General features: G+C 38.6%; 1 protein-coding gene across 7 annotated transcripts; it reads right to left on the reverse strand.

Moving 5' to 3' along the window:
• Positions 1-8,669: 8,669 nt before the first annotated feature.
• On the reverse strand, positions 8,670-86,170 carry WAC (WW domain containing adaptor with coiled-coil). 7 transcript variants are annotated; one of them, XM_037837973.1, is made up of 14 exons: positions 86,152-86,170; positions 85,150-85,186; positions 83,539-83,734; positions 44,635-44,741; positions 40,251-40,366; positions 39,496-39,608; positions 33,655-33,963; positions 20,859-21,104; positions 19,361-19,483; positions 18,226-18,374; positions 15,949-16,067; positions 14,249-14,435; positions 13,067-13,194; positions 8,670-11,875 (listed from the first exon to the last, which is right to left on the reverse strand). In XM_037837973.1, exons 3-14 carry the CDS (start codon positions 83,675-83,677, stop codon positions 11,806-11,808), a joined length of 1,806 nt encoding a protein of 601 aa, XP_037693901.1. In that variant the 5' UTR covers positions 83,678-83,734; positions 85,150-85,186; positions 86,152-86,170; the 3' UTR covers positions 8,670-11,805. The 7 variants fall into 7 exon arrangements, with proteins under 7 accessions (XP_037693901.1, XP_037693898.1, XP_037693900.1 ...); XM_037837970.1 differs by lacking the exon at positions 86,152-86,170 and adding an exon at positions 85,555-85,939 and having other exon boundaries at positions 14,249-14,432; positions 83,539-83,752; XM_037837972.1 differs by lacking the exon at positions 86,152-86,170 and adding an exon at positions 85,593-85,938.
• Positions 86,171-144,179: the final 58,009 nt, after the last annotated feature.

Consider the following 144,179-nt stretch of genomic DNA (forward strand, 5'->3'; position numbering starts at 1 on the left):
TTTTTGCCACATATATGCCCAGTGTTTCCTTTACAGCCTCTGTCTCTTTTGCAATATCTTCTCTAAGCTTTTTGATTTGATTTAGCATTAGTTGTTTAAATTCCTGTATCTCAGTTGAAGTGTACCTTTGTTCCTTTGACTGGGCTGTAACTTTGTTTTTCTTAGTGTAGGTTGTAATTTTCTGTTGTCTAGGCATGGTTTCCTTGGTTATCCAAATCAGGTTTTCCCAGACCAGAACAAGCTCAGGTCCCAGAGGGAAGAAATATTCAGTATCTGGTTTCCCTGTGGGTGTGTCTTAGAAAATTGCTCCACTCTTTGATGCCTCAGGTCACTGGGCTTTTCTGCCCAGCAGGTGATGCCTGTTAGCCTGTAATTCTTGACTGGTGTGAGGCGGTATGGCCATGTTCCCCCAGGCTCTAGGGTCTGGTTCTGAATGGAAAGGGCCCCACCCCTTTCCTCCTAGAGAAGACAGAGCCCCCAGGTGGAGGTCGTTAGCATTTCAATGGTCTTGCTCTCTGCTTGTGCTGTCTCCACCCTTCCCCAAGTCATAGCCCTGCAAACTGAATATGACTGGGGCTTTCTCCACTGAGCCGAAAAAGAAACAGATAGTCCCCTTCAGACCCAGTCCAAGGCGACCCTCCGGGTCTCCAAGGTCAGTCATCACCCAAAGCCTCTGTCTGTTTTTTGGGGATGCGTACCTGAAGTGAGCAGTTCACACTTGCTACTTAAAACCCCAGTTGGAGCTCAGCTGAGCTATATTCGCTTGCTGGGAGAGAGCTTCTCTCTGGCACCACGAGGCTTTGCAGCTCAGGCTATGGGGGAGGGGGTCTCACGACTTGGATCCGCAGGTTTTACTTACAGATTTTATGCTGTGTTCTCAGGCATTCCTCCCAATTCAGGTTGGTGTATGATGAGTGGACGGTCTCGTTTGTCCCCCCGCAGTTATTCTGGATTATTTACTAGTTGTTTCTGGTTTTTTGTAGTTGTTCCAGGTGGACTACTTAGCTTCCACTCCTCTCTATGCCACCATCTTGCCTGCCCTTCCTCCAGAGTCTTTTTAATTTGGCCAACAGTTTATTTTATTTCCATAAGATCTTCTATTTTTTTATTTAATCTTGCAATTTCTTCTTTATGCTCTTCTAGGGTCTTCTTTATGTCCCTTTTATCTGGCTCCATGGTCTTCTTCATGTTTTTTATATCCTGTGCCATGTTTTCATTCCTAGATTGTAATTGTTTGATTAGTTATGCCAAGTACTGTGTCTCTTCTGATATTTTGGTTTGGGTGTTTGGGATCGGGTTCTCCATATCGTCTGGTTTTATCATATGCATTAAGATTTTCTGTTGTTTTTGGCCTCTTGGCATTTGCTTTGCTTGATAGGGTTCTTTCAAGTTGTAAAAAAAAAAATACCAATCTAATTTTTCAGAAATACAATTTGGTGGTGTACACCTTCTCTAACTAACCAGCAGATGGCGTCTGCAAATCACCTATACCCCTCAAGTCAGTTCTCCCCAACTCTGTCTCTGTGGTGTGTGGGGAAATGATTTTTGTGGGGTTCAGTTGGTGAACTCAGTTTGGGCTTGTTGTTGGAGCTGTCCGCCCTGAACATGGTGTGTGTGTCTGGGTGGTCAGGGAGGCCAGGCTGCTTTAATATTCAAACCTCCCAGGTGTTCCCGGAAATTGAAGGCTGTTGTAAGAATCTAAGTCTTCATTTCAGTTTTGCCCCAGGTTTTCTCTATCGCTGACCCACAAACCACCGGCATTGATGTAGCGTCCCTGGGTTTTCTTAGGGGGAGGTCATTAGCATTTCAATGGTCTCTCTCTGCCTGTGCCACACCCCTGTCTGGGTCACAGAACTGGGAACTGAAAATGGCTGAGACTTTCTCCACTGAGTCGAAAAAGGAACAGAGCTAGTCCGAGGCGACCCTCCAGCTCTCCAAGGTCAGTCATCACCCAAAGCCTCTGTCTACTTGTTGGGGATTCGTACCTCGTAGTGAAAGTTCACACTCGCTAATTAAAACCCCAGTTGGAGCTCAGCTGAGCTATATTCGCTTGCTGGGAGAAAGGTTCTCTCTGGCACCAGGAGGCTTTGTAGCTCGGGCTGTGGGGGAGGGGTCTCCCGATTTGGATCTGCAGTTCTTACTTACAGATTTTATGCTGTGATCTCGAGCTATGCCTCCAATTCAGGTTAGTGTATGATGAGTGGACGGTCACGTTTGTCCCCCTCCAGTTATTCCGGATTATTTACTAGTTGTTTCTGTTTTTTTTTTTTTTTTAGTTGTTCCAGGGTGACTACTTAGCTTCCACTCCTCTCTATGTCACCATCTTGGATCCTCTCAAGATCCAGTTTTATAACTTTCAAAATAGCTGGTCATATTCTCCAGTTTTGAATATGTACTCATTCCGCATCAGTTGGAAATGTTACATTTATCACATCCTAAATTCATATTTATATTTTGGGTCTTTTCTAGACTGGCCATTATGTTCTGCTACAGTGTCTGTGAATTATATAAGTGGTACATTTTATATAGTATTAATGTATATAGTTCAGAAAACATTACGGTAAAATTTAAAAATATGTTTAAGATATTTTATCTTATCTTCCTAGCTTTTTAAAGAAGTAGTTTCCTAATAATCTGTATATATACTGTTCCAGTGAACATTAGCATCATTCTATCAAATTCCCCCCAAAATGTCTTACTGGTATTATATTGGAATTACATCAAATATATTAACTTGAGAATTTTGGCACTTTAAAAAATATTGAGTCTTCCTGTCAAAAACAGGAATGTTTTCTATCTAAGCCATATTCTACATTCCATGGAAGAGTCAAAGGTTTTTTCACATAGACACTATACATTTCTATAGTAACTTCATTGCTATAGCAAATTAAATCTTTGTATCCATTGTACTTTTTTTTTTAACAAAGATACTGAGTGTTGCATATCAAATTTGTAACTAGTCCTACCAAAAACTTAAATAGTTTTCTATTTTCCAGATACACAGCACTGAACACCATAATCTTCCCCTCTCCCTTTCCCATATTTCTAGCTCTTATTTCTTTTTCCCAATTGCATTAGTTTGTATTCCCCGAACAGTATGGAAAATAATAATGGTGACAGTAGTCATACTTTCTTGGTCGTGAGCTTTACAGGATGGCTCCCTGCATCCTGTCATTAGGCACGATATGATGTTAAGCTTCATATAGTTATGTTGGGCCCATTCCCCAGGTGTCATTTCAAAGGTCCTGACTTCAGAGTTTTCCATGACTATATGTTCTCGAATTCCTCACCCTCACTCCCTTGTCAGGCTCTTACTATGCTATAGTTTTCTTCACAGCAATTATTTGGGTATTTATTGTACATTATGTATTGAATTCTGAATTTCTTCTGTACATGTACTTCACAAAATGTATTATCTTCTTGTCTTTACTTCAAAGTAAGCTCCATTCGAACAAGAACCTGGTCATCTTAGTACAAAGTACATTTCTACCCTTGATTTATGAGCCTTGCACCTCCCCACTAAGAAAAATGAACACACTCATCCTTCTTCCCATCCTCTCACCATCTCCCATTTTATTATTTCAACACTGCTACATTTTATTGCACTCCTATATATTTCCCACAGTTCTTTAGTTGTATGTGTAAATTGCTTCCATAATACCGACAGTGCTTTACCATCATTCGCCATTCATATCTTGGTTAGAGTTGTCAGTAGTGGTTTTCTTAAGGGTTTCATGAGTGCAATAGTCTCTGGTTCTTTCAGGTTTGAGAGTCTGTTGTCTTTATATTTGAACAACTTACTGAGTATAATTACAGTGACCCAATAAATTTTCTTAGACATTTCTTAGAACTTTGTAGGCATTGCTCCATTATCTTTTGTCAGGAAATGTTGCTCAGATTAGTAGGCTCTTCTCCCACCCCCTTTTCTACTAGTGGGAGTCAGGGGTGTGCTGGTTGCTTGCTTGCACTCAGATTCATTTTTCTCCCTTTTCTTCCCTTCTCAGTACTGCAGGGAAGTCCCAGGATCCCTTGCCATTTACTCTCAGAATGCCAGAGGAATGGAGGAGGGGTGAAACCTGGCTTTGTCCCTCTCGGCTTCAGCTGGCATCTTGGCCAGTGGCCTTTTCCTTGGACCCAGCTCCCTTCACACTGCCCCTCTCCAGAGTCCCAGTTCTCTTCTTTGGTATTTCCATCTTTTTCAATGTATGCTGAATAATTAGGAGGTGTGCTAAGCTGCACTAAAATTTTCTATCTTCCTTTCTTCCTGGCCATCACGTTGCAAAGATTATAGAACAGGTTCATAATCCTTTCATTGTTTTGATGTCTGTAGAGCAATATTTTGGCTCTTTTTAGAAAATGTTTGTTTTGCTAGGCAGTGGGGGAATATTTCACCTGCTCTTACCCTGTAATCCCATCGCCAGTATTTTAGATAGTGTTTTTGGAATACATGTGCATGTGAAATAGGTATAGATGGATTTAATCTGAAACTGCATTGGTATTTTTTAAATTAGAGTTCTCCCAACAATGGTAATATTTCCTGTCTGCCAGTTTTACAGCTTTAGCTCACAATGCTAATAAAATGCCAAAGCATCATGTAAAAAAGTTAAATTTAAGATAAAGCCTGTTGACTTGAAATTTCAGATAGTGATGCTGCTCAAGTTATCCTCTTTAACCATGAATTTGTTTTAAAATATATATATTTTTAAAATATTGAGACTGAAGGCTTCTCCTCTAGAATCAGGAACAAGACAAGGATGCCCACTGTCACCACTGTTATTCAGCATTGTACTGTAAGTTCTAGCTAGAGCCAAGAAAAGGAAATAAAAGACATCCAAATTGTAAAGGAAGAAGTTACAGATGACATGATCCTACCTATAGAGAATCCTAAAAAAAATCCATAACAAAGCTACTTGAGCTAATCAACAATTTCAGCAAAGGGGCAGGGTACAAGGTCAATATGTAAAAATTTAATTTACATATTTAACATTGCTAAATTAAATCAAAGCTCTAAATAAATGGAAGGACATTCCGTGTTTTTGGATTGGAAGACTAAATACTGTTAAGATGTCAATTCTACCCCAAATTATTTACAGATTCAATGCAATCCCAATCAAAATGCCAATAGCCTTCTTAACAGGAATGGAAAAGTGAGTCGACAAATTTATATGAAAGGATAAGGGGCCCTCAATAGCCAAGACCATCTTAAAAAGATTGACACTGAAGGTCTCACACTTCCCAATTTTAAAACTTATTACAAAGCAACAGCATGGTACTGGCACAAGGACAGACATACAGACCAACAGAATCAAACTGAGAGTTCAGAAATAGACCCTGACATCTACAACCAATTGATTTTTGACAGGGATGCCAAGTCCACTCAATTGGGAAAGAATAATCATTTCAATAAATGGTGCTAGGAAAACCTGATACCCATATGCAAAAGAATGAAGGGGCACTTCCTATCTCAAACCATATACAAAAATCAACTCAAAATGGATCAAAGACCTAAATATAAGAATCAAAACTATAAGACTTCTAGAAGAAAACACAGGGATGCATCTCAGAAGCTTGTGTTAGGAAATAGTTTCTTAAGACATTATACCAAAAGCACCAGCAACAAAAGAACAGATAAATGGGACTTCATCAAAATTAAAAATCTTTGTGCATAAAAGAACTTCATCATTCAAGTAAAAAAACAACCCATAGAAAGGAAGAAAACATTAGAAACCACGTATCTGATACTGGTTTAATATCCAGGATATATAAAGAAATCTTATAACCCAACAACAAAAGGACAAACAATCCAATTAGAAAATGGGCAAAAGACTTGAGGAGACATTTCTCCAAAGATGATACATAAATGGCTAATAAACACATGAAAAGATGCTCAACATGATTAGCCATTAGGGAAATGCAAACCAAAACCCCAATGAGATACCATCACATAGCATGCACCACTGGAATGGCTAGTATCAGAAAAACAGAAGTAACAAGTGGTAGCAAGGATGTGGACAAATAGCAATACTTGTTCATTGTTGGTGGGAACATAAAATGGTAGAGCCACCATGGAAGACAGTTTGGCAGTTCCTCAGGAAGTTAAGTGTAGAATTACCATATGACCTGGCAATCCCACTAATAGGTACATACCCAAAATAACGGAAAGCAGGGACTCAAACAGATGTTTTCACACCAATGTTCACAGTGGCATTATTCACAATTGCCAAAAGTTGGAAACAACCCAAGTGTCCATCAACAGACAAATGAATAAACAAAATATGGCATATTCATACAATGGAATATTATTCATTTGTAGAAAGGAATGAAGTCCTGATGTGTGCAACAACATAGACAAAACTTGAAGACATCATGTTGAATGAAATAAGCCAGACAGAAAAGGGCAAATATTGCATGATCTCACTGATATGAAATAATAAGAATAAGCAAACTCACAGAGCCAGAATCTAGAGTATAGTTTACCAGCGGCTGGGGTGGGGGTAGGGAATAGGCAGTCAATGCTTAATTGGTATACAGTTCCTGTTTGGGGTGATGGAAAAGTTTTGGTAAGGGATAGTGGTGATGGTACCACATTTATGTAACCAACACCACAAATTACATATTTGAAAGTGGTTAAAAGGAAAAATTTTCAATTGTGCATGTTACTAAAGATTTCAGAATAGGACTGTACAACACTGAACCCTGATGTAAACTCAACTACAGTTAATGGTACATTAATTTCAACAATGGAAACAAAAGTACCACACCAATAAAGTGTTAATAGGGAAATCTGAGCATGAGGAATTGGTATATGGGACCTCTGTATTTCCTGCTTTTTTTTTCTGTAATTTTCAACTTCTTTAATAACAAATAAATAAAATTTTTGAAAACACTTAATTAGCAAGGGGTGTACAATCCATGAGGCAAAAATCATTGCCCTTACATTCAAGGTAAAAGCTGCAGACCTACCTGAAGGGTAAGTACCAGCTTATTCTGATCCTCTTTAACCCACCCACATAGGCCAATCCAATTGCAGTCAACAGCAAGCACTTAAAGATGTGTTTACAGGATATGTACAATGGCATCAAGTGACAGTCCATCTTAATCTTCCTGTCCTGAAGGCAGGCGATTCTCACATTCCAGCAGTTTTCCTATAGGATGGTTATGTGTTGTACAGCTGTGCTACTAGTGACACATCTTAGAATATGACCCAAGAGTGCTTGATTCCTGCCTACATCTGTCCTTTAAGTCAGAAAGACCTGGCCAGGTGTCAAGACAGCAGCTGAACCAGATGGATGGACCTATCAAAGCAGCTCTACATTGTAAAATCAGAACTCGGTCTGCATCTCCCATGTCTCACCCAAGCCTGCCCTTCAGAAGAGAGGCCAGCTCCTACTGGTCCATTTCCCCAAGTTGGTCACACAAGAAGCTGAATCTCACACCATCCAACTTATTTACTCTCAGAATGTCCTCATAGGAGGCTCCAATTATTGATTCAGTTGATTCGTTTTGCTCAAAAACATTTATAATACTAACAGTTAAAAGTTTTTTAGTTAGGTTTTGATAACCAATAGCAAACTGTCATGGTTTCTTTAACAAAAGCCCATATTTGCCCTTCCTTTACTCTCTCCCAAGGTGAGATAACCAAAGACAAAACTTGAAGAAACGCTTTGTTAACCATGTTAAAACTTCTTAAATCCTTTTTCTGTCCATTGTGGTTTATTCAGCATTCGCATAGGGTACTCACAACATATCAGGCCCTGTTCATTTGCAGACTGAAGGATGCAGAGGGTGCTCTGAGATGGGTAATCAGGACACCTCTTTGAGGAGGCTGTGTGCAATCAGGCAGATCTCTAGGAAAGGCCCTTTTCAGGCAGAAAGAAATGGGTGGGAATGCAGTGTGGATGACATGCAGGGAGGAAGGTGGGGAATTAGCAGAGGAGACTGTTCTGGGCCTTGAATGCATAAATCATGGTAGGAACTCTGGATTTTATTCTCAGTGTTACCATCAGAAGATTTTGAACACAGTGACATGATCTGGCTTACATTTCATGTAGGTACCTGTCTGGAAAGTAGACTGTGTGGGGGGAGGTGCAGGGGGAATAGGAAGTAGAAAAAGGGAGAAAGGTCCAGTTCAACAATTATGTTAAGAGAAAAAAACAATAAAGGATGACCCCCTAGGTTTGTGTCTCAAGTAACTGGGAGAATGATGATGTTGAGTACAGAAAATGGGAACACTGGAGAGTGAGGCCAGAGGTGTACATCCAGGACTCTCTGGGCCATGTGAAGTCCGAGATGCCCATCAGACATCCAAGGATTGAAGCTGAGGGGTTCAAAGAAAATGTCAGGACTGGAGGAAGTCTGGATGGAAGTGGCATTGAAACAGAACTCTGCAAGCCATGGACTGAAATCACCTAAGCAGGATGCACCTCAGGGAGCTACCAAGGCTCAAGGGGGCAGAGTTCAGCAAATGAACAGGACTTAAAGAATTGCAATTTTAAGTCGAGTTTTCATTACAACAGTGCAACTATGAAATTATATTTGGAGACTACTGTAACACACCAACTGCTAGTAAAATTTTAGCACTAATCTGGTATTTTAAGTTCCCTTACTCAAATACGAATTATGCATTGCAAGATTGTTTCAAAACAGACTGTTCTGAAAACACTACACAATGTAGTCAAAACGTATTTATTACTTTTTAGTGTCATTTTGTACACTCCAGTACAGATTACAAGAATATAGCTGTATTTACAGGTATTGAAAAGAAATCCAGATTCAAACCCCACATACAGTAGCTTTAAGTGTTAAACTACAGTAGTTCTGGTGGGCAGAGAGTGAAGTATTTTGCACCACCCTTTCCCACCTTTGAAATAGTCCCTTATTAAAGACAGGGTTGTGTTTAAACAGAACAAAAACTGTTTTTGAAATGGTTAACAATTCATTCCTTTTAAAGTTTTAAACACTTTCTTCCTAAGATTTTGTGTGAGACAGACAAAATTTAGAAAAGTAAAACCACTCATTTGAGATATTAAAAGAGTGTCTTGAAAAAGAGATGGTGCATAGAGTTGAGTTTTCAGCGAGCTCAACACATGGGAGTTGTCCAAGTTTTAAAATTAACAGTTACTAGAATCACACAGAAAAACAAAGGTAGGGGAAGCTGGTTCTTCAGAGGAAAGACTTTCTAACAGACCCATCTTCACAAAATTTATTTTGCTACAGTATCACAGTTTTCAATGTTTGAATACAGACTACTGCCTCTTTAAAAACAAACTTTAAAAACAAACAAAAAAACCCCTGAGGTTTCCTAGGAGCTGTTCAGTAGTAGTATTTTCAAATTATATGAACCAAGGATTCAACCAAAATGAGACGTGTTCAAAGCCATGGCAACAGGGCAACTAGATAAAGAACAGTCTAGGAAATTACGTCCATTTTAGTAGTAGATATAGCCTGGTTATTTCAACGAGGTTAACAGGAGGACACCATGTTTGTATTAAAGTGCAATATTTAAAATAATTTACTGCAGAATCATAAGTAAATCAAGTATTGTAAAAGTATTTCCACAAAAGATTTTGACTTTCTGCATGTTTAAAAACTCACCAATAAGAAATTTCATATTAAGCATCTTCTCTGGTATATGAGTAATTCAGTTAGGGATATAAACATCTTTTTAATAAGGAATAAAGTTACATAGATCAACATGTTCTATTAGCAAACCAAATTCAGATTTACCTCAAATCACAAGTCAAGTTGCCATCTAATCAGGAAACATTTGCTCGCTACATCACAAACAAAAAGAAAGGTTCTAAACATAGCTCTTCGGGGTTCCACTCACATGCAATAATCAAGTTCTGCAAACACTCATTCTCACATCATTTCATGATGATATAATTCATGACATTAAGCTTTTCTTACATTTGAAGAGTATTCTTAAGTGTCAAGGAAAAAATCAGTTTCCAGTGGAAGATTTTAATTCTTAATTACACTGGAACATTTTTGTATTTTGTATTTTCCAAAATACCATCCATACTGTTGCTTAAATCTACTTTTATTTATTAAAAAGTCTAAGCACTAACTTCCATAATTTAGATATGCTTAAAGCATAAGAACAATTTTGAAATTTAAGTTAGTAGCCCATAAAGAAATACATTAATGTCTAACATCACAAAGTAAGCCCTTGGTGCTGGCAGTTCTGAAAGCACATGAAAATATCTGCCCCAAAAGGGAAAACAAAAAACAAAACAAAAAAAAACACCTCTCTAAATCAGAAGAGTAAAAATTTTTAAATTCAAAGATTTTTCTGGATACAGAACCCTTGTATTTTAATTCAATGCTGGCAGTGTCATGCTAAGGCCAGGTGACTAATATTTTACTAAGAAAATAAAAAGCCAAGGTAATTAATAGTAGCAATAGTTTCTTTTTTTATTTAATTATACTTTAGGAAACAATATACAAAGCTGAGCTTTTCCCACCATTTCCAGATAACAGCAGGAAGCTCCAATTACACAAATTTCGCGTTTTGTGATGGCTAAGAACAGCAGTCAGCACCAGACTTGAACAGTTAGCTACAACACAAACATCCTTCAAAATGAAATGTCATAATACCAAGACAGGTAAACCAGGGCTTAACAAATGATGACCACTTGGGAAGTGACTTAATCATTCTTGTTGAATTTCATATTTCATTAAATATCTTATACACAATTTCCTGTTAATAACCTTTAAACAAAACCTTCCTTAAGGAATTATTTCAATTAAGTATAAATATTCAACAAGAATAGTTCTGATAAAAAATCCCCAGGTAGTTCAAATTCTAATATGCACTGACCGAAGGAAAAGAAAAGTAACAATTTTTGTTTGTTTTAACATGTTTATTACAACAGATACAATTCACATCTGACTAGTTTTGTTTCCTCTTTCCCCTCCCACAACCATGTTCATTGGGCTTTTTCCTTATATTGGAGCAATCAGTGTACTTTCAGCACACATGCCCAGCAGTACTTTTAAGTCCATTCTTACAGGGTGCAAATGGATTTCAATAATTTATACAAACAAGTGGGTTATGCTCAATCACTGCAATTTTAAGCTACTGTACACAGGAATGAAAAGGTTATAGAAAAGTGCCATAGCAACAGTGCCTTAAGAAAGGAGAAAAAGAGGAACCTTAAAAAATTGATAAAATCAGATTGAGGATTTCAGAGGGAAATGGAACACACGGGAAATGAAAAACATTTCTTTGCAAAATAAATGGAGAAGCACTGCTCTTGATCAGGTGCAAGTGTGGAAACAGCTGTTTCATGATATTTTGTACACCGCCCATGTGGTTCAAAATTGTATCCCTAAGACACGGATCGCCTGGCGCTTGCACTGAATTTTTGAAAATGCAAGATTTCTGAATGATAAATTAACCCCCCCAATTTAAAAAAAAAAAAAAAAAAAAAAAAAAAAAAAAAAAAAAAAAAAGCTAATTTTGCAGACAGGTTTACATGTAAAAGGCTAGGTATTTAGCCACCTCAGCACTGATTAGTTTTGGATGTCTAAGCTCTGTTACACATGGCTTCCCATGGCTTCACTCTACAAAACATATTTACAACGTGAAGAATACATCTACAAGAAATCTACACTTCAAGGGTTTTACAAATCAATCTTGCAGCTTTCCCCTGAATTGACTCTTACAGACCCCATCCCCTTGTCATTTCCTTTGCCCAGCTTAACGGTCCAAAGTCTACTTAAATGCAGCTCAAAAATGTTAAGATTGGGCAATAGATTTACAGTTCCTGTACTCAAAACCATGTGCAATTATTCACATCTTCACACCATGAAGGAATTCTGATTTTTTAGTTTTTCGAGTTCCTTAATCTGTTGTCTCAAAAATAGTATCCTGAAAAAGAAAATAAGGCATTAGAACCTGTGCTCATATAAATGCTACCTAAAGACTGAACTTCCAGCTACAAACATATTTTTTCAAATAAAATGAGTAATCACTAATTAAGACTATAATTAAAAACTGTCTTAGTCTGCAGGTAAGACAAAATATCCATTCAATAGATTATATAAATATATATTATATATATAATACATATATAATATATATATGAAGTACTATGGTAACAAAACTTAGGATATTTTCAATAATTAAACTGAATATAAACTGATTTAAAATTTAATTATTCCATACTCTGTATCATTTTTTTTCGAATGGCAAAATAAGATCAGCCTGTACTGCATGTTTTCTGAGCCACAATACAGGGAGACTAACCAGGTCTTCCCAATCATTGTGAAGAGCAATTCTTCATGTCCATGAAAACGGAGCTGAATGAAAGCCCAATTGACAGGTATATTTAAAACAAAAAAGAAAACACAAACCCCACAACTAATTAGACTCCTCTGGGCTTCATGAAATCTTTCCTACTACAACCCCTCTCTTCTGAGAACGATTTATGCCCTACCTCAGTAATTTTAGCATAATCACAGGGTTTCTTATCTGTGTAGTTTCCCTAAGGTGCAATAAAGAGTATAATTTCCTAAAAGCCAAATGATCTACATCGAAAGACAAAATGGTGTATGTTAGAACTATTTTCAGAATAATCCTAAAGTTAAAAAAACTTGATGCAAATATACTACATCATTAAACCTGCTGAATAAATTCGTGCTGTAATTTCAAAGGGACCTATCAGTGGTACAAGGACAGTATAGTGACATGAAAGTTCATCTGAAACAAGCACCATCAAATAGAGTACTACATCTAATTCAAGAGATGAAACCTTTATAATTAGTTGCCACCAACAGTTCACTTTTTAAACAATTTAATATATTACCATAGTTTTTAGAATTGTAATGTAGGGGAAAAAGAATTTTAATGAAGACTTTGAGTTAAGAGAAATAAAATCTAGAAATAAAATCATTTGCTAGGAATATTACTGAATATTTACTGAATTATGAAAAAAAGCAGTTAGAGAATTATGGAATGTGATAAAGTAAAAGTCTGTAAATGAAACTTGATGCATTTGTCAATCTAATTTAAGATATAATTCTAAAACACATAAAAAACCTATTTCAGTGAAAAACTTACCTTTGCTCTCGCAAAGTTGCTTGAATTTCACATACCCGAACTAAAGATCTTAAATTTTTTAATTCAGTACAAATTTCTGACATGTGAACGCTTCCCATGTTATGAGCTTCTTCACGCAATCGTGATGCCTATGACAATGAAATAAAAATTAGATAAAATATAAATCACATTTAACAAATACAAATTAAATATTAAATTCCTATAAAGCAGAACTTAAACCAAAATTACAGAACAGTATTATCCTTTTCCTTTAAATCCACAAATAAGCTGGTGAACCCACAGAAAAATTATTTCCTTCTAAGAAAATGCCTCTAATCATACAAAGTACTTATTTTAAGATTTCTCCTTTGGTTTTCTTGAAAAAATAGCATTTCTAATCTCAGGATAGATGATATAGAACTAGAATACAGGGATTCACGATATGTGGCTAATAAAAGATGCTGGGTTAGCCAAAGGTATTGTCATTCCTGCAAGTTCAAGTATACTGTTGATAAAGGGCCTCACTATATGCCTATGTCCTAAGATGTGCTACATACTGGTGTGAACTTTCACAACATTCTAGCTATCCAGTTATCTGATAAAAGGGAGAGGAAAACAAACGGCAGTAACTGGAATGTCTTACAGTCTCTCATCCCAAAGCAAAAAATGTGTCCTAACTTCTAGTTGCTAGTCCAGTAGGAGAGTTCTTAGGTTAATAGTTTTAACAGGCTCTGAAACTACCCAAGTGGCAAAAGAAAAGCACACTGGCTTTGAACCACTTCTCCATATTTACCTGGGTGACCATGGGAAACCCTACCTGGTCTTAAGGACTTCATCATTAAAATGGGAAAGGATTATCTGCACTGCTTAGCAGTTTTAAGGAGTGGAGAAGAAAAAGCATTTAGCATAAGGCTAAATGCTGAGTATTTGACAGTGAAAGCTATAATGATAATTATATTAAAATACTTTATGTGAAAACATAAAAAGTTATTTCATGAACAACTATGTAAGTACACAGCAAATATCTTATAAAATGATTAGGGACACTAATTAAAAAATAGTTATTTTTAAATGTAGCTTTAATTCAGTGGTCTAAATAAGATTTTCTAAAAGTAGAATTAAATTTCATTTTTGTAAAAAAAAAAAAAAAAAAAAAATTCACCCAAAAGACTGTGTTTTCCACATTTTAAGCATGTAACACACCTGCTTCTCTGCATGATCTGCGGGCCATCCTTGAACATGTTTTATGAGATTTTCACTGAAGTGCGCTGCTAGCGTAGGTGTTAATGAACACGTAGGTCGGGCAGATGAATTCTGTGGCACGACTGTTGCATTTGATGCGTTACTACTAGAAGTATGATTTGGACCCGGTGACGGACTTCTCTGGCTACTGGAGGAAAAAACAGAATGTGTACGATGTTTAAAATAGTTTCTAGGTATCCTAAATTGTCTGTTAATACCTTCTACAATTTAAAGATTTCTGAATTCCTAGGAAAAATCTGTTATTTTAACTTTAAACAAAATAAAAAATCTGAAGTATATTTATATCATGTATTTCTCAGTACACTTTTGGGGGAAAGAGAGCCTTTTATCACTGACAGAGTCAAATTTACAGTAACTGTACTCTCCAAATTTGTCAGCAGAACCTGCTAAACTTGTATTCACAAACACCAATAAGAATATACCTAAGAGATGGTCAAATTTTAACAGTTGTAGATATAAGGCATATCCGAGGAGTGTATCTTATATACATCTTGATAAGGAGAGCAGAAACTACATATTCCCTTTGGCTGTTCAGCATCAGAACAAAGTGTTGAATCAGAGGGTGCAAGTATTGTGGAGTAAAATACAGGCATTTTACTGGGTACCAAAGAATAAGTATAGTGGCAAAACAAGATGAAAAAAGTAATGCCCTCAGATTGACTGGTTATCTTCATTTGAAATTGTATGGTTTGGGCCAGGGGTTGAGAATACGGTGGTGAGAACCAGAGATTTAATCACCCAAGGTGATTTTCTACCTGCGTTACCAGACTTGACTCTGAATGAATTTCAATTATTTCCAAAAACTAAATCTCCCAAAGGATGAAGTTTTCACCACTGAGGATATTTAAAATAATATGTCAGCCTCTAAAGACAATCTAAAAGAAGAATTTCCCAAAAATGTTCTGAGCAATGGCAACATTGCTGGAGTAAGTAGACAGCTTCCCAAGGTAATTATTTCAAAGGGAATAACTTTCATTTGAATGTATAAATTCTGAAATGGTTGTTTAGAAAACAACAATAAAAACAACAGTTGAATTATTTTGCCACCTTGTAGCATGAAATAAAAATAGGACAATCAATCAAATGAAAACCATTTGTTCAACAAATTTCATTTAAACCTGTACTGTTAATTACCAAAGAAAAGTGACACCACAATACAGTGCTATGTAAGTATCTTAAAAGTAATCTGTACAGTGTCAAGAGTTGAAGCTATCAGGAAACATACATCAGTTGGGAAATATTGGCCCAAGTTTTAGACGGGAAATTTTTGGTTTCACCAATATACTCACAAATCTAAAACTGCTATGAGTAAGTTAAAAATGATGTAATACCAACAAATAAATTATTGTAAAACCATGTGTCCTCTTTCACAAGCATCGCATATTTTTAGTCCCATCATATACCAGTAAGTAAAATTCTAGAGAAAAAGCATCATTTTCCTCAAAATAACCCAGGCTTCACTATTAATGAGAATAATCTACTTGTCTTTCTAAATTTTTTATACTACATAAAATGTAGTTGTAGGCTACCCATGGACCCTTCCAAGATTCAGTTCTATAACAGATATATAATATTCAAAAATACAGTATACCATATTGAAGAAGAAAATAAGCTATAGTCTCAAAACACACATCAACTACCTTGAGCGCTGAAGACTTCGAGGAGAGACAGGTTCATGGCCTTGCTGCTTGTCAGCAGTTACAGGCTGCTGAGGGGCCGATTGTGAAACTGGTCCTTGCTTAACTACTGGAGTACTAACCTGCAATTTCAAAAACTCTCTTACAGAAGGAAACAGCAGGGAAACTAGGTAAAAGCAAAAGTTCTACTATCTACGAAACTTTCTTCTTATTTCTATTCTTCAGTAAATTTCTAAGATGAGTTGTCTTAATTTTGTATTATAATATTAATATCAGTGATGGATATTTAATCATGCAAATTACTGACATTTAGGTCCCATAACCATTCCCAATTCTCCCCTCCCAAATCTAGTTAATCATCTTAAACAGTGTAAAATTCTGGAGTTTTAAAAGTGGAATCACGTGACTGCCAAAGGTCACAACAGATAGAAGACAGTCAAAATCTGAAACCTAAATTTAATTTCTTAATAAAACAGCCCAAGTTGTTTCAGTACCAGCGTAACCAGTCTTCCTGATTTTCAGACAGGTATTTTTTCCCAATATGCTACAATACCCTCTTCTGATTTACCGTTACTTCTATACTGACAAAAACAGGTATCTATGTCACCACATCGTACAAATACAGCCATTCAGATTTTAACCAAATTTGGAGGGAGTGTATACACTGGTCTGTCAAAGAATGAGCTATGGCACATACAAAATTCAACTTGAGAGCTCTTCAAAGAAATGTTACCCTCTAGAGATACTCTAAGAGGTCCATGGTTGTGCCAATGGGGAGACATATGCATTCATATTCAGATGCCACAGGGAGAAAAAACAAGAGAAAAAATAAGTCCCAAAATAAAGGCCCAAAGACAGATGGAACTATTTGTGATTAAATCATACTAACAAACCTAAGTCACATCCTCTACCAGGAAGTCTGGTTTTCTTTTCTTTTTTGATTAATTCTCCCAAATAAATTAGTCCTGAATATTATTTAACAGCTCTAATCAAAAGTTCTTTTATAAAGAACATTTTTATAACTGCACATTAGATAGCATGCCCGATTATTTTTAAAAACTGGAAAAATGTTTCTGAATACAAAAAGCTGATAGCCATTAGCTAACATAAGTTGAAATGTTAATTTTATAACTGACTGTAAAACCACTAACATGAACATTCACTTCACTTTTAGCCATCATTTATTGTACAAATGTAATACAACCCTGAAGTTTTTAAATTCTTAAGAATAGTACTTCTTTTTGCCAAAACTGACATTTTGTCTTCCATCAAAATACAGGCAAATAATAAGCGATCACATAATACACAAAAAGATTACAATTCAGGATTCTGCAAATCAATCTAGATCAACAAGACATCCTAAATCACAAACAGACCAGTGGCGGAGGGAGGAAAGGGAAGAGCCAATAGGGAGGTCTAAGCTGTTCCATCGCCAATTTCAGCTACATTTCAACACATTTGTATTTTCAGATTTCTGCTTAAAACTTTATTTGAATAAAGAATTCTTGGCATTAAACAGTTTCAAACAGTCTACTGTTTCACAACCAATGTAAAAAGAATTTTCTTCTACACTAAGAGTCAAAAATCACAACTTCAATATAGTGGATTCCAAATTTTTTTTGGAATCCTGATGTTTTACTGGTGGCATGTTAAAAGGCCAAGGAAGATTTACTTAGAAACTGTGGAAAAGACTTGAAAATAAAGTCATCAAAAGATGACTGTCCCACTGTAAGGTACTGGTCAGTGTAGCTTAGTACAAGGGGTTCAGGATTCACAAAGACCCAGGTTTCAAATTCTGACTCCACTACTAAATCCAGGCTTAACCTATCTAAGGTTCAATTTTCTTTTCTATTAAATGAAGCAAACAGTTGCTTTTCATGATATGAAAGTTAAACATAATGCCCACAAAGCTCTTAGCACAAGAAACTATTTTTTCAAACAAAAGTATTAAAGAAACATCACTGGAAAAGATGTTCTCTCGTATCTTTTTGAAAACTCCATAAATATAAGACCTACCTATAATATAACCTCTTTCCCCTTTCTCCATGTCAAATACCACAGCAAATGAAGGGAATGGAACCAGATAGTATATAAGAGTGGCAAAGATGCAAGTCTTACTCCCCTACCCCTCAATGAGCTGAGAGATTTCTACCATCCAACTCTTACTCTTCACCTCATACTGAAAGGGTTTTTCTCTACAGTAGATTCTAAAATGTTATTAAACTTAATTTTCCAAAAGTAAGTGCCTTCTTTCCCAAAGTACCCTTAAAAGCAACATACCTTTGGCTGTGATGAAACGGGGGGAGTACTAATCAAAGGTTTGATAGGGACTGTGTTGGTCTGAGGTGTGCTTATTCTTGGAGACACATAAGATCTTGGGGATGATGCATCAGATGTTAAAGACATTGGAGACTGACTGGATGGCTGGGCTGTAAAAGAGTTAAACAACTGATTTCAAATACACCAAAAACCTGGGTCATTAAGTGAGGGGTGGGGTTGGGGGGTGTTCTCTCTCCACATACCCACTCCTGCAAGAGAACATTTATGGAAAGGTCAGAATCTGAGATATTTTCTGGACCCCCGGACCACATTAGCTGAACTCCCCATGTGTGTTGAAGATACGCACATCCAGCATGGCCTTTCTCACTCTCTCGCTCCCTATCCCCTCCTTCCTCTTCTCTTTACAAGGCTGAAGCAGGAAGCTAAGCCTTAACGTATTCTCACATGAAAGGTCTCCTTACCATCTCTTACTTCTTTCTCATACTACATTTAGGCTCAGTTTTCCTCTCAGTCTTCTGCCTCATGAGGCCAGCCAGAAGGTGTTAAGTCTTTTCACTATTATACTTCTATTTTAGACCAGAGATTCCTGCTCAGTTAATCAGCATTCTGAACTGGGGCTGGAGAACAAGTCTACTTAATAAAGTGACAGTGACACTTCCCATCTGCTCCTATGTGTATCTCTCTCCACTGGATACTATCACAGAGAGGATGGATAGCTCACCCAAGGCAAGACTTGACCATTTTGGCATCCTCTGGCCAAAAACCATCTAACACCAACCTGAACCAAAACTCAAATCCTAAAATATATGCAATATTTCACAGAGATTGAAGCATATTATAGTTTAATTTGTTTTGTAGTAAAATATCCCATTAAGAACCTAAACTCTAAAATTAAATATATCCTATCTTACAATTTTGATGGATATGGATGGCAATACCTTAAGATAAATGCCAATACTTGTCCATTAAAATAATGTAAATAAAAAATGTTACTGCTTATGTTAGTGTTACAAAAATCAAACAAAATAAGTAAAATCACTATTGTAGTTAATCTCTTCAAAGACTAAAACAAATTTACTATTGTTTCAAAACAAAATCAAGATACAATTCTAGACATATCTAGGAATATGAATACCTTGTGTAGAAAGTTGAGCAGCTTGCGAAATCAGAGAAGTTATGTTGAAAGCAGAGGGTCCAGCAGTCAGAAACTTATGAATTATAGACTGCAGTGAGGCTTGTGTCACAGCTGCTGTAAGAACTGAAAACATATTATTTCCTAAATTCAAATAAACACAGAGGCATATGTGGCATTAATAACAACTTGGGAATCCAAAAGGAACACAGGAAAACTAGAGTGTTCCAAACTAGAACTCTCAAAACAAAAATCTAGAAAACATTAACAGAACAACATAAGGGGTCCAAGGATTTGAAACAATTTAGCTCTGAAGCAGAGAAAAAGAAACTTAATGGGTTTATAATAAAGGAAAACAACAGTTTCCTTTACACCAACAAAAGGAGATGTTAAGAGTGTTCACCCCAACTTCTAATTAGCTCAACTATAAAGCTATGTATAAATAAAGCACTTAGGGCATTATTTGGAATTTGCTGGTTAAATGTTAGCTATTTCATTACACTGTTTTATCAGACAAGCTGACCATCAAACCGTAACAACACCCACCCCAACAATCTTTTAAAAATGAATTAAAAAAAAAAGCCATATCCTTAGGAAGATCATGGGTTTTCTAAGCATGAAAAGATCTTTTATTTTTGACATTTTCTTGTGTTATGGTGTCCTCAAACTGTTCAAAAGTCCCGCTTTGAAAAGTTTACCTGCCAAACAAGGGGATGGCATGTGATCTTAGAGAACAAAATCAAAATAGAATAGAAGACTAATAACCAATTAGCTGGAGATAGCTCTATTTTTAGGGTAAAGAACTAAACCCACTTAACACTATTACATATATTATGTGAAAATGTACACAAAGAGAAAATGTGTTCTAAACAGAAAATTTTGCAATAGAATGTGCTCTTAGTATTTAATGTTTGAGTTTGAATGGTTTACAAATCAAATCCACACTTTTCAGACCTCATCTCAGAGGTTGGCTGCCTAAATACTTTAGTAGTATATTAAAATCAAGGTTAGAATTAACCAATGCAACTAACCAGGAAAAACAGCAAAATTTCATCCAGTACCTCCTTGTCCAGAAGTTTTTACAAGTCTTGTGAAAGGGAACTAGCTGAATTCCTATTCTTGTAGGAATCAGAATCTTTTTTATATTTCAAATAATTCTCTTGTTCAAAAGGTTTTTGGAAATATGCTTTTTTATACCAGTTCTAACAAATACTCTTTACTTTGTTTTTAGTAATTAATAAAAATTCATTTCACACATTAAGCATACAGAATGGCTTACTGCCAGCAACTCTTAAAAAATGTACAGAAAATCCAAGTATCACTAATGCAATTACACTACCAAGGCCTCTATGGGATATATGAATTCCATATTCTAAAGAATGAAGTTCAAACATGAATTTCAAGATGAGAAAAAGACCACTCCTAAAATAGGGATTTTACTAATTATATAATTTTGCACAATGCAAATGAATTTTTAAAGCTTATTACCGTAAGAAATTACCTTCATTTATTTTGGATATATCCACATTAGAATTATTCAGCTGCAGCGTGGCTTGCAAAGCAGGGAGCAACTGTCTAAGAAGATTTGGGTCCTGAAGTAAGGGAGGTATTGGTGACTGTGGGACAGGTGAAACAGGGACTGTAGGAGCAGATGTTAGAGGTGCAGACGTGGGATTCAGTCCAGGGGCAGAAGACGTGGAAGGAGTTGTGCAAGAATGTGATACAGATTTGTCTCCTGATGTAGATTCTAAATAAAAAGGAGATGATAAAGCTGAAAAAGATTACTTGAATACAGGAAACTGGAACCAACGTCAAATGAGCATCTCTCATGCACCAGGCACCAAACACAAGGAATCTCACTTAATCTTCACAAGGTAGTACATACAGGAAGTATCTGAATGAACAGAATAATGAGATAGGTATTGTTATTCCTATCTTATGGGGAAAACAAGAAAGATTATATAACTTATTTGAAGTCTCAAAACCTCACAAAGCAGTGAATCAACCATATCCATGTCTGATTCTCAAAATACCACACTGTCCACTAGTAATGCACCTTGAGCAGTAAATATGTTAACCACACATTCAAATAAGCTTCAATCAGGAAAAAGGGACAATATAATTTAACTTGTATGTCTGATAAAGAACTACCTAAATGGCCATGGCCTTATATACAAATCAGGATAAGAACCATGGCGGTTACCCCCAAGAAGGGAGAGGGTGTGATAAGGGGAGATGCCTACTTTGAACTTTTATACTTATCCTTAATATTTGAGTTTTACAACTACATACACCCACCCTTTTGTAATTAAGTATATAAAACAATTAGCTACTCTCTAAATCATTAAAAAATTATTAGCACTAAAAAAGGACCCTTATTAAAGGCAAAAATCCCTCATAGTATTTAGAAATAATGAAAGACATGTAACATTTGTGAAAAATCATTATTTTGAAAACTGTTATTTCATATTATCTAAATAGATTCAATGCAATTGCAAGCAAAACTCCAACAGCATTTAACAAGCTGATTCTGTAACTTATATGTAAGAGTTATGGATTAGTTAAAGTCAAGAAATTCCAGAAGAAAAAAAAAAAAACAGCTAGCAGGAGTTGCCCTACCAAATAACAAAGCTTAATTTAAAAAAAAAAGAACAATTCAAGGTGGAGTTAAGTCTTTGAAACTAGTGGCCATCAGGAAGCAGATATCTAAAACCACAAAATAGCAAAACAAATCCAAAGTATCAGTAATCAGACTATTCAAAAGAACTCCAATAAATCAAGAAAGCAACCTATAGAATAATGAAGAAAAGACATGAAATGAAAAGATATTTCAGAGAAGAAACTTGGAATGCCTAAAAACTGCAAGAAAATATGTTCAAGTTCATTAAAAATTGGAAAATATAAATTAAAACCAACAAGATATCCTTTATACTTATCAGAATACAAAAATTTAAAAAACTAGTAATATCAAATGTTGGCAAGAGTAATGGAACATTTAACATTTCCGATAGAGGTTAAGTTGATGCAACCACAGTGGAAACATTCAACCATTTGCCTAACAGCACTGTGGTTGTTTTATTTCAGCACAAAACTAGAACCAACAACAAGAGAATGAATAAGCTGTGATCTTTTTATATTGTGGCATTTTACTGACACAGTGACTTTACCGGAGGAAGAAAAATACTCAGACTAGACTATCAAAGATTGCCACACATGGTATTTTACTATATTAGCCCAAAGAAAGTAAATGTGCAGATTTGCTGAAGTCTCTTTAATTGCCAATACATACCCATTTCTTGAAAAATTTCAACTTCTTAACATCCATCATACGACTAAGACTACTGTGACAGAGTCAGTTCAGTATGTCAGGAGAAATGATTTGAATGTCACAGGGATTTCATACTCATATTTCTGTTTTTCTTGATTAATCATGACCAACTTGGAAGGCCTAGGACATTGTAAGTTTTTGTAAGGCACACTTTTAAAGGAGGGCCCTTGAATTTAGGAGAGTACCTATCATCTTCACCTTCGTTGTTCTGGATTCATAGATAAATAAAATAAGGAACCTGAATGAAATGATAAAATTTTTTCCTTGTGAACATCTGTTTTCAGTTATTACATTTTATGGGGTAAGTTCTAGACTGTAGTTTTTGAAATGGGAAGGTCTCCAAAACATATCCCTTAAAATTCTTTTATACACAGCTTACGGGTATCTTGATTAATGTTTTAATGAAATACATTCTATATTTTTATTTCCTGCATACAAAATTAAATTAGTACTTATATTCCTATTTGGAATAATCCTAATTTTTTTTGTTACTTCTACTTTTTGATTTTCTTGTGCTTTTAATGACACATTTGAAGGCGGAGTTACGAGGTGTTTACAACTTTGTTTTCGGGCTGCCCAATCTAGCCGAAGAGTTGAAAAGTTAACAGAAGAGCTTGAAAAATTCTCAGTATTGTCCTTCAATCCAAGCAAAGAACACTTCAAAATGGAAAGCTAATATACATCACCACAAAGAAATCAATAAGCAAAAATTAAACACCCATAGCCTCTACTTTTAACAAGCTTATTTACAGTGACACTGAGGATAGATTTATCTTGTAGTTTTGTGAGAAAAGATTCTAGATGGGCAGTGTGGAAACCAGTTGAATACTACTCAATACTTACAGAATCCTTGGGCAAGTGACATCTCTGAAAACCAGATTTTCTCTATTAAAAGATTTAATTTTGACTATCAGTTCTGAAAAGAACAGTTATCAGAACCACCAGTTGTGGGGGTTTTTGTCTGTTTTGTTTTTTTTTTTAAATACAGTTACCTGGACTCCACCATAGACCGAATGAACCTGCCCTTCTAAAGCATTTACATGTTGAACATTTTTGTTATTATTTGCCTCAATCAATATGTATAATTGAGAACTAATAACTGAATTTAATGATACAAACATAAAATCCTATTCTTAGAAGGAGTCTCAGCTTTATCATTGAAACATTATAAAAGAGAGAAGTTTTATTTAAGGGTTTGGTTGGGTGATATGCCTCTGTTCAGAGTAACCTAACAGAGACCTATCACATTACCTTGCATCTTCTATTACATGGTTTACTCTCTCCCCTCACTTAACTAGCACAGAAGTTCTTCTAGAGGAATGTTATTGTATTCCTCACTATAGCCATGGTGCCCAAAATGGGACTTGGCACCCAAATGACATCAACATATGCTTGTAGAATGATGTCTGACTCTGCAATACAGGAACACATGCTGAATATGAGCCCTTCTCTTAGCTTCTAGGCCAATCTTTTGGACTGGCCTCAAATCTCATGATGTTGGGAAAAAGCCTTAGGTTTCTATGAGGGTTAATTTTACATGTCAACCTGGCTAGGCTATGGTGACCAGTTGTATGGTTAACTACTAGTCTAGATGTTGCAGAGAAGGAGTTTTGTAGATGTGATTAATATCTACAATCAGCTTTCAGTACAGGTGAATGCTCTTGATAATGTAGGTGGGCCTTATTCCACAGCTGAAGCTGAGGACAAAAAACCTGACTTTTCCCAAAGAAGATAAACTTCTACCCAAGCCTACAACTTCTTCAACTCCTGTCTTACTTTCCAGCTTGCAGGCCTTCTCTATGGATTTCAGAACTCAGTGCTGTAACATCAACTCTTGCATGAATTTCCAGCCCACAGGCCTGCCCTACAGATTTCAGACTTGCTAGTCCCAATCACATGAGCTAACTTCTTAAAAGATATGTATGTATGTATGCATGTACACACACACACACACACACACACACACACACACACACACACACACACACACCCCCCCCCGCTGGTTCTGTTTCTCTAGAGAATCCTGACAGTTTCCGTAAATAATTCACAAAGCAATGAACAGCTCATTTTATGCTATATTTACAAGAAACCGACCCTTTATAGTCTTCCAAACAAATTTAACTTACATTTATTTTAAGTAATCTCAGGAAATAATCCCCCCTTTTGAAAACACAAAGGCAACAAAACTCTTATAAAGAACAAGGAAATGTCAGTGTGTCAGTTCTTACGTGAGGTTAATATACCTGATCTTATGTTTCCATAGATTTGTATCAAATTGAACATAAATTAAAAAATCTGGATCCCTGAAAATAGCTAAAAACTAAGAATAAATTTACATAATAAACACAATGCTTTGCATTACAAAGCTATTTCGATGGACTCTTCTACTCTAAGAACACCAGCCTCCAGTCTCATTGTTTCCAGTGCAAACTTTTCTAAGCATTCAAGAAACCTACCTTACTTTAAGCATCGTTTCACAGTCAGTCTCTGGCAATGGAATGCTATTTCTTTTTGGCACTAGTACTTTCTTTTTTGTGTGCCTATAATCTTTTGAGGATATCTAGTGGTCTCTTCCTAAGCCATTTTAAGTCTAACTGAACTAAGCTGCATTCCCTTCTGGTGTTTCCATGACTTGCAGATCTCTAACAAATTTTTTACTTTAATATAAGCCATAAACTAAGTATGTTAAGGCTGTGACTTTCTTTAATTTAAATAGTGTGTGTTTCTTCAGATTAAATTCCCCCAGCACCACTTTATGCTTATAATTATTATTAATTTATTTATACTACCAAATTCTGCCAGTAGGGGGAGTAACCCATCAAAGATTACAACCTAACCTTTTCAGGTTTAATATATTACTCAACTCTTCTAATTTCAGGCACCCTTTCAAACCATCCTAGAAAGCATAAAACAACAACCAAATTTATTTCTGACCTACTTTTTGGTATGTCAATAATCTACAGTAAGATCTAAAAATAATACTGCACTTTAAAAGTAAATGGTACCAATTGCATCTCTAATCAAACAGGCAACATAGCATTTATTTTAATGGAAACAGATTTTAAGACAAACAGTACCAAGTCCTAGAGACCAGAACAGTTTAGTACCAAACATTTAGAAGATGGATTATCAGGCTAGTCAAATTTCTCTACATTTATTTCCTATGTTTTGATAGCTGCTATAATGCTGTATAGGCATGTGAACTATAAAACTCAAACTACTGCTACATAAAGGGCAGGTTGCTTGCTTTTAGTTTTGTTAACAGTGGTGTTACATGGAGTGTACAACACAGAGGGTTATAAAGGAAAACACAGTATGTAAGGGTAGCAGGAAAAACACATAAGGTTTTCACAACACCTGTATATAAACTTACTGTGACTTCCTTTGTAATTTAGTTTTAATTATATAATTCATAAATATTTTAATTGCTGCACAGTGCCCCATCTTACAGATGAACATAGTGTTCAACCATTTCCCTTGCAATTAACATTTGGGTTGTTTCAAATTTTTCACTAAAAAACAAATGCTACAGTAAGAATCCTTGTGCATAATACTGCAGTGAAACTCTAGGATAAATTTAGCCAAATTACTGGTCTAAATGATAAGCATATTTTAAAACCTTAACAGATTTTGCTAAACTGACCTCCATACTAGGAGCACCAACTTGCACAAATTATGCTTCCCTGCATTCAATCTTAAGGATGAAAAAATGATCTCATTTTACTCTGAATTTTTCAATATGTACCAAAATTGAATTTTTGCACTAAAATATGAAATTTTAATTCCTCTTCTGTAATTGCCTATTCATATTCTTTGCTCATTTTTCTATCGGACTGTCTCACTTTGATCTGTATTGATTCCTACGAATCCTTAATATCAACCTACTATTCTCATATATGTTGCAAATATTTCCTCCCAATTTGAATTTGTCTTTCCCTCTTTACAGTATCTCTGTCACAGAAGTTTTAAATGTTTTTATGTGTTCAAATTTAACAAATTTCTTTTTTTAGGGCAAAATGCGTTTTGGGTATTGTTTAAGAAGGCCTTTCTTGCTCCAATTATACAACAATATTTCCTAATATTCTTTTTATTACAGGTGTTCCTCCTGTCCACTGTTCAAAATGCCATCTCTATTACAGACCTAATTCCCCCACTAACGTATTCAGTTATTTGCAAATATCTGAGTAACTCTGTGGTCTATCCTTCTAATTTTTTCATGACTATTTAGAAATCCTGAATATTATTTTAAAGCAAAGCAACTGAGGGCTGAATAAGGCCCAAATCAGCCATGAGGGACCTTCTGGGTTATAAAATGGTACTTCCCTAACATATACTGAAAAACCTTTAGGGTCATTCAAATTTCAATCAGTCTATCAAAACACAAAAGGGAAGTTTATTTCAAGCCTCATATTACACAGATTCACACCTCATATTAATGAACCACTAATTCCCTTCCTATTCCGCACTCACCACCCCCACCCCCACCCCCTTCCAATCAGAATATGACTATGGAAACAGAATGTAACTCTGACTATTTACTCAGGATAATCCCCTGACATCTAGCTTGAGGTCACTGAATAGGTCTGTGGCTACTTTGTTTTGCTTCCAATCTTATCAATGCTAATAAAACATAACTCTAAATTACTAAATAGGACACTTGCTGACTAAGGTCATTAAATTCTTATGACTCTGGGCAAAATAAAGAACAATTACCTACACCTCCTGCTTACTGGAAAGGAGTTAAGGCCAGTTTAGAAAGGTCATTACAGTGCTAACTGATAAAAATCAGTTTTAGGTTTTTAAGTGTATCAGAGTTCCTCTAGTATTTTGTTATACGGCTGTCCAATAAAAGTCATCTTACCAACAGATACTCTCAAGTGTTGCCATAACACAAGAACATATCTAAAAGGAGGTACCAGACTCTCTTGTTTTGAGCTACCTAAACCAGGACTGTTCTCTGAAAACCAACTGGCTCCAAAGCTTCTTCATACTTCAGTCTCTCAAGCAAGCACAGATTTGGAGTTTTCTTAGCACCTTTACCTTGGGGTTAACCAGCTCTAACTATATTGCTGATATCCCCTACTTAGATGCCCAACACACATGCACCATTCTTTTTCTCCAAATACATTTTTTAAAACCATGATCAATGAGGGACTTCCCCCAACCTCAACACACTCATTACCATTCTTTCAGTTATTTATCTGTCTACAACAAATATTAACTGCATATTATTTGTCATTACTAGGATATAGCAGTAGCTAAGAAAAAGACCTAGTTCTTATATAATTTAATAGAGAATCCTACCCTTGACATTGTTAAGATACAGCTCAGCTACAGAGTAAGCACATAAGACCAAAAGACTAACCTGATTTGAACCATCAACTCAATTTCAACTATTTAATTGCTTAGAGAAACCCAAACTAGGATCAGAAGAGTCAACAGGAAACATAATATAAATAACATGAAGGTCTCCTTAGAGAAAAAACCAAAACCAAAACTTCAAATTAACTCACACTTCACCAATTTAGACTAACTAAAGAACAATCTAGTAAGTCAAAATTGCCATATAATTTATTTAAGGAAATAAAATGGTTTTTAATCCACATGCAACAATTGGTAACACTGTACAATTTTCCCTATTTATACAGACAATTCCAAGGCAATCAAGTTCTTTTCTGTAAGTTTACAATTACTATACATAAAAGCCTGTACACAGAGAGCAGAACCTAAGCTGGCGGCTAGGTGAGACAGGGCAAAAAAACACCTCCATGAAAAATACTAGATAAAAACCAGAAGGTGACCCAGAATACTGGTTTCAGCGATGCACCAGCTGGACAAGGTCTGCTAGAACCACAGGGGCCGTGCACTTGGTGAAACCGGGAGTCTGCATTCTGAAACGAGTGAGTAAGCTGGCTGAAAGACCCGCGGCCGTGCTGCGGTGTGGAGAAGCTGGGGGTTGGCATTTGGAGATGGACTGGTTCTTTAAAAAAAAAAAAAAAAAAGAGGGGGGAACCCACGAGCGGCTGCAGTTGCAACGGTGGGAACCGCGCAGTGAAGCACGGCAGGAGCGGGCTGAGCCAACCTCTCGGTGTCTGGCGTGGAGGAGAGCCCACTGCAGATTCCCTCAGGGCCACGGGAGCGGAGGGGAGAGCCAAAAGGAGAAAGAACCCCTGCTGCTTGCAGCTGGCTCCCTGGTGGGCTGGAGACACTCCTGCCTGGGGCTGTGCCCACAGCCAAGAGCTGCACCAGCTGTCCCAGAGCTGGGAAGGAGGAACTGTGCGGGGGGGGGGGGGGGGGGGGGCGCGGAGGGTTGAGACGCCCCATTCAGTCATCTTTGCATCAGGCTGAGAGCGCCCCTGCATGGCCTGATGGCCTGGACTCCCCTTAAGTGACGGCGCACACTTGTGACGTAGCACAGCCTTCCCTCAGCGGAGGTCCTAGAAGATCACAGCTGAGAAGGTGGGCCCACTCGGAAAACCCAGGGACGCTACGTCAATGCCGGTGGTTTGTGGGTCAGCAACAGAGAAAACCTGGGGCAAAACTGAAATGAAGGCTTAGACTCTTGCAACAGCCCGAGTCTCTGGGAACACCTGGGAGGTTTGAATATTAAAGCTGCCCTGCCTCCCTACCCACCCAGACACACACCCCACATTCAGGGCGGACAGCTCCAACAACACACCGAAACTGAGTTCACCAACTGAACCCCACAAGAATCATTTCCCCACACACCACAAACACAAAGTGGAGGAGAAATGACTTGGGAAGTGCAGACGCCATCTGCTGGTTAGTCAGAGAAAGTGTACGTCACCAACTTGCATTTCTGAAAAATTACATTGGTATTTTTTTTTTTTTTTTACAACTTGAAAGAACCCTATCAAGCAAAGCAAATGCCAAGAGGCCAAAAACAACAGAAAATCTTAATTCATATGAGAAAACCAGATGATATGGAGAACCCAACCCCAAACACCCAAACCAAAATTTACAATCAAGGAACAAAAAACATGGCAAAGGATAAAAAGGACAGACATGAAGAAGACCATGGCACAGGATATAAGGGACATAAAGAAGACCCTAGAAGAGCATAAAGAAGAAATTGCAAGATTAAATAAAAAAACAGAAGATCTTATGGAAATAAAATAAACTGTTGGCCAAATTAAAAAGACTCTGGATACTCGTAATACAAGATTAGAGGAAGCTGAACAATGACTCAGTGTCCTAGACATCCACAGAACAGAAAATGAAAGAACGAAAGAAAGAATGGAGAAAAAAATCAAAAAAATCGAAATGGATCTCAGGGATATGACAGATAAAATAAAACGTCCAAATTTAAGACTCAATGGTGTCCCAGAAGGGAAAGAGAAGGGTAAAGGTCTAGAAAGAGTATTCAAAGAAAATTGTTGGGGAAAATTTCCCAAACCTTCTACACAATACAAATACACAAAGCATAAATGCCCAGCGAACTCCAAATAGAATAAATCCAAATAAACCCACTCTGAGACATATTCTGATCACACTCTCAAATACTGAAGAGAAGGAGCAAGTTCTGAAAGCAGCAAGAGAAAAGCAATTCACCACATACAGAAGAAACAACAGAAGACTAAGTTGTGACTACTCAGCGGCCACCATGGAGGCGGGAAGGGAGTGGCATGACATATTTAAAATTCTGAGAGAGAAAAATTTCCAACCAAGAATACTTTATCCAGCAAAACTCTCCTTCATATTTGAGGGAGAGCTTAAATTTTTCACAAACAAATGTTGAGAGAGTTTGCCAATAAAAGACCTGCCCTACTTCAGATACTAAAGAGAGCCCTACTGACAGAGAAACAAAGAAAGGAGAAAGAGATATAGAGAATTTTAACAAACATATATAAACCTTACAACCCAGATCACGAGGACACTCAGTTTTCTCTAGTGATCACGGATCTTTCTCCAGAATGGACCATAGGCTGGGACATAAAACAAGCCTCAATAAATTAAAAGAAAAAAAAAAAAAAATTGAATATATTCAAAGCACATTCTCTGACCACAATGGAATACAAATAGAAGTCAATAATTTTTGATTTGTAACTCCACTATTTACTTCCTACATGGTATAAAATACACAAACTCTAATGACAAATCAGTGGTTTTGAATTCAGCGTAAAATATGTAATTTTTGACAAGAACTATATAAAAGTGGGGGAATGGAGGAATACAGGAACACAGTTTATGTGTCCTATTGAAGTTAAGTTGGTATCAAAGAAAAACAAGATTGTTACGGATTTAAGAAGTTAATTTTAAGCCCCACGGTAAACACAAAGAAATTACCAGAGAATATGACCACAGAGATGAAAAGTAGAGTATGGGTTAAGAGAAATGGGGGAAGGGGCAATGGGGAGTTAAGAAATGAGTGTAGGGTTGCTGTTTGAGGTGAAGAGAAATTTCTAGTTACAGATGGTGGGAAGGAGATAGCATTACAACATTCTAAATGTGATTAATCCCACTAATGGAATGCTAGGGAGGGGTTGGAATGGGAAGATTTAGGCTGTATATATGTTTCCACAACTGAAAAAAAAAAAAAGAAAAAAGGACAGTCTAAATAGATGACAACTGAATGCCAAGGATGACCCTGGATGGGATCTGAGGATGGAGGACAGGAGGCTCAAAGGGACACAGTTGAGACAAAAAAAAAAAAAAAAAATAGGAAATACAGAATGTAAGCTTTGTATCAATGTTGAATCTCTTGTACTTCTTAGCTGCGTTTAATGGGATTGCATAAAAGAATGTTCTTGTTCAGGGGAACTGTATATGTGAATTATACTGTTTGTTCAAGGATGTGTGCAGCTAGCTCTCATATGTTCAGAAGACAGAGCAATAGATGACGGATGATAGGGAGGGAGGGAAAGAAATAGTGTGACAGCATGTTAAAGTTGGTGGACTGGGGTATCGGGGGAGGGGGGTTAGGGTATGCTGGAGTTCTGTGTATGGGGTTTGTATTATTTTTCCAACTGTTCCTATAATTTTGAATTTATTTCAAAACAACAACAACAACAAAAAACCCTGTACATAATGGTTGTGTCCTCTCACTTATCAGAAATTTTGAATACTAGAGTCCAAATTAATATAATTTGCTGCGTCTTTCATTTCATATAGAACCGTGGAAAGAACGTGGATTTTGGAGTAGAAGCTCACTCACCAAGTGTTTGATCTGTGACAATTTTCAGGCTCCTCATATCTAAGATACAAATTAATACCTTCCCACAGAGTTGTTTTAGGGATTAAACTAAAATGTATATAAAATACTTAGCATCAAACCTGGCACAATGTTAACTTTTAATTATGTTAAATCAGCAATGGTGCTTGAAGCATGAAGGAGGGAAAGGGTAGAAGGTGAACAGAGTACAAAATGCAGTTAAAAGAAAAGAAAAAAAAAAGTCTGATCCTAAGCTAGATACAGTCTAATTGAAGAAACTAAAATTATATGTGATGAGGGCTCTAGTAGACAAAAGCATAAAGAGCCTGGGATACAGATTGTGAGATGTTAACTGACACCAAGAACCCAACGACATCAGAGTTGGGTAGTAAAGTACTGATTGCACCATGATGGGGATGGAGGAAAGAACATGTCCTTCAATTCAGCAAAGCTCAGAACATGAAAGAGCATGATATATCCTAATAAATGGAACAAGTTTATAAAACGGAATTTAAGAGTGGGAACAGTTGGAGATCAAGCTAATAAGACACTGCAATCAAATTGTCAAGTACTTGCTATATTCTTTACTAAGAAGCATGATTTATTCTTTGGATAATGGGAAACTATTAGAAGTTTTCAAGCAAGGAAGTGACACAGTCCCATCTAAATTTTACAAAGATGCTTCCATAAGTGGATAGAATGGGTAGAATACAGCATGTTATTCAAGAAAGATGATGACCTGTGTGGGGTTTAAATTATGGCAGTGGCTAAAGGAGGTGAAATGGAGTAAAGACTTAAAAAAAGGCATAGGATTTTTTTTTCTTTAAAATGACAGGTGTTTTAAACTACATAAGTCTCTACCAGGGTAAATCTGAGGTGTACACGTGCAATCTGGGTACAAATCATCTTGAAGGTACCTGTCAACATTTGGAACAATCATTAATCTGTTTAATGCTTTGTGTACTATATGATAAAAATATTTGGTTTAGTTACATGTAACACAACTGGTACAGTACCAGAGAAATTCAAATAGCATGTATAAAAGGAGACAGGAAACCAGAATTAAAATATCCATCTCTCGGAACTCTTTGTCAACAAATTAAATCCATGTGAAATAATGGATTGGGTAATAGATTACAGGCTTCCGGTCTAGACCCATCAGATGTGTGCAGCATCTCTGGAAGGATATTTAAGTTTCTCAGCACGTAATAATGGTCTGCTTAGTTTCCTCTTGTTAATCTGTTTATTACTTGCTTTTTCCTTTGACTCTTCAAACTTAAGTTCCAATTCAGACATTAACACTCCTTACATCTTGTGGTCTAAGCCTTTACCATGACTTAGTTTCTCAATTCACAAATTGAAACCAATAACTACATGTTATGTAGAAATGACAGTTTCTAAAATGTCTCTATTCATATGAAATTTTAATAAAGAGAAAATGGAGACAATTTATAAGCTAATCCATCAAGGCAATTAACACAAAAACAGAAAACTATTTTATACAAATATGAAGGGACAGTCACTTGGCTTTCATAAATTATTTACAACATTGTTAACTGCTATAAATTAAGGACTTGACATCAGTGTCAAAATGCAAAAAACATTAGAGACTCATTATAAATTAAAAAGAAAAAGCTAAATATGACTAATTCTAGACCTACATCTATACAGTAACATTCTAAAGGAAGTTTTAAAATGTATATTAAGCAACTTATTTAAACTAAAGAAAATAATGTAATATAATAAAAAACTTAGAAACTCTAGTTCAACGTGCACCATCTAGTAATAATGTCATACCTTTTCTTTCTGTTTTCTGTGCAGGGACAGAAGATGTGGATGTAGGCAGTTTTGATAAAGTAGATGCTCCATTAGCATCAAAAGATTTCTTTGGCTGGTGATCAGACTGTAGCGTAAATGGACTAGAAGGAACAGTGCTTGGGGTAGCAGTTGGATGAACCACTGGTTTGATGGGGTGCTGAACTGGCGTAGAACTACTGTGAGTCTCTGCTCTTGGCAGTCTGTAGTCTCTGTCATTGTGTCTGCTTGTCTGAGACAAAATATTCTGTGGGAGCAAACTACTGGCATCACTGGAATGCTTGTCTTCCACTTTAGTTCACAGTTCGAAAAAAGAGATGTTGGAATGATGGAAGGGGGAAGAAAAAAGATTACGTTAGAATCCTGCCTGTAACATCAGCTAATTATATAAGCAATATACTTTACTTATGTATCTTTTTTATAAAACTGCAAGCTCAGTTACTGTCTGCAGTTTTACCAATAGCAGATGAATATCCAAGTCCTGGAAAAGGAGTTTTAGCTCAACTGTAATTGTTAATCTATACTCAGATTTCATTGTGCTTTCAAGTGGGCCGCTAGATTTTTGGGATTCTTTAGAACCATACTGTAGTTCAAACAAAACATTAAAAAAAAAAACAGTATCTGGAATTGCAACATTTTTCTCAAAAAAAAAAAAAAAAATTCAATATTAAAAGTAATTTGTCCATTCTTTTAAAATCTGGAACACAGGTTCTGACAAATGACTCAATTATCCATAAGGTTTCAATTGCAAAGGAATAATAGCTTTATTAGCTTGAATTTTCTGAATAGTGGGCTCTAAAGTAGTTTATTGCTAGGGGTTAAATGACCTCTTTTTAGGATGATTCAACTTACGGTGAACTATGCACTCAATAAGTCAACAAATTAATAACATTTTAAATAATGCTAACAATACTGAGTTAGTTATGAAATCATGATACATAATGCTATCTGAAAACTAAAGTCCTACATCCACACCATAGTCAGAAAAATCTACTTGCTATCACCAGTTATACTGCAAACAGATCCTCTTCCAACTTAAATTCACAAAAATATCTTAACCTCAGAAATAAGTACTGAAACAGTTTAAATTCTGTATCACCATAAGCACTATGCTTCCACAGAATAGCAAGAAAATTTCAACAATCATGTCAACAAAGCTTCTATTAAGAAAAAAAAAATCCTAAACAATAGTAGTCCATCAGCAAGTGAATAAAATAACCTCCAAGCAGAAAAGCACCTTAAAATTCAAGCACACGATGTGCAATGATAATATTACCAAAGGATGCCCTCTCTGTTGAATATTGTATTTTTTTTTTTCCAATTCATGGCTCCTCCGGTTCTAGAGACCAAGACAGCACAAAGAAGGAAACAAGCTCAACCTACGAGTCAGTCTAAAGTTGTCAGAACCCAACTATTACATGCCCGTTATAACAAAACAAAAGGTTCTAAGATAATGCCCCCCTCCAAAAAAAACTTCCATACACATCAAAAGTCTTTTGACTTAATAAAGGAATTTTAATATTATCAATTACAAATATACTTTAAATGAACAAAAATAAACTAAGATAAGCTGAATCCAAGAATGTAATTGAAGACCGAGAAATCACAGCAGAATACAAACATCTGTTGAATGACATCAATTAGTCAATAAGCTATCAATTTGCATAAACATTAAACTTCACAATTTTTATTCTAGGTTTTCTTCCTTCAAAAGATACTACTACAAACAGAAGCCTTTAAGGACAGATATAACCAGAATAACACCATGCCTGACTTCCAACAATCCTTCTATCACGTAAATACCTAGATCTTTTACTTCCTTCACCATGAAAATTCCCTTCCAGTTCTGTATGGCTACAGTCAGTGCATCAAGTGTATTCAAATGAAAATTAAAAAATGATGTGTCTCATCCCAAAGTAATTTGGGCAGAGAATAAAAATATATAAGCAGGGCCCCCCTGAGGAGCCGAGGGAAAACGTGGAAGTGTGGGACTTCCTCACCTGGACTGTTGCTGATGTTCTCACAAACACTGAGGACTGGCAGTTTGGTATGAAGAGCCCTCTATCTTGGGGCTCGCCCTTGTGAAGCTCATTACTGCAAAGGAGAGGCTAAACCTGCTTATAACTGTGCCTAACAGTCTCCCCCTGAGTACCTCTTTGTTGCTCAGATGTGACCCTCTCTCTCTCTCTAACTGAGCCACCTGGGCAGGTGAACTCACTGCCCTCCCTTCTACATGGGACTTGACTCCCAGGGGTGTAAATCTCCCTGGCAACGCAGGATATGACTCCTGGGGATGAATCTGGACCCGGCATTGAGGGACTGAGAACATCTTCTTGACCAAAAGGGGGATGTGAAATGAAACAAAATAACATTTCAGTGGCAGAGAGATTCCAAAGGAGCTGAGAGGTCACTCTGGTGGGCACTCTTAAGGACTATATAGAAAACCGTTTTTAGGTTTTAATGTATTGGAATAGCTAGAAGTAAATACCTGAAACTATCACACTCCTACCCAGTAGCCTTGACTCTTGACGACTGTATAACAATGTAGCTTACAAGTGGTGACAGTGTGATTGTGAAAGCCTTGTGGATCACACTCCCTTTATTCAGTGTATGGACAGATGAGTAGAAAAATGGGGACAAAAACCATATGAAAAATGGGGGGAGGGGGAGGATGATTTGGGTGTTCTTTTTTTTACCTTTATTTTTTATTCTTATTTTTACTTTTTCTAGTGTAAGGAAAATGTTCCAAAAATAGACGGGTGATTGATGCACAACTATATGATGGTACTGTGAACAGCTGATTGTTTACCACAGATGACTGTATGATATGTGAATATATCTCAATAAAACTGAATTTTTAAAAAATGATGTTTCTAACATTTATAACTTAAAAAAAAACAAAAGAAAAAAGGCAGCAGCACTAAAGAACCAAGGGAGCTACCTATGGCTGCAGCAGCTCTTCATCCTCACAATTGCAGGCTGAATACAGTTATAAAGTAGTGACTCTGACTGAGGCCAATCAGCATACATCCCAGCCCATCTCCCCCAGTGGTCATGACTAAGGAGAGATGTTGCTACTAGGTTTTTAGTGGGGAGAGGTCAGGGACGGTATTCAACATCCTACAATGCACAGGACAGTCCCCACAATAAAGAATTATCTGGCTCAGTTGTCATTAGTGCTTCTGTTGAGAAACCCCAAGTTAAGGTTTCTCTATCGATGGAGCAACCAATCTATGAGGCAAAAACCTGATAAAAACAATCCAGTAGAGGTCGAATCTAATTACAAAATTCTTATCCATACAATTTTCAGTATTACGTTTCATCAACATTTGCTAAAATATCTTAATACTACATTGCAAAAAGAAAACTTACCAAAATCTACTTGTCTATTTTTATCTCTTTACATGTAAAATCTTCCCAGTCCTGCTCCCTCCTCCCCTTTGTTAATGGGCAGTTTGGAATTACAAGCCTCACCCTAAGTGAACACCAGTGTATTGAGCAGATGGGAAACCTCTGCCAACATTTTTTAGTCAAAGTTAAAACCCTCAAATGGCTTACTGATTTTATTATCCTATCAAGCATAGCTCAGTTGATCAATGTTAAAAAAGAAAAAAGGGGGAGGCATAGCGTAGGTCCTTATGCCAACATTACTTAGACACACACACACACACACACACACACACACACACAAAAGTGACAGAGATTACACTACAATTCAAGCACAGACCCAATGTGATCATTTGCAAATGTAGGAATTTATCTTAAGGGAATACTCAAATAAGTGAACAAAGATATGAATCACAGCATTGTTTATAGTGGGAAAAGCCTGGAAACCACCCAAACATCAAATGAAAGGGGATTATTTATAAATGGAGGCACATTCAAGCAATGTAGTCAATATAACAAATGCAGAATTATAAACTGACATGGAAACATATCTATGAATCCATGAAATATTGCTCAAAAGAGTAGGTTACAAACAATAAAAGATAATCTTATTTTTGGTATAGTACAAATACATTGTAATTTTTATATGCAATTATATATGCATGGAAAAATATATTCAAAAACATTCCTGGGTCAGGGGATTAAAATTTTTTCACCATCACCATCTTTTTTGTTTTTAAACAACGAATATGGCTTACTTTTGAAATCATGAAGAAAAAAACCAAGATTTCATTTTTGAAAGAAAAAGATGCAGATAATTTAAAAAACACACACACAACTGAGATTAAAGGTGGTTTATTAAAAAAACAAAAATATTTCACTTCCCACCTATTTTTCTACCAGATCTCTAATTCCTTCCATCATTTATGCCACCCCAAGGGAGGAGGAGTGACTTACTGATTGATTACTTTGGAAAGAAGAAAGTAGACATACTCAGCTCTGCTCTTTTTCCTCTCTGGGAGTCCTCAGCCACCAAGTGGAGAGGCCTGGCCCAACGCAGGGCCGCCTGATCCTGGGATCAACTTAGATGGCATATCAAGTTTTATCAACATTCCATCTTCCAGCCTAAAATCTTCATTTACTAAAAAAGGTGATTATTTTAGCCTTCGTCTGCCACTCTCCCCATACTGCTCCCCACCCCGATTTGTTCAGAGGTCCTCAAAAGCTGGGTGTTATTTATTTACTTCAAGAGTTCTAACTGCTTTTCAAAAGTTGTGGTTACTTACGATAGTAAGTGAAATGGGACTAGAACCCAAGTCTTCTGTCTCAAAATATAATGTTCTTAATTTCACAAGTTTGCACTTCAAATAAATCATTTTCTTAAGAACTAAGCAGAATTTCACAAATTGGCTATAAAAGACTAAATGTTTTGAAGAACGTATTTTAAACATGTAGGCTAGCAGAACTATATCACTAATTTTATTTCCTTAAATAATTTTTACCATCAAATCAATCAATATCACTCGTTGTGATCAATGAATGTACCAAACATACCCTCCACTTTTTTTGTTTTGCATTACACAAGAATTCAAAACACTGAAATCTAAGAATTCTTGGAACACTTACTAAAATTCTTCTCAAAATTTCAAAATTTAATAAAGAACTCAGGGACTCTGAGGAAATTAGTTTTTATCTGGGGCAAAAGAAACCACTGTGAATAGAACACCTTTACTGAAGCTTCAAATTCAGAGACTAAATTAAAAACAAAACAAAACAAAACAAAAAAACTGTAATACTACTTAAATTGTGTTCTATGGATAAAATTTGGCCTCCGGAGAACACAGCTTGATTTATAAATGAAGACTGCCCTCTGAACAAAATGGGAGAGAAGCTTTCCAGTAGGCTTTCAATAATTTGGGGGAAACTTGGAATAGAGATGTTACATAAATCTATGATTATAGTAAAATCAAGTTTCCAAACATAAGGATAAACAGGTTTTTCACCGATAACACAAAACACCGATACTCTGATGTCACTATCTATATGTGGCCATAACTCTATTACTAGACTGAAACCTAGGGAGCCACAGAAGGAATTTCAGTGTCCAGTTTAAAAAGATACAATTCAGAGGGAAAAAAATGTTCCTGTTTAAAAAAGCAGTCAATTCAAAACATGAATTTTTTGGAACCAGCACAACCACACTATAGTCATAAGTAGTGGTGACTATTTCTACTATTCCACTGTGCATCCTTCCCTTTTCAGTAAACTCCTTAGTAGAGGTTGGGGAGCAAGCCAATGCAGAACAAATTCTGTACAATTCCATTATTTTAGCTTATATTTGTATATGGATTTGCATATAATACATATTTGTAAAGTAAACGAACTATACAAACAAATTAAACACTATACTGGCTCAAAGAAAAATTTAATACTTACTTCCACCGGCAAACCCACTGGTGGCTGTTGCTTGCATCACCTCTCTTCTGTAATCCCTATCTTTTGGGAAGCTATTAACTGCCATCTTGTTTGCTTCTTTTTGTCTCTGTTCTCTAAAAATAAAAAGTAGATAAACCATGGAATCAACTGATTATATACTTTGGATGATTTTATGGTAAGTCAATGAATCTTGATTAAAAAAAAAAAGTAGATAAACCCACAAAGTCTACAATAACTATATGAGTCTCCATATAACGCCTCTAGCAAAACACTTAACAAAATGGTACATGGAAAATAAAATGTAACATGGCCATAATGTAGTTTTACTGCTGTGGGAGATGGGACATAGCAAACAGAAGACAGATGGCAAAATTATATCAATTATTTACACCACACAACCAAAACTCTGCAATACTAATTCTACATATCTGCAGGAAATATCTTATTAATGTCCTATAAGAATTATGAAAACATCTATTATAAATTATTTGGAAGATGCATATATGCAGATTAATAATAAAAATTTTCCTATCAAATATGCTGACTGCTCACAAGGCTCATGAAGACAGCTGCCTACCTGTCTTAGATTTTTAAAGTAAAGAGAAATTGTGAGAAACACTGACCATGGACCAAACTGCAGTTAAAAAGGGGAACGAGGAATGTTGCTATAAAGAACCTAAAATGAGAATGTTTAATGCCATAAAATGTTAACCTGTAAAATCAAGAATGAGAAATAATAGATTAAGAGCAAATACCTTTCAAGCCACTCTTTTGGTTTTTCCCATTGTGAAACTTCTGTTCGACAATTGTAATAGTACTTTTTTCCAGAAGAGCTGATGTGCTCAGACCAGTCATCTGCAGAATCATAAGGCTTAAAAATACATGTTAAAAATCAGATAATGTTAATACTATTTAACCACTTGATATGAAATACCAATAATTTTCAAAGCATACATATGGAAAAAGACTTGAGATAAAAATATCCTGACCCAGAATGCAATTATCAACAACACCCTGGCTTTAGAAAGTATTACAAAAGCTCCCATAATCATAATTTTAGCTACTGCAATGTAGTTACATAGGGGCAATCCCACTCTCAACTCACTTTTCTTATTTTATGGCATGAGAGCACATGGGTTCTAAGATCTTCAGGGCACAACTTGAAATCCTAAGTAGTGCAACACAGAACCTGCCTGCATTTACTACTACATTGTGAAAAAAAAGGCACACAAAAAACCATAATTAACCATAATGTAGAAAGTAATTTCTACGTATTATTTCTCTTACATTATTCTTCTTTTACAAGAATTCTTCACTTCAAAATATAGAAGAACAATGAAATGTAAGAGTATTTTTATTTTCTCAAAATGCCAACCATAAACTATGAAGTGGGAATAAAATGTAACACTTGGATCAAAACAGTCTTTACTTAATTTTAAGGTAAAATAGAATGCTTTTTCTTATATATTTTCTCATTCTAAAGAAAATATAAACACAAAGTGAAAGAAATGCTCTGTATTTCACCCTTAAGAGTCTGTGAGACTGGTGAGTATTAACTAGAAACTGCCTCCTACATGGGATCAGCATCATCACACACCTTCCTGCAACAATTGGTCTTTCAAAAATTCTCAGATACACCGTCTTAAACATATTTTATAGGCACTATTTAATTCTGATGCAATGAGAAAAATCTGAAAGGCCCAATTTTCACAGAACTGATCTTAAAAATAAAAAGTTTAAGTGCCTGCACTGGCCCCAGGAAATCTGGCACAACTCCAAGTTTTCTTCTCACTGAATTACTTAACATTTTTTCAAAGGAGCTTTGAGAGTCAAATGAAATAATGTTACACGCTAGTAGCCTATCCTTCTTCTAGGTTCAACACAGTGTAAAGTGACACATTTTTAAAACCCGAGGAAAGGAACTCTGTTCCCTATTCCCGTTCTCCCACTTTATCAATTAGGAAACAAGCTGAGAGAATTTATGAGTTGTCCACAGACCACAAGACCAATTAGTGGTATAAGAAAGGACCAAAACTCAAGTTTCCAGATACCCATTATTTCTACCACATCAACATCAATTCTGGAAATGTCCAAATAATTTTGAGAGGAATTGGAAAAATATTCCATGCTCTGCCTTTTGCTTATGCTCTCGGGTTTACTTGTCAAAAATTATTTACTATCAGCTTGGTGCCTCCAAATTTCAAAAAGCAGTGACCAGTTAATTCTCAATCCCCCTAGCTTCCAGAAGTAGGCTACAACCAACCTGGAGAAACCTAATCACAGAAGGCCAAATTCAAAAAGTTCTTCTCTATCAACCATCTCTCCTCCCCCTATACCCTAAATCACGGTGCAAACTGAGCCCTTTTATGGATCTATCTCCAAGATTTGGTTTGCCCGGTATGTAGTTAATGGAATTACTGGTTTGGTCTGAGAAGGAGAATGCAATTTAAGCTAGTGGGCAAAGGAAACTGGAGTATGTTCATGTGAGCTACACCAGCGCTCTTCAAAGTGATGGTGTCAAATGTTACCTGTCCAGGAGAAGCACACAGCTTTCTTCACCAAGTCCTACCACTTTATGGGGCAAAAAATCCAGTTGAATCAAACAGTGCCTTGATGACAGTTAATAAACATTATGGCACAATCTCCAAGACATTTCACATACTAGATCTTGAAGAGCACTGGTCAAATACACCACAGTGATTTTGCTAACCAACATATCAAATCCTAGGCTAGTACAAATTAATGTCTTACTTAACAAAACACGTTCCAAGGTACAACATTACAATCACAAACCAGTAACTTTAGTTTGTCTTCCCTTTCCCACTTCTATCCTCAAGAAAGATAATAAAAAACCTTCAAGTAATGGGGTGATTATTTCTCAAAATATAATGTGTGCACGCAGATGATAAATTTCTTGATTTAAATAAAAACAACATATAAACTTAAGAACTAAACTAAAGCAAAAAAGTCTGCATATGCTTCAAGTTTTCTAAATTAGGCTTCCAATAGTTGGCAATGCATGCTCTAAAGCAGCAGTTCTCCAAGCGTTGTCCAGAAACCCTTTGGGAGCCCCTGAGATCCTCAGAGGGGGTCCACAAGAACAAAACACCATCTTCATATAGTTAAGACTATGAAGATTTTTGCCTTTGTCATTCTCACTGTATCACAAGCACATAGTTTTCCCAGAGGCTACAGGACATTTGATAACCCAACAATGCACGTAGAAGCAGATATGAAATCCAGGTGTCTTCTGTTAAGACAAGTATGAAAGACATGTGCTTCCTTTTGTTTTAGAAAATAGTTATTTCTCACATGCTACATGTGTTAACATTTAATGGGTTAACAATTGATTTTTAAAGTGAATTATTTGTAAAAATTTTCAGCTTTAATTTTTAATAGGGTAAATATTGATGATATAAGCCTACATAAACAAAAGTTCTCTATTTTCATGAGTGAAGGAGGTCTTGAGACCAAAAAGACAGAATGGCTAATCTAAAAGAACAGCAACAACCAGTTACTGTAGCACCCAACAGGGTCCCTCCCTGGACGCAAAGTGCCTTTTAGACTTCTTATATGAACACTGCTTTTTTCTTCTCACAAAAGCATCTCCCTTTCCACTCTCTCCTAAATATAGTCACACTGTTTATTCTTTAAGTTAAACTAAGGAAAAGAAACTGAACAGCTCATTAAGTCACACCATCAAACATGGCCCTTCAGAAGGCTGACAAAGATAATATACATCTGAATTGTTGGCATTTAAAGGAAAAACAAAGTGAAAATGATCAACAGATTCATTTAAAACAAAATAACTTACATCAGAGAATGCCTCACTTTGTGAGCATGACACGGCAATATAATTTACTCTACTCAGACTTGAGCCTGCATACTCTTCTTTGACATTACTTCCCTTCCACTATAACCATACAATGCAAGGCTGTATAAATGATTTTTGGAAAGTCCAAGAAAATTTTCAAAATATTTTCAAAAGTTTCAAAAGATTAAATGGATATGATTTTTGTAACAAAGCATTTTATGGAGTCCTAAGAGTTTTCTGATAAATTTCTATTTTTTTTTTTAATTAAAACAACACCTTCAGGCAAGATCGGTTATAGACTCAACTTACAAGCTCCAGAATATGCAGAGGATACCTAGTTGATATAAGAGGCAAAGTCACAGAAAGTCTTAATTTAAAGAGCTTCCCAGCAAATCAAAAGTACTGAAGGGAAGCTCCCTAGTATATAGTGTATATAGTGGAATAAAACATCAGTATATAGTGTTTTTAGTGGGAATAAAACACTTCTTTTCTCTAAATGAAGAAATTCAGCGTCCTTTTTATGCTCTTCCCCGTGTTACATAAAAATTCTAGGCCTCTTAAACTTATATTCAGTCTGTTGGGATGCACTAATCATAACTTCTCAGCCAAATTGGGATCTTCCCTCCCAAATGCTCCCAAAACAACTTAACATGTGCTGTTTAATTACCTCCTTTCTATCTCCCCCACAGATCCAAAAGCTCCTTTAAGATGGGCCACACTTTCTTAGTTCTGCCTATCTACACATCTGGCATTTAAGTGGTACCTTACTGTTTGCTGAATGAATATTTTAGAAATTTCATTTGAATCCGTGACTTCAAAAAATTCAAACTGAATAACAGTTACTTCATTAAATTAAACTTTTGAAATTAACTGGATTTCACGCCCTTAAGGACAAGGACTTTTATACCCCTCGTGTCTAGTAGGTGCTCAGTAAATACATGCTCTAAGGAGTTTATATATTACAGAAAGCAAGCAAGCCCAGGTTTAACCATTATAATGAAAACTACAGAAGTTTCACAGCCTGAAGTTCTTTATATCTCAAATATAGCAAAAGGCAAAATTCTGCTCTTACAGGAATGCTGACAAAATAATACCAAAACAGTTTCTTCAGGCTATCTTCAGTTCAACTAAATGAGGTTAGCGCATTAAAAATAGATTTCCTAAAGACCACAATCAACTTTGATTAAAACATTAGAAAAACAAAACAAAACAAAAAAACATTAGATTTAACAAAACTTGCTGTAATATTTATTTTTTGCAATAGATTCCAAAAAAAAAAAAACAGAGAGAGAGAGAAGAAAATTGGACATGTTTATAATACTTACTGCATCTGAAGTTTTGCTTGGATTATTGCTTGGATTAGAAGAATGTGAATTTGAACTATGAAGAGCACTGTGGTTGTGTGAATTTTCTTGTGGAGAGTAACTGGTCCCTTAGAGAAATAAAAAACAAAGCAAATTACTGGTAATTGTATTTCATGTCTTAACTTTCCCATTACACTAGATCATCATTTTATATAAACATAGGAATATATCATATTCATACTCTATGATATATAAAGGTATTTGTGAGCCTATTAAAGATATGGTTTAAAGGGCATATATTCTACCTGGCTGATATTCTATGGAATAGCAGTCTTTTTATCATATTAGATAAGTGAAACCTCACCTGTAACACTTCTAAGCAACTTTTAGTATTTACATATTTATTGAAAGTTTTATTGGAAAAAAACAGAACCACCATGTAACAAGAGAAAGAAGGTGCAAAAATCCAAAAGTTACAGAACTAAAAGTCAAATTTATCCAATGTTTTTGCAATTATTTTACGATTTCTTCAGTAGTTCCCCCAATTTGCTTTTTAAGAATCTTGCCAATTTCTCAGTTGAAACAGCATCAAGTTTTCAAAAGTTAAGTCTCAGGGAAGGGACCTGCTTTCAAGATGGTGAAGACGTCATTTGGTCTTCTCCTAATGGGACCAAGGATATGAAAAAATGGCTTCAGAGTAACTCCTGGATCTTAAGAACAATCTATACATCACAGAGACAAGAAAGTACAGTTCTTATTGTTTAAAGAAAAGCCGAAGAAGCCACCCATCTCTCTAAGCCCATTCAGCAGGTGAACTCACTACCCTCCTCCCTACGTGGAACATGATTCCCAGGGGTGTAAAACCCCCCTGGCAACACCAGAGATGCCTCTTGGAGATAAGCCTGGACCCAGTACTATGGGTTTGACCAAAAGGGGGAAGAGAGATGAAACAATGTAAGGTTTCAGTGGCTGACAGATTTCAAATGGAGTTGAGAGATCACTCTGCAGGGTATTCTTACGTGCTATACAGATAACACTTTTTAGTTTTTAGTGTGTTGGAATGGCTACAGGGAAATACGTGAAGCTGTCAAACTGCAACCCAATGACCCTGATTCTTGAAGACGGCTCTCTAACTATGTAGTTTGCAGTGTGACTGTGTGATTGTGAAAACACTGCGACTTGTGAACTCCCTTTATCCAGTGTATGGACAGATGAGTGGGAAAACAGAGATAAAAATTAGATGAAGAATAGGGTGAGATGGAGGAGATGGAAAAATTTATGTGTTCTTTTTTGCTTTCACTTTTATTTTGGAGTAAGGAAGTTTCAAAAATTGATTCTGGTGATGAACGCACAATTGTATGATGGTGCTGTGAACAACTGATTGTACACTGTGGATGTCTGTAGTGTGTGTGAATATATCCCAATAAAATTGTATTTAAAAAAAAAAGTAGATGAACAATGTGGGAGGAGGTGGGGAATGGGACGTTTTGGATGTTCTTTTTTATTTTAATTTTCATTTTATTTTCTGGAGTCACGAAATTGTTCAAAGATTGTTGTGATGAATGTACAACTATATGACAATACTGTGAACAACTGTCTGTATACTTTGAATCATTGTATGTTATGTGGTATCTCAATAAAATTGCACTTAAAAAAAAAAGAGAAAAAAAGAAAAGCCAAAGTATGTGTGCCTGTTTGTATATATTATGTCCCGCAGAAAAAACCATGTTCTTTGAAACAATCTTGTGGGCACAGACTGATTAATCTTTTTGATTATGATGTGACCTTTTGATTGGATGTTTCCATGGTGATGTGACTCAATCAACTATGGGCAAGACCTCTGGATAATTTCCATGGAGATGTTACCCCACCCATTCAGGGTGGGTAGTAATTGCATCACTGGAGTCCTATAAAAGTGTTCACAGACAGAAGGAGCAACTGAGAGTGACATTTTGAAGAGGAGCTGCAGCTGAGACAGACATTTTGAAGATGGCCATTAAAGCTGACACTGACATTTTGGAGAATGCCATTTTGAAACGCAACCTGGGAGCAAGCAGATGCCAACCACATGCCTTCCCAGCTAACAGAGGTTTTCCAGATGCCACTGGCCATCCTCCAGTGAAGGTGCCCAATTGCTGATGCCTTACCTTGGACACTTTATGGCCTTAAGACTGCAACTGTATAACCAAATAAACCCCCTTTATAAAAGGCAATCCTTTTCTGGTGTTTTGCGTAACAGCAGCATTAGCAAACAGGAACAGTATGAAAATCCAGACTTGAAAAAACACTGATTAATGATGCAAAAAGATTCACTACAAAATTCTGATGTATTTCAATTTTCTTCCACCTATTCAGGTGTTCTTCATCAATAAAGTGACATAATTCAACTGGTACTTAAAAAACACTGACTTGGCAATGATTTGTAGCTATACTATAATGAACAACAATGAGGAGTTGAGAGCAATTTAAATGGTCATGTGGTCTAAGAATTAGTTAACAGAACCAGAGTGGTTATGAGTATAAATGAAAAAGCATTAACTATTTTAATCAACAGGAAAAACTAAATAGATAAGAGGAAACTGGGTAGAACAAGCAGATCTCTAAGGTTTCAGATATCTAAGTAGCAATGTTCAGCAGATCTATGTAGAACTAGGACTTCACTTTTCCATTAGAAGTGGAAGGTAGGAGATTCTAATCTGGCCTTGTATATAATAAGCACAAAGAACCCATGAATGAAGTAAGAGTACATCAAAAGAAAAGACAATAGCTGAAAACAAGGAACAGAAGTAGTAGTTTATACACTATTCCGTATTTATACACTAGTAGTAGAAATGAGATTTACATGGAAATTTCAATTAAAATATCAACAATAGAGGAAAAGCCAATCTTATCGATTGAAATGAACCCCAGAGTAATCTATTAAGAAACCTGGATTAGATGCCCTATTTGACATTTATCTGCATACATTTTTGAGCAAGTTGGTTTATAAGATTAAATTTCCATGTCTATGAAATGTAAGTGACACCTTAAAGGCATGTTAAAGACATGACAGATAGAGAACTCGAAGAACACAATGTATAATATGGATGATGTCTGTTGATCTCTTGAGGTTAAGAACCAGGAATTCACTCTGCTTTAGTGGTATTCTTAGAATCAATGAAAATTCAAATATTCACAAGCATTCCAATTAATTTGCCACATACCTTTGGAGAAACAGTATCTCTTTCACCCTACTCACCAAAGCTATCAGATAGCATTTAGGTTTATATATGGGTTTTCAAACGGCATGACATAATAATCAAAGAACCTAAGCTTCAAGGCACACTAGCTTTAGAGACTTCAGAGTCAAATGATGAGAAAACTGAACCAGTTGTTAAGAGGGTACTCATTCACAGAGACAGGAGCTTTTTGGATAGAGACCAGATTCCAAATTCCACGGAACAGATTTATCTAGACCGCTTAGCAAACATGAGATTCAATGTTTGAAAAAAGTGAGAAGCAAGATTAAGAAAAAGATAATTTAGTAAAAGACTAAGAATCGGCCGAGATTCTTAAATAGAATCCAAATCCAAGTACAACAGGTTTTATAGAAAACTTAGTATGGTAAGATAGGCAACAATCTTTAGGGTCCCAGCCAGAAGGATACCCTATACAAAATGAAGTCAGCACAGATTTGCCCAAGAATAATATGACTATCATAAGCTAAACAAACCCAAGTCTCTCATAATAAAAACAAGAGCTCATATCATGGTTTGCAAATGTTTTGGGGGGTAAGCATCACATCTGAACCTTGCAACCTCTCCAGGTAGTCCTTTCCAAACTGAAGTAAAAGAGGCAGAAAAGCAAAGTGATGACTCATGCCCTCACCCCAACGACCAAGTGATGATGGGAGTGGTAATGAATTTCCAGAGCCATAACTAAAAGAAGTGCTTTAAAGTGCAAATTTTAGGGGGAAATCTTTTCATTTTAATAATTCACATGAATTCTGTATCCCATACCATGATGAAGTTGTCTGTTAAGTAACAACATGTTTTCTTTTTCTTTTCCTATAATGGAGAGTCTAAGGCCGAGAGAAAGAAGTGACCTGCAAAAAGTAACATATCCAAAGGAGAGTAAAACCATAAAACTTAAACTCAGGATTCCAATGCTAAATCCAGAGATTATTCAACTGCACAAAGGAAGGTAATACACCTGCCAGCAATAGAATCTCACGGATACTGTTGGACCTAATGAGGTAAAAGAAGCAAAAGCTGTTTACATGCTCTCTGTACGTTACATCAAGGAAAGACTGTCTACTTTCAAAGAAAAGAAAATTTCTCTCCAGGAAAAGCAAGATCAGTGGATAAGGGGGGCTGAAATTGGTTTTAAATTGCACACATTTAAAATCAGTCTTAAGAAATTTAAGTTAGGACTGATACAGCAAATCTTAAAGGCTTATAAGAAAGGTATGTTATGCAGGGCTGGGGAGAGGGGAATGATAAAGGGGTTTTATGTTTATACTTGCAACTTGAAGAACCTAAAGGGTGCTTAACCAAAGACGGATGTGAAACAGAGATACAACAACATGGTTGGGTGCCAGAGTCAGAATAGAGTCCAAGGGTAAGGTAATTACAGCCCGCCAGTTGTGCTTTTATAAACAAAGTTTTATTAGACCACAGCTATAGCCAATCATTTAAGCATTCTCTACGGCTCCTTTCTCTGTACTTGTTGCAACAGAGACTATGGCCCTGCAAGACTAAAGCATTTATTATCTAACACTTTAAGAAAACTCTGCTGACCACTGGACTAGAAAATGCTAGTGTCTGCCTTCAAAGTTAGGTAGTTAATGTAGTATACTGCAAGATATTGACCATTTTCCCTGACACAATCTTCAATATTTAAAAGGCAGAATAATCCCTGCTTGGCATCTTCTAAAACTTCAGAAGCTAGATCTTAAGGGTAAGAAGGATATATCTTACATTGAGAAAGAGAAGCCATAGGAGAATATTCTGGGAAACAAGCCAAAAAAAAAAAAAACAGCAAAACATTTGCCTTAGCAAGAAATAGACATTAGGCAATAAGATTGCCCGCTCATTTAGAAAACAGAACTTGGATATCAGAGGGAAAGCAGGAGGAAGCATATACAATTCTGTATGATTTAAAAATGCACCCAGCTTTCCCCAAACACAGGTTTTGCTCTACTCGGGAACCTGATTATTCACAGATTTCATAATTGTGAGTTTGCCTACTTGCAATGTGAAACCCCAAAGTCAATACTTGTGGAGCGTTCACAGTTGTTTGTGGACATACACAGAATGGCAAAAAATATGAGTGGCCCAATATGCATATTTCTAACTGAGATGGAACAAGATGATGCTCTGCCCTCTTGTTTGAACTTTCATACTACAAACAAGTATTTTTTTCATGCTACATTTAATGTCATGGCTTTTGCATTTGTGCTTGTTGGTGATTTTGCTGTTTAAAATGGCCCCTAAGCATTGTGCTGAAGTGCTGTCTCGTGTTCCTAAGCACAAGGCCATGACGGGTCTTAAAAATACATGTGTGTTAGATGAGCTTCGCTTGGGTATGAATTATAGTGCTGTAGGCCTTTAAGTTCAATGTTAACGAATCAACAATACATATTAAATAAGGTGTCTTTGAACAGAAACACATATAAAACAAGGTAACATACTGATTGGTTGCTGAAAATACTATAACCAAAGACTCGCAGAAATCTCTTTATTTCCCCTTGGATCAATAGTTTAGTATTTGCTAATTCAGTGTTCGCAGATATTTTCTAGAACGTAACCACAACGAATAACCAGAATCGAGTGTATTATGGCATTTTTGTCCCTAGGTGAGACCATGACAACCATAGGATTCACTGTAAGACCCTCAATCTTAGAAGTGAACTCCTATTGCCTTCTACAAATACCTGGAAGGAACAGATATACCCATAACACCAAAGGGAGATTTCAAGGACAAAACCACACTAAACCTTCAGAAACTAGTGAAAGCAGGTAACAGGTAGAGAAGGACTCAATAATGTTTAGCAGTGATTCTCAAACATTAGCATACTTAAAAGTACATTTCAGTGTTGTATCTCACAGAGATTTCAACTGACAGTACATTGGATGGGAAACTGAGATCTGAATTTTTAACAAGCATTCCCCAGATAGTTCTGTGCTACGAAACATTGATTTAACAAGGTCATATGGCAGAAGAAACCAAACTCTCCCCTGAAAAGATGGCAATAGTCTAAAACTCACTAGTGATCATGCCCACTTCACTGACAGATGATCAAACTCTATAGACACAGAACTACCCATATTTTCCCAAACATTCATTTATGCTTATCTTTAGGACAGTGATGGAGATTTTATAAAATGCATTTTAAAAAGGGGGGGGGGGAGCACATGCAAAAAATGAAGTTGAGAGCTGGGTTCCCCCTTCCTCAGACCATACGAAAAACTAACTCAAAATAGATCATAGACCTAAGTATAACAACTAAATTATAAAACTCTCAGAAGAAAATATATGCATGAATTATTGTGATGTTGAGTTAGGCAAAGCCTTCTTAGCACATCAAAAGTATAAGCAACAGATGGAAAGAGATAAAAATTAGACTTTGTCAAAATTAGTATTTTTTGTGCTTCCAAGGGACACTATCATCAAAAAAGAGAAAAGACAATCCACAGAATGGGAGAACACAGCTGCAAATCCCATATCTGAAAACGGGCTTGTACAGGCATAACCTCATTTTACTCTGCTTCACAGATAGTTCTTTTTTTTTTTCCCCAAACTGAAGGTTTGTGGCAACCCTGCGTCAAGTAAGTCTATCCACGCCATTTTTCCAATAGCATGTGCTTTGAGTCTGTGTCACACTTTAACTAAGGTATGTACATTTTTTTAGACATAACACCGCTGCATACTTAATAGGCTCCAGTTCAGTATAAACGTGACTTTTATATGCACTGGGAAACAAAAAATTTCACTTGACTTTATTGGTTAGTTGCTTTATTGCAGTGATCTGGAACCAAACCTACAATATCTCCAAGGTATGCCTGCATCTATTTCTACTTGTGAGAAATCTTATAATTCACAACAAAAGCCGACAATCCAATTTAAAAATGAGTAAAGGATGTCAATAGACATTTCTGCAAAGAAAACATACAAATGACCAAAAAGCACATGAAAAGAAGTTAAACAATATTAGCGGTTAGGGAAATGCAAATCAAAGTCAAAATGACATGTCAATTTACACCCACTAGGACAGCTGTAGATAAAAAGACAAGCAGGGAGAACCTACGATGGCGGCTACGAGAGACAGGGCAAAAAATACCTCTGTGAAAAATACTATATAAAAGCCAGAGTGTGACCCAGAACATCAGTTCCAGCGATGCACCAGCTGGACAAGGTCTGCTAAATCCACAGGGATCATGCACTTGGTAAAACCAGGAGTCTGCGTTCTGAAACAAGTGAGTGAACCCGCTGAATGTCCAGCAGCCAAGCTGCAGTGTGAGGAAACTGTGGGTTGGAGTTTGGAGGCGGAGTAGTCCTTTTTTAAAAAAAAACCCAAAAGCAGCTGCAGATATGGCAGTGAGAACCACACAGTGAAGGGAGGCGGGAACAGGCTGTGCAAACACCTCATTATCCGGTGTGGAAGATAGCCTTTCATGGACCCACTGCTAATTGTCTCATAGCCAGGAGGGCAGAGGAGCCAAAAGGAGAAAAAAAACCACGCCCCTTGCAGCCATCTTCCCAGTGGGCTGGGAACGCTCCTGCCTGGCGCCGGAGCCACGGACCAGAGCCTCATCAAGGAACCCAGTGTGACAGGAAGTGCTTCCTGCAACACTGTGCACATGCCACAATACTGGGCGTGGACAGTGGCCTTTCACGTGCCCACAGCTGGTTGTCCCGGAGCTGGCAAGGTGGAGCTGTGCAAAAAGGGGGGAGGTTAACACGCCCCATTCAGCCATCTTTACAGCAGGCTGAGAACGCCCCAGCACGGCATGGTGGCCCAGGGCTTCTGCTGAGGGACAGCGAGCACTTGTGACATAGGACAGCCTTCCTTCAGCAGATGCCTTGGAAGGGCATGGCTGGGAAGAGGAACCTACTCGGACATCCCAGGGACCCTACGCCAATACCAAGGACTTGTGGGTCAGCGGCAGAGACAATGCGTGGTAAGACTGAAATGAAAGTTTAGACTCTTGCAACAGCCTTAAATCTCCAGGAACACCTGGGAGGTTTGATTATTAAAGCTGCCCTGCCTCCCTAACCGCTCAAACACACACCCCACATTCAGGGTGGACAGCACCAACAACACACCCAAACTTGGTGCGCCAACTGGACCCACAAGAACCAGACCCCCACACACGACAAAGACAAAGTTGGGCAGAACTGACTTGAGGGCAATAGGTGACTCACGGACGCCATCTGCCTAGTTAGTTAGAGAAAGTATATGCTATCAAGCTGTAGATCTGACAAATTAGAGATTAGGGTTTTGAATAATCCTTCATATCCTAAAAGAACACGATCAAGTAAAGCAAATGCCAAGAGGCCAAAAACAACAGAAAATTTAAAGCATATGAAAAAAACAGACGATATGGATAACCCAAACCCAAACACCCAAATCAAAAGATCAAAGGAGATACAGTACTTGGAGCAACTAATCAAAGAACTAAAGACAAACAATGAGAGCATGGCACAGGATATAAAGGACATGAAGAAGACCCTAGAAGAGCACAAAGAAGAAATTGCAAGAATAAATAAAAAAATAGATGCTCTTATGGCAATAAAAGAAACTGCTGACCAAATTAAAAAGATTCTGGATACTCATAGTACAAGATTAGAGGAAGCTGAACGACGACTCAGCAACCTTGAGGATCACAGAATGGAAAAATGAAAGAACAAAAGAAAGAACGGGGAAAAAAATAAAAATGGATCTCAGGGATATGAGAGATAAAGTAAAATGTCCAAATATAAGACTCACTGGTGTTCCAGAAGGGGAAGAGAAGGGTAAAGGTCTAGAAAGAGTATTCAAAGAAATTGTTGGGGAAATTTTCCCAAACCTTCTACACAATATAAATACACAAAGCATAAATGCCCAGCGAACTCCAAACAGAATAAATCCAAATAAACCCACTCTGAGACATATTCTGATCAGACTCTCAAATACTGAAGAGAAGGAGCAAGTTCCGAAAGTAGCAAGAGAAAAGCAATTCACCACATACAAAGGAAACAACAGAAGACTAAGTTGTGACTACTCAGCAGCCACCATGGAGGCGAGAAGGCAGTGGAATGACATATTTAAAACTCTTGAGAGAGAAAAATTTCCAACCAAGAATACTTTATCCAGCAAAACTCTCCTTCAAATTTGAGGGAGAGCTTAAATTTTTCACAGACAAAACAAATGCTGAGAGATTTTGCTAATAAAAGACCTGCTCTACTTTAGATACTAAAGAGAGCCCTACTGACAGAGAAACAAAGAAAGGAGAGAGAGAGAAATTTAACAGACATATATAGAACATTACACTCCTAATCACCAGGACACACATTCTTCTCTAGTGATCACGGATCTTTCTCCAGAATAGATCATAGGCTGGGACATAAAACAAGCCTCAACAAATTTAAAAAAATTGAACATATTCAAAGCACAATCTCTGACCACAATGGAATACAAATAGAAGTCAATAACCATCAGAGACAGAAAATTCACAAACACCTGGAGGTTAAAAATGAGGGGGAAATGAAAACATCCCCAGATAATCAAAAGCTGAGGGACTTCATCACCAGTAGATCAGTCCTGTAAGAAATGCTAAAGGGAATTGTGCAGGCTGAAAGGAAGGAACACTAAAGAAGTAACTGAAACCACATGAAGAAATAAAGATTTCCTGTAAAGATCACATGGTAAATATAAATACCAATACTACTTTATTTTTTATTTGTAACTCCACTATTTACTTCCTACAGGATCTAAAAGACATAAAGTATAATGATAAATCAGTGGTTTTGGACTCAAATGTAAAATACAGAATTTTTGACAAGAACTACATAAAGGTGGGAAAATGGAGAAGTATACGGACATAGTTCATGTGTCCTATTGAAGTTAAGTTGGTATCAAAGAAAACAAGATTGTTATAGACTTAAGATGTTAAATTTAAGCCCCACGGTAAACACAAAGAAAGTATCAGAGAATATGATCAAAGAAAGCATCAGAGAATATGATCATAGAGATGAAAAGTAGAGTATGGGTTACGAGAAGTGGGGGAAGGGGCAATGGGGAGTTAATAAGAAATGAGTGCAGGGTTTCTGTTTGGGGTGAAGGGCAATTTCTAGTAATGGATGGTGGGAATGTGATAGCATTGAAACACTGTGAATGTGATTAATCCAACTAAATGGAATGCTTGGGAGGGGTTGGAATGGGAAGATTTATGCTGTATATATGTTTCCACAACCGAAAAAAAAAAGACAGTCTAAATAGCTAATGACAATTAAATGCCATAGATGATCCTGGACGAGATCTAAGAAAAAAGAAAAAAAGGCTCAAAAGGACACAATTGGGACGTAAGGAAAAAAAGGAAATATAGAATGTAAGCTTTATATCAACGTTAAATTTCTTGAACTTAACTACACTTAATGTGATTACATAAATGAATATCCTTGTTCATAGGAAATGTGTATGTGAATCATATTGTTTGTTCAAGGATGTGTGCAACTTGCTCTCATATGTCCAGAAGACACAGCAATAGATGATGGATGACAGATAGGAAAGGAGGGAGGGAAAGAAACAAATGGTAAAGTAACAAAATAGTAAAGTTCGTACATCAGGGTATTGGTGGAGAGGGGTTGGGGTATGCGTGTGTTCTGTGTATAGGGTTTGTATTATTTCTGCAACTGTTCCTGTAAGTTTGAATTTATTTCAAGAAAAAAAAAAAAAAGACAAGCAATAGCAAGTTTTGGTGAAGATGGACAAGAAACTGGAGTCCATGCAGACTGCTGGTAGAAATGTGAAATAGCAGCTGCTTTGGAAAGTAGTCTAGCTTGGAAAGCAGTCTAGCAGTTCCCGAAAAGACTAAACTTAAGAGTAACCATATTTATGACCTAGCAATCTCACCACAGGTATATATATACCCAAGAGAAATGGAAGCATGTCCACACAAACATTTGTACACAAATTTTCATAACAGCATTATTCCTAATGGCCAAAAAACGGAAACAAACCAAAATTACATCATTGATGAATGGATAAATAAAATGTGGTATACAACCATACAATGGAATAGAATTCAGACATAAAAAGGAATGAAATATTGAACATGGAGACATAAACAGCTAACGAAAACTTCTTTCCAGAGATTCAATGACAAAAAGGACAATTCTGAATTGTCTGAAACTCTGGTGGAGGATATGGACTGGAGAAGGACCCTGCAAATACCAAACGAAGAAACAGAACAAATATCAGGTAGGAATCTTCAGTCCCAGACTACCTGGTCCTCTCCCCTTCCCCTCACTTGGTCTCAGTGTGAGAAAGGCACAGAATCAGCAGACAGGACCCTTCCCGCCACAGACACAGACTATAAAATCTCTCACAGCAGTGAGACATACCCCTAACGTCTGAAGACCTGGGGGACAGGGAAGGACATTTCAAGACCCAGGTCAGCGAGGGACAAAGAGACTGAGAAAACATGGACAGACTGGGTTTCCAGCCCTGGGTCTGAAAGCCCTTCCCCTTAAGGGAAGCAGCAGCTGGCAGCCATTTCCTTGCCTTGGGGACAGGTGGAGCACTGGGTCAGTGAGGGAGTACTCGGCCAGAGGTGGAGCCCCACACTGAGCTAGATTTTGGCCAACCAGCAAAACGAGGGCATAGGAATCCTGCTGTTTAAGCTTACATGTGTAGATGCAGCCTATGCTCGGAGGCAAAGGAACTTCTGAGGACAATTAAGTTACTGAGCAGTGTCATCTGTTGGACAGTCCGGAAGATGCAAGGGAATTAAAACCTTAAAAAGATGCTCCAGACCCTTTCTTAGGATCACCAGAGCTGGTCTACCTGCTCTGTACAGAAACCCGGCACTGTTTTGGATGAGAAAAATGGAAGAATCAACTGTTAAAGAAGGGCTCTGAAACAAACCCAGGTCTTGCTGGCCAGTGGAAAACAGAACACCATTGGAAGCCAGCAGATTTTTATTACCACACAGAGTGAACTTTCTGGGTTGCCCAGTGCCTGCCTCCCATCCCTGTGGTAGACAACAGTGGATGCCTGATTTTGGGGGGAAGACTGCGGGGCAGAGCCAATCTGACAACTGGCCAGTGAGAGAAACAAAGAAAAGATAGAAATCAAAGACAACCAACTAGAAAACCCTAGGCAAAAGAGAAAAAACAACCTGCAGAATAAACAAGAAAATCAGATGCCTAGACCACAAAAAATCACAAGCCACACCAGGAAACATGACGATATGGCCCAAAGGAACTGACAGCTCAACTGAGATTAAGGAGATGAAACAACTAACTAAAGATGTTCACACAACTCATCTAAATCAAATCAACAAATTCAAAGAAAATGTGACAAAAGAGATGAGGGATATAAAGAAGATAGTGGGTGATCATAAGGAAGAATTCATAAGCTTGAAAAAACAAATGGCAGAACTTATAGGAATGAAAGGAACAACAGAAGAGATGAAAAACACAACAGAGATATACAGAAGCAGATTTAGAGAGTCAGAAGAAAGGATTAGCGAACTAGAAGACAGAACATCTGAAATCCTACACATACAAGGATAGGGAAAAGAATGGAAAAATATGATTAGGGTCTCAGGGAACCCAATGACAACATGAAGCACACGAATATACATGTTATAGGTGTCCCAGATGGACGAGAGAAGGGAAAAGGGGCAGAAAGAATAATGGAGGACATAATCAATGAAAATTTCCCAACTCTTATGAAAGATATAAAATTACAAGTCCAAGAAACACAATGTACCCCAAACAGAATTGATCCAAACAGACCTATTCCAAGACACTTACTAATCAGGTTTTCTAATGTCAAAAACAAAGAGAATTCTGAAAGCAGCAAAAGAAAATCAATCCATCACATACAAGAGAAGCTTAATAAGACTAAGTGCAGATCTCTCAGCAGAAACCATGGAGAAGAAAGGCAGTGGTATGATTCAAGATACTGAAAGAGATATACTGCCAACCAAGAATCCTTTATCTGGCAAAATTGTCTTTCAAAAATGATGGAGAGTTTAAAATGCTTACAAATAAACAGTCACTGACAGAGTTTGTGAAGAGCAAATCTCCTCTACAAGAAATACTAAAGGGAGTGCAACAGACCGACAGAAAAAACAGGACCAAGAGATTTAGAGAAGAGTGTAGAAATAAAGATAACAGGAGATAGAAAGAGAGTGGAGATCGGGCATTTGATACTGAAGTAGTACAGAACGTTTCAAGAGGATTGATTATATAGATCTAGAAAAGGATAGCACAATACTGTGTGATGGTAGCACAATACTGTAAGTACACTGAACAAAGATGACTGTGAGTATGGTTGAAAGAGGAAGGTTAGAGATATGTATGATACCAGAAGGAAAGACAGAAGATAAAGACTTGGACTGTATAACTCAGTGAAACCATGTGCTCAGTGATTGTGATTAAAGCAAATCTAAGAATGTTTTTACATGAGCGAGAACACATGAAATGGGATGGCAGAGGGGGAAAATACAATGAAGGCTGTGATGGTTAGGTTTATGTGTCAACTTGGCCAGATGATGGTACCCAGGGGTCTGGTCAAACAAGCAGTGGCCTAACCATTACTGCAAGGACATTTGTGGCTGGTTAATAAACCAGAAGACTAGTTTATTAAGTCAACTGACTGCATCTGTGGCTGATTATATCAACAAAGGGTATGTCTTTCCAAAATGAGAGAATTCAATCAGCTGGATTAACTAATTAATCAGACTTTTAAGGGAGGAGAGAGAGAACTTTCACTTTTTTTAGCCAGTCAGCCAGCCTCTCCTGGGGAGATCATCGAAAACCTTCATCAGAGCTGCCAGTTCGCTGTCTGCGCTATGGAATTTGGACTCATACATCCACAGTTGCATGGGACACTTATAAAATCTCTTATTTACAGGTATCTCCTGTTGGTTCTGTTCCCCTAGAGAACCCTAATAACACAAATGCAAACTAGAGCCTATAGTTAACAGTAACACTGTAATATGTTTCCATTAATTGTAACAAAGGCAATATAACAAAGCTAAATGTCTACAAGAGGGGAATATAAGGGAGGAGTATAGGATTCTTGGCCTTGATATTGTTGTCTGATCCTTTTATTATATTTAATTTTTATTTTACCTTTTTTAGCTGTCATTTTTCCCCTTTTCCTTCTTTCTCCTTTTCCTCTTTCTTTGCGGAAGAAACGGAAATGTCCTCATAAAGATTGTGATAGTGAATGCATAACTATGTGATTATACTGGGAACCTTTGATTGTTTACTTAGGAGGGACTGTATGGTGTGTGAATAAAACTGTTTAAAAAATAAACAGAGGGATACAAGTGCTGGAGAAAATGTGGAGAGAGGATGTACCTAATCACTGTTAGTGGGGAAGCAGAATGGTGCAGCCCATCTGGAGGACAGTGTGGTGGTTCCACAGGAAGCTAAGTATGGGGTTGCCATATGGACCTGCCGCCTTGTTACTGGGTATATACTTGGAAGAACTGAGAACAGGGACACAAACGGACATTCGCACAGTGGGGTTTATGGTGGCAGTATTCATGACTTGTAATGAAGGGAGATGGCCTAAAGGTACATGGACTGCTAAACGGAATGAGGAACTCTGGTGTATACATACAATGGAATAATGAGCAGCTTCAAGAAAGAATGAAGTTGTGAGGTATGCAACTAGATTAATGGAACTTGAGTACATTATGTTGAGGGAAATAAACCAGAAATGGAAAAAAGAAAAAAAAATGAAATACTGATACAAGCTGCAACAAAAAAAGATGAACCTTGAAAATATTATGCTAAGTGAAAGAAGCCAGTCACAAAATATCATATATGATCCCATTTATATGAAATGTTCAGGAAAGGCAAATCTATAGAGACAGAGTTGATTAATGACTGCCCAAGACTAAGGGGTGAGTATTGGGGATAAATGGGAAATGGCTGCTAATGGTATGGGATTTTTTGACGGGGGTGATAATAGAATGGCATGTGAACTGTATATCAATTTTAAGAAGTAGCCATCTACTTCTATTTTAAAATAGATTTTTAAAAGGGGAGGGTCTAACAAGGCTTAGTGAAAAGATCACTCAATTAGAAGTCAGGCAATACGGGCTTTGGTTCCGAGTTTGCCACTACCTCACTTGGAAAAAAAAAAAAAGAGCAGGATAACCTCTATGGTCATCTTCACTAGCCAAACAAGGCATGCAGATTGTATGCAGACTGCTCAGATCACATCTAAGTCTGAAATGCTGCATTTATGAGTGTTACTAACCTCTTTTTAACCCCCACCTGACTTCACTAAAGGATTAAAGATTTTAGAGCAAGACTTTTATCTCCCTCCCTTTTATTTGCTCTTGGCAAGGGTTCTACTAACAAAGTAACAATAAAAGCCTAGAGCCTTCTAATGGCCTATGTCCTTACAACTCAGTGCCTTATACTTCATTTGCTTAGAAAAATTATCAGCACATAACTCAAACTCTCAGCGATGTTAGGCGTGACTTAGTACCACAAAGAGAGAGCAAAGAGTCTCTCATTAGCATTACTGGGCTACAAAGAACTAATTCTGCTAAGGACACCTCGTTTTTCTTCCTGGTTCCATTACAGAACTCACTGGCTTCAGCAAAACAATCCTCTGACTGCTCTTTCCATTTTCACCCTTGCCTCCATTTCAAAACTCTCTCTACAAAAATAGTCAAAGTAATCTTCCAAACATTTATCTTGGATCAAAACAAGTCTTTTGAATTTCAATGAGTACACAGGGAAGCCATTAAAACTTCTACACATGATCTGGCCCCCACTTACCTCCCCAGCCTCATCCTGCAACATTTACAACTTTGCCTACCAAACTTTAGCTATACTGGCCTCTTTCTGTTCTTTGATTATGCCAAATTATTTTCTTGCCTAGACCTTTCATGCATTCTATTCTCTTCTTCGTGGAACGCTTTGCCCCCAGTCTTTGCCTATTTCTTCATCAACCTTCAGGTCTCAGCTTAAATGCCACATCCTCAGAGAAGCCTTGCTTGACCCCCCACTTTAAAGTGAATCCTCTGTCACAGCACACATCTCTCTTCAATAGCTATTTTTATGCAGTATAATTAAGTCACCTCCCACATGACTCCTTATGTTTTCTTGTTTTTAAATTAGCGAAGTGGGTAATCTAAGGAAGGAAAGCATTCCTCTGACACAAAGAGAATATGGGTCAGTATGAAAAATAACAAAGAAAATAAGTTTTGGGAAAATTTATCAAATTATCTTAAGATTCTATATAGGTGAGTAGAGACAATATGGTTGAAAAACTGAATTATTATCCTTTCCCAAGCTGATGCCTTTACAGTTACAGTACAGAAAACAAGCAGAAACAGGCAGGTCCTGGCATGCTGGTAGGTCTCTCCAGGTAATTTTACCTCCTGATTCCATTAAGAAATAAATAGCCAATTCAACTTTGGAAGTCACATGGCATTCACTTCTCAATCTGAGAAGGGCTGAAAATAATCTAGAATGCAAAGGGGTCTTCAAATATATGCTATGCCCTCATATGTCTCTCAAACCTTTGAACCCTCAGTAACATTAAAATAGTAAGATTACAATGAAGTAGGCACAATGAAGTAGAGAACAAGTATCAGTCAAGGGAAACAATATGAGCAATGGCATAAAAGTGACAAGGGTTCAGAGGGCTGAGAGTAAAAACTAGCCTGACAGGAACATAGGGTTCCAAAATGTGAGATAACGGGTGTAAAGCTAAGTTATGTCAAAGACTACTCAAGGATTTTAGGTGCAAACTAAGAAAAACTTAGATTTCCCCTTCTGGACAAGGAACTCTCAAAAAGTTCTGCGGGTATAAAGAAAAACTGACTAAATAAATATCTTTGAAGATTACATACAAGGCTAAAGCAGAAGATTCTTTAGAGAAATGGCTTGCCAATTTTTTCCTCAACTTTTTTCAGCCACAAAATTTTTTCCTTATATGGCTAGCTGCTCCTCTTTCAGGTGTCAATTCAGAAGTTACCCCCCACAAAAGCGCTTCCCTGACTAAAGTATATATTCTGCCCACTCCCCACCATTACTGTTTATTTCCTTTATGCACAAATCACAATATGAAATTATCCTGCTTGTCTATTTATATCCTGTCTGTCTCTTCCACTGGGGGAGACTCCCTGAGGACAGAGACCTTGACTATCATGCCACCATCAGATTTCCTGTAATTACAACAGTGTTTGGGTCTGTTAGTAGGCTCCAAAATAAAATGAAGGCATGAAGGAAGGCCCAATATGTAAAATGGGAGCCACTCAGATTGTGACAAGGTAGACAGGAAGTGGGTGAGGATCAGCTCCCAGTTACGTTCTTGGAATCTCTAGGCTCTGTATAGCATCATTTAAAAAGAAATGATACAGAGAATCTCTGAGAGCAGTTCTCAAAAAGCTGGGTAGTGGTGACAAATCACATCCCATGTGTCATAACCAGGCACATAAACTTCAACTGTTAAATGTAACTATAACGACACAACAAGGAAGTTTTAAGAAAACACTCATTGGCAATACCCTCTGGAAATGTACCATTTAAAACATTAATACAATTTTTCTAGATTGCTTTGTATTATCTGTACAATAGAATATCATTTGGAAAAGTACTTTCTCCCCAAAATACATGCTATTAAAAAAGGAAAAAGGCATTGTATGACAGCAGAGTTACCTCAAGGAAAACTAAATTTCATTGTACACACAAAACCTTTTCAATACTGCTCTCCTGTGTCTCTTGGAGGCACATGCAAACAAACAGCACTTGTTCTATACATCAGTTTCTGCTACTTAGGTGATGTGCTTTTATACTGGGACAGTCAGGGCTGTTTCTGGATACAGCTGTTGATAATCTAACATTGGAAACTTTGTGTCTAGGTGTTCTCCAACTATGAAATTACGAAATAAGTCTATTAAAGGGAAAAGTAAGCATTGCCACACTAAACCAATTTGATAAACATTGAGAGAAAGATACAAATGTTTCTTACTATGAGTAATTTAAAAATAGAAGCTCAGATGATGGCTCAGTGGCTGGGAAGATCTGACAGCTCATGGGTGCTTGAGACGTTTAAGTATATACCACTTTTAGGACAACATGCTTTGAATAAAGTATCCTACCTTATCTCTTCACTCTCCCCTCAGTTCCAACATTTCCATTCCCCACCACCCTCCTCCAATCACAGCTCTGGCCAGACTGATGGGTTTACTGCAGAACTACTTCAAACCTTCAAGGAATAAGTCATTCTTGTACTGTATAATCTGTTCCAGAAATAGACTAGAAAATAAAAGTAACCAACTGCAAAATCCTGATAGAAATGGCAAGAACCACAGAGCAGTAACTTCCGTATACACCTTAGCTCAGGGAATGCGTGATAGCTGAAAAGTAAAATGAATACAATTCTAAATGTTAATTTTTTTAAAAAATCTACTATCCACAGATATTGAGAGTATACCTGATAAAATTCAAACAGACTTTGAACAAAGCATTAACAATTAATTCATTAGATGGATGCTTCCTTATTATGAAAAGGAAAATAAATTTCAAACAGGGGTATCCTTACATAGCAATTATTTACCATCAGGCAATACTTTCTTTGACACCAAGGACATTTCCCAAAAAAGTCTATTTTACCATTATTTTTTGAAACTGTAATAATGGCTTTAATATGATTTTCTAAAATAAAAAATATGTATTATTATTATTATAACTAGAAACTACAGAAAAACAGGAAAGATAACTATCCCTATAAGTTGTTTTCTACACACACATATTATACCCAAAGAAAGAATCACACTATTTTGTACCTGGATTTTTCTACTTTACATCCAGAAATACCTTCACTCATCAATAAATGTGGCTCTATGCCATTGTATTTTAATGACACTATACTTCACATGTGCAGGAATTTTTCATCATATGTATTCAGACATTTATTTTCCCTATTTTCAAACATCTGAGTGTTGGAAATCCCAATCCAGACAAAAAGAAATTAGTGATATCAAATATTGAAAAGAATCATATAAATTGATTTTAAAAATCATTAGTTCAACAGAATGACCAGAATATATTTTAACATAAAACTAAATGAATCAAAGGACAATAATCAATATTGAAAATTACATTAAAAGCAGACTTTCAGAAAGACAACAGCATGAGAATTTGTTTCTATATGGACCCTCTATAAAACCTATCAAGAGTAACGAAAAGAACGAAAAAGGAAATCTAATCCAATGCAGCAAGGGAATAGTCACAACTCAACAAACTGGCACTGACAAATAGTTTCCAGAGACAATGAAAATGCCTAATAAAGGGCAGGAAAACATTAAAAGCCACCTTCCAGCTCCTCTAAGTCCCTAAAGGTATACATTTTGAAAACTTAAGGCAGGCAGAAGAGGAAGAAGAGAAGGCTCACTTGGCCTCATAAGTTGACATCTTGGGGCCCAGTGAGAAGAGAGTTGCCTGAACCTCAGGAGAGGGATGTTGTTCCTCACCTGGGTCTTGAGCCTCAGACGTGATCCTGGGAACAGAACTGATCAGATATATAGCAAGTTCAGAGAAAACAGAACCAACTTCCACCTGCTAACATTATCAGTCCCCTCCAGATACATTCCTCCAGCATCTCCTTCCCTGATCTGGACTCAAATTATAAACCACCAAATTGAAAGGCAGTTTAATTGAAATGAAAGTGTCCCTTTGTAATGGCAAGCTGAGACAGCCACACTTTTCTTTCTCCAAGGAGACAGTTGATTCATTTCCTTCACTGTTATCTTTTAGAGATTATCTGTAACCCCCAAAAGAGGAGTAAATGACCTAAAAGTGACCAAAATAGTGTCAAGGAGGACCAGAGAATCTACCTTAACTATAACTAAATATATATTTTAAGGGCCCAACAGAATAACCTCACCCAAGACAAGTCCACAGAAACCAGCCAACACAGAGCCTATGCAGAGACTGAAGTAGGGTCTATAATACAAGTTGAAAGAAATTTCAGGAAACCAAGAACTTTTTAGATAAATTCTGTTCTATCTCAAAGAATAAAGAAAACATGAATTCTGTGAAATAAACAAACGAGATAGAAAATGTAAAAAAAAAAGGAGCTAGAAGAAATAAGGGGAGCTTCAAGATGAAGTCACTAAAGAAATGAAAACAGCATTAGAACAGTAATTGCCTAAATATTGTCATTTTTATTAATAAATTAATAATTTTTACTCCTAAAAGTATGTTAAGTGTATTCAAATTCAGAAATTAATAACATTATTTACTCATTAAATCACCCCATTAAGCATCTACTATGTGCAAGACAACATATGCCAGACAAAAAGCATGTTGTAATGTTCACATCAATCACTCAAGTTGCATTAAACTTTCAATTAATTTGATTGCTCTTAAGGAACAGGGGGGAAAAGTCAGAAAATCTATTAGAAAACAGATCTCATCACATATCACAACCTCTCCCATGTCAGCATAATGTAATCAGCTCCAAATCCACTAAAACTGCTCTTATCAAGGTCAATGGCTATTAGGCGGCCAATTCTCAGTTCTCACATTCAACAAGTTTAGACATAAGTGATCACTCTCACATTCTTAAAACCCTTTCTTCTCTTGGCTTCAGGAGACACACTCACTTGTTTCTCCTCCCTACTCCACTGGCTACTCCTGCCTCCTTTGCCAGTCCCTCCTCATATCCCTGAATTCTAAAAGTCAGGGCTCAATCTGCAGCTTTCACTTTCTTTTTTCTCTGTGTGTAGCAGGGGTGGGCAAACTTCCAGGTGGTCAAATATGGCCATATCCATCGTTCACATAGTGTCTGTGGCTGCTTTGCGCTAAAATGAGTATCTGCAAGAGACCCTATAGCTGTAAAGGGGGCAATATTTACATATGGCACTTTACAGAAAATCTGGAGACCTCTGGTCTCTACCCGTCTTACACAAAGTCTGATTGATAGCCTCATGGTTTTTCCATCTTTATGCTGAGGGAATCCAGCCCAAATCTCTTCCTTCAACTCCAAAAAAAGCAAACTCCTGATTGTCCCCACATTCCAAACCTCTTGTTCCAGTTTACAACTGCTTAGCTAAAACTCTTGAAATCACATTTAACTTCCAAAATAGATCCAGAATCACATCACTTATACAGCTTTCACCCTAATCTAAGTCACCACGGCCTCTCACTTGTATCCTCTCCACAGTATCCTAAGCCGTCTCCGGGCTTTTACATTTACTCTTCTTCACACAGACTCACTCAATATTCTCCCAATGGTTTTTCATCTTATTCAGAGTTAGCCTAAATTCCTTCCAAAACCTACATTGCCCTGCAAGATCTGGCCCCTGCTACCTCACTTCCCCACTCTAAAATTACTCAAACTATATTGTTTGTTCAAACATGCTCTCACCAGAAGTCCTTGACACTGTCTACTGTGCCTGGAACACTCTTCTCCACCACCATACCCATATGCCTAGCTTCCTCATTTCTACAGAGTAGGAACTTCTACTTCCCAAGGCACACCCCTTATTCAGCTCTATTTTCCTACAAGGCAGCACTTATCTCTCTCTCTTCTTATATGTTAATGGTTTTTTATTGCCTGTCTCTCCCAATGGTGTCAATGTCAGACACGCAGAGATTTAACTGCCTTGTTGCCTACCACACAGCAGCTGCTGACACACAGCAGGTGCTCAAAATTTGTTGAATACATCTCTGTATACTACTTTTTAATTAGCAATACTACATCAACATCTCACAGAAAATTCCACTCACCCCCTAAGTTTTCCTTTACAACGGATTTGTTATATCAAATTCAGGTTGGATGATTTGTGCCAAATGCACTATGATACAGCCTTCATTCTAGGATTTCTGATGTCTTCCAACTTTTCAACAGTAACCTAAAGGAGTACTTGACTTCTACATGCCTTTTAACTAGTGTACAAGAATTTAGTTCCAATCCTTTCAAAGTATCTCTATTCCAGGACAGCCAAAGCTTGGGTTTCCTTGACCTTCCTTGAATGCACCACTCAGTTTTATTTTACGTCTTTTCATTAACAACAGTGATTGTGGACAATAATATCAGTGACCTTGGACACTATGAGGTGCAATGATGAAGAACAAAGTGAAAGAAAATTCTGAGCACAGAGTTCGGTTTTCATATAAAACTATATATTTTATAACATTTATTCAAGTAGAGTGCTGTACATCACAAAGAAAAAAGTGGCAACAGAAAAAAACACAGAAAAATAATTCCACAGAGACAAGAGTTTCATCTTTAAAGATCAAACTTGCAGTTCTGAAGAAATAAGGAAAACAGGTAGGTGAAAACATTAACCAGAAATTCTCAGAAAGTGATTCAAGTAAGCCTAAAAACATCTTAATATCTCTCAAAAACCTACCCAAAAAAATTTCTCCGAATTCCATAACCATTTTAAAGCTATTCCTTTACTTTTCTGGTTTTGGATATTTAAAGGGAAAACCTTATGCCTTTATATAGCTATCATGATATGGTACCACTTTAATACAGTTGTATGATACTGATCACTACACTGCCTCAGTGTGTTATAATACTGATTAGCACAATGCCTCAATGTAATTTTTAATGATATTAAAAATACTTTAAATTACATGTATCATTTACAAAGTAACTTGAGTTCATTTCTAAAGACCTGACATTAGAACCATAGTAAGGGAATACCCATCTACTATCTGTTTTGTCTTTTTTTAGTAGAAAAAGAAAGCTTCCACCTAGATAATCCTAACTTAGTCGTCTTTTCAGGAATGCAACCAAAGATGCAACTGACAATATCAAATGTTTAGAACACTCCCCATCTTAAAACTGTTTTACATTAAATGGATTAAAGTGGCAAGTTTTCATTTACTATAACTATTGCTAGCAGGAAAAACACAGCATCCCTCAGCTCAAAATAAACCTCTCATAACCAGGCCAAAAAATGAGTGCTAACATAAAACAGTTTACAATTATCACAAACACCTGAAAAATGTTGATGCAATCAAGGCACTGAAATAAAAGAAATATTTTTCTGGAAATCAGGGTTTCACAGAAATCTTTACAATATGTTCTGTATGTTCCAGTTAGGTCCTCTAGTATAATACCCAAGTGACAAAATGTAACCAAGAATGAGAAGGCACACAAGCCTGGCAACTCCAAGTGGATCCTACTCAATCCCAAAATACATTATACCTGCTTCCAGAAAAACTGAAGCAAATTTCTCCAGAATCAAAAAGCCCATGTTCCCATAGCTTCAGAGTTTTAAATTCTACTAAGTTTTAAATTTCCTGGGTCTATCCCAGATTTCCTGCTACTAATCATTCTACAGGCTTCTTAGGTCCTCTATTCTGTTACATAACTCTTAACCAAGCATACAGCACATGGCAGTGGTTGGCAAACCATAACATGCATCAATATGACTTCTGCCAGCATGTTAAACGTGTAAACATCCAGGTCCCATTATTCAGAGGTTCGGATTCAGTTGGTCTTGAGTGGCATTTTTAAACAACCCAAGTGATTCTGGGGTAAGTGGTCCATGAACCACACTTTGAGAAACATAGGACAATTTTTCTTACTAAGCAAAAGCCAGAATCTTTCTCTGAAATACGAGCTAAATTCATGTTCCCTGAAAAACCAAGTCTCTGTGAAGCTCACCAGCACTATATTTACAGTATACATTAACTTTCTGTCCAAAAAAAAAACCACAGCTCTACACCCTAAAGAACTGATTAATACCAACTGCGCTGAATGTAATCTTTAAGACTAGTTACCTAAGTCCCCTGGGTGGGAAGGGGAGGACATTCATGAGAAACCAAGCATTTGAACAATCTGTTCCTGCTCTGGGTAAAAAACCACAGTACCCTAAATATTACTGCAATCCTTTTGATGATTCCATTTCAATATCTTCAATGTAATATTGCTCTGTAGTTATTATTCTTAATCATACAATTTATACATCATTTCTAAGCTCCCTTGAAATATTCAGTAAAAGACAACAGCAAAGACAAAGACTGAGGAAGGAAAGTGCCTGAAATACCCAAAGAACTAACTCAAGGAGGTCAGGAAGCCTAAAGCTCAACAAGTTTGGAGTAGAATCTAAGCCACGTGAGGTCAGAGAGGAACAAATGGGGCGGGGGGTAACAGCACATGTAGGATCTTGTGGGACACTGCAATGACATCTGAGAGGGCCTTGAGCAGAAAGGAATCATGTGATCTGATTGCTGCATTTACAATTAGACTAAAGAGGGAAGGGTGTTGGTTGGCCCAAGCAATTGAAAGTCTATAGTTTCCATTTCATTTTGTGTTTCCACTTCACAAAATGAAGACGACTTAGGGAAAAGCAGGTTTGGAAGAAGTAAAAGAGCTCAGTTTCAAATATTACAATAATATTACCATAAATAAAGTGTTATATGTGATAAGGAATGTGTTAACTAACCTAGACTTGGGTGTAGGAGGTTAGAGGAAGTAACTTTTAAGTTGAAGCCTGAAAAAGAGGAAGGAATCCACCTGGCAAAAAAAAAGGGGGCTAGAGGAGAAATCATATTCTAAGAGAAAGAAACAGCATATTTGAAGGATCCACAGTAAGAGAAATCTTAACATTTTCAAAGAACTAAAGCATAGAGGAAGGCTGCAAAAGTAGAAAGAAATGTAGCTGCTCACTGAAATGTTGGTACTTTATCTTAAGGGCAGTAGAAAGACACTGAAAAATCATCACATAAAGAATGAGTAAATGTGATTCTGGCTTTAGTGTGGCAAATGAACTGGGGATGGAGGAGGCAGTATTCTACTGCTTTAATTCAGGCAAAAGAGGTCCGTGGTCTGAGCTAGAAAAAGTGAGGAGATTCAAAAGATACTTCAGAGGTAGGATCTAAGAAACTCAGTAAGTGGATACTGGAGAAGAGGGAAGATAATGACATTAAGAGAGTCAAGACCTAAGCTAAGGAAAGGAAATCAAGATACAAAGAGAACTAAGTTCATACAGCAGTAAACAGCATGACCTCAGTGCTCGTTCCATCCCATCCCAACAACAGAAGCCTACAAGTGAACAAAGAACTTTACTTCATCTACATATCTGCACTTTTGAAAAATACATGTTCGCCAAAATAAACCGTCAAATTTAGGTATCAATATTTACTCAACCCACCAGAAATAGAAACTGGAACTTGAACAATGGATTAATTTTAAAGCATTTAATATCCAGTATTTTAAGAGTCAAAATGAGTATTTGCTGAAATAAAGCAGAAAAATGGATACTGTATTTGGTGGCAACTTACTACTTAATAAAAGGCTCCTGTTTAAAATAGTCTTGAAATTTTTCCACCTTATTTCTCAATTTAAACTTAAGTCCAAACTACTTTCCTTTTCTCCTTTCTGTATATAGTGATGAAAATATTCAACGAACACTTGTGGGATATATTCCAAATGTCCCCCCACAAACAAAAGAGGCCATAAATACTATATCTCGGTAGGCAGAGAGCATTAGTTACCACGGGTTGGCAGAACACACAGCAAATATTTGAAAGCATGAATTATTAAAAGCACAAAATCAGATTCTCCCCATTTTACTTGGAAAGGACTTTGGGGATGATCAAACCCAACCTTGTTCTTTCACAAAGGAAGGGGGGGTGGGGAGTAGCAGCCAAGAGATTTTATGATTTGCCCATGGTCAAAACACTAACTAGCAGGACTAAAACTACAAATCCAGATTCCAAGACTAGTTTAGTGCTCTTGCCACTTTACCATACTAAAAGATAAATAACATCCAAATCCCAAAATGAACTTTCTGGCAGACATTAAAGTCCAGCCAGTATTCAAAGAGTTCTGACTTATAACATTTTCTTGTTATAAATTTTATTCCATAGTAGTTCCTTAACATGAAGTTTTGATAGGTGCAGTAAAAACCCCAAGACCAGTCAAAAAGGGTCTTTTGAAATAACACTGCACAAAATGAAACAGAAGCCTTCCTTTCCTTCCTCCACCAGCACCAATATTAATGATATGGAATGGATTACAGAGGGGCAATATCGAATATGTCACACAGTAGAGACAGGGTCAACAAACCAAAATTTAAGTACCACTCTGACCAACAAGCCTTAATTTCTCCGCCTGATTTTGATAAATTCTGAGCCCAGATACTGGAAAAACCATAATACAAAACACCATCCCAGCTCTACAAAAATGAATTAGTGCATTTTTAAGCCAGAAGATGGCTTTTTAAAAACCACACATATCCTTAAGAACACTGAAAGAAAAATTGGAAAGGGACAAACAATGTGATTTTTAACAAGCAAACATTAAAATATTCATACAAAAAAGTAGATAAGAACCTTCAATACATTCACCTTAAGGAGGCTCCAACGATGCCAACTCTCAAAGTATTTCTCTCTCCACTTCCAGATACCGTTCAAAGCCTGTATCATAACCACTCCAGTATCTTAAATTTTTACTCACTGAGAATGGGTTTAAAAATTTAGAACAATAATAATTCAAAAACAAAACTAGTAAGTAAGGAAGAAGGCAAGCAACTATTATTGTTTCAGATCAAAAATAAAATGGGACTGAAGAGAAATTAAGACTGATCTGCTTCTATGCCTCTCAGCTTTCCAATAAGATTTGAATTCAACCCCAAGGACCATTCTATGAAGACTCTACAACTGAGCCATCAATGGATTGAAATAGCTTATACTCTTTCAAAGTCTCTACATTCTAATAGGTTTACTCTTAAAAGTTAATTACACTGTCAAAATGCACAAGTCCAAGAGCTAAAATACACTCATGTAATAGCTGTATTTTTTTTTTCCTGATACAAAATTATCTTCAGCTTACATTAGAGCGGTCACTTTAAGAATAAAATCATCACAATAGATTACTAATTCAAAATAATTAGAGCAGTGATTCTCAAAGAGTGAAGAACCTAAAGCACCATGTATGAGAATTTCTAGAGAAGTAAAAGTGGCTTGAAAAAGCTTATTCAATATTCAAATAAAGGGTTATATTTGGAACACACACACACACACACACACACACACACACGCATCTATTATTCTGCCTAACAAACTATAGAAAGTAAAACCATAAAATCTCCTTAGCCAGCACGGCATGAGGGTTTAACAAATAATGACTCAGCAAGAGGTCATTCTGGAGGTTATTCTTATGCATTATATAGATACCCATTTTTAGTGTATTAGAATAGTTAGAAGGAAATACCTCAAACGGCTAAACTTCAATCCAGTAGCCTTGATTCTTGAAGACGATTGTATAACTATATAGCTTTTACATTGCGACTGCGTAATTGAGAAAACCTTGTGACTGACATTTCCTTTATCCAGTATACGGACAGATGAGTAAGAAAGTAAAGACAAAAAATAAACAAACAGTGGAGGAGGGGGGGTGGGTTTTAAGGAGTATGGGATGTTTTGGGTGTTCTTTTTTATTTTTTTGAGTAATGAAAATGTTAAAAAATTGACTGTGGTATTGAATGCACAACTATATGATGATACCATGAACTGCTGATTGCACACTTTAGATGGTTATCTGGTATGCGAATATATCTCAGTAAAATCGCATTTAAAAAAAAAAAGAGAAATGACTCAGGAAAAGAACAGTCAAAAATTAGTACACAGACTAGACTAAAAATGAGATTGTGCCATAACTGCATTATAAACTATGCAATATGAACAAAAGCAGCAAAGTTTTAAAAATTTACATGTTTAAATGTCTTCAACAAATAACAAAGACTGAATATAAACATAAGCTTTCGACTGAAGAAGCTAGGGCCAAAGAAGAGTCCAATAAAAACTGAAACAAGTGAAATAGAAACAGTTGTTGCTCTGTAGCTAAGAAATAAGTCTTTGGTAAGTATGATTTTTAAAAAGTGGGGAAAGGTACAATGTTAGTATAAGAAAAGAGTCACAACTATTGACAAACATAAATTTAAAAATTTCTACCAATAAATTTTCCAATAAAATACTGAAGGAAATGGGGGTGGGGGGGTGGGAATCAACAACCATAGAAAGAAGGGCAAAAGAGCCAGACTTCTAACCTTAAATAAGGTAACAGGTCCAGACAGTTTTATAGCAGAATTCCACCATACCATTCCTAAGGAGATAATTCTTGTGTTATTTAATCTGCTTCAGGGTATAGAAAGACAGAAATCTCTCCAACTCATTCTAATTTATTACATTAATACATTTTTATATGATCATCCGTTTGAATAGTGGCAGAAAATACCTGAAAACCACCTTCCACTTCTTATAAATACTCTTGGCAAATTGGGAAAAGAAGGAAATTCCCTTAATTTGATAAGCTATCTACCAGAAAACTAAAAAAAAAGCATTCTTTAATGTTTAAACCCTGAAAGTATGCTCAGTAAACTCAGGAGTAAGGATGCCCATGATCAACACAACAAACAACATTATCTGGATGCAGAGCTGAGGTAATAAAGTTAAAAAGAAAAAGAAAAAGGTCATCCAGCTGAGAGAATAGATTTAGCACATTCCAGATGTTTTGGAAACAAACAAACAAAACAAACAGGAGGACATGCCCTAACAAAAATGAAAACACACTATAAATTCTAGGTTGAAGCACAGGAATTCCTGATATTTAATTTTTTACCTGCAAAAACAGCAAATTCATATGGCTTCATCCAATATAAAGCTATAGTAAGAGGCTGCAGCAGAAATACACATTCTCCCTAGGGAGTAAACAGTGACTAACTGCCCTAACTGTACTATCATGATGCTGATAACTAAGAGTTCAGATAAAATGGAAGAAAGTGAAATTAAACAGTTGGGACCAAAGCACTCCTGCTCTAAACGGACTATGCTGAAACCTTGGCATGCACTAGTTTACAATGAAAATGAAAATTAGCTAATATACTAATTTAACAGCAAAATAAATTTTGCAAATCTCTAAGCCTGCACTAAAAACAAGAATTTCATACTTAAATTCTAATGAATGTTACGTCTGAAATATTTTCTTCCCAAGAATCAAAACATCCCTAAATTGTGAGTGCCGGTATTAGGGAATCATTCCTTGCAAAGGCAATACAAAATGATAAATAAAACAAATTGAAAGGGATCTTGAGGACCTAGGCACTTTGCCCTACTTTTCCAAAGTACTCAACACTGGCATTTAACAGTTACATATAAAAAACGGAACTCTCAACGACACAGAAATGTAAAATTAAGGTTATTCTGCAGTTTTAGAATGTACGACTTTGACTTGACCCTTAACATTCTTTATAATTTAAATGTTCCATGACAAATGAGACTCACATATCTGTGCATACCATATGAAATACGAATGCTTAAAAACACTAATAAAGAACCAGTGGACAGCATTTACAGAAACAGGCTGAAATCACAATTTAAAAGGCTGCGAAACGGCCGATCATACTGTTTCAATTTTCCTAGCTTTTCCCCATTACAATGACTCTTCACATTGAACAGGTACACCTCTATTAAGCTGGAAGTCTGCAAAATTATTTTTTACATATCAATTATTACACGAAATACTTTATCATGATGCTTTCCTCATCCTAGCGAAAATATTCCAAAAAAACATTATTTTAATTAGCTACCAGAAAGGACTAGATCTAGGAGTATGAAACAAGTCAGAACCTTTCAGAAGACACCAACTGAATGCCATGCTCTGCTGGCATACTGTCACACAAATCAGAAGCAATCAAAGATTAAACAGACAAACTGGCACTATCTAATCAGCCACACACATCCTACGTTTCCTTTAAAATGCAAATACTCTTAAGGGTCAATTTTTTAAAAACCTGTTTGCTAACACATGAAGTCAGTGTGAGTACAGTGATTTCGGTGAAGGCTATTTTTCAAATCCAGACAAAAAGACCTAAATGATGTTTATCACTGAACTGTCTCAGGATAGCCTGAGGCCACTGAGGAGAGGGGAAAGGGATATGGAGTGCCCCAGACAGTTTTATCTAAAGCAAGACAGTGGCTCCAGATACTACCCAATGAGATCACGGCCTGTCTAGGTGCGAATACCAGTTATGAACTGCTCTACTGCAGGGCATTAGATGTCCTCACCACACAAGTAATAAGTTAGCTGGTACTGAAATCAAATGGTACTGCATACAAACTGTACTACTATATATAAATCTAGGAAGGTATTACAGGAAAGAAATTCTTTAAAACTCAAGACATGATTTGGCAAACGACGATTCTAGATTCCAATGTTACAATTCACATTCCAAAAGGTCCAGTTCAAAAATTCCTTCTCCTCCTTTTGCATGTACTTCTTCCTAGACCTGAAGCTTATAAACCTTTAAATGAAGCCAGTGTTTCTTTCAAAAATTCAGTTTGCTAGGCTCCATCCCCTATTGTTTGATTCAGGATAATTGGGATGGAATCAAGGAAAACTGTAGCTTTAAAAGCTCCCCAGCTGACTCAAGCAGCCAAATTTAGGAACCATTACCTTAAACTTTGTGCAGCTGTTTTTTTGTTTGTTTGTTTGAAACCCCTACATGTATCACAAAAATCACTCAACTGCAAAGCCTGGGTATGAGCAGGTGCCAAGTTAGAATTTCCCTGCACCCCCCTCATGTAGTTCTCACTTGCCAGACTCCTCAGTTGGCAAGTGAAATGCCCATATTTTCTTCCTAACCCTAAAAGAAAGTAGTGCTTGAGCCTTAAGGCTGCTAATGGGACCCAACATCTTAATTATTCACAGGAATAAAAGAGTAACCTAATAATTTACTCTGTCACAGTCCTGGCATTTAACTAAATTCGTTAGAAGTGTTTTATATATACATAATCTAACTCCACAACAAGCCTAAGGAACTTGCCTAAGATCACCTAGCTAGCAAGTATCAGAGCTGGGACTTAAATACAAATCTACCTGGAAGATTTCACCCCTTAGGTGAGAATAAGGTATATGTTAATATTCTCTAGCATGACCTGAAAAATGCTCCCAGTCAGGCAGTCCTCTTGGATTGATATAGTCAACACCAAGCAGCAATAAATCCAAAAGCCAAGTGTTAAATACAAGCTAGTGAAAAAATAAATATAACACAAGATGAAACAATTTTTATAAAAATTCTGGAAAGGCTATTACAGAGCCCTCCCATTACTCCCATTACTTTATGGCATAAGAATGTATCTTACGAAAACTAGTGATTATCTATCTCTAAGTGACAGGATTTGAGGCAATTTTATTCTTCCTTTCCTTGTAGTTTCCAATTTTTCTATAAAGAACATATTAACAAAGTGAAATTCCAGTACAAGCACTATGTAGTTCAAAGACCCATTAACTCCAAGCTTACTCTGTATGAATATGGTACTTCAGAATTATCAGACAGGTAAAAAATATGCATCTTTTCAGAGAAATAGTAACAAGTGTCACGATAAACAAACAGGATGACCATATTCTCCAGAACTGCCCACACAGGAACCTCAATGTCTATTTCAGTAGCCACCTGTGCCGAATGACCACATGAAACACAGCAAGTCCAAACTGTAATGTAAGTGTAAAACACACACTAGATTTCAAAGATTCGGTATCAAAAAAAGGAATGTAAAATACCTTATTGATAGTTTATAAAATATCAATCATGTTTAAGCAATATTTTGGATATCCTTGATTAATTAAAACACACAAACTAATTTCACCTGCTTTTTCTTTTTTTTAACTTTTTAAAATACAGCTATTAGAAAACTACACAAGTGGTTTGCATTTGTGGCTCACAGGTCTATTTCCATTGGACATGGCTGCTCTAGAACCTTGTTACTCATATGCAGCCAGCAGCAGAATCATCATTTGGGACCTTGTCAAAAATGCAGTTCCCACCCCACCCCCCACCTCCCTTCCCCACTGCTGAATCTGAGTGTGCATTTGAACGAGATACAATCTCCAATTCATCAGTATACACCTTCAAGTTTGAGAAGCACTGCTCCAGAAAACTGCAATTTCATTTCCCTTAAATTATGACAATCCCCAAATTCCTTTATCCATTGATTGCACTATTCTAAGCAACGGGGATACAAGGTGAGAAAACTGTTAATAAAAGCTCACTCCCTGTTCTGGTGGGGCTCATATTCAGTCAGTTCTGCTTTAACACTTGTACCTTAAACATGAATTTGTTCTAATAATACTTATATCAGAGAACAATTCAAGTATAACACAAATTTCCCACTTTCTTATAAGCAATTTTGCCTGCAAGAAACACTAGCTGTACCCAGCTAACCTGAGCTGCGTAGGAATATACAAAACACACACAAGAGCACACACCTCGAACATCCACCACCTACCTCGGTTCATCACAGGAGTAGGAGTCATATCCATGCACAGTCAGTGCTGTAACTTTCCAACTGATTTCTGATCAAATTCTTCTGACAGATGCCCACATCCACAAGCAAACATCAGGTGTTTGCCAAGGTAAGGTGTCACATTTATTGTAGTATTTATGTATTTCTCAACCATTTAATATGTCCAAAACTATGCTACAGTTCTTAATAGGTTCCTGTCTTCTTAAAACTGACTAAGTTTTTCAGTGTGATACCCGTAACTCCATTTTCCCCACAGTTCCTGTGGTCTTTGTGTGTGATTTTGTGTAATATGGTGATTTTTAGGAACACACACCATGTTATAGCAGAGTAACTGTAAGTAAAGGATACTATCAAGTCACATTAAGTACAAGAAAGGAATAAAGCAGAGGAAAGGAATAGATGATGGGGATGGCTTTGCAGCGTGGTCAGGAAGGTCAGGGAAGGCTCATGCAGACACGCTACTGAAATTAAAGCATGTACCAGGGAAACATAGAAGGAAGAATATCCCAGAAAGAAGGAACACAAAGTGCAGGACCCTTGAGACAAGAATAAACTTCTTCCTGTGGGGCCAGTATGGACAAAGCAGCATAATCAAGAAGAGTGGTATGAAAAGACGCTAAAGAAATACCCAGAGACTAGATTACAGAGGGTCTTTTAAAGGGTTTGAGAAGTAAAAAAAGACTCACTGACAAGTTTTGAGCACAAGTGATATGAGCTGATATGCATTTTAACCAGATTACTCTGGCTACTGTGTGAGCAAATAATTCTGAGAGGCAAAAAGGAAGCAGGAAGACAATTCAGGAGGCTCTTACAGAGTTCAGGTAAGAAAAGGTGGTAGCCCAGACTAAAATGACTGTAGTTTTAAGTATTGAGGAGGGATTATATTTTGGAATGTACTCTATGTATAAGACACTTACTATCCAGTTTCAACTATTAATTTAATAGTAGACTAAATACCTTAATTGGATTATACTTTCAACAATAAAATAGAAATAATATTGATCAGGTTATTTCAAAGGGTAGTTATGGGATCAGTTAAGAAAAATGCAAAAAAGCTTTAAAAATAAGGCATCATATAAATCATAAAAAGGAAACTATTCACAGGATATATTTTCCAGTCCTAAATAATTGGTTTTGAATTGACTAAACTGGCAATTACTATCTCCAGTTCCCAGAATAGAATCCCAAAGGCCCCAGTTCATTCCTCTCTTCCCTCTTTTCAGCATCATAACAGAATGACGTACTATACACCAAAACCATTCTGCACAACAGAATAAGATAATAAGCCAATGCTTACCAGAGCAACAATCTAGAATATATACATTTTCTGTGAATTATGGAGTAAAAATCCTAGGTATGTTATACCAAAAACTTCAAATACATCTTACACAACTAGAAAATACTTCAATTCAGACTGTCTAAAAAGACCAAAGTGAACCATTGCAAAATATTTTTATCAATGTGAAACAGAAGTACAGTTAAATCATTAATAATACATAACCATTTCTTTAAAAATACCAAAAATATTGAAGTGATGTGATGACTGGAAGCCACAAGACTAATGATTTGGTAATAGCGCTCAAATGCAGATGCTTAGATCATATAAGTACATACTGTTTTCTGAAATTAAGTGGAAAAATACTGAAAAGTTTAAACATTAAGAATGCTAATTCGTAAACCATAATCTGTTTCTTTTGAAATGGAATACCTGTTTCCTGTGGTATTTTAATTGACCTAAGGAAACCTAATGCAAAAATAAATGCCCCATTTACTATCTTACTATGCAGTATGGATCAAGAGAAATAGGCAATATTTATATCTTATTTTCACTAGCCAGAAAAATATCTAACATTAGTCAGTGATATCACTGAAAGCTAAACAGTAGTAAATTTTAGATTTTCCATGTTTTTAAAAACAAGTCTCTGAGTATGAGCATTTATCTTGTGAAAAATGGCTTCTTCCAAGTGAAATTTTTGGCAAGCTTTCAATTGAAACTTATTTTAAAATATAAAACACTGATGTGACAACTTGGCACAGAATCACCCACATACACTGTACCAGTGTCAATTTCCTGACTTTGATATTGTACTGTAATTAGGCAAGATGTAATGACTGGGGGGAAAGGGGTGAAGGATACACAGGATGATTTCTTTATTATCTTGGCAACTTCCTGTAAATCTGATTTCAAAATAAAAAGTTAAAATAACAAATAAAACAAACTATAGTCTCACTAACACTTTTCTTGGGATCTTCCGGTCCTGTAACTAAAAATGATGTCTTTCTATCTAGTAATAAAAATAAGAGGACACAAGCAAAAATCAACCTATACCTAAATGTTTCATCTCTGAATACACACAATTTTCCAGAGTAGGAAGAACTAATTTGCAGACTAGGCTCTGACACTATTTGTTCAATCTTGTACAAGTAAAATTTCCATCATTTGTAAAACTGTAAATAAGGACACACTGTCTGCCCTATCTACCTCCCAGGATCAATATGAGGATCAAACAAGACAGTTAACTTTTATAGTACTTTCTAACACGATACATGTAAAGCATATTTCATTCTATTAAAATATAAAGCTATTTACATGACTGTAAGACTAGGTTTTACAATGATCACAATCTATTATCCAATGTGAAAACATGCAACCATTACTTACCAAACTATATTTTAAATACTCTGAAAAGACTAATTATTCCCAAATGGTCCAGATACAACAATTCCCTCAAAATGTTAACACGTTAATAGTAACCTGTGTTTGAAAATGACCTAATGGGGACCAAAAATACATTTCCAAACAAAACGAAAACTTCACCATGCAGCTACAAACTTTAAAAATCCTTAGAAACAATGTTTTCCAATCCACCCCAAGGGCAATTTTCCTTTATACTTTATAAGATATTAAAATGCTAACTAAAAAACTATACAAATTTACTAGAAGCTTCACAAATCATAGCACTAGGAACCAATAAAGAGAACTGGTTGTTCCTCAAACTGATTATTCTTCAATTAACTGAGTTAAGCTACCAACCCAGGGAAGACGTTTCTAACAAACATTTCAGCATATCTTTTTATAATAAAACAAGATTTTTATAGTAATTCTGAGAGGTATAATAAGAAAAAAAAGGCCAGCTCCCCAGAGGTCAATAGTTTTTAGAGCAGATCTATGGAATCCCTATAAAAAGATATTCTTCTTTCCTAAATTCAATAGGTTTAAAAAAAAAAAAATCACTTTAGAACTAATCCTCAAGAAAGAGAGAACAGGAATGAGGGAACCTCTCAAAGGTCCTTCCTGCCTTGCTTTTTAACAAAATGAAGGCAATTTAAAACTATATAAACTACAAACTCAACCTATATTCTGTATACTTCTGACATCTGGGGGTCAGCTGCATCTTTAAAACTGTCTAGACTATAAATATCAAATCTAATGATTCTATCTTAAGATTCTTGCTTTTGGTTATTTTTAAACAAGAAATTAGAAACTGTATAGACTGATCACAGAATATATAAACATATTTTATTTCATTTAAATTATTCACCTTAACTTGATAAGGTTTATAAACTCATAAGGTTTATTTTGCCTTTTAAGAAAGTTATACTCTCATAACCTTCCTTAATTTTCAACAGATAATTCATATTCCTTTTATTAAATTTTAAGGAATAACATCTCTCAACTCTTAAAACTATATATGCTATATTGCAATAAGTTTTATTTTACCTGAGGATTTTTAGGAATGACAAATGATCCTCAATCCCTGCTTTCTTATTTTTAATAGTATATCTTAAGTCCTTTTTACAATACATCTGAACTGGTACTTTTCAAGAAACCCAAGGTCTTACGAAACAAATCTAATAATTACTGAAAAAAAGATGTGTTGTGATATCACTAAGTACCAGTGAAGCCCAATCCTGAGAAAAACATAAAATAGACTTTATAAGTTCCACATTTAACTTGCTTTGTAAAATGTTAGTTACAAATGATGGTATGTACTTATAAATTACTAGAAATTAAAATTCTAAAATGAAAATAAATTTGAAATAACTAGTTCAATAAACAATATAGCAACTTGTTCTTACATTATGTTAACTATACATGCTGACAGCACAGATAATCCAACTCACATATGACTTTGGACAATGGTTTTGAATTTATATTTATGGATTACTTACATGTACCTCACTTCATACTTAAAAGACAAAAATCTAAAAGAATATAAAATGCTTCTAAAAAATCATACATGTGGACTTGAAAAAGCTTAGTTTCAAACACATACTGATGTGAAATAAAGGAAAAAAAGTAAGTACATGCACCTGAAGTCCAAGTAGGTATTATATGCTATATATAATATCCTTTTCCTCAAAGTGAAAGAGCAATTCCTGTAGGATGCAAATGAGGAAAGAATCATCATTTTACATCTTTCAAAGACTAGATTAACATCAAACAGATACTCTGAATTCCAAAGTTGAGATATCATGTTATGGTATTTGGTTTTATTCCTTCATAGTATAAGTGAATATGGCAACCAGGTATATTAGAGATGGTACACACAGGGATGGAGTTATGGTATTATATTTGGAAGTTAAAATGGGCCCAGGAAGACACTTGTATACAAAGTATCTGGAAAGTAATTTAGTGAGTGGGGCATAATCTAGCAAATACTAGATCAGACAAAATAAGTAACAAGTTTCTTACAAATGGAGCTAAGAGAACATCAGCTAAGTAAACAGAATAAACAGACGTAAATAAAAAGCCAACAGGAGGTATCTGAAGTTCATACAGGAAGGAAATTAAAATCAAAGTGGAAAAAAAAAAAAGAGGTAGAGAAAAGTTGAACAGCTAACACACCACTAGCTCTCAGAGTCAAAACCTTGAAGGAGAGTCTCAAGGCCAGGATCACATCTTATCTTGACTTCTAAGAGCATCACACGATTGCTGGCGCACAGTGGTTACCCAATGTTTGCTGAATGAATAAATGACAAAATATTCTTGGAATTATTTCACCTGTACAAGAATTTCTCAGACATCGTTCACTATAAATGTATGAAAGCATTTACAGAAATTTCCTTGTGGGTCTAACTAGTCTTCGTCCTAAATAGATAACAGATTAACTAGATATGGTCACTGAAAGAGAACCTTAGATCCTATGTACAAGGACAACAGGTGCCATATCTTATTTTGCCACAATCACCAAAAATTTAAAAATAAAAGAAAGCACAGCCTAGCACCAATAGTACCTGCTCTACAAGGGCTTACATTTGAAATGAAACCCATTATAGAACAGTTTGTTACACATAGCTATACATAGCATCATGGAAAATATACCCACAAAAATGAAAACGTTAATAGTTTAAATAACTTTGCCAAAGAACTTCTAACACTTTAAAAACCAAACCCACTTGCTACTGCTACACACACACAGCTTATCTAAGTAGCACAAAGACATAGCTATAGTCAGAGAAGAAACTGTTTTCCTCCCATCCAATAATCATTCAAATTATTCCATCCCAATGTAATCTTCTGATCATTATTAATTTCCCCTACCCAGTAATTTTAAGTAGAGGTGGCCAAAACTTCACATGGTACTCCACTGAGTTTCCTTAGAAGCTTAAAAAAGCACAAGCTATATTATATACTTATTTCTAACATGTCATCTATTGAGCAATATGAGATCTTACAGTGGGGAAGATAAAGATGTCTTAATTACCTTTGTAAAAGCTGGATTGTTTCTTGAGGCATGCTTTAGACATGAAACCTGGTATTTTGGGAAACTTTGGGCAAATTAAGCCTGAATATAGTTATCGAGAATTGCTTTCATTTACTTATTCTCAGCCTCCCACTGCAAAGTGCTTGAGATAACAACTGAAAGGTGGCAGTAACGCAAAAAGGAGGCTCACTTTTTAAAAAGTTGAGTATTTGAACGAACAAGAGTATAAAAGTTAAATTAACAGGTTCCTGGAAAATACGGTAGATTTTAAACATTCACAACAAAAATACAAAAGGGATTTTCTGAATCTCAGAAATCTCGGTAAGCCTTTGAACTGCCCTGAAAACCTACTGAATTCCTGACTTCATAATTTGTCATCCATAATTATCACACAGATTTTAACTCCTTAAAAAGTAAAAGTCACTCTTTCTTGGAAAAATGTTCTGCATTTCTCCCTTCCTTTAATAAAAACATTTTGTAGATTATATTCATATATATATATTTATCAGTACTCTATAATTTTTATATGCTCAAGTCAGCATCCTCTATCTACACAGGACCTGTTTATGAATCAAACATGACAAAAATAAAATACCTTGATGACATAACTACATGGTAATATCCACAAGCTTAAAATATTACTGCTGCCAATTATTTTACATAGCACTACCATTGAATGATAAATATATGTGAAAGTTTCAACAGGAAAGTTACTCACCACCATCCCTGTCTCTAACTCTGTGAGTATGCACGTTTTTGGCCTTACTGTGACCTGTGCTGTCACTGTATTTGTTTTCAGGACTATCAGATCTCCGCAACATTTTATTTGGTGGTGAAGGATCTGCGGTGTCTCGCATCTTTTCATGTCTGTGATCACCACTACTGGGGTGACTCTTCGATGAATACTTAAGTGCCTGTAAAACATCACCCCCCCAAAAAAAAGAGAGAAAGAATTGAAACTTTAAACTCCCTAAACTAATTTAATTATCAAATTTGGTATGTTAAGTTTCATGGATTTATATCAACAAAATTAAAATTTCCATTCTTAATTCTGCCCAAATGCTGACAAGTTGTTATAAGATCCTGATATAAACCATAATACCAAATATAATAAAAAAAACACTCCATTAATATCTTGTAAATACAAAAAATCAAAAACCTTGGCACATTAATTCCTTAATAAATTTTTCTGGGAATTAATATTTGAAATCCTTTTTTGAAAGCTTAACCCAAAGAAAACTAGACACTCAGTATCACTGTAATCAAATTCTGCTCTAAACTGACATGCATAGGCTTTAGACTTAACACACCTACTCTTGCAGATGTAGAACACAATTTTAAGAGATATAAAATATTGGTCAAAATAAACTGATCCATGAGCAGTAGTTCTAAAAAAGCATAATGAAATTCCTTCACAATAATGGTTTAAGTTTTCCACCATATATTTTAAGACAGTTATTTACCAGTGTAACTATGCTTTAGGAGGACAGATTCAATAAAGTTTAACCTCGGACATACCTGAATGTAATAGACAATGTGTTTTACATATTCGGGGCCCTAGCGTTTTTAACTTGAACTTTTAACAACTCTTGCAATCCAGTAACAAAACTACTCCTTTAAGAGATTAGACTTAGAAAGTACTTACACAACTTCTAGTGTCATCTGATAGTTGTCAACCATTTACCAGATTTCCCCCCAGAAACCTCAGGGCACTCATAACAAATTTTAAAAGCTCTACCCGTAAAAACTGCAATAAGAAAAAAGAACTTACATATCATGAACCACGTACATTGGCGTACATCATCCATTCATCCAAAGACCTTAACTTTTACAGTAACAAAAACTGTACCTTTCACATGTAACACAATTATTTGTGCCCAAAACAACTCAAATGGGGATGGATAGTTTACAACAGACTTTAGAGTTGAAAATAAATTGACTCTCTTTTCCCAGGCCCTTGATCGAATTCTAATACCCTCGCGTTAACTTCTAGTTCCCCAATCCAACAAATGAATATGCCTCGGAAGTCACCCATCACCTCACCGCATCGATCCCTTCACACCCAAATCATCGAGTCGGGTCTTCCTGGACGCTATTGTTTTCTAACAAAAGTGAACTTCCTCCATCACCCGTCAAAATAAGTCACTAGGCCTCGCTGGAGAGCGCTCCCAGCACCAAACACAACATTTTCGGGGGGTCCGCGGTGCTAGTTTCGGATCTGCAGCACCGCACGGCCTGTAGCGACTTCTGAAGCCTGCGCTCGAGTAGCAGTCCCTCCCCTCCCCCTCCGGCCCCCCTCCAACCCCTCCACCCCGGCCTCGGCTGGTACCTGGTAAGGCTGCGAGTCCCCCCTCCGGTCGTGACAGCTGAAAAACAGGAAGAGAGGCGGCGACATGAGACATCGCGGGGCGGTGGGGGAGAACGGGAAAACGCGCGCCCCGGCCGCCCCTCCCCGCGGGCGACCCACCAAGCGGGCCCCGGCGGGCGGCCCCGCACACTCCCACGCTCCCGCCCGGCCCCGAGGAGGCGACAAGAGCCGGCCGCGGCGCTCCGGGCCGCTCCAGCACGCGAGCCCGACTCCCCGCTCCCACCGCCGCGCCTCCTGCAGCCCGAGCCGGGGATCAGGGTTAACAACAAAAATGGCGGCTCGGCCAGCTCCCGATAAGGAGGAACAGCCCCCCCCCGCGCCGCCGCCGCCCCCCGCCGCCCGGCCCGAAACGAAAAGACAATTTACCCATCACTGAGTCTCTGCTGTTTCCTCGCATACATTACCATCAATGCCCGGCCTGTGAGTGTGTGGCGGGGAGGGGGGAGAGCGGCCGCGAGAGGCGGGCAGGCGGCGGGGCGCCGGCACCAGGGCCCGGCGCGCCCTCGGCGAGTCTCAGCACCTCCCCGTTACTGGCGCCGGCGCTCCCGGGCCATCTCCCTCCGCCGACACCACGCTCACTCTCGGCCCGGCCGGCGGCGCCAACTACACAGCGGCAGCGGCGAACCGGGGGGAGGGGGGGGCACCCAGACGCGTCCGGCTCAGCCCCGCGGAGAGCGACTGCCTGCTCCGCCTTCCCCTCCTCCTGTTCCGCCGCCTCCTCTCCTCCTCCCCCCGCCGCCGCCGCCGCTGCCTGGTCCCTCTCCTGCGCCGCCTCCTCCTCTTCCTCCTCCTCCTCCTCCCGCCGCCGCCGCTGGTGCCGCCGCTGCCGCTCCACCAACTACATCCGGGCAACTCGGACGAGGTCGCCTTCGGAAAACATCGGCAGTTTCCGCCGCGCCCCTCCTCTCCCGCCCTCTCCTTCCGCCCCGCCCCTCGAGGCTCCGAACACCGCCTTCGGCACACCTCGGCTCGCTTCGGCGTCTTCTTTTTCCTGCCGGACTCGTTCCCTCCTTCTTGTTGCGGCTCCTTTCCCTTGCCCGCAGGTCGGGCGCTAGGGTTGGTGTTTGAGGCTGGTCTTGCTGAGGGGCCTGCTGGAGGCCAGTCGTAGGAGCTCCAAGGTACGCAGGCAGCGAGCGGCCTTGGAGAGGAGGACGGCGCGGCGCGAGGGAAGCTTCGTGGACTAAAATGAGAGAGGCAGCTGAGACGCGCGTGCGCCCCGAGGCGGCGGTGGGGGTTGGGGGATGACCTTGGGCGAGCCCTCGGGCCGCCAGCCTCCTCTCCGGGTTCGGGGCGCGGGGCAGTCGGAGACCCCTCGGAGAGGCGAACGGAGGGCGGTTACCGACAGCTTTCTTTGTTTGTAGTTCTAGGAAGCCGCCCTCGGGGAAGCGAGGCGCTGCCCCACGCCGGACGCAGAGCGCACGACCCGGCCGCAGGCCGCGGCTTTCACGAGCACGTTCGTCGGCATTTGAGAAGTAAGTCACACTCGCAGAAGCGTAAAGGAGAAAAAGCTTTCTAGTGAGAACTGGCGAAAATGAAAGAGTTTATGGGTGTTGAAAGATTGAGAGAAGGCTGTGTGTTTGAGCGGTTGTACGGTGGGGATTCCTGGATCGAGGAGGGAGAGCGACTAGGCACAGTGAATTGAGAAATCGGATTAGATTCGGGGGATGGGCTATTTGGAAAAAGCGTTGAGTCACTTCATTCTTTGTAAATATTTTCCATCTCTGGCCTGGGGAATTGGCTATGCCCTCCCCCACTCCCCCCCCCCCATTTCTCTCTTTCCTCTTCTTCGTTAAGTCCTTTGAGGAATTAAAATGAATGCATTTGCAGATTCTGTATTAAATAAAATTGTAGTGGATTTTTGTGTGTTGCTACGGGCCCAATAGCAATCAATATTGGCAAGTGAGGGGGTTGTCAATCAAATATGCCAAAAAAGTTAGAATTTACGTAAAGGTGGTGGCATTCGGGTGATTTTTTTTTTCCTGTTCTGAACACCGTATTAGGTGATCATGCAGCATTAATTTAACATAGAGGATTGTAATAAACAAAGTTATTTTTACAAAAATACAACCGTTTACTTACATTACACAGCAAGAAAGGCAAACTGGGAAACGAAGATGATACTAGACCCTTCCCAAAAACTATATCAAAAACTAACTAAATTGACAGCCAAAATTTAACATCATTTGGGTCTGATGAGATGGATGATAGGGAAAATGGCTCTGAAATCACAACTGATTGGAAGAAATAATTATATAATTTTATTCGTTACATCCACCTACCAAATGTTAAGGTTGTTACCGTTTGAGAGCTGGTGAAAACCTACTTAATGTCCACATAAGCTGTCAGTAACTGAGAAAAAAGCTGCTGGTGACTGAAATGACTACCTCCCCCTGCCCCCATTAAAAAAAAAAAAACACTACACACACATACACACAAAAACTGTTCGATAGTAGAGTCTTCTGTGCAATTTCTAACACTTTTGTAACAAGATACCTTGAGGACGGGGGAACCAGATTAAAAGAATACAAAACAGTAATTTCTTTTTTGATAGATGTCTTTGCTGATATTGAAATACACTATATGAACAAGAACACTGGGCTGGTCCCTGAGGAAGATGCTTAGATGTTTCTCAGTGTTTTGCCCGTTTTTTTTAAAGCTCATCTCATTGCTCAGATTAAATTCCATTATCTGTCCTTAATAAATCCTTACTTGCAAGTATTCTTCACTCCTTTCACTCTTCTTCCTCCATCTTACGTGCATGTACCACAGTTTTGGTTAATTACAGGTCTTCACTACATGTCAAGGAGAACAGTTAAACTTGACAGAAACACACAGCCAAACTGACTCTGCAGTGGGCAATTCCTACTTCTCACCCTTCAGTCTATATTTGTTTAATCCGTTCACTTTGCCCCTCTTTTAAACAACTGTTTCACACCTAAGACTGTCAGTGTCATCCTGCCTCACTGGTAGGTGATCATTTATTTCTCTAAGAGCAGAAGGAATCAGAAAGCAATGACAACTCCTACCTGCTCCAGCCATCACATCTACCAACCTTCCTACATCCAAATCTGTAAATAGTACTGCACTGTCTCTCTCAAAAACTATGGATAAACTGTCTTTAAAGTTTGTTTCGAAAACGAAACTTACCACTTTGTATTGACTTACATTTTGCTCTTATCAATCTTTTTTTCTCAAATGGACCATGTCCATCAACTAATAAACAAGCTCTCATAGCTACCATCTTCAGGCAAAAACTCTTGACCAGTGTCTCATTCCAGATACTGCTCCCATTGCTCTGCTCTGTTCTTTACAGAAAAACTTCATTTCCACTTCTTATACTACATTCTCCTAGATCCACGCCAATCAGACTTCATTCCTATATCCCACATAACTATTCAAGATCAGCAGTATCCTCCATGTTCTCAAATCCAGTTTTCATTTTTCAGTCTTCATCTCACTTGACTTGTCAGCAGCGTTTGACAGCTGATGGATTAATTCCCTCCTTCTGAAACTCCTTATCTTACCTGCCAGGATACTAGTCTTCTCTCTAATTTCTTTTCCTTTCTAAATGGCCCTTAGTCTTCTTGCTGGTTCCTCCTCTCCTCCCAAGGTTAAATTTTCACATTATGGTCTGTTTCTCTTCTCTGAATTCTCTCCTGAGGCATTCTCATCATCTGTAGCTGGATGGTACCCACATTTGAGTCCCCAGCCCAGATCTTTCCCCTAAATACTTAACCTGCCTACTCTACAATCCTTGATTGTCCTGATTCATTCATACCTCACATAGATTCCATTAGCAAATCCTGACAGCATTACCTTCAAAATATATCCAAAATCTGGTCTCTCTTTACCACCTCCATCATAATCAGTATTCGAAGCCCTCATCATCTTATACCTGGACCCATAGCATGGCCTCCTAAATGATCTCCCACTTTCACCCTTGCTTCCATATGGTCTGTTTTCTCACAGGGCAAAGTGGTCCCTTTAAAAGTCACATAGTGTCATCTCTGTCTTAAAACCCACCAAGGGTTTTCCATCTCACTCAGAATAAAGACTAGCGTTTTTACCAAGGTCTACAAGGCCCTGTGTAAACTGCTTCCCCTAACATTGCCTCTGACTTTACCTCCAGTGACTTTTAGTTGCTTATTCTGTTCCTGTCACTCACCTTGTTTCTCCAAACCAAGCATGCTTCTGTCTCAGGACCTTTGCACCGCTGCCACTCTGCCTGGAATACTCTTCCCCTTTGTACTTGCTTGGCTCACACTATCACTTCTTTGGCTCTCTGTTCTAATCTCACTTTATCAGATTTTTCCTGAGAACTCTATGTAAATGGCATCCCATCACCACCTCCCTAACTCCGCTGTCTTTTTCTTGTAGCATTTACTGTCTAATATGTTATATGTTTTGTTTATTGGTTTTCTTCCACTAGAATGAAAGCTTCATATGAGATAATAGGTAAATGTTGGTTGAATGGTAGGATTTTGCCCATAGAAGCATATACAAGTAAATTGCAAAATGTTGGAAATATCAAGAGGAAAAGGCATATGATCCTATTTCTTTTTGCTTTCTGTAAGAACACGAGTTATAAATGCAGTCCTGCTGTCACAAATAAGTTGGGGGGGGGAGCTAGAATATTCTTTATATATACAAGATATTGTGTTGTAACATAACTTTGTGTTCCTCTCAAACAGCATAGTATGGTGAGATTAAAAACATGGGTTTTTGGAATTAGAACAACACAATATAAAACTCTAAATACAGACACTGACTAGCAGTATGATCTTGGGCAAATTACTAAAGACTCAGAGCTTATACTTCCTCATCTCTTAAATTGAAACAATAGGATATAGGGTTATTTGAAATGTAAATAATTTAGTGGCACTTGGCACACAACGTGTTCCACTGATGATGTTTATCATTCATTTTTTAAAAAAGCATTATTGAGCCTCTTTGTATCAGGTCTTAAGAACAGAGTGATAAGCAAAATCAGTTTGGTCCCTGCTCTTGTAGAATTTATGTTTTTAACTGTAATACATAACTAAAAGGAGAGCCTTTGTTCTTGGATTTATGGTAGGGTTCATTCAGTGAAGAAGGAGAAATAGGGCATCTGCAACAAAAATTACTATTTAGAAAAGAGCAGGGGAACCTCCAGGATATCACCATATCTTGATCACATGTCTAGAATATAAGCTATATCCCTCTAAGCAGGGATAATAGGGTAAATAATGTAGTAAACAGATCTTGTAGGCATCATTTATTGATTCATGAATTGGCGGTAGAGAGAAAATCTGGATCTCCCAAATTGTCCATTTTTTTTAAAGTCCCCTCAGGTAATGGGTATTAAGGCACAGCCAGGATTGGAAACCACACACTAAAACTTTTGCCTCTGTCTGGTGACCTTTAAGCCTGCATTCACTCTCTTTGTGCCTCTGAGCATTTACACACTTCTGAAGACTATTAATAGAATAGATTGATTCCAGTAAAAACGCATGATAGTCAAAAACATATGGACCCTCAGAAGAGACACAGTCGTACGTTTCTTACCCAATTCTTATCCACTCCAAAAAGTTTTTCAAATTTTCTCTTAAAACCTATCTCCTCACCACACTACCTTTCTGTGACTCAGAAGATACTCTCACATCCTTACTCCTAGTCTAAACCCATCAAATGGAAATTTCCTGCTTCCAAATATGCAGCCCTGACTACCATCGTCTTATCCTTCTATTAACACTACAGACATTTATTAAGCACCTGCTGTGTGCTTTAGGGATTGTCTAGCTATAAGAGTAAATAAGCAATTACTACAGAAGATAATTCTTTCCCTCCTGGAGCTTACATTATAGTGGGAAAAGAGAAGCAATGAAATAACTGATGAGGTACCAATATGGTTAGAAAGTAGTCAGTGCTGTGAAGAACAGCAGAAAGTGATAGGAAGTTTTGGATTGAGGAGAAATACTTTAAATAGAGTGGTCATTGAGCAGGGAACATTTGCACAGACTTGAAAGAGATGAGGGAACAGGCTGTGGGTACCAAGAGAGTTGTGTTTAAGAACAGTAGAGAAAGCAATGTGATTAAAGGGTGGTGAGTGAGGGGGAAAAATATTAGGAAATGAGGCCGGGTAGGTTAGAGCAGGAGCAGATCACAAGGAATTTTGTAGGCTATTATAAGAACGTTGCCTTTTATTCTTGAGTGAGAATGAAGCCCTTGGAGAGTTATAAGCAGGGAAATAACACTGCCTGCCGGGTTGAGAATAGTATATAGGGCAAGATGGGGAGCAGAGAGACGAGTTAGGATGCTGCTTCACTGTCCTATCTTTAAAAATCCCTCCATTGCCCCTATATGCTCCTCCAGTTTACTGCTCTATTTCATTCCTCACCTCAGCCAAACTTCTTGTTTGTGGCACCTTACTGGTTTCACTACTTATCCTCATTCATATTTTAGCTCACTGTGGTCTAACATAGCATCGCCACAATAGATCTTCCTAAAGCAGTGATTCTTCAAGAGGCAGTGCCGATTGTCCAGGAGGTATTTGGAAATGTGTTGGCAGTATTTGGTTATTGTTAAATTTCAGTTGTGACTTTGGGTGTTGGGGCACTACTGGTGTTCATTTGTTAGAGGTCAAGGATTCTAAACATACCACAGTATGTAGGATGGTCCTTCACATTGAAGGATTATCTTTCTCAAAATACCAAACTCACCCCATTGAGAAACAGTCCTAAGGTCACCAGTGACTCCTGTATCCCTGGGTCCATTTCTTTTCCTCCTTGATCTCAGAATAGTTAGTACTCTCTTTACGTTATCCTTCTTCCTTAGATTCTGTAATATAACACATTCCTTATTTTCTTCCTGCCTCTGTGATGGCTCATCTCATTCATTTTCCAGAGTTAACATCTTCTACTCCGCTGTAACATACTCATGTCCTTCAAGAATTGGCCCCTTGGAGGTAATGTCAAAGAAAAGGACAAATAGGGATCTCTTAGGGTTTGTACCTTCACAGAAACGGTGAATAAATTGGCAAAAACTGTGGACATCAACTCTGTATGAGTTACCACCCTTTGAAAACTAGCCAGAGGTTTATAGCAACTAGGTGAACACTTTATCAAAAGAAAAAGGCAACTTACTCTAGCCCCATTCTCCCTCTCCAGCTTGGCAGCAGTCTTGAAGACAGCACCCACGTTCCCAGTGTGGATTCCTGGTGCCAGACGGAGCAGAACAGACTTGTCAAAGAACTGTGGTTGGTTGTTTTGACCTGCATTGTAGCACTTTGAAGGAGGCGTGCAAAGAGGTTGCCTTTATTTCATCTGACTGGAACTCTCCCACAAAGAGGTGACTGCCTGAGAGGCATTTTTCAAAAATATTTAAAAGCAGATGTGTTAGCCACTGCCACCTGGGCAAGGAATAACTGTTGAGGCAAACAGTAGATACCAAAAAGTCTGGGAAGAAAGGTTAGGGACTTAAAAGCTTTGACGAATAAGGGCTTTTAAAAGCTTCCCACTTAACTGCTGTGAATCTAAAAGGCTGTATGCATGCCCAGAGTGGAGCACATGCTTAGAAAAGACCTGAGAAGGCCCTAAGTCCTCACCCTTAACTCACCTTCAGCTCTGCACAAGCAGCAAGTGAAGGCTAAGGCAGGATTGTGAACTGCCCAGCTAAGTATTGAAGGAGTGCCCAAACACACACAGAGCCCACTGGCAAAGACTGGGAGGTTTTTATTGTTGTGTGTTGCTGTTTTTTAGTTCCAGGTGTTATAAGGAAATTGTCAAATCACTAGCTGACCTTTAAGCTAACCAAACAGAGACTTTAGTGGCCACACAAAACAAAGACGACAGACTTCACGGTATTCGTCCAGAAAAGTCACTAAACAAACAGTAGCCATCACAATAGGCAGCAACACCAAACTGAAGAGTGGGAAGACTCTGATTCCAGAGTTTATATATTTGTAATATTCAGAAGGTCCAATTTTCAACGAAGAATTATACAAGGCAGGCAGACAGTCAAGTATGGGCTATACACTGGAAAAAGAGAAAATGGAAATTCTCCCTGCAAAGCCCCAGGCATTAGACCATGGTTTCCTTATTAGTGAATTACTTATTGTTGTAAATACGTTCAAAGAGCTACAGGAAACATTTAAAAATGAGATGGAGGAAATCAGAGAAATGCTAAGAGAGTGCTCCAAAGAGTTGAAGTCACAAACAGTAGAACTGGTGAACATAAACAAAAAACTATCAGAAATCATTAATTCACCAAAGGAGAGAACCAACCTTGAACCAACAAAAAAACAAGTGAACAAACCCAAATTTAGATCCAGTGAGAATACCCAATCTGAAAATGAAAAAAGATTGCAGAAAAATGAACAGAGCTTAAGAAACTTGTGGGATACCATCAAGCGTACAAACATACGTATAATAGGAGTCCCAGAAGGAGAAGAGAGGGGGAGCAGGCCTGAAAGAATATTTGAAGAAATAGTGGTTGGAAATTTCCCAAATTTGATGAAAGACATGAATCTACACATCCAAGAAGCTCATAGAACCCCAAATAGGATAAACTCAAAGAGATCCACTCCGAGGCATATTATAATCACACTGTCAAAAGTTGAAGATAAAGAGAGAATTCTGAAAGCAGCAAGAGAGAAACATCTTGTTATGTACAAGGGATACTCGATAAGATTAACCTCTGATTTCTCACCAGAAACTATGAAGGCCAGAAGGCAGTGGGGTGGCATATTCAAAATTTTGAAAGAAAACAATTGTCAGCCGAGGATACTATATCCAGCAAGACTGTCGTTCAAAAATGAAGGAGAATTTAACATATTCCCAGATCAACAAACATTGAGAGACTTTGTTGCTGGTAAACCTGCCCTCAAAAAAATGCTAAAGGGGGTCCTTCAGCCTGAAGTGAAAGGACACTAGAGAGTAACTTGAGTCCTAAGAAATAAAATACATGGTAAAGTTAGCTACATATGTAAATATAAAAGTATATTTCTGGCCAGTATTTTTTCCTGTATTATTTAAATGATAGCTACATAAAATAATAAATCAGTGGCAGCAGACATACAACATATAAAGATGTAATTTGTAACAGTAACGGGGTAGGGAATGGATCCATATAGGAGCAGTTTTTTTATAAGCTGTAAAGACAGCAGTGGAGGAATTGAGCAACAAAATTATGACCTAGAAAACAGCAAATGGCATCCTAACTCCTTCCTTTTCAGTAATTACATCAGATATAAATCAATTAAAAGGCTGAGATTGGCAGAACAGAGTAAGGAAACCATGAGTCAACTATTGCTGTGTACGAGACTCACTTTAGAACCAAAGACACAAATGTGATGAAAGTGAAAGAATGAAAAAAGATATTCCGTACAAACACTCACTGAAAGAGAACTGGAGTGGCTATACTAATATCACACATGGTAGACCTTAAGACAAAAATAGCTCTTAGAGATAAAGAAGGACATTGTGTATTGATAAAGGGTCAGTCAAGAAGATACAACAGTTATAAACATACCTATCAGCAGACTGCAATATATATGAAGCAAAAATGATAGGTGAAGGGGAAAATAACAGCTGTATTTGGAGACTTCAGCTCCCCAAGTTTCTGTTGGATAGAACTGGACGAAAGATAAACCAAGAAGTAGAAGATTTGAATAACATATAAAGCAGCTAGATCTAACAGAACACTCATCCAGCCACAGCAGAATACACATTCTTCTCAAGTGCACATGGGACATTCTATTTAGACCATGTTAAGCCACAAAATGTGTCAATAAGTTTTAAAAGATTGAAATCGTACAAAGTATTGTCTATGACCACAATGAAATGAAATTAGAAATTAATAGAAGGAAAATTGACAAATATGTGGAAGTTTAAAAAAATGTGCTCTTAAGCAGTGCATCAAAGAAGTTAGTAAATGCTTGCAGATTAATGGAAATGAAAGCAAAACATACCACAACTAATGGAATGAATAAAGGACAGGCCATTATGATCAGGGTTTGTAGCTATGCCTGCGTTAAAGAACGATCTCAAATGAATAACCTGACTTTCCACTTTGATGAACTGGAAAAAGAGCAAACCCAAAGCCAGCAGAAGGAAGGAAATAAAGTTTAGAGTGGAGATAAGTGAAATATGAAAAGCAGAATCAGTGAAACCAAAAATGGTTCTTTGAAAAGATAACAAAATTGTCAGACTTTTAGCTAGACCAACCAAGAACAAAAAAACACCCAAATTTCTAAAATCAGCAATAAAGTAGGAATGTTACTATTGACATTGACAGGAAAAAAAGAGATACAAGAAAATACTGTGAACAATTGTATGCTATCACATTAGATAACCTAGATGTAATGGATAAAATTCTGGAAATGAAGTGCTAACACTGACTCAAGAAGAATTAGAAAATTTGAATAGGTCTATAACAGATAATCAAATCTTCCAACAACAAAAATATGCAGAACCAGACAGCTTTGCTGGTGAATCTATCATTAAAAAAAATCAGTCTTCCTCAAACTGCTAAAAACTAAAGGGTGTGCTTCCTAACTTGTTCTGTAAGGCCCATGTTACCCTAATACCAACAACAGCACCAAAAAGGACAATACAGACCAGTGTACCTAATAAGCATACATTCAAAAGTCCTTAACAAAATGCCAGGAAATGCAATCCACCAGCATAGTAAAGGATTATTATACACCATGAGTAAGTCAGTCCAATCTGAAATATATGCCCAGGAGAATTGAAAACAAAGTTGTGCATAAATATTCATAAAGCAGTTATCACAGTAGCCAGAAAGTACAAACAACCAGGATGTCCATTATCTAATGAATGAATAAACAAGATATGGCATGTCCTTACAAAGGGATATTATTCTGCCATAAATAGGAGTGATTTACTAATGCATGCTGCTACTTGGTATCTTGGAAACATCATGTTATGTGGAAGAAACTAGCTACAGAAGTCCACACATTGTAGGATTCCGTTTATGTGATCTGTCCAGAATAGGCAAATCCATATCACTTAAAGCAGATTAGTAGCTGTCGGGCTGGGGAAAGGGGTAATGGGGCGTGACTGTTTGATGGGTAAAGGGTTGCTTTTGGGGGTTATGAAAGTGTTCTGTAATTAGATAGTGATGGTTGTACAACATTGAGAAGATGCTGGAAGTCACTGAATTACACACTTTAAAATAGTTAAAATGGTGAATTTTACCTAAATGAAAAGAAATTATTCTCATTTTTATTTCCAAGCACTGTTATCCACTCCCAAGGTTTCTGTGTATCATCCCACCCATATACTCACTAATTTTTATCTCCAGCCCTAATCTTCTGATTTTCAGGGCTGAATATCCAACTGCATACTTTTCTAACACATCCACCGGTATGCTTCAAATGCAACTCTGAAACAAGAAACTGAGCCCATTCTGTTACCTTCCCTTTCAAACTTGGTCATCTGTGAATGTTCTCTCTCAGTGAAGAATAAAAATAGTTCACACTTACTGAGGTAATTGTGTACCAAGAAAAGCAATAAGTGTTTTGCATCTGTTAACTTATTTAATTATCACAAGAACCTCATTTATTAATGTTTGCTTTTTACAGCGAGAAAATTGACAGGTAAAATAACTTACTGATACCATGCACCTTGTTAGCTTTGAACCAAGCCATCTTGACTTTTTAAGTTCCTGTTCTGAAATACTGTGCTAGACCATTATCCACCTTTTTACCTTTTCTCTCTTCTAGTAACCAGCACCTTCTACCCCCAATTTTATCCTCAGTGGTAACTTTTTTCCTCCTTCTGGAGGAAAATGAACCAATCAGAGGCAAGTACCTGCCACTGCATCTATCCAGCTGTTCACATCAGAACTCAAGTACTTTGCTTTTCAGCTTATTACTGTACAACAACTATTCCTGCTTTCCATGTGCTTGTCTAGAATCATCTCTGCTTGCATTCTAGAGCACAGGTTGGCAAACTGGGCTACCAGCCAAAGCCTGCCCATTACCTGTTTTTATATGGCTTGTGAGCCACAGGTGGATTTTACATTTTTCAGTGGTTGCGAAAACAAAGAATATGCAATGGAGACCATCTGTGGTCCACAGAGTTTAAAATATTCACTGTGTGGCCCTTTAGAGAAAAAGTTTGCCAACTCCTGTGCTAGATCACATCCCCTCACCTACTCAGGGATATTTATCCAGCAGTTCTCCATTCTATATTAACAGTTTTTTGCCTCCATACTAGATTATGACTCCCAACAGACAAGCATGCTATTTTACCTCCCATTGTCAAAATAACGGAACACCAAATAACTCTTAGCCTCAATTTTCCTGCCGATCGCTAACTCCATTTCTTCCCTCTGCAACACAACTCCTTGAAATAATAGTCTATACATCTTGCCTCAAATTCCTCCCTTTTCATTCTCATTTGAACTTACGTTAACAGTGAGTGAGAGTCCCTGTCACCAAAACTGCTCCTGTCAAGGAAGTCTCACTGATGACTTCCATATTGTTAATTCCAGTGGTCAATCATCAATCCCAAATATTTGACCTGTCAGCAACATATGACACTGATAAATTCCTCCTTGATACACTTTATTCACTTAACTTGCAGGACACCACATCATTTTTCTCCCTTCATGATATCTACTGGTTCTGACTCTTCTCCCTGATAACCTTCATGTTGGACTGCCCCAGGACTCAGCTCTTGTCCTTTTCTCCACCTGTACATCTTGGTAAATATATCTAGTTTCATGGCTTTGTAAACCATCTATTTGCTGACATCATCTAAATTTTTATTTATCCTTGACTTCTCTCCTGAAAACCAGATTCCTATATCCAACTTTCTACACATCCTCTACATATGGATGTCAAATAGACATCTCGAACTTAACATGTCCAAAACTGGAGCTCTTGATTTTCAACCCCCAGCGTATTCAGTCACCCTCATTTCATTGATGCAGATGATACCATTCCTGATAGTGAGGCTAAAACTTTGAAGTCATCCTTGATTTCTCTCTTTCACAGTACGTATCCATTCTGTCAATAAATCCTGTTGGCTCTACTTTTGAATTAGATCCAGAATCTGATCACTTCTCGGTTTTTCTTCTTCCACCACCTTGATTCAAGCTATTGTCAACTTCTCACCTGGATTCTGCTTACTTGCGTGCTACTTGAGCACGCTGCTCCTGTCCTTGCCCCCTATAATCCATACTCAACATAGCAGCCAGAGTGATGCTTTTAAAATGTAAATTAGATTATGTCACTCATCTCAATTCTTCATTGGCTCTCCATGTTAGTTAGAATGAACCCTGAAGTCATTACAGTGGCCTACGGAGCCGTACACGAATTAGCACCCTGTATTTCTCTGTCCTCGTGTCCACTTCTCCCTCTTGCTTGCTCCAGCGACCTCTTTGTGCTTCACATTCTCTTGGCATAATACTATAGAGTTTTTGCACAAGCTGGCTCTTCTGCATTCTTCTGTTTATCCACTTGGTTAACTCTCTCACCTTCAAATCCTTGCTCAAATTTCACCCTCCAGGTGGTTCTGTTGCATGCTAAAGTTTTAAGAGAATCATTACATTAGATAAGCAGGGAGCTTATTGCCTACTTTTTTTTTTTTTTTTTTTTTGACACTTTCGTTTTTGTTTTTGTTACATAAGCAAAACTTTCAACATATAAATGGGCGTAACTCAGTAGGTTATGCCCAGACATTTATAGAAATGAAAATGAGATCTTCACATCGTGCCCCAAAATGAAATCTTAGTGTATTAAATATCTAAATAGTACTAGAATATAAAAGTACTAAACAAAATGTAGGATCTAGTTGTAGGGGATATGAAACCCAGAAGCGGTGGAGAAAGGATAGGAAGTCTTATGGTGGAAATACACCACAAATAAACTGAAAAGATGGATTTGGAGAAAGTAATTGCAACACTTAAAAGAGATAAGATGTGAAGATGTATACTCTATAAAAAGCCCCTAAAATTGGTAAGAAAAATACCAACAACTCAACAGAAAAGTGGATAAAATACTTTAATAGGTGAAACAAGAAGAAATACACAGGTCAGTAAACATAGAAAAAATGTTCAACCTTACACACAAAATTAAAATGCAAATAAATATAATTTATATATGAAAACTTCCAGTTCAAGGTTAGCCTGAGCACCTTCATCTGTCCCCCTTCAAGGTCCCATTTTATTTTTCAATTAGATAGTTATATTCCCTTATGTGTATCACCTCATCATTTTCTTCATTTTACAGATGAAAAGCAAGGCACAAAATATTTAAATTATTTGGCCAAAGTCATACAGATAATAGAAGTGGCAGAGCTAGAATATGAACTCAGGAGGTTTGGCTCTAGAATCTACCCTCTGAACTACCACACACTGTTGTCTCTAAATGAATCAAAGCAGTCTTCAGGTGTGATTCGGGGGTGGTTAAACCCTTTCAGAAGATCCAGTAAGTCAAAACTGATCATAATACTAAAACACTGTTTACCTTTCTTATTTTCTTTCATGATGGTTGATACTGCAAAAGACTGAATGCAGAAAGCAGATAGGAGAATCCAGCTGAGATCCATTAAGCCAGATATTAAAAAGAGATTTGGAAAAAATGTAAACAAAGCCATTCTTCTCATTAAGAATGAGAAGTTTTGAAAAGTTATTTTTATAAAATAGGTAACATCTAATTAGTTCATTGCTATTTTTAAATGAATTAAATAGTTGATGTTTTGCTCAGTTTTAATATCCAGTATGTTAAATGTCAATAGGTAAAACCCACGTAAACAAAAACTCTTTGGAGTCCTCCAGATTTTTTTTAAGAATATAAGGGGTCCTGAGACCACAAAGTTTGAAAACTGCTAAATTAAAGAATTAGCTTTAGACGTAAACAGACAGCTAGGTCATTTGGGCCTCTATCCCCCTTTCCTTTACCCTCAGAGATACCGAGCTTCACCTGTGGGAATGTGGCTTTGCCTCTGAAATAAAATCTTTCAGAACTGTTCTCTAGACTGTAGCAGTGTTTCCAAAAGTGAGGTATGGAAGACCATTTAAAATAAATTTGATTTTAAAAATTGAGTTGATTTGAAGAAAAATGTGAGATATTATGTGAATACGGCAAAAATTGTTGAGAGGAAAGTTTGAGAAACTTGGCTCTCAAGCACATCATTCATCGCTCTGGGGTAAGGTCTTTGATGTAGTTGCTGGGGCCTGAGAAAGGTAGAACAGAGCTTGAGGTAACTACAAAAATTAAAGGGGAATGAATGGAGAAGGGGCAGGGCAACTCTGTCTAAGCATGAAAGGCCAAACCCCTTTGGCGTTTGTGGAAGGATCTCTACTTCTTCCTTCCCCAATGAAACCTGTTTATCAGTAGGTTTCGTTCACCTACACAACGCTTATGTCAATTCTCAGGAGTAAAAGGCTGCTCAGTTAGCATTGCTGAGTTTGTTCCCCCTTAATATACAATGTGAGGCATTAAAATACAATATTTTAAAATATAATCTGAGTCATGATACTCTTCATGTGAAATGGATAACAACCAGGCATAAAACACAGATGACCCCAAGGTACTAAGCAATCCCTCCTCATGTAAGCACCATATTCAGTGTACTTTGCATGCCACAGTTGTCTGTTTTAGTCTTTTGCAACCCTGGTGTCGTCTTTGCCAGGGCTGCTGTAACAAATTACCACAGAGCAGTTGGCTTAAACAACAGGAATCTATCGTCTCACAGTTCTGGAGGCCAGAGGTCTGAAATGTTGTCAGGTCTGGGCTCTCTCTCAAGTCTGCAGGGTTCTGATGTTGGCTTGCCGACAGTGCATAACTCACTTTCTGTCTCTGTCATGTGGCTGCCTCTCCCTCTCTTTTGGCCTGGGTCTAAATTCCCTCTCCTTATGAGGACACCATTCATACTAGATTGGGCCCTTCCTGAACCAGTTAGGCCTCGTCTTAACTAATCACATCTTCAAAGACCCCATTCATAAATAAGTCCACATTCACAGGACCGGGAGTTAGGACTTGTGCCGGTTTGCTAAAGGTGCCAGAATGCAAAATACCAGAAATGGATTGGCTTCTACAATGGGGATTTATTAACTTCATAAATTGACAGTTCTGAAGCCATGAAAATGTCCCAGTTAAGGCATCAAGAGGGTGCTACCTTCTCTGAAGAAAGGCCGATGGCATCTAGAGTTCCTCTGTCACATGGGAAGGCACATGGCCAGAGTCTGCTGGGCCTCTCCCAGGGTTAGCTTCTGGTTTCCATGGCTTTCTCCAAAATGTCTCTGGGCTTCTATCCTAGCTTCTTTCAGCTCCTGTGTGTCCTTTCTTGTTTCTCCCAAGGCATTTCTCTCTAAGCATCTGGGGGTCCTCTCTTAGCTTCTCCCAGGCAAACTCTGGGTTTCCTCTCTTAGCTTCTCTCCTGGTTCTGGTTTCAATGGCTATCTCCAAAATGTCTCTGGGTGTTTTCTCTAAGCATCTCTGAGCTCTCTTCAAAATGTCTCTGCCTTTTACCCTCCCATAGAAGATGCCAGTAAACTAATTCAAGACCCACCTTGAAGGGGCAGGGTCACATCTCCATGGAAACAACCTAATTAAAAGGTCCCACCCACAATAGGTCTGCTCCCACAAACTTGGATTAAAAAGAACATGGCTTTCCTGGGGTACATCATAGATTCAAACCAGCATAGGACTTGAACATGGCTTTTTGGGGGACACAATTCAACTAAAAGCACCTGGTAAAATTACAACAGAGCAAGCTGGAGCCAAAAAACTAGGGCTCTGGTTTCCCAGGAAGTTACCCCAAACAGAAGCACCAGTTCTCTAAGGAATGAGGCAGCTCCACTTGGCAGGGAATTGTAGTGCTACACAGTTCATTAATAGTTGCCCAGGCCCCGCCTCCAGATCCCTGGTTTATACAGAGCATTTTGCAATGCAACTTCCCTCTGCAACCTTCTTGCCAAACACTACATGTGCTGTGCAGAATCTTAAGACACAGTGGTAAGCAACTTTTCTAATGTTTTTGAAGAGTTTTCATAATTTTGTCTAGCTTTTACCAACATACTAAAATGACTTTTGTGAATGCAGGGTTTTATTTTTTATAGTGTTAGAAACTATATCAGCTAGCATGTTTCTCCAAAAAAAGTGTAGGAATGGAACCAGCTCTTTAATCTTTCTTCCTGAGTGTGATATCTCTTACTCCTTACTCACTGCTGTCTCATGCCATCATTCTGTCCTAAATGCCACATGGATTGAGGAAGCCTTTGTTCTTGACCAAGCCCTTGGGCCATAGCATGCAGCTTCCCCAGCCCCAATATAGTAGCAGGAAGATGCATGGGAGGGTGTGCACAAATGAACGAGTGAGTATCAAAACCTTCGATTTCAGTTTCTTCTACTTGCCCTCATTTTGACCAGTAGTGGTATCACTCAGCAGGCTACAAGCAGCTTTTTGGCTTCCTATCGCTTCTCATTGCCTTAAAGGCTTCTGAATTACCTTTCAGCTTTTATCTGTCTTTGAATCAAACCAGAAGGAAAGCCTGTAAGTGGTGTTTTTTTGGGGCCCTTTTATTCTCCTAAATTTTAGATTACACAAGTTTACAGGTTTTGGCTAAAGCAACATTTGATTTAAAATAGTGTGGTGTAGAAACCTTTCTGCATTTCTCTCGCTAAAAGAGAAGTTTCTCTGGATCCTTCAATCAGCAGTCAGTCCTCCTGTCAGAACTCTCGCCTTACAGACTTCAGTGCTCCATCAGAATGTCATATGATACACTTTTACAAAACCTTCCAAGCATGCATGTCCAGGTGTTTTGCTCATAGTTTGAGTTCCTGGGAGATAGATCAAGGGAGTCATGAGGGCTATCGTTTAATCCAACCAAAAGTAGGATTATGAGGTACCCAGTTTTTCATGCAGTGTTTGAGGGAGTATTACAATAAGTACGCTCATTTAAATGTCCCATATTTCCTGCTTAACCAAGTTTCATCATTTTGCGATGCTGTGACTTCTGTAGGGATCTTGCAAGCTCATCCTCGCCTGAATTACGTGCTTTGAACGCCCTGCATTAAGCGCACTGCAGCAAGCAGCAATGTCAGCACATGTCCTTGCAGCCCAGCCCGGCACGGACATATGACTCCATCGGCATGGATCCAAATTCATATCAGTGTTGTCTCCTTGCCAGGTGGTGTGCAACTGTGCATAATCCTGAATTCTTCCCCTTTAAAATGTTCTCCATTTGGCTTTCATTCTTTCTTGCATCACAAAGTACAGTTCTAAAAAGGAATATTCATCAGCTATGTCAGAAGAGACAGGCCATCTTAAAACAATGTTTAAAAAAATGAGTTGCAAAATTCCAAAAATTTTGTTATTTTTCTATGTGAAAGTTCCTTCATGATGAAGGAATATTGACCTGTTCATACAGTGAAAAACTTTGCCTTTGGAACACCACAAACAGGAAAGTCCTGTGTGACAAAAGAGGCTTTATCCCAATATCTGTTCTTTTCTTTCTTAGTAGAATCCTTCAACTTTAGTAGAGCACTTCTCCCACCCAGAAGATTGTAGTTCCCAACCTTCTTGCTAGCTTGAGATGGCCTTGTGACCACATTCTGGCCAAGAGGATATAAGCAGAAGTAGTACTGGCAACTTCCAGGAAGTGGACTTAAAAGGGAAAGGGCATCTTCTATTTCTCTCCCTCCTTCTACCTACAGTGTAGATGGCATATCAGCACCAGAGATGCTAGCTCTAGTTTTTGTTTTTTGTTTTTTTTATCTGAGAGACAATCTGTTCTTTTCTTAAGGCAGTGTACTTTTGGATTTTCTGTTACTTGTAGCTAAAACTAATTAAAACTGATAAACCCTCAAATGTGGAGAAAAATTATCTCCTTTTGAAAATACACCCTATTGTGCTCTAAGTTCTTTAGGTTTGGCTAATTGTAGCATCTTTGAATTAAGTAATTCAAATCTAGATGATGTCATAGTAAATAATAATAATAGAGTCCAGTTTTTCTTTCTGAAGAAGTCAATACATTCAACATGATGTTGATTTCCTCTGAAGGAATAGCATGTCTTGACAAGTGGAAATAGGTTATCTAAAGCAAACAACTTGCTTCAGATTTGTTAAAAACAAATTCAGTTTTCGTTTTCAATTCTTGTGTCTAATGCAACTGTGGAAAAAATCGGTGCCATGGATAATTTGTGTTTTGATGAGTTCTAATGATCAAATGTTCAATGAATAATAAGTGAATTTTGCATTGGAGGGGATTGCCTCTGGAGTGCTGGTAATGTTTTACAATCTTGACCTGCATGGTACTGCATGTTTGCTTTATAATCTTCCAGTAAACTGTACATATGTTACGCACTTTTCTGTATTGTATGTAGTTCACAATAATAAAGGATTGAAGAAGTGAATTTTTTGGCTTCTTTTTAAAATTCACCTTTCACTTGTTTTAAAGTGAATATTTTGTTTTTTACAAAAAAATATAGAATATGAAATTTATATTATTGTCAGTATACATCCCAATCAAAAGTGTATTATTTTGGTTAACACATTTTTATCACATACAGTTGGTATTTTGGTTGAAACCATACAGTAACCCTAACCAAGGATAATTCCATAAAATCATCAGGCTTTCTACATAAAGCATCTACTGTAGCTAAATTCTTTAATATGTAGGATCTGGTTGAAATATAGCTACCTCTTATCTTCTCTACCACAAAGTTTGAGTAGATAGCTGGCTAGATCCAGATTAAAAAGCTGTAAGTTTCCAAAACTTCTTTCCATAAGAAATATAGCGTAGTAAAAGCAACTCTGGTTCTGCTAGTGTGCTTGGACAAGGCTTTTTTTTTTTTTTTTCCGAGTTTTAGTTCTTTCTACCTATAAAAGAGACATAAGAATCTCTGCCCTCCTATCTCACAAAGTTGTAAAAATATAGAGAGATAGTATATGTGAAAGAGCTTTAAACAAGTACTTCCTAAACATTTTATTATCAATATGCAGATTTTCTTAAATCCAGATAAGACACGGTACAGATTAATTCAAGTTATACGAGGTTATATGCCACTAGAAGGGATGTATCCATTAGGTTAATCAATGCTAATGCCTTAACAGACAAACCTGACTCCTCAGTGAATGAACCCAACAAAGGTTTATTCCCCCATCTCATAATCCAAAGTGAGTCAGGTAGATCTCCTGGTGCCTCTTCTCCAGTGGTGATTCTGAGATTTGGGATGTTTCTGTTTTGCAGCTCTGCCATCTTAAAATTCTTTGTTTCCAGTCCCACAAATGGGAAAGAGAAAACATGGAGAACTCACACCTGCCCTTTATGGTCTTAGACCAAAAATGCCACGTGTCTTTCCCTTTAGCAGTCTGCTGGCCAGAACCATTTCTATGGGCCCATCCCTACAACAGGGAGATACACAGGCATTTGTAAATGGACACTGTCTCTTCCTCAGGAGACTTTTAAAAGAAGCTACATGACTTAAAACAGGAGTACTTAATTTGAAGTCCATGGAATGACTTAAGATATCTGGGAATCCCATGAAAATTTATACAAAAATCCAGACTGCCGATGTTTAGTTTTCTGGAGAGAGGATCCATATCTCTCTTTGGTCTCAAAGGGGTGCTTGACAAAAAAGCAAACAAAAAAAGAAATTAAGAACCTCAGATTGAAGGCAGCAGGTAAGAGGAGGGAAACCATGGGATTGATTGGCTGTCATCCTCCTTTTATATTTAATACTGGCTACAGTTGACTGCCTACTTACTGGGGGTGATACATGGATATTAGAGGTTCCACATACAATGGATTGCTCAGCATAATGGCTTAAACTTGACATTGACCATCAAGGCAATATCCTCATTTCATTTGTGCAAATGGGGACTCGGAGCATAAAGATCGTAAAATATGCCCCAGATCACACAGCTGGTAAAAGTGAGAAACTGAAATGTGAATCCAGGACTGTTAAGCCTCAAATCTCCATATCACATTTGGCAGTTTAGGTGTTTGTCATCCACCATCAATGAGATTTAAAAGACAACATGGCATGAAAATATTCATGATCTTTTTTTCTGCAAACTGAACAAACCAAACAAAATGTCAGGCTCTAACAAATAATATCATAGAAATTTCTGTGGTTGAATCGATAGACTATAACATTGGTGAGGTTCTGTTGCATAAGGAATTGGCTACAAATAGGAAATACCATGTGGCAAAGAAGAAGGGTGAAAAAAATAAAAGTCTGCCTGATTCATACCTTGATAGAGATAAATAGACCACAAAAATATGTGCTTAATACTTTTTCCTACTTTGAGATAGCTTGGCAAATTATTTTCACAGTTGCATTTAGCTGGTAAGAGCATGGTTGATTTTGTTTTGTTTTGTTTTGTTTTAGGCTTTCTAAATTTTTTCTGAATTTTCCAAATTTTTACTTTAAATGTAAAACTGGATTTTAAAATATCAAATATTTCCCTAAAATATCAAGAGCAATTATGTCCCATTTAGTCCCTCCAGAGAACACTATGGAGTCAGTATCCTAGAGTGTTGTGGGCATCATGACCTGGCTCTTTTTTTTTGTAATCCAGCTAGCTAAACTGTAATTTTTTGGAAGAACTCAGAGAATTCCTGAAAAAGTTGGGAGACCCAGCTTGGACCAAGGACAAGAACCAAGCTGTTTTCGAGGGTGGAGAAAGAAGTTCTTGGCAAAATTCATGGCATGGTAATAGCATTTTTTGTCTTCCTGTCACTGTTTCCATAACAGAACTTTGCTCATTCAGGATTCAAAGTCCCTGGGATAGTGTCTCATTGCCCTTGCCTAAGTCACATGCACTCAACACCCCATTCAACACCCCATACCCTCCTCATCTCCCCACCCCTACACCCTCTAGTTTCCATAAGAAGGCAGCCACTCCTCTAAAAAGTACACACAATGGAGCGTTCTCCAAAAAAGAGATTGGTTTGCCAATAGGACAGCCAAAGAGAAAGTCCCCTTATACCCGGCCTTCCCACATCTCACAGTCTCTTTTTTTTTTTTTAATTCAGTTTTATTGAGATATATTCACATATCATACAGTCATCTGTGCTGTAGCATCATCTGTTACATCATACAGTTGTGCATTCAACACCCCAATCTATTTTTTGAACATTTTCTTATACCGGAAAAAAATAAAAATAAGAATAAAAAATAAAAGTAAAAACATCCAAATTACCCCTCCCGCTCCCACCCTATTTTTCATTGAGTTTTTATCCCCATTTTTCTACTCATCCATCCATACACTGGATAAAGGGAGTCTCCCAGACTCTTGATGTATAAGCTTTTAGGAAAGGAAATTAAGAAGTCAAATGTCTTAGTCAAATTTCTTAGTTTAGTTACATATGTTTGTAAAGCATCATATAAAATAATAAATTAATTTAGAAATACTGCTTATCTCTTAATTACTACTGCTTCTATCCCAGTATTTATTGGAGGAGAGAGGAGTACAGTGAGCCCCTTCTCAATGCAAGATTAGCTGACACCTGCTGGTGGGTGTAGACTAATGTATTGTAATATATTACAGGTGCCATGTGGGGTCCCCATTATGTGCAAGAATGGAAACATAAGGGGTCAGAGGGAAGAGGGCAGATTAAATAGTGGGACATGACTATGCTGCAGCTTTGGGGCTGGCTCAACCCCAGCATAGGGGTTAAAAATCCCCATACCAGAAACAAAAACCAGGTAGAGGTGGGTCTTAAAAAAGAATATGCCTTGACCACAGACATAGGGGACTGACTGGTGGTTTGATGGGTTGAGCCCTCTACCATAAGTTTTACCCTTGGGAAGACAGTTGCTGCAAAGGAGAGGCTAGGCCTCCCTATGGTTGTGCCTAAGAGCCTCCTCCCGAATGCCTCTTTGTTGCTCAGATGTGGCCCTCTCTCTCTGGCTAAGCCAACTTAAAAGGTGAAATCACTGCCCTCCCCCCTACGTGGAATCAGACACCCAGGGGAGTGAATCTCCCTGGCAACGTGGAATATGACTCCCGGGGAGGAATGTAGACCCGGCATCGTGGGACGGAGAACATCTTCTTGACCAAAAGGGGGATGTGAAAGGAAATGAAATAAGCTTCAGTGGCAGAGAGATTCCAAAAGGAGCCGAGAGGTCACTCTGGTGGGCACTCTTACGCACACTTTAGACAACCCTTTTTAGGTTCCAAAGAATTGGGGTAGATGGTGGTGGATACCTGAAACTATCAAACTACAACCCAGAACCCATGAATCTCGAAGACAGTTGTATAAAAATGTAGCTTATGAGGGGTGACAATGGGATTGGGAAAGCCATAAGGACCACACTCCACTTTGTCTAGTTTATGGATGGATGAGTAGAAAAATAGGGGAAGGAAACAAACAGACAAAGGTACCCAGTGTTCTTTTTTACTTCAATTGCTCTTTTTCACTCTAATTATTATTCTTGTTATTTTTGTGTGTGTGCTAATGAAGGTATCAGGGATTGATTCAGGTGATGAATGTACAACTATGTAATGGTACTGTAAACAATCGAAAGTATGATTTGTTTTGTATGACTGCGTGGTATGTGAATATATCTCAATAAAATGAAGATAAAAAAATAAAATCATTTATCAAGATAAAAAGAAAAAAAAAAGAATATGCTTGATTATACAGAAAGAGGTATGAGAAGAAGAAGCGAGTTGCAAGTGAGTGGTTAATAACAAAAGTAGCAAGAGGTAGAAAAAAGAAATAAAGAAGGAAGAGAATGACATTGTAGATGGAAAGATTAGAGAAAATATTGTAAGAAATATGGGTGCAAGCCTTTGGCAATCCCTTCCTACTGTAGCCTCACCCTTACTCTCGTCACCACTGGATCAGTCTCAGTGAGTTCTCCGTACCCAGAAACCAACACTGCTCAGAGGCCTTTACGGATGCCAGAAAGCCAGGAGAACCAGGAGAACCAGCTTCTTCCCAGTACAGCTCTCCTGCAAAATCTAGGCCAGAGCTCCAGAAAGCCGCATGCTGGCAGCAGCAGCAACTGGGCTCAGATGTCAGAGATGACAGCACTGACCTCAAACCTGTTCCTCCCCTTTTTCCTCTTCAGCACCCAGAGCTCTCCAAAAAGAAGAGGCTCCAGCCCCAAGGGGGGCCCTGTGAAGCCAGCCAGAGGTCACCCACCCCGAAGGCCTGCCTGTGTCCCACCAGGGGGCTTGCCAAAGCACGTCTGTTAAAAACTTCTTAGGGACCGTCTATCATATTCTCCCTCCAGTTCGGCTAAAACAGAATCTGAGGTTGAGCTGTTTGTTTTTCAAATTTTTCTTCAGTGAGCCTAAGCAAAAGGGACTGTTCTTGATTGGCAGCATACAGCAACATAATCACTGGTTACCAAAATCCTGAAAAGTCCATTCAGCCCCCAAATCATAGTCTACTTTGAAGATAAAAGACTACTGTGCCAGTTTGAGTGTATTCTGTCCCCCAGAAAAAGCCATATCCTTTGTGGGGCAGATATAATAGTGGGTGATAATTTTGATGAGATGTTCCCATGGAGGCATGGCCCTGCCCATTCAGGGTGGGCCTTGATTGGTGGAGCCATATAAATGAGCTGACTCGGGGGGAGAAAAGGGAGTGCAGCTGTGAGTGACGTTTTGAAGAGGAGCAAGCTTGCTAGAGAGGAGCATCCTGGGAGAAAGCCATTTTGAAACCAGAACTTTGGAGCAGACGCCAGCCACATGCCTTCCCAGCTAACAGAGGTTTTCCAGACACCATTGGCCATCCTCCAGTGAAGGTATCCGATTGCTGATGTGTTATCTTGGACACTTTATGGCCTTAAGACTGTAACTGTGTAGCCAAATAAACCCCCTTTTTATGAAAGCCAGTCCATCTCTGGTGTTTTGCATTCTGCAGCATTAGCAAACTAGAACAGATTTTGGTACCAGAGAAGTGGGGTGCTTTTGCTGCTGTGTTTGCAAATACCAAACATGTTGGAGTGGCTTTTTAAATGGATAAGGGGAAGATTCTGGAAGAATTTTGAGGAGCTTGATAGAAAAGGCCAAAACTGCTTTAAAGAGACTGTTTATGGAAATATGGAGTCTAAAGATACTTCTGATGAGGACTTGAGCAGAAATGATGAATGTGTTGTTGTAAACTGGAAGAAAGGTGATCCTTGTTTTAAAGTGGCACAGAATTTGGCAAAATTGAGTCCTGGTGCCAGATGGAAGGAAGAATTTGAATGCGTCAACCTGGAATACTTAGCTGAGGAGATCTCCAGACTACATGTGGAGAAGATACCCTGGCTTCTCCTTGCAGCTTATAGTAAAATGCGAGCAGAGAGAGATAAACTTAGAACTGAACTCTTGGGTTCAAAGAGACCAGAAGCTGATCGCTTGGAAAATTACGAGCTTCCAGGGGGTGGAATCCCAGAAGCTACAGCCCAATGTGAGGATGTAACCAAACATGGAACCCAGCCACCATTTCAGTACAAGCCAAGATCGGAGACGGAATTATCCATAAAGGATTTGTGGAAAGTCCTATTGTCTAATGGCTTTGATCCCTGTGTTCTTCATGCAAAGCCAACAGAATTTTTGCGAGATCTTTACAGACAGAGCCATTGCCAGTCTGGACTGGAGGAGACAGACAAGGAACAAATTGAAGGAAAAATTTCTTCAAAGACAGAGCCATGGAGGTTGAGGTCTGGAGTCAAGAGGTTTAGGGCTGGGAGAGCGGAGCAGCCCACATGCATGGAAAGGGTGAGTTTGCCCTGGAGGTCGAGGGCGGGCTTTCCGCCTCGATGCTCTGGAAGAGTTTTGCCACCTAAAGTCCCAAAAAGGTTGGAGCACATTTCCAGGGAATTGGGGAGAGCCTGGCTGCCACCACACTGTTCTGAAGGGGTTGAGCGTGTGCCCCGGAGATGGAAGGGAATCCGGGAGCTGCCCTGATGTTTGAGGAGGGTGGGGCCGAGAAGGTGGTCTCCCCAATGTGTGGATATGTTGGAGCACTCACCCACGCATTTGGAGAGGAAACAGCTGCCAAAAAGGCCCTTGGGAAGGGTTAGGCTCCTGCTCTCTCAAGCCCCAAGGATGCAACATTGTTCTGTTAATGACTCTCAGACTTTTCTAATGGAGTTTGTCCTGCAGGTTTTAGTAACTGTTTTGCTCCTGTTAACCCTGTTTTCCTTACTGTTTCTCCTTATGGCAATGGGAATGTTTATCCTATGAATGGAAGCATATAACTTGTTCTAAGTCCACAGATCCAAAGCTAAAGGAAAAGTATGCCTTAGAACTGACCATGCCTATATTTGATTTTGATGGGATTTTGTACTTGACTATTGTTACTGAAATGATTTAAGTTTTTGTGGTATTGTGATGGAATGGATGTATTTTGTATTTGGAAAGATAATGTCATTTTGGGGTCCAGGGGGTGGAATGTGCCGGTTTGAGTGTATTGTGTCCCCCAAATGTCATTATCTTTGTGGTCTTGTGTGGGGCAGAAGTTTTGGTGCTGGTTGGATTTCTTGGAGTGTGCCCCACCCAGCTGTCGGTGATAATTTTGATGAGATGTTCCCATGGAGGCATGGCCCCGCCCATTCAGGGTGGGCCTTGATCGGTGGAGCCATATAAATGAGCTGACTCGGGGGGAGAAAAGGGAGTGCAGCTGTGAGTGACGTTTTGAAGAGGAGCAAGCTTGCTAGAGAGGAGCATCCTGGGAGAAAGCCATTTTGAAACCAGAACTTTGGAGCAGACGCCAGCCACGTGCCTTCCCAGCTAACAGAGGTTTTCCAGACGCCATTGGCCATCCTCCAGTGAAGGTACCCGATTACTGATGTGTTATCTTGGACACTTTATGGCCTTAAGACTGTAACTGTGTAGCCAAATAAACCCCCTTTTTATAAAAGCCAATCCATCTCTGGTGTTTTGCATTCCACAGCATTAGCAAACTAAAACAACTACATTAGACAAATATAAAGAGTCTAAGAGTAAAATTCTCCTAAATATTTGTCTACAACTCCAAGGTTGTGATAAAGTCAAAAGTAGGAAGAAGTAGACAGAAAAAAATTGATTGTGATGAAATCTTTCTACTCTATGTGCTCTCAAAAGAGGATTATTTTTCTTTTCACCTTTATGAATCCATTCCCTATGAACAGTTTGTTTCAACCATGGTCAAGCTTTGCTTTGTTTGGTAAATCTTTTTGTTTTCTTTTGAAATAACAAGGGTGGAAACTTTCAAACAGTAATAACTGTATCAGGACTGAGGCTTGAAGAAGAAGAAAAATAGGTCAGTTTAGGCTCCTTTTCATAATATGCATGTTTTAAAAAGCAGAGCAGCCAAAAAGTAAAAAGGGTTCTATATTTGGAGCAATTTTTCATTAAAATCTTACCATTTACTAGGAATAGCCTAATTTTGCAGGCCCTACAAATTCTACTTGAAAATTAATATAGATTTGGGAATATATCCTGGTAATTGGGGAGTAGGCATATGATAATGTTTAACTCGGAAGACAGTGGTTTCTAAGAAAATCAGAATACAAGGTTTATGTCACTGAAAAGGGCTGATGAAAACTGAAAATAGGAATCAAAATACTTTAAGCTTTTAGAGAAACCATGCTTTGTAAACAGATGAAAGGGCTTTAGAGTGGGAACAGCTTAGGTGAGATAAGCCTGGCTCTGTATTTCTAGAAAAAGGGAACAGGAATTGATAAAAATTCTTACAACTTAGATAAACTGTGTGGAGGGTTATTTGCCTATCAAGAGTGGGATTTTTTTACTCGCACTAAGAAGCCAGACTTAGGGCACAGATGGACAGGAATGTGCTTCCCTGGTACCCGAGGGAACTGAGAAAAAGAAAACTAGCAGCTGCTTTAAGTCTTCTCAGTAGCAGGCAGGGTATATATCCAAACTAACTAAATGGCTTTGGCCTTGGCCTGGCAGTAGAAGCAAATGTACTAGATGGAAACTGGAAACAATTTAAAAGACAGTGCTGTGTGGGAACATGGCTTTAAGCAATACCCATGTTTATTCCCCTCCTTTGTACCTAAAGATTTGCTTGGGTGGTAGTTAATGAGTTTATCCACCCAAAATTCCTGACCCTAATATGGATGTGGAATGGGAGAGCTCAGCAGCCTGATCCCTTGATAAATGTGTTGAGCCATAAATGAATGCGCCTGATTCAGCTGCAGAACCTAATCTTTGAGCTGACCCATCATTTTCTCTGGTCGCTCCTTTAGTCTGGCAGCTATTCCACTACCTTACAGTGCTTAGTTGCAAGAAAAATGGCTCCTCTTCTTTCTGTCTGTGTGTATGCCCCCTTCCAACGTGATGGAAGCAGAGTCTGTTTTCCACTCCTTAAATCTGGACTTGGCCGCGTAACTTGCTGTGGTCAATGGGACATCAGCAAATATGATGCAAGCAGAGGCTTGAAAAGCACTTGTACACAAGGCTTTCCCTCTCTTGCTTGTGGGAACCACTCGGATAAAGGCCAGGCTAGCCTCAGCAAGGAGGAAAGAGCAGAGAGACCCAGTGGTGAGCGGCCTTTACCTCTGTAGAGAGCCCAGCTGACTGCACGTGTGGCAAAGAGCAGCCCAAACTGCTGACTCACAGACTTGTGAGCAAATAACAGGTTTGATATACAGCAAAGGCTAACACCCTTACTGAAGTGTAGATGCCAATTATTATTATCATAGAGAAAATGTTGTTACAAGGCTTTAGCAAACACTCATGATATACAGATGAATTTTTTTGAAAACTATAATATATATTTTTTATACTAATGTATTATATATTTTACAGGATAATACAATTTAAAGCAAAAGTTAAAGTATGTGAAGATATTATTAAAGATGAGACAAAACTGCATTAGGATAGGCCCTAATACAGTATGACTGGCATCCTTATAAGGTGAATAAATTTGGACATCGACAGAATGAGAAGGCAGCCATGTGATAGACACAAAGATTAAGCTCCGACATAAGCCGAAGAATGCCACAGAATGCCAGCATGCCACTCCAGAACCTTGCAGACTTCACAGGAAGCATGTCCTCTGCTCACCCCTTTTAGACTTGTATCCTCTAGAACTGTGAGACAATAAATTTCTATTGTTTTAAGCCAAAAAAAAAAAAAAAAAAAAGTTCAAGTATGGCACCTAGATACAATTAAGTAAGTAATTCACTGCAATTCTGATGTCCTGAAGAAATTAATCCAGGGGTCAACAAATATAGCCAAATCCTGACTGAGGCCACCTGTTTTTATAAATAAGGTTTTATTGGAACACAGTCTCTCCCATTTGTTTACCTATCATCTATGGCTGCTTTCATACTACAACAGTGGAATTAAGTAGTTGAGACAAAGACCACATGGCCACAAAGTTTAAAATATTTACGATCTGATCATTTACAGAAAAAGCTTTCTGACCCCTGCTCTAATGGTTAACACCATAAATCAATAAGTGTTAGCTATTAGCATCATCATCATCGTTGTCGTCATCATCTTATATTATGGTCTATGTATGGGATGCAAATGGAAAATAATTTTCCCTTGATGAAAGGACAGACACCAAAAACTATGAAATTACTATCCCTGGTCTTTACATGAACTTTGTAGTCAACAGGTGAAGAGAAACACATGCTTTGCTCCTTATTGGAGTAAGTAATGAGAAAGGAACTTGCCTTATATGAAAATGTATTTATTTGTCATCGGAGTCCACGTATGTAATTTTTACATAATTTGGAGGACAATGATATATTTTTAAAAACTTTTTAGACCACCATTAGTTAACCAAAGTCACCTTAACGTAAAATAAAATATGGTCTTAAAAGCAAAAATTAGGCTAGCTTTATTATGAAACTAATTGTTAGTAGTGTTTAGGGGCCATATTGGATGCTACCAAAAATCTTAAATCCGTGTTTTTACAAATGAACTGAACATTCTGGGATCCTCAGAAAGGAAGGATAATACAGGAGAGGAGGTTGTCTTTTTTTTTTTTTTTTTTTTTGGCCTCCTTTCATTTTATTTCTTCCCCTTGAAACTTCTGTGAATCTGATCATTTGAGTCTTTTTTTAATACTGGGAAATTCTCGGGCATTATATCTTTAAGTATTGCTTTGTCCCATTCCCTTTAATTGTTTAAATTGCTTTGTCCCATTCCCTTTAATTGTTCTTTTTCATTTTAATTATTATTCTTGTTATTTTTGTGTGTGTGCTAATGAAGGTGTCAGGGATTGATTTAGGTGATGAATGTACAACTATGTAATGGTACTGTGAACAATCGAATGTACGATTTGTTTTGTATGACTGCGTGGTATGTGAATATATCTCAATAAAATGAAGATTAAAAAAAAAAAAGACACAAACAGACATTTGTAAACCAATGTTTATAACGGCATTATTCACGATTGCCAAGAGATGGGAATGGCCCAAATGTCCATCAACGGACAAGTGGATAAACAAACTGTGGTACATACACACGGTGGAATATTATGCAGCCATAAGACAAAACAAAGTCACAGAACATATAATAATGGGGATGGCATATTGAGTGAAGTTAGCCAGAAACAAAAGGACAAATACTGTATGGTCCCACTAATATGAACTTTGAGAGTTAAAAGTTGAGAACACATGTTATCTGGAGATAGAAAGAGGGTCAAGATCAGGCATTTGATGCTGAAGGAGTATAGAATGTTCAACAGGATTGATTGTATAGATCCAGAAATGAATAACATAATACTGTGTGATGGCAGCACAATATTGTAGGTACACTAAACAAAGATGTTTGTAAGTAAAGCTGAAAGAGGAGTGCTAGGGGCATGTATGACACCAGAAGGAAAGACAGACGATAAAGACTGGGACTGTATAACTTAGTCAAACCTGGAATGGTCAATGATGGTGACTAAATGTTCAAATATAAATGTTTTTACATGTGGGAGAACAAATGAATGTCAACCTTGCAAGGTGTTGAAAAAGGGATGGTATTGGGAAAAATATAATCAAAGCAAACTGTAGTCTATGGTCAACGGTAACATTGTAATATGCTTCCATTAAATGTAACAAAGGCAATATACCAAATCTAAATGTCTGAGAGGGGGATATAAGGGAGAGGTACAGGATTCTTGGTAGTGGTGTTATTGTCTGACATTATATTGTATTGCATGGTATTTTAATTTTTTTAAATCTTTTTTATTATTCTGTAAAAAATTTATTTTGAGTAACGAATATGTTCAAGTGCTGATTGTGGTGATGAATACACCAATTATATGATGATACTGTGAACAACTGATTGTACACTGTGGATGATTGTAGGATGTGTGAATATATCTCAATAAAACTGTATTACAATAAATATATAAATAAAATAATAGAGGAATATATGGGAAAAAATGTACCTATTGCAAACTATGGACTATAGTTAACAGTAGAACCTTAATATTTTTTCATCAACAGTAACAGATCTACCACACCAATACTGTGGGTCCATAATAGAAGGGGATAAAGGGTATGGGATGCTTTGGGTCTTCTGTGTTTTGTTTTTTATTTTTTTTCTTTTTCTGGAGTAATGAATGGTTTATATGGTGTGTGAATATATCTCAATAAAATTGCATTAAAAAAGAAAAAAAAAAAAAACTTCTGTGAATCTGATCATTTGAGTCTTTTTTTAATACTGGGAAATTCTCAGGCATTATATCTTTAAGTATTGCTTTGTCCCATTCCCTCTCATCCTTACTTCTGGAACTCCAATTACATGTTTATTATTCTAACTCCAGGTCTCTTAATCTAATTTTCACTTTTGTATCCCACTGCCTTTCTTTAACTGTGTCTAATTACTAATCATCGTATCACTAATTTATTCAAATTTTCATTCCTTGAAGTTACATATAGTTCTCTTTTTTTAATGCCTGGTTACTTTTTATAGTCTCCTCTTTTTTAGTCATACATCTGATAGCCTCTTTTATATATTTAAGTAAATTAAGCTTACTTATTTTATATTCCAAATCTGAAAAATGAAACATCCTTAGTCTCTGCAAGTCTGATTCTATTATTTATTATTTCTGCTGGCTCTCATTCGTGGTGGCTTGTTTCCTCATGTATTTCGTGTTTCTGGTTGTAAGTTTGTATTTGTTGTAAATTTATCTGTTGGTGTTCTTTGAGACCTATGTTTAAGTTGGGTTCTTCCAGAATAGCTTTACATTTGCTTCTTTCAGATACTGGGGGCACCTAGGTAGTATGAAACCATTCCTTAAAGCTGTAAGAGGACCCACTTATTATTAGAAATTCAAAGAAAAACTCTTCTGAAGGCCTGCCTCCAGCCAGAGCCAAGGCTAAAACAGGCAAGTTCCATTAGTATCTTACTGTGGGGAAAGGGTTGTCAGATTTAGCAAATAAAGATACAGGACACCCAGTTTTATTTGAATTTCAGGTAAACAGCAATTTTTATAGCCTAAGTATATCCCCTATCTGGAGATGGAGGATTTTCTAATTCATCTACTGTGGTGTCTCCTCTGGGGGTTTCTACTTTAGATGGGGCCCCTCTGACCTGGCTTTGCACCATGCGTGGGCCCTAGGCTTTGGCTTTTGTCCCCCTCTGTCACAAGTCAGCAGATACCTTCAGGATAGCAAGTGCTTTAGTGAATACTTAGCCATTTGTTTTGGCCTCTGAGGATTTCCCTTACTTCCTTGACTACTGATGCTTGCTCTCAATATTAATGGGAGAAAAGTTACTTAAGCTATTAAAGGCTTGCATTTTGTTGTTGCCTGAGCTTTCTGTGTCAGCAGTAATGCCTAGGGACTTTGCTTAAAGTCCACCATTAGCACAAAGCCAGACTGTATGTCTCCTTTACATTGTGCATTTGGAATGGTTTGCGCCAATGAAAAGAATGAATTTTTAAGAATTACAACCAAATCCCAAATAAAGTTTTTGTAAATGAAGAAAAATGCAGCCACATAATTTTACGATAATCACTATCAGGCTCCTTGTTTTCATGTGTTGTGTGATACACGTAGCAACTCCCACCTGACCAAGGTAACACCCTGGAAGCATGCCAAGCTCTAACCTCGAGCGCAGCCTACCCGGAACATGCCTTGTTTTGGGAAAAGAGCACGTACCAAGATGCCTTCCCAATACTTGAACGTAAGCTCCTGGTGCTTAGCATCTTTGTTCCTCAACCACATTTTTAATCCGGGGAGTGTTTGCCATAGGCATGGACATACTGCAGGAAATTTCTTGCCATCTCGCTGTCTATTGCAAGGTAGCTGCAGCTCTCTATGTAAGTTCCCCTAATAAATGCTTTTGGACCCATCACCTTGGCATTAAGGGCCTCTTTGTTCAGAATCTCACCCGGCCTGTTGTAGGGCAGTCTGGGACAGTCTTGGCTGGGTCTTCCCCTATTTCTTCCATCAGGGCAAGTCCTGCTGCTGGTTTAGTGTATGTTTCTCCATTTAAAGAATCTTCTTGGCCAGGAAAGCAACTAGCTTAAAAACCATTCCCATGTTTCAGTTGAGAAAACATATAAATGACAAATTCCAAGTGGTTTTAAAAGTGACAAACTTATGAGGAAATAGATCCAAGAACTTAAATGTATGTGACAATGAGTACAATAGAAAGTTAGAATTAAAAACTCACTGTCAGAACTTTGAAAGCATGGTTTCTCTGCCTTCTAACCAATTGGTTTTGCTTTGTTTCTGTCAGAAAGCTTCTGAGATCTCTTTGTCTTTCTTATTGTAAAACTTCAGAAGGTCAAAGCTAAGTATCAGTCTTTTAAAAAGTGTATTCTACATAGCACCTGCTAGCCCTATCAATCTTCACTTGGGAAGATTTTCTTCTATTACTTCTTTGGTTATTACCTCTCTTCTACCTTTTATTCCCCCTTTGACCTCTCTTCTCCCTTTCTGGAATATTATTTATCCTCTTAGATTGAGTTTCTATGCCTCTAAATTTAGCATTAATATTTTCTATCTTTGACTTTTTTTCCTGTCTGGAAAATTTCCTTTATCTTTTAGTCCTTTTATTGTTTTGTTTTGTTTTTTTCACTTTGCAATCCTATTCCAAGAACTCTTATTTTCTGATACTCCTTTTCTTATCTTGTTCATGCTTTTTTTTTAATTTAAAATATACTGAATTCTATTTAAGAACACTACTTAGAATATTTTTTAAAGAAATAGATATATTTTTAAAGAGCTCTTTCCTCTGGGGTCATCTGTCTTGTTAGCTTACTTTGATCCCTCTCAAATGCCCTGTTAATTTTTCTCAAATGTTAGTGATCCTTGGTTCAATTTAAATTTATGAATGGCTATGTTGATTGACCTGGGTAGCTATCATGAATTTCCTTCATCATTATCTTGAAGGGTTGACTAAAAATATGGAGGCTTTATTATGTGGCGCTCCAGCAGCTCTTTTAGTTTCTTGAGGCAGCGGATCTCTGTTTTCATCCTAGCAGTACTTTCTGTATTTAAATGTGTATGTGTTGAGGGTGCGTGGGTGGGTATATATCCGCGGTTCTAATTGGCCCAGCTGTTTGCAGCCATTTACTAAGTCCTCAGAAACCAGAACCACAACCCAATCTGGGTCATTGTGGACTGTGTGCTCAGAGCTGCTCTCAGGCACCACAGAACACACAAGGTCCCACCTTCACTACCATCCTCTCCCATGTCTCTTTTCAGCTGCAACTTCTTCAACCCTGGTTAATTCACCACTTGAAGCATACTTGCTTTCCAACTTCAAAAAATTCTGGGGAATTCTTGCTTGATTTTTACAATGAGAAGAATCTATTCCATTTACTATATCTTTGATGTTGTTTCATAGGATTGGAGAAGAAAGGGAAGTAAAAATGCATGCTTAGTCCAAATATTAGACCTGAAAGCCTCTAGATCTGTTATTTCTGATTCATGAATGCGATCTACATAAAAAGAAATTAGCTTCAGATATATCTGAATTAATTCTTGCTTAATTCTTTTGTATTTCTCTTTTCACAGTAAAAATGTATTAACTGAACTAGATCCCTAAACATTAATAAGCATTTTATAACTTTCCTAAGTTTAATAAAATGATATTACATATCAAAAAAATAATGATTGGAAGAGGTTGGCTGTTTGGGGATACTCATTTCATAAATGGCTCACATAAATAAAAGTAACGAGTGGCAGAGTAGGATTAAAACATATTAACTCTGAATTGAATCTAAATGCATTCACAATAATAAAGTATTCTTATCAGCCTACTCCACGGTGAAAGTATCAGCTTCTCACAAACATAGTTTTATTTCTTTTTACAATAACAGCAGTTTTGGAATCTTTTAATGAACCCGCAGTGATGCATTGTACTCATCAGCCTAGCTCCCAATGGAAATACCAACCTCTAACAAATACGTAACTTACTAATAAAGGTAAGTATCAAATATATAGATTAAAACTTAAAACCAGAAGATACCTAGCCCAATATCTTCATTTTTGAAATGAGGCAATAATAAACACATATAAATACAATCAACCTGCAATGTGGCCTCACAAACCATGCCTCCTTTCTCTCTCATTCATTTCTCTCTCAAAACCTCTTTTCTTTCTGTGTCTTCTTTCCCATCAGGGCTGTCCTTGATAGTTTATTTTAACCAGATTATACCTCTGTAATTTACATTTTCCAGGGTAGGGGAAAGGGTAAGAAGCATGGAACACATAAGCAGTGTAATTTCCCCTCAGTCCTGAATCCGCTGGAGTTAGTCTTAGCTATATAATTTAATAATTTCCCCTTACATATTTAACTTAAGGGTAGGTTAAAAAGAAAGGCTTATTTTTTCCCTTTTAAAGAATAATCGTTTTGCTGCATTATACACCTATGTTCCATATTTAAAAAAAAAAAAAACTTGAAAGAGAAAAATAGAGTGTTAAGTTTACCGTACATTTATAAGAGTAGAAATCCCTTACCCTATGAAACTGGCTAAATAAAGGGTGAATACCGTTAGAAGTGCCTCTAGCTATGAAATTTAACAGATAAAGGCTTAAGAACTCAAACAGTAGAACCCTATTCTCTAATTCCCTTTTCTTTTTCTAATACATATTTTCCTTAAACACCCCACCTTGACACAGCGTTTACTTAGTGCTCCGAGTGCGCGGGCAGCGGCAGGCTGGTGTATCAGTAACCCGAAAGGACCGTGGCCCCTCACCATGTTGCCAAAAGGTAATGAAAACTGAGCATTTCTCAGCTGTGCTAATGACATGTGAGTACGAGCCAATTTGCAGTTATTCCGTGATCCTATTTTAGGCCATTGTTGATAATGGAGTTCCCACTGTTAATATCTTTTTAAAATATCTCTTTATATTTTGTGTAAATTGACATCTAATTTCTTTATGAAAATTTTATTTCCATAATATACTGTTATTACAGGGAATGTAATCTTTAAGTGTGAACACATAAAATTATACTTCTAGCTTCTTAAGGTTATGGGTAGTACCTAATCCCTAGCCCTAGCAGTTTGCATTTAGGTTTACTTAAGTCCTATCTATAAGGTAGAAGGTAGGAATGTTCCAGCTCAGACCATCTGGAATAATTCAGATACTCTGCATGTGGCAGATAAGGAAACCTACAGTCTTCCTCCCTCCCTGCCTTCCTTCTTCCTTCCCTCCCTCCCTCCCTCCTTCCCTTCTTTCTTCCTCCCTCCCTCCATCCATCCCTTTGTCCCTCCCTCCTTCCCCTCCTTTCTTCCTTTCCTCCCTCACTCTCTCCCTCCCAGGTGTCAGGCCTGCATCGTGGTCTGATGACTGCCCCCTCTTCCGCAGCTCTTCAGCCCAACTCTGGGTCAGGCTTTAACTACTGATGGGATCTGATCCTTGTACTCAGTATTTCAAGGAAATTGATTCCTTATTTATAATTCTGTACCTGAGTCCTTGCCTTCAAGTTTAGTAGGTCAGAAACTTGACTGCTACTTTCTCCCCATACTTCAAGGTCCCCACCTTTGCAAATTCCAATACTTCCAGAAACTGGATTCTCCTCTATTTCCCCAATTCCGTCTAGCCTCATGAACCGATTGCTCCCTAGAACGCCACTGTTCTATCACTAGCTATTCTGAGATGTCCCTCGCCTGATCTTCCTTTCCCCCTGGAGCCTTTCCGATGGCCTGGGATTTGGGCCTCCAACAGTCCCCTGCCTTTGCTAGCAGCAGTGTGGTGAAGCTAGGATTTAAGCCCAGATTTCATCACTTCCTAAGACCATGCTTGTCTGCACCAGATCCTGCTACTATCTCTACTGACGTGTTAAAAGTTTCCCTAAAGGAGAGGTTTAGCAGAGGGGGGAAGCCTGCTCAAGGACACTGACTTCCTAAATGACCTTCTTACAGGTGCAAGGGCAGACTCCCCTTGTCAACGTCAGCACACACCTGTGGGTAGAGTGGAGGTGTTCTCCCCAGGCAGGCATAGGTATGGAGGCAAAGATGACTCACACAGAGTGGCCACCTCAGCAGCAATAAAGGCAAATTTGAAATTTTTCTGGCCCATACATCTGGGGGGTCATGCCAGCATCCAACTTGCAACATCTGAGTGTCTTTCTGAAGCAGAAGGAAAGCAATGCACCCACTGTATTTTGAAATCATAAAATGAAAGCAGGAGGAAAGCAGAAAATATTTTGCTGCAGAGCCATACTTTAACATTTTCGGCAAAACATGGGTCCCCTTTCTCAATCTTCATTTTGGATGCTCTGATTACAACTTCCCGTTCAAAATGAGGAGATGCTGAGACCAGGGTCAAGACTGATGAAGAACTAAGCCCCAAACTTGCCTCACTGATCATTCCCCCATTTCAGGTAAAATCAGAGGGTGGCTAAGCCTTAAGTATGCAAATTATTGTCTGCAGCAGCCAGGAGAATGTGCCTCTCAGATCTCCTCAGGAAGGAGCATGAAAACCAATTCCAGGCAGAGAGGAGGGGGCGGCTCCCTGAGAGCAGGTGCTCTCGCTCTCTCCTGGCTCAGATTTCAGCTGTCCCGTCAGGGCTCCTGAAGGGGTGCACTGTGTCCTGGGCAGGCTGGGAGCACAGCGGGTGACAGAGCCCCGACCGTCCACTGCCAGCCCGGGAGTGGGTCGCAGGTGTCCCTCAGAGCAGCCCTTGGCTTTCAGACGGCGTGAAGGAATGTACTCGCCCTTTATCTTTTTGAAAATTTCCTTGTAAAAAAATAAGTACATGGGCATTGGTTACAGTTGGTTACTTTTCTGTTTGCGATTTGTCATCATAAAAAATAGGTAAAGGTGAAAAATGATTTAATGAATTAAAAAAATTTTACCTTTTTATGTGGAAATGATTTAAAACTTACAGAAAAGTCAAAAGAATAATAGTACAATGATGCTGTATTTTCCTCTATTATTAACATTTTTCCCTCTTTGCCTGATCATTTGTTCCATCTTGCTCCTCCTAATGCTTTTTCCTAAACTATTTGAGGGTAATTTACATATATTATGGTCCTTTACCTCTCTCTCTAGCTGTGTGTATTTCCTAAGAATCAGGATCTTTTCTTACCTTACCACAGTACAGTTATTAATTTCAATAAACTTATCACAGTGCAATACTTTAATTTCATCTGCTGCCCATGCCCCAGCATTGTCTATGAACTCCACTGGGCATTCGGTCATCGTGGCTCTCTAGCCTCTTTCAATGTGGCACATTTCCACAGTTTTCCTTGACAGTTTTGAAAAATATAGTCCCCCCACCACACCCCCTGAAACCTTTTTTTTGTAGCTTTTGGGTTTGGCAAATGTTTCCACATGAGCAGATGCCATTAGGCATTCTTAGCCAGAACTCCCCACAGGTACCACATCTGGGGCACATCTTAGATGGCTAATGCTCGTTTAGAGTGCTCCAGTCGGGGTGTGGTCCCTTCTCTCTGCTGGGTGGAGGCTGTTTGCTTTGCAGTAAGTAAGCATTCTCTGGGGAGGTGCTTCTCATCAAAATCTACTCCCCCGGACTGAGCATGCATTGTGGATTCTTGCCAGAGCCAGGCTTTCCTACGATTTTCCAGCTCTAGCACTCCCTCCACATTTACCAGCCAGCCTTCAGCAGGGGTCCTCCCTTCTCCCCAGTTAGTATATTGACGATTGATTATTATCTATTATTATTGGTAATGATTCATGGATTACGTGGATTACTATTTTTTTCCCCAGCTGTTTATAATTTATAAACATAGTTATTTTGGCATTCAAATTTTTTTGGATCTGTGCCTTGGTGACATGTCATGGGTGTTTTGTTTAATAACTGAGTTCAAATAATAAATTAGAAGTACTATTACTATTACTGGGAAAAAAGAAAAAGTTAAAGCAAATATTTTAAAATGCAAGTCTCATCTCAAAGAATTTCAGCAAGTGGACCCTTTTTGTTACTTGAATTGTACTGAAGTTCTCTTCATTATAAAGTCTTAAAAAATTTTTTTCAATAAATAAAAATTTGTTCAGAAGCCATAGCGTGCTACATGTGCAAACTACTATTAAGGTGCAATGGGGAGGGTAAAGGAAGTATAAAATACAGTCTCCCTCCCTAAGGAATTTGTAATACAGGTGCAGACAGACGACCTCGTAGGGTTGTTTCAGTGTTTGAAGAACAAATGAAGGACAAGCACACAGGAAGGTGATCGGAAGTTACATCAACCCTTCTCCTACTCCTGATCCACCTTGGCCTGCTGAAAGCTGAGCCTCCTGCACGCAGGGAGGGGACTGGGAGACGTGGAAGGCGGGAGCCAGGGATGAGCCACCATTCCCCGGGAGCAGGGGGCAAGGGGCGGCAGCTGCCGGGACTTCAGCCCTTGGCTTTGACGCTCCTCCTGCGGCCCTCTAAACCCCTCACTCCCAGTCATCCATGGGCCTGGATTCCTGAGGCGCTCCTGTTTTCCTGACTAGTGGAATTCAACTCAGCAGTATCTTCTTCAGCTGTCACACACTTAGAAAGCATTTACCATGAGCCGGGCACTGGGCGTTACAGATATTAACTCATTCACTCCTCATAATCACCCTATGAAGTAGGTACTGTTATTGTTTCCAGACAGACATAGAGAGGCTAGGTAACTTGCTGAAGGGATTCAAACTCAGAAATCTTGGCTCCAGAGTCCACACTTTTATTTTTACAGTTTTTACAAACAATGCCTGCAAGACCCCAATAATGCCTGCAGACAGCCTTTCCTCCTCTCTCGAGGTTGTGTGCCACTGTGAGGACAGCGTCTCCTTTTCCGGGTTTGGGAGGAAATGCCTGGTTCAAATCTCTTCACCTCTTTCTATCTGTGGGGCCCTGCACAAGTTACTTAATCTAGCTGAGCCACAGTTTCCTCTCCCAAAAATGAGGACAGTACCACCTGTCTTGCAGGGTTGTTATGAGTACTAAATAAAATAACAATGCAAAATCCATAGTCTAGCAGAGGAATGGGACAGCTGAGGAATACTGAGGTCACTGATGGCTCTGCTGCTACTGAATGTGATGCATGAAATTCCATTGTAAGGGAAAATTATCCTCTAAATAAGGGCAAAGGTGAAGGAAGGGGAAGCCCAGGAATTGTGGAGGTGGGGGTCACTAAAAGTCAGCTGCCTCCTTAGTTATTTTACAGTGTTTGTGAAATGATTTCATTTATATCATCTTGGGAGATAGTCCATCCCTCGATAATTAATATGACTTATTCATGATGATGTTTTACTGATATGTTCTAGAACAGTAATGTTTCACATAAATAAACATAAATACTGTTCTTTGTACTCATTCTAATTCTGCAATGTATATCAACTTTTAGGAACAGATAAAAAAAATTTTTTTTAAAATCCATAATGTAGTCCCAGCCATGTAATACATACTGGATGTGTCTTGGCTCCTGTGCTGGTTTGGATATATTATCTCCCCCACAAAGCCATGATCTTTTAATCCAGTCTTGTTGGGTGGAACATTTTGAAGGAGTTTTTCCATGGAGATGTGACTCATGCAATGGTGCGTCATACCTTTGATTAAATTATGTCCATGGAGATGTGGGCCCCCCCACCCCATTCAGGGTGGGTCTAAATTAGATCACTGGAGTCCTATAAAGGAGCTCACAGACAGAAGGAACTCAGGGCAGCTGAGAGGGACTTTTGGAGAGATGATGCTTGGGAGCTGAGAGATGCTCAGAGATGCTTGGAGTTGCAGACAGAAGGACATTTGGAGATGCTAAGCTAAGGATGCAAAAGAGCAGAGAGAGGAGCTGAAACACAACCCGGGACCAGCAGACACCAACCAGGTGCCTTCCCAGCTGACAGGTGTTCTGGATGCCATAGGCCATTCTTCAGTGATGATATCCTCTGTTGATGCCTTAGTTTGGACGTTTTCCCACCCTTAGGACGTAAATTTGTAACCAAATAAGCTCCCTTTATAAAAGCCAATCCATTTCTGGTATTTTGCATATCGGCATTATTAGCAAACCGGAACAGCTCCCATTCTTGAGTTCTCTCCAGATGACACTCTTCAAGGCAGGGGCTCTCCCAGCCACTCTTCTGCAGCAGCGTCCTCGTCAGTGGACATTCATGAGCCCTGTACGGATACTGTGGCTTGGCTCACTATCCTGTCCGACCGCTTTGAGTGAGCCTCACTCTGTATTAGAGAACAGCAAGTTGAAGAGCACATTTCCTGATTCCATCCCAGCTTCCACAAGCAGCCAGGCCACGCACTGTGCAGAGGGGACACATGCTGTGTCTGCTGCCTCTTCCCAGAGCCATTTGCATTTTCCAAGCCAGGGGCATCCGAAGTCTCTGCGTCAGCCTTAGCTCACAGGGTGAAGGCAGCTGTGTTGCTGCTGGGGGGTCCCGGCTAAAGCAAGGCCATCTCGGAGCCCCAGGTCAAGTGGCCACGCCGGGAATCTCTGGATTTGCGGTGGTGGTCAAGGAGGCGGCTCCCTGGTGGGGCTCAGCCGGTGGTGTTCCTGGGATGGGCTCTGAAAGCTCGGCTAGAGGCTGCGCCACCAGTCCTTTAAGGGTTTTGTCCACCCAATTCCCTGCTTAAACATGCGAGGGTCACCCCTGGGTCTGAAGCTGGAACCTGACTCAAGTGCTGAGCAAGACAAGTTCCCTGCCGTCTGTCCAGGCCTAGAATAGCGCCTGCGCAGCCTCTTGGTAAATAGCTGTGGAAAGACCGCTGGATAAATGGCTACTTAAATTCCTGCCCCCTTATTAGTTATTTGTTGCTGCATAACCAACTATGCCAAACTTAGAGACTTAAAATAACAAAGCTTTGTGAGCTCACAGTTGCTGCGGGTCAGGAACCCAGCTGACACCTCTGGGCCCAGGGCTCTCTGGAGCCTGTGGTCAAGGTGTTGGCCTGGCCGGCTCTGGCTCCAGGCTGACAGCGGGCAGGTCTGCTTCCAAGCTCATGGGGCTGCTGGCTGCAGGCCTGGGCTCTTTGCTGTGTGGCCCTCTCCATGGGCTGTCCCCAGGTCCACGTGTCCCAGTCAGATGGCAGCTGGCTCCCCTCTCCCCAGGGCCTCCTACCCAAGGGGGAGTGGTTCAAGGTGGGGGTGGGTGGCAGAAAGAAGGGGAGGGGGGCAGGGGGAGAGAAGGGGAGGGATACTGAGAGGGAGAAGGGGAGGGGAAGGGGGAGGGGAGGAAGGGGGAAAGGGAGAGGGGGAGGGAGAGGGCCAAGACAGAAGCTGCAGTTTTTTATAACCATTCCTGCCACTTTCCATTGGCTAGAAACTGGTCCCTAGATCCAGCCCACACTCCAGGAGAGGGGAATTAAGCTACACCTCTTGAGGGGAGGAATATCGAGGAATTTGTGGACCTATCTTTAAAACCACCCTCTATAGACATAATTGATATAAATAAAGACAGAAAAATACACAAACTCCTTGCCCAGAATACTCGTCACCAACAACTTCAGTGAGTGGACATGATGTAAAGACGGAGCCAGATGACAAGGATGGTACTTAATGTTATGGTGACACATCGTGCTTGGCATTTACCTATTTATACATGTGGGACTTGAAAGCCGAGAATAAGAATACTGATAAAGAGATTAGCATACATATAAAATATTTCATCCTTATTCAGTGAGTTGATTCTTTTAGAAAGAAGGTTCTACATTTAACTGTTTTAAATCAAATATAAGTATGTAAAGGACTGTGTTTGAAGTTGTAGCTGAATAAGGTACAAAATTTGTAACAAAATATTTGCAGTCTGCATCTTTGTTGAGTGGTTAGTGGGTATATAGAAAGCATATTCCAGAGGCTTCTTAATGGACTCCCCTGTCACCTCTATGTACTGGCACCCTGGGCTCATTCACAGGATAGAACAAGTTCCACATAGGCCCAGAAGGAAGCAGCTGCTGATTGTTCTACTAAGGGCCTTAAAAGTCTGTGCAAGATCATAATTAGAGTGTCAGGTCAAAGACAGCATGTTCCACTTCTTCCCCAAGTAACGTGCTTAGATAGGCTAACGTACATGTCCTTAATAAGTCTGCCTACCTAACTTAACTTTTTTGTGTGTACAATGAGAATTTTATTTTTTTCTCTCTGATTTGTTCATCCATGTCTTCCTGCATTTTCCTCTCTTATGATGAGAAACCAAACTGTTTCTAATTTAAGCTAACACTGCACAGGTTTTTTTGCTAGTAATATTGTACCTTCCTTCCTTCCTCTTCTTTTTTCTTTCCCCAGAGTGTGTTACAGAAGAGTTGTAGCTATTTCTCAATTTTAAACAGTTGCTTTCTGAGGAAACAAATCAGCAGGAGAATAAACTTTAAAAAGAAAAAAAAATTAAATCAGCACCTTCTCTTTTGTTTTTTATTTTTCTATTTGTTATTTGACATGCCTGCAGTTGCATCTCCTCCAGGAGACAACAGAACTTTAGCAAAAGAGTTGCACATGGATTATAGACAATTTCACTAAAACTTATATTTCTACATATAAGGGACTTTTTCCTATTGCATACTTTCCCCCAATAATTTATTTTCAAAATGGCTCTTTCCCTCTGTTCTCCTCTCCCCCCACCTTTTCTACCTCCCTCCCTTCCCTGGAGGCTCTGAACCTGGGGCAGCCCTGCAGAGCTGTCCTTTTTGAATGAGAGGCTAGACAATCAGGCCCTGCATGTGGCCACCCTGGAAGGTGAATGACTTTGGGGGAGGCCCTTCTATTCAGTGGGACAGTTCCCAAGGAAGCCAAGAGCTGAGCGTCATCTGCTGGCTGCCCCTCCACAGCTGCGGGACTAAGACCTATTCCTGAAGGGGGTCCTGGGAAGTGTGTTCCAGTGTCCACTATGATCAGAATGCCCTTTGGTGAGAAGAACACACCACATTGCCAGTCTGAAACTGGAGAACTGACATCAGCCCATGGTGAGGTCATCCCTATGGTGTAGGCAGAAGCCCCTGATCAGCCCGGCAAGCTCTGATCACAGCAGAGAAAGGTGAGTCAAGAAGTCCATTTAGACTTCCCCCACCCCTCCCTCCATTGCTCTGACTCTCTGCATGGTTCTCAGATGGCCTCAGGGCAGGGAAGAGCCGTCCCCCAGCTGACACTAAGTAAGACCTGACACCATGCCCCCAATTATACCTCCTCCAGGCTTATACCTGCCTCAGGTTTCAACCATACAAATTCTTCCCCTTTCTTCAGCTTACATCCTACTTAACTGTCCTTATGTGATAACTCAAAAATGTAGCCCAAGGTGAGGAAGGGGTGACTTTTTCAAACTGTAATCTCCCCTTCCCCTCTTTTTCCTTCTTCCCTCCCCAGATGGCCCTGAGTTCAACACCTCTTAATGCCCTCAGTGCTCAGCAGTAACCCACCCACCCAGACAAATTATTCTAATGCTGTTGGAGGAGGGATATCAAATGTAGATTACACCTCTGACATTCAGGAATGGTTTGTGAGGCAGGATAGACTAGGGCATCAAGGCTGTGGTCCCTGGTCTTCTATTCGGCTTTGAAAGAGTTAATGCAGAGCTGCAAACTTCAGCTGCAAACCTCCTGGGACAAAAATTTCCCCTAAAGCTCCCAAACCTCCCCAAACCATAAAAGCTTACAAAACCATGGGCCCAAAGCAAATTCTTAGTTAATGACAGAAAGCATGGGGTCATAAAGGTTGTTAAACATCTGCCCAAAGACAAATTTTAGATAAGTGATGGCAGGTCACAAGTTCTGTTAGCCAGCTCCTCCTAGAACAAAGAAGCCACCTGGTGTGCAAAGGTCAAAATAAGGAAATCACTGTGAAATGTTCTTATATAACATGCTTACCCACCGCCACTCGGTGCGTACTTCTCCCTTGAACACACCTGCGTTATCTCTTTAATGTGTCTTCTTTCTCTTTTTCTTTAATAAACTTTACTACTTATTCCTACTGGCCCGTCTCAGCTCTGAATTCTTTCCGTGGCAAGAGTCCCAAACCTGTTGCCAACAGAGTGCTGGATACAGTTGTATTAAACTCACCAAAATAAGTAGAAGAATAAGGCAGAACCACTTCAAAACCACGATAAACCACCTTATTTTGTGGTAGGAAGAGAGAATGCTTCTGTATTTCCTTTTAAAGTTTTCTTTCGGACTTGAGCTTTGTAAAGAGGAATATTAGAACATCTTGCCAGTTCTGTGACTTGTTTATACTTACAGAAGAGTCTTTTTACTTCATATCTTATTTTAAGTATTTGATTTTGAGTGCTGAATAATAATATATTACTGCCGGTCATTTTAGTCTGATGAATCGAATAGGGCTTTTATATGTATATAATCAAAAATAATGAGCAAGCATGTGTAATAAGGAGCTGAATGTGAGTTCAGATACTTTCCTAACTTGTTGGATGGGTAATAAATTCAGAGGAGCTGATGGGCCTTTGATGAGATAAAGGATAGATTACTGAAATCAGAAGGTTTTCTCATAGTTTAAAAAAAAGAACTTTATATGAAGGCCAAGCACTGCATATCTGAAGAGGAAACAAAAAGAAACAAGAAGAATCAGTAATCCATGCAAAGAGATCTCCCAAAGAAAAATATTGACAAGAAATAATCAGTTGGAGGCATCAGCTCAATTGCTTAACTAATCCAAAATGTGTGTGAATTGCCTTTCTGTCGTGCTTATGAGAGAAAATATTACTTTTGTTGTCGTCATCTCAGGGGAGTTCCATACTGGTGACAACTGGCAATAAGAGCTCATTCATTCTAAAGACAGTGCTGGATACAGCCATTCTAACATTAGTCTGAGTTATCTTACCTTCTCTGTAAAATAGGGATAATGGAAGAGGCAAGGGATTCTCAAGGTATTCTGTGTCAGGTTTCCAAGGGCACATAGCTATAATAAGTATCAAACTAGATTACTCCAAAGCTGTGTGCTCTTTCCACCACCCCAGCCTGACTTCTGAAAACAGTTCCTGAGTAAACATCCAGAACTGGTTCCTGAGAACGTGAAAGTGAAAAGATCTAAGGAAATGTCAGAGTCAGATTCTTATGGGGCAATTGGATTTCAGAGAAATACATTAGGAGAAGGGAACTAGAGACTTTTTGTTGAAGACAGAGTATCTGATTCACATAGAGATTACTTAATTTGAGGTTCTAAATATGTACAATTTTCTAAGGCGAGAGTTCATAGATTGCATCGGATTCTGTGAGATGTCTCTGACACCAAAAATATTTAAATAATTTACACTCTAAATAATTACACATGTAAGGAAAAGGCAAATGGAAAGTAGAAACCAGAGATTAACAGCAAAGAGGTAGGGAAAACAGATAGAAATAAACGAGAAAAAAAGGAAGAAAAAGGAATTGGGTAGAGCAAAGCAGTTCTTTCTACGTCTTTTTAATTTTTTTCCACTTTGTGCTTTGTCTAACCCTTTTGTTGACTGCAAAGGAAGAAATGCCAGCCTCTAATAACTAAATAGCTAATATCAAGAGGTACAAATAACTAATGTCAACTTGTGCAAAATGTATATTGTTTAAGGTACATATGCATTTTGATTGTAAGAGAAATTTGAGGATTCTTGTCATGGTTGAGTAGGGATATGAATGAAGAAAAAGTGAATTGTTGTTGAACCGGGTAGCAGAGCAAATTTGGGTTCTTTCTTCTGGTCAGCCACAAACTGTCTGACTCATTTTTACCTCATTTACTTTTTCCCAGTCATGAAATTATGAGATTTCCTAGTACTCTTCTCTCGCCCACAAAAAGTTTTATCTCTAATTTGCACAAATTCAAATGTGGTAAAATTAGATATAAAGGTAGGAGTTGACTTTATGAGGCCAGTATTCTGATAAAGCTCAGACTTGTGGAACTGGAGTCTTCATATTGTAACTTAGCTTTAAGTGAGCATAAGGCAGTCAGGTACCCTCAAGCATGAACAAGAAGTAGAGTTTTAAGTGGTATTAGTCAGAATAGGACCAGGTTATGCTGCAGTGACAAACAATCTTGAAATCCCACTGAGTTGTTTCTTGCTCATGCCTCATGTCCATTGAAGATTGACGGGGATTTTGCCCCATGGAGCCATCAGGGACTCATGCTGACACTGGCTCCACTGTCTTGTGACACTGCCATCTTAGCACATGGCTTCCAGTGTCACCACAGCAGGTGTAGAGTATGGAGAACTCACAGCCCATTGGCCATAACTAGTCACATGGCCCTAGCCCAACAGCAGGGAGCTAGGAAGGAGAGGAGGGCCAGGTATGGCGATCCTAGTCATCTCCATCACTCCATGTTATTTAGAAAAGGGTTTGTTCTGTGTGTAGACTGTGTCAGCATCACCATCCATTTAGAAGATGCTTAATGGAGTTTTTATTGAAAAGACTTGATAGGGAGGGAGTTGCACTGTCAGTTTACACAGAATTGAGCTTTGATCTAATAACCCTCACATGATATGGAAGTTCCACATTTTTATGGCTACCACAGTCATTAGGGAACTCAGTAAAATGCAGGTTCTGGGTCTCTGTCCCCAGAGAGCTTAATGCAGTTGGTCTGAGGGGGAGGCCAGGAATCCAGATTTTAATAAGTACCTCTTAGTGTTCCATGTGGGTGGTCTTCAGCATTGGAGTTTCAGAAACATAAAATTGTTCATCTCTGCCTCTGACAGTGATACATCAGGGTTTCTCTTTCTCTCTTGCTCTGCATGTGTGTGTCATATTTCATTTTGCAGAGTAGGGTGCTTAGAAGCAGATGGCTGTTACTACTAGTGCACAGATTTTCACAAGCTAGGAAATGGATCTCAAAACGTCAGAGGGGTGTGGAGAAAACGAGCCAAAAATGAAAGCAAGTAAGTAGAAGGTACCAGGAGAGAAGCTGTGGGGGATGCAAGGACCAGGCCGAGGGTGCACGGACAGAGTGGAGATGACGATGCCAACCCTCCCTGGAGACCAGCCATGGTGATGGATGCAGGGATTCGTCTATCTGGGTCAGCATATGGCCTGGTGGAAAGAGGAGGTGCCAGCAGTGTTCCCCAATATAGCAAAGGACTGTTATGATGGTTTAATTTATAACAACTTAACTGAGAAACTAAGACAGTGCTGAGAAGGGGGAAAATACAGTTGCACTCCTTATCATTGAAAAATGCAATAATTTATGAAAGAAATAATCAGAGCTATATACACAAATTTATGTATAAGATTTTTGCAGCATTTTTGTAATGAATAAAAATTGGAAATCACCAATTTATGCCAGTTTGAAAGTGGGTAAGTAAATTTTGCTTCATCATCAAGAATCGTATTGGGACTTCCAGGAAAGAGAGCAGGGTCTTTGTAGCTGTACCAAATCCCTTTTGACATGGGTAAAAAGCAAAGTGAGATGTGCTGGTTTGGAACTGTTATGTACCCCAGAAAATGCCACGTTCTTTTAATCCAGTGTTGTGGGTGCAGACCTATTGTGGGTGGGACCTTTGGTTAGGTTGTTTCAACTGGGATGCGACCCACCCAATTCAAGGTGGGTCTTAATCCTTTCTGGAGCCCTTGATGGGAGAATAAAAAGCAGAAACACACAGAGATAGGGCACAAGAGAGACAAATGCCCAGAAAAGCAAGAAAGACCCACAGGAGCTGACAGAGAGAGAGCCACTGAAACCTAGCCCAGGAGAGAGGAACCCTGGGTGCCAGGAGCCTTTCCTCGGAGAGGGATCCTCTTGTTGATGCCTTACACTGGACGTTTTTCATGGCATTAGAATTGTAACTTGTAAGCTAGTAAATCCCCACTATTAAAAGCCAGCCCATTTCTGGTATACTGCATTTTGGCAGCTTTAGCAAACCAAAACACAAGCTATACCAAAGAAAACATCATCCAACACAGAATCTAGCAAAATTTCCCAACCTCATACCACAGACTCCAGGAAATATCATTTAAATTCAAAATAATTAGGCCTAAATTGAAATAAAATTCCTGGAATCAACTCATAACTCCCTTTTTGGAGTGAGCTGCATGATGTAGTATGAAGTAAAAGGCAGAATTTTTGAAAAAATCCAACTAAAACCTCTTCAAAAAAAAGGGAAAATTGCTTCTACTCCTAAACACAAACACACACACACACACACACACACACACACACACACACACACACAAAACAGACATATGATCAAAATGAGAGAATGGAGAAACCTGCCCATCTCCTAGAGATCCAGGACTTACAATGTATGCAGTAGTTGAAAGAGGCCCCTCAGGGACAAGAAATAGGCACCTGAGTTGGCAGGAGAAAAGATCTGGAATGTTCCACTTGGGGCTCTTTTTCCCACTGTGAAACCAAACATCAGTCCAAGGCCACAGCAGTGGGAGAGTCCAGAAGAAAGCTTCTAGCCGCAGTTTTCTCTCAGGGAGGGTCAGCTGCGGACGTTGTGAGCTATGGGGGGGTCTCCTCCTGGCCACCATGGAGGAGACCAGCGCAATGCCGAGCTTGGCTATAATCCCGTTTCCGATCCAGGGCAGCTGAAGACAGAGACAAAGCCAGATCTCCAGGTCCACCGCCCATCCTCGGGACGGGACTGACTCTCTGTTTATTGGACCTGGCCTCTAGGCACGGGTTGGCCAAATCAGAAATCAAAGGAATGTAAAAGACTCCCTGCCTGACGGCTTGTAGAACGTCTCCCTCCTACCCTTCCCAGAGGACACTGGTACCGACAAACCTAAAGCATGCCACCGTGTGCCACGGGGAAAACTCGAATCATGCTCAGGTACACAGGGAGATGGGTGAAAGAGGCCACGTGGATATCACTTTGAGGTAAATAAACGGCCTGCATACAAATGCCATTATTTCAAAATGGCAAGAAGCAGCCCAGTTCAGGGCTGTGCAATAATTCTTCTCCTGACTCCCCTCAAATACAAAGGAAGGGGAAGAAAGGGCCTCAAAACACATAAGACAAAGAAAGAGCACATTTTAGCTGAAAGTTTCATAAAATTTTCTCAAGTGGATTCAAAAGAAATATATGATGATCAAAATAACAGAAGAACACTGCACATGTCCCACAGATCCAGGCCCCCCATGCATGCAGTGGTTGGAAGAGCCTTCATTGTCTCCCTGTGGAACGGGGCTAAGGAAATGTTCTTAGGAAGCTGTGATTTTTAAAAAAAAATGCATATTAGAGCAGTTGTGGGTTTCCAGAAAAATCATGCAGCAAGTACAGAGTTCCCACGTACCCCACCCACCCACAGTTTTCCCTATTGTTAACATTTTGTATTAGTGTGGTAGCTTTGTTACGATTGATGAAACAATATTATTATAATTATACTATTAACAATGGCCCATAGTCTACATTGTGGCTTACTCTTTGTGTTGTACAGTTCTATTCTATACATACAACCTAGAATTAATCATTTGAGCCACTTTCAAGTATACAGCTCAGTGCTGTTAATTACATTCACAATGTTGTGCTACCATTACCACCGTCCATTACCAAAACTTTTCTGACACCCCAAACAGAAACTCCACCAATTGAGCATTAATTTGCCATTCCCCACCCCCACCCCTGCCCCTGGTAACTTGTATTCTAATATCTGACTCCATGAGTTTGCGTATATAATTATTTCATATAAGTGAGATCTTAAAACATTTGTCCTTTTGGGTCTGGCTTATACCACTCAAGGTTCATTCATGTTGTCGCATGCATCAGAACTCCACTCCATTCTTTTTCATGGCTGAAAAATATTCCATTGTATGGATATACCACATTTTGTTAATCCATTCTTCCACTGATGGTTTTTTTGGTTTGATTCCACCTTTTGGAAATTGTGAATAATTCCTCTATGAACATTGGTGTGCAAATATCTGTTCAAGTTCCTGCTTTCAATTCTCTTGGGTAGATACCTATAAGTGGGATTGCCAGATCATATGGGTAATTCTATACTTAACTTTCTGAGGAACCACCAAACTGTTTTCCACAGGTGGCCGTACCATTTTGCATTCCCACCAACAATGTACAAGGGTTCCTGTTTCTCCACATCCTTGCCAACACTTGTTATTTAATAATAGCCATTCTACCTGGATGTGAAATGGTATCTCATGGTTTTGATTTGCATTTCCCTAATGGCTAATAATATTGAGCATATTTTCATGTGCTTATTGCCCATTTGTATATCTTCTTTGGAGAAAGGTCTATTCAAGTTCTTTGCCCATTTCTTCATTGGGTTCTTTGTCTTTTTGTTGTTGAGCTGTAGCTGTTCTTTATATATTCTGGATGTTAAACCCTTATCAGATATATGGTTTCCAAATATTTTCTCCCATTCTATAGGTTGTCTTTTCACTTTCTTGCAAAGGTCCTTTGATGAAATCCCATTTATCTATTTTTTTTGTTTTTTTTTGTTCATGCTTTTGGGGGTGCAATGTCTAAGAAACTGTTCCCTAATACAAGCCATGATAATTTTTAAAATTGCTATATCGGAAAAGGTATAGGCATGTTGGATAGCTGGAGGGCTGCAGTGAAGTGAACACTGTTGATTGCTGATCTAACCCGCATTCTCCTTCCATCTTTCCTGACAGAAACCCCCACTGAGTTTAGGTGTCCCCCCTTCCTCACATGGCCATGCCCTTGGGAAGCAATTGAGCTCATCCCTATGCTCTGGATGCTGTCCATCCAAGTTCATTAGTGAATAGATTGCCCTGGGAACTGTTATTGGCCAGGGAGGGCATATGACAAAAGTTGGTGCAGTCAAACAGAGATAACATGCTCAGACTCCATGGCAGGGTAGCATGATGAAGAGCCCAGGAGCCTTGTCTGCCACTGGGGGCCAGATCATGACCCTGAGGAGAATGAGCTTGTCAGTGAGACCCTCAAAGACATCAGAGAAGAGAGAGAGAAAGAGCCTGGGACGTTGACAACATTGTCAAGCCTGCCTTTCTCTGGTCTTTCTGTTATTTATGGTTTATGCCAGTTTAAGTCATGGTGTCCACTTCAGTTTCTTGGCTGCTAAAATGAATACCAAACAATGGTTGGCTTAACAAAAGGAATTCATTGGCTCACGGTTGCAGAGGCTAAAAGGCTTGCTTCCTCCTGGGACTGGTGTCTTCTGGCTGGCCGGCAATCTTTGGGGTTCCTTGACTTTTCCGCCACGTGGCAGTGCACATGGTGGCATCTTCTCCTTTCTCCTCCAGGTTCTGTTGTCTTAGATCTTCTGGCTGCTCGCTTTGGCTTCTCATTCCATCTGACTTGCACTTTGCTTATAAAGGACTCCAGTAATCAGGATTAAAGCCCAACCTGAGTCAGTTGGGCCACACCTTAACTTAAGTAACATCTTGAAGAGATCTTATTTACAATAGGTCCACAGCCACCAGAATGCCAGCGAGACCAAGAACATGTCCCAGCTGCACTGCTTTTCCCTCCTTCACCTCCTGCCCCCAGGTGCACTGTGTCTTCTCCCTGCCAGGGTTCATGCTGTCACTTCAACCTGGAACTTTCTTCATTTCCCCATTTGACTTGGCAATTCTGAACATTAAACAAGAGATAGTTGGACAGAGCCCTTATCTGGAGCAGCCCCACCTCCTAATCTTAAATTCCATGATATCAGCCTTCAACCACAACTGTCCTTTCCTCGCCTGTATTCCTCTAGCCCAGGCTGTGTAGGGGCAGGGTGGGGTCTGCTCGTGCGCTGCGGTTTGCCTGCTGCCTAGGATATAGAGGAGATGCACATATTTGTTGAATTGAATCAAATTGAATCCCTCTACCCCTTCTTCTCTGTCTCAGTAGGTGCTCCACTCCCTCAACCCCCTCTTCTTTTTTCCCCTCATTCATTCAGTGGACAATTATTTATCAGAATCCATCCATAACCCCCTGTCGCCCTCAAGCTACCATCTCATCTTTTTTATTCCTTTTGCATAGCCACACTCTTTGACAGGGTCATGTTCATTTGTTATACATTTCCTCACCTCCCCCAAACCAAACTTGGGGGCCTCTGTGCTCCCCTGAAATGCCCTCATTGAAGACTATAAGACCCTCCTAGATTATGATCCAATCCGTTCTTCTGTACTTGACCTCTACATAGCGCTGGCATTTAATGGAATTAACCACTTCCTCTTTTTTTCCAGAAAACAAACTATGACTTTTTCATTTAGTGGATTATTATTTTTTAGCTACAGAAGAAATACATACACAATGTCACAACACAACAATACAAAAATCTATGAAGAAGAAGCAAACTCCTGGTTTCCAGTCTCCCTCTGTGAGGCATCTATCTCAGTCTATTATTTGTGTTACAGTTTTGTTCATTGTTTTCCCCCCTTTACATAAATGTCTAATTTTTATGTAGTCAAATATGTGGATCTTTTCTTTTTTTGCATCTTTCACTCTGAAGTTATATGAATATTCTCCTAAATTTTCTTTCAGTATTTAAATTTTATGTATTTGACTATTAATACATGAGAAACTTTATTTTTATGCATAGTGTAAAGTTCAGCATCCAATTATCTGCTTTTCCAGATGGATGGACAATTATGCCAGTGCCATTTATTATACACATCTCTTTTTCCACCAAATATTTCTTTTTAAATATCCATCAGGAAACTCAAATTTTAAGATACCTCAAATTCAATTCACTAACTTTGTCCCCTTTTCTGTATTCTTTAATTTATCAAAATTACCTCTACTTCAGTACTTGTATCATATTTCCAGTCATTGCCTGACTACTTACAAAAGACCAGGAACATTTAAAACTTAAAGTAATATCTATTTATTACAGAAAAATTAGAAAATATAAATAAGCAAAAAGAAGAAACTTAACACATTCCTTACCCCAACACTCAGAGATGATCATGTGGTCCATGTTGGTCTAGACACTTCTTTCCTTTTCATTTCTTCCAGTTGTTTTCAGGAGAGGGCAGCTGTGTGCCAGTTACCTTCCTTTTGCCCCTCTAGATCCACCCTCCACCACTTTCTCTTTACTCTCTGCGCCAGGAGGCTCACCTCTGTGGACTACATAGGCGAGGTTCCGTATTCTCTGGCTTTCCATTGGATTTGGCCAGTGGGAGGCTCTAGAGGGTGATTGGAGGTTAGGAGGAGAATGAGGCCAGGGAATTTATTTCTCAGTTCCTGGGTCACAGTGGTCATCAAGGAAACATTGCTCCGTAATTCTCCTAGGACCCAGTAACCGCCCTCTCCCTCATCCCTTTGAGTTCAGGGGTAGTAATCGCTCTACTGTCCCTCGTCTTGGGGCACATCCCTCTCCTAAGTGGTTCTCCTGAACCCAACCATGTCTTCAAAAAACACTTTACTACTCTTTCCTCAAATTATCCTAATTTGAACCATCTGTTTCCTGATGGCAGCCTGCGCTGCAAGAGGGTCATTACCCTTAAAATGAAAAACTCCACCTTTAATCTTCAGTCTCCTAATTGCAGTCTCTGCCTAGAGGGGACTATTGTTTCAAATTGGTGAATATCTGTCCAGGTGTTTATTTCTTTACATTTATTTACATATGTGCCTATATAGACTGTGCCGGTTTGTATATATTATTTCCCCAAAATGCCATGTTCTTTAATGCAGTCTTGTGGGGGGAGACGTATTATTGTTGATTGGATTGGAATCCTTTGATTGAGTATTTCCATGGAGATGTGACTCAATCAACTGTGAGTGAAACGTTTGATTGGATTGTTTCCATGGAGATATGGACACTGCCCATTCAGGGGGTCTTGATTTAATCACTGGAGTCCTATAACAGAGCTCACAAACAGAAGGACCTCAGAGCAGCTGAGAGTGACATTCTGTGAAGCAGCTAAGAGAGTCATTTTGGAGACAGCCGTTGAAAGCAGACTTTTGCTGACACTTCAGAGATGCTAGCCCAGTGAAGGTAAGAGAGGACAAAACTCACCAAGAGAAACAGTTTGAAGAATGCACAGGAGCTGAGAGAGGTACTGGAACTCAATCCTGGATCAGCAGATGCCAGCCACGTGCCTTCCCAGCTAACAGAGGTTTTCCAGATGCCATTGGACTTCCTTCGGTGAAGGTATACTCTTATTGGTGCTTTAATCTGGACATTTTCATGGCCTTTAGACTGTCAATTTGTAACGAAATAAACCCCCTTTATAAAAGCCAATCCATTTCTGGTATTTTGCATAACAACAGCATTAGCAAACTGGAACATAGACAAATACAGGTGTTTATGTATATATGTTTTTGTGTGTGTGTCTCTATGTGCATGTGCATTTATATGTGATATCATATTGTATGTATTGTTACACACTTTTTTTTTTTTTAATTTCTGTCTTGAGGATTTCTCCACTTCAGAACAATATAGACCTAACACATTTTTAAAATTTGTTGCTTAGCATTCTGTAGTACAGAGATAGGACTGTTTATTTAACCACTTCCCTATTGACTGACATTTAGGGTCTTTCCAGTATTTCACTATTATAAACAACTTAATCCTGAAAATCCTTGTACATCCCTTTAATGGACATGGGCAATTACTTCTGTAAGGCAGAGCCTGAGAAAGAAAATGCTGGGCTGAAGGGTAAGTGCATTTTTGTTTAATTGTTTTCATAGATATCATCAAAATGCCCCCCACCCCAGACTCAAACACACACTTGTACACCCATGTTCATAGCAGCACTATTCACAATAGCCAACCAAGCATCCATCAGCAGATGAACAGATAAACAGCATGTAGTCTACACACGCAGTGGAATGTTATTCAGCCATAAAAAGGAATGACATTCTGATACAGGCAACAACAGGGACGGACCTTGAAAACATGCTGAGTGAAATAAGCCAGACACAAACGGACAAATATTGTATGATTCCTCTTCTATGAAATATCTAGAAAAAGCAAATTTACAGAGGCAGAAAGTAGATTAGAGGTTACCAGGGGCCAGGGCTGGGTGGGGGGTGGGGGAAGCAGGTGGTGCAAAATGGGGAGTTACAGCTTATGGGTACGGAGTTTCTGTTTGGGGTGATGAAAAGTTTTCGTAATTGATGGTGGTGACGGTAGCACAACATTGTGAATGTAAGTAATGCCACTGAACTGTACACTTAAAAATGGCTAAAATGGCAAATTTTATATTTTAGATAGATAGATAGATAGATAGTAACAATACAACTGAAAAAAAAAAAAAAGCCTCCCCCAAAGTCCAGAACTTTTTCTGGGATATGTAGTATCCCAGTCTGTGTATGTACTAGGAAGCTCTGCAGGCTGGACATGGAGGCAGGATTTTAAAAGGGGGACTGGTAGTTAAAAGTTGCCAGAAGATCATAAAGCTTTGGTCATGAGCACTGGCGATGGTAGCACAACGTTGTGAACGTAATTATCAGCACTTGAACATAGTTAAAAGGGGGAATTTTAGGTTGTATATATGTTACTAGAATAAAAACTAAAACAAACAAACATAGGACTGTACAACACAAACCGTGAACCCTAATTTAAACCATGGACTATAGTTAATAGTACAAATTATAAACGTACCCCTCTAAGATGTGAATAAAAGGGTGGTATACGGAACTCTGTATTTTGTATATGATTTTCCTATAAACTTACAACTTCTCTAATAAAAGAAAAAGTTGCAAGGAGAGCTCTGCATCTGGAGCTTGAGGCTCTCTGAGGCCCTCTGTGTCTGTGGAAAGTGGGTGACTCTCAGGCCACCAGCTCCAACGTGCAGGATGTAGCAGCACAGTTGTCACCATTTCATTTCTATTTCAAGTTTCCTATCTGCCTGGAGCCTGAAATGGAGTCTCAGCCAAATTACAGTAACTCAGCCCCTTCCATGTGTTAGCGTGGGGCCCCCTCCGTGCCCCTGGTTGGTTCTTTGTGCTGTGGGGGTGCTGGTGGGGAGCAGGTGAGCGGTGGGTGGGGGGCTGGCTTTTCTCTCACCGCCGTCTACTCTCCCAGTCCCCCACAGAGGCACTTCCCTCCCACCTGGCCTTTTTCACAACAGGCCCACAGCCCTTGCACCCCCGGCCACCCCAGGCCTACCTCTTCGTCCGCTGCCACCAGCTGCTTGGGGGCAGCATTGACGTTTCGTGGCACCTCCTTGCCTGGCTGGTGTGTGGAGATTGCCCAGGTGACTGTACTGCTGGGCCACACTGGTTGGGGGACCTCAGGACTTCCTGCAAGGAAGGAGAACAGCAGTGCCGTTCTCAGATTCCCCAAGCGTATCTGTGTTTTCCTAGACCCACGCCTCGACTTGGCCCCAAGAGTGGATGTCCTGGGTTGAACTGTGACCCCAAAAGAGACATGTTCACTTCCTGAATGCTGGTCTTGTGAATGAGACCTTATTTGTAAATAGGGCCTTTGAAGATGTGATTAGTTACGATGAAGTGTTAGGGTGAGCCCTCATCCAATATCCAATTTGGACACAGAGACACAGGCATAGGGGAGAGGCCATGTGAAGATGGAGTCAGAGCTTAGAGTGAGGACTGCAAGCCAAGGAATGTCAAGGATGGCCAAGGATGGCCAAGAAGCACCAAAGAACACCAGGGAATGCCAAGGATGGTCAAAGATGGCCAAGGAATGCCAAGGAACACCAAGGAACACCAAGAAGTGCCAAGGATGGTCAAGGAACACCAAGAAAAATGCCAAGGAGGGCCAAGAAGCATGAAGGAATGCCAAGGAATGCCAAGGGTGGCCAAAGATGGCAAAGGAATGCCAAGGACAGCTGACCACTACCAGAAGCTGGAAGAGGCCAGGAAGGTTCTCCCCTACAGGTTTCAGAGGCAGCAAGGCCCTGTCCATTGCCTGATTTTGGACTTCCAGTCTCCAGAACTGTGAGACAACAAATTTCTGTCATGGAACTTGTCACGTCAGCCAAAGGACACTACTTGGGGGAGTGTGGAAAGGGCCCACAAAGGGGTGAACCTACGTCCAGGTTGCCTGGCACAGTCTGGGTTTCTGCCCATGGTCCCAGCATAATCAGTAGCTCCCCTCCTTCCACTTTCAGAAGTGTCCCAGTATGAACATTAAACTATATGGTCCCTTCACCACAGAGACTCTAACTTACCTGTCTACTTTCTAATTCTAGTCTTTCCTCTAGTCCAGCTGTGCTGGTTTGAATGTATTATGTCCCCCAAATGCCATTATCTTTGATGTAACCTTGTGTGGGTGGACCTATCAGTGTTGATTAGATTGTAATTCTTTGAGTGTTTCTTTGGCACGCGTCCCACCCAGCTGTGGGTGATGACTCTGATTGGATAATTTCCATGGAGGTGTGGCTCCGCCCATTCGGGGGGGGGTCTAAGTTGATCAGTGGAGCCATATAAATGAGCTGACGGACAGAGGGAACTTAGCGCAGCTGAGAGTGACATTCTGAAGAGGAGCTACAGCCAGGAGGGACACTTTGAAGAATGCACAGGAGCTGAGAGAGAGGAGCTGCAGATGAGAGACAGTTTGAAGACGGCTGTAGAGAGCAGACTTTTGCTCCGAAGAAGCTAAGAGATGAAAAACGCTCCAAGAGCAACTGAGAGTAACATTATTGAGGAACTGCAGCCCAGAGAGGAATGTCCTGGGAGAAAGCCATTTTGAAACCAGAACTCTGGAGCAGACGCCAGCCACATGCCTTCCCAGCTAACAGAGGTTTTCCAGACACCATTGGCCATCCTCCAGTGAAGGTACCCAATTGCTGATGTGTTACCTTGGACACTTTATGGCCTTAAGACTGTAACAGTGTAACCAAATAAACCCCCTTTTATAAAAGCCAATCCATTTCTGGTGTTTTGCATTCTGGCAGCATTAGCAAACCAGAACACCAGCCTACAG

The sequence above is a fragment of the Choloepus didactylus genome, chromosome 5, assembly GCF_015220235.1.
Source record: "Choloepus didactylus isolate mChoDid1 chromosome 5, mChoDid1.pri, whole genome shotgun sequence".
Taxonomy (NCBI): Eukaryota; Metazoa; Chordata; class Mammalia; order Pilosa; family Megalonychidae; genus Choloepus; species Choloepus didactylus.

What these genes read in the sequence shown, in the direction of transcription:
- WAC (XM_037837969.1), bottom strand. Translation starts at nt 85,595, where the DNA reads ATGGTAATGTATGCGAGGAAACAGCAGAGACTCAGTGATGG. An exon ending in CAGCAGAGACTCAGTGATGG is followed by an intron (nt 85,187 to 85,554) that starts GTAAATTGTCTT and finishes CCTGTTTTTCAG; the next exon opens with CTGTCACGACCGGAGGGGGG. An exon ending in CAAGCAAAACTTCAGATGCA is followed by an intron (nt 40,367 to 44,634) that starts GTAAGTATTATA and finishes TGTATTTTTAAG; the next exon opens with CCTTATGATTCTGCAGATGA.